The sequence below is a fragment of the Mustelus asterias genome, unplaced genomic scaffold (genome assembly GCF_964213995.1).
Source record: "Mustelus asterias unplaced genomic scaffold, sMusAst1.hap1.1 HAP1_SCAFFOLD_203, whole genome shotgun sequence".
In the NCBI taxonomy this organism is placed as follows: Eukaryota; Metazoa; Chordata; class Chondrichthyes; order Carcharhiniformes; family Triakidae; genus Mustelus; species Mustelus asterias.
The window spans coordinates 95,414-239,592 of NW_027590193.1; the positions used below are offsets into that span (position 1 = coordinate 95,414).

Here is a 144,179-nt window from a genome sequence, read left to right on the forward strand (position 1 = left end):
AATGTTTTGGCCTCAACTACTTTCTGTGGGAGTGAATTCCACACATTCACCACCCTCTGGGTGAAGAAATTTCTCCTCACCTCAGTTCTAAAAGGTTTACCCCTTATCCTCAAACTATGACCCCTAGTTCTGGACCCCCCCACCATCGGGAACATCCTTTCTGAATCTACCTTGTCTAACCCTGCTAGAATTTTGTAAGTTTCTACGAGGTCCCCTCTCACTTTTCTAAACTCCAGTGAATATAATCCTAACCAACTTAGTCTCTCCTCATATGACAGACCTGCCATCCCAGGAATCAGCCTGGTAAACCTTCGCTGTGCTCCCTCTATAGCAAGGACATCCTTCCTCAGATAAGGACACCAAAATTGCACACAATTCTCCAGGTGTGGCCCCACCAGTGCTCTATACAATTTCCTTTTATTAAAACCATTCTGACTTGCCCTAATCATACTATACTATTTGGTGTGCATTGTTAAAGACGTAGTGAAAGGTTCCAGAGCTTTCCTGGTTACTGATGTCAGGTGACTGACCTGTCGTTGATGTCATAGAGTCATAGAGGTTTACAGCTTGGAAACAGGCCCTTCAGCCCAACTTGTCCATGCCGCCCAGTTTTTACCACGCAGCTAGTCCCAGTTGCCGCATTTGGCCCATGTCCCTCTATACCCATCTTACCCATGTAACTGTCCAAACGCTTTTTAAAAGACAAAATTGTACCCGCCTCTACTACTATCTCTGGCAGCTTGTTCCAGACACTCACCACCCTCTGTGTGAACAAAAAGGCCCCTCTGGACCCTTTTGTATCTCTCCCCTCTCACCTTAAACTATGCCCTCTAATTCTAGACTCCCCTACCTTTGGGAAAATATGTTGACTATCTCGCTGATCTATACCCCTCATTATTTTATAGACCTCTATATGATCACCCCGAAGTCTTCTATGCTCCAGGGAAGAAAGTCCCAGTCTATCCAGCCTCTCCTTAGAACTCAAACCATCAAGTCCCGGTAGCATCCTAGTAAATCTTTTCTGCATTCTTTCTAGTTTAATAATATCCTTTCTACAATAGGGTGACCAGAACTGCACACAGTATTCCAAGTGTGGCCTTACCAATGTCTTGTACAACTTCAAAAAGACGTCCCAACTCCTGTATTCAATGTTCTGACCATGTGAAACGCAACGCAGGGACCTGCAGGTACCACTGGGGGCCTTAATGAGGGTTCCAGAGAGAGTGCAGAGGAGATTGACCAGAATGGTTTCAGGGGAAGAGGGGATTTTAGTTACAAGGTGAGGTTGGAGGATCTGGGGTTGTTCTCCTTGGAGCAAAGGGGATTGAGGGGGATGGGGGTTTGGGATTTGATCCAGGTTCTGACAGGTTCAGATAAGATGGATAAAGAAATTCTCTTCCCATTGGCTGATGTTACAAGGACTCAGGGACACAGATTTAAGGTTTTGGGAGGGGGAGGGGAGTGTGAGGAAGAATGATTTTTACATCGTGAGTTGTAATGAGCTAGAACTCGCTGCCTACGACGATGGTGGAAACAGAGTCAATGATTTCAAACAGGGAATTGGATAGAGACTCCAGGGAAATGAACCTGCAAGGTTATGGGGTTCGAGTGGGGGATTAGGACTGATTGTCCGACAGAGGGCCAGCAGTGACTCAGTGGGCTGAATGGCCCCCTCCTGTGCTCCATTGACTCTCCAGGTGGGATTCTCCGACTGTTCACGCCAGCGGGATTCTCCGGTCCCGCTGCAGTGAATGGAGATTCAGCTGAGTGGCAGATTCTTCATCCTCGCTGGCAGCGATGGGGGGAATGAAGAGCCGGAGAATTCCGGCCTAGATTCACCTAAAGCCTTTCCTCAGAGCTTGTTACAAGGCCCACAGCTATCGAACAACCAGTATCCCATTTGGATTCTCTCATCAGTTATTTGCAGGGGGGAGAAAGTGTCAGAGTTCCACGCCCATCTGTGTGAGGAAGTACTTCCCAACATCAGTGGAAATCTAGAACTCTCCCCCCACTCCCCCCCAACCGCCCCCAAAAACTGCTGAGGCTGATTTGAAAATGGAGCTTTCAACAATTTGACAGGGTTGATGTAGAAAACAAGTTCATTTGCAGGGGAGACCAAAACAGATAGAATTATAGGAACTAGAAGCAGGAGGAGGCCATTCGGCCCTTCGAGCCTGTTCCACCATTCATTTTGATCATGGATGATCATCAAATTCAATATCCTGATCCCCTCCTTCCCCCCATATCCCTCAATCCCTTTAGCCCCAAGAGCTATATCTAATTTCTTCTTGAAATCACACAACATTTTGGCTGCGACTACATTCTGTGGGAGTGAATTCCACACATTCACCACCCTCTGGGTGAAGAAATTTCTCCTCGCCTCAGTTCAAAAAAGTTTACTCCTTATCCTCAAACTATGACCCCTAGTTCTGGACTCCCCCACCATTGGGAACATTCTTTCTGAATCTATGCTGTCTAATCCTATTAGAATTTTATAAGTTTCTCTGAGATCCCCTCTCACTCTTCTAAACTCCAGTGAATGCAATCCTAATTGACTCAGACTCTCCTCATACGACAGACCTGCCATCCCAGGAATCAGCCTGGTAAACCTTCGCTGTACTCCCTCTATAGCAAGGACATCCTTCCTCAGATAAGGACACCAAAACCGCACAGAATACTCCAAGTGTAACCTCACCAACACCCTGTACAATTGCAGCAAACCATCCCTATCTCTATACTCAAATCCTCTCACTATGAAGGCCAACATACCGTTTGCCTTCTTTCCTGCCTGTTGTACCTGCGCGCTTACTTTCAGCGACTGATGCATGGGGACACCAAGGTCTCGTTGAGTATCCACCTCTCTCAATTTACACCCATTCAACCAATAATCAGTCTTCCTATTATTGCTACCAAAGTGGATAACCTCACATTTATCCACATTATGCTGCATCTGCCGTGCAGATGCCCACTCACTCAGCCTGTCTAAATCATGCTGAAGCATCTCTGCATCCTCCTCACAGCTCACCCTCCCACCCAACTTTGTATCATCTGCAAATTTGGAGATAATACATTCAGTTCCCTCTTCCAAATCATTAATAAATAATGTGAACAGTTGGGGTCCGAGCACAGATCCCTGCGGAACCCCACTAGGCACTGACTGGCAATCAGAAAAAGACCTATTTATGCCAACTCTTTGCTTCCTATCTGCTAACCAGCTTTCTATCCATCTCAAGACATTATCTGCAATCCCATGTGCTTTAACTTTACATAGTGGTCTGTTATATGAGGCCTTGTCGAAAGCCTTCCCGAAAGTCTAAATAAACTACATCCACCCTTCCCCTTGGTCAACTGTACTAGTTACAACCTCAAAAAATTCCAATCGATTAGTCAAGCATGATTTCCCTTTTGTAAATCCATGCTGACTTTGTCTGATTATACCACTGCCTTCCAAATGCTGAGTTATGAAATCCTTGATAATGGACTCGAGCAACTTCCCCAGTACTGATGTTAGGCTCACTGGTCTATAGTTCTCTGATTTGTCTTTACCTCCCTTTTTGAATAGTGGGTTTACACTAGCTACCCTCCAATCTGTAGGAACTTTTCCAGGGTCCAAAGAATTTTGGAAAATAGCCACCAATGGATCTACTATTTCCAGGGCCATTTCCTCAAAGTACTCTGGGATGAAGATTATCCGGACCTGGAGATTTATCCGCCTTCAATCCCATCAATTTTCCTAAAACCATTTCTCCACTGATGCTGATTTCCTTCAATTCCTCACTAAAACATGTTTCTCTCAGAACTTCAGGTACATTATTCATGTCTTCCTTTGTGAAGACTGAAGCAAAGGACAAATTTAATTCCTCAGCAATTACTTTATTCCCCGTTATGAATTCGCCCGTTTCTGACTGTAAGGGGCCTACATTCGTTTTTGTCAATCTTTTTCTCTATAAAAACTTTTACAGTCAGTTTTTATGTTCCCTGCTAGCTTACTTTCATACTCTATTTTGCCCTTCTTAATCAATCCCCTGGTCCTCCTTTGCTGAATTTTAAACTGCTCCCAATTCTCAGGCCTATTGCTTTTTCTTGCCAATTTGTTTGCGTCTTCCTTGAATCTGATACTATCTCTAATTTCCCTTGTAAGCCATGGTTTGGCCACAGTCCCCTTACCTGTCCATTAGATTTTAGTGATTTCTGTATCTGAAGCCCTGAATCTCGGAGCTCTTTCGCAGCTCCTGGCTTCCCTCCAATTGGAAAATAGGAATTGCAGGGAGCAGAGCATCTTGGAAGGAGCAGGGTTAAGGAGAGAGTCATATTTCAGATTGCCTCACAAGCTGCCCCGAGTTGGAACTCCCAGAGGGAGGCCTCGAGCCTGGTGTCGATGGAGTGAATGAGGCCGGACGCTGACTGATGGAATTGGTGAAATGTAGGACAGTCTTCGACACACGCACATTCCTCTTCACATTCGGACAGCCCCTCTCTCCCTCCCCGCCACCGTCCCCCTCAAACAAATCGATACCCTCCAGAATCTTTTCACAGAAAGAACTAGAAATTACATAAATAATTTCATTGTAAGAAATAAAACAGTGGAGACGGAGCGACAGGGGGAAAGGAAAATGGAGGGTGAGGGAATACACAAGAGAAAGACAGACTGACAGAGTCTCGGGGGCAGGTTGGGAGTTAAAACTGGGATGGAGAGAGGTCAGAGAGATAAGAACTAGGAGCAGGAGTAGGCCATCTGGCCCCTTGAGCCTGCTCCGCCATTCAACAAGATCATGGCTGATTTTTTTGTGGACTCAGCTCCACTTACCCGCCCGCTCACCATAACCCTTAATTCCTTTACTGTTCAAAAATTTATCTATCCTTGCCTTAAAAACATTCAATGAGGCAGCCTCAACTGCTTCACTGGGCAGGGAATTCCACAGATTCACAACCCTTTGTGTGAAGAAGTTCCTCCTCAACTCAGTCCTAAATCTGCTCCCCCTTATCTTGAGTCCTTGCCCCCTAGTTCTAGTTTCACCCGCCAGTGGAAACAACCTCCCTGCTTCTATCTTATCTAAAATAGAATATGAGATGGAGAGATTGACGGGAAAGAACAGGAGAGAAAGGTAGAGAGAAGGAGATAGAAAGAATGAGGGGGGGAGAGAAAGCAGAAGGAAGGGGAGAGAACATGGGAGGTGATGGGGGAGGCGGGTGAGTGAGAGAGGGATAATCAGATGGTGTGACTCTGAATAAAATAACTTGAATAAAGAGAGATTGGGAAGCCAAAGAGAGAAAGAGGGAGAAGGGCAGAGTGTGAGGGCAGAAAAGGAGAGAGAGAAGGGGAACGGGATGAAAACAAAATGATAATATGGAGCCACTTGCTTTCCAAGAGGGAGCTGACTTTCTCATCAGTCACCTGACTGGGAGCAGGAAGCTGTAACCATGGATTTATACTGAGGGGAGGATAACTCCGCCATTATTCCAAACCAGGACCAGCACATCTGCCCAGTCTAACATTTCCCAAAGGGATTGAGTTTGGAGTCTGATTGGGAAGAATTCTTCACCGTCTAAACTCTTCCCACTGGAATACACCAATTCATTCAGAGAAAGTTTCTGATGCAGAACCATTGGAAAGGAAGTGCTCTGGGATGGAGGCGGCACAGGGGTTGGGTTTAGGAGCCAGTGTGACGGGAGGTTGGCACCTCGAGTGAGGGTGTTGGCGGAGGGTGCAGTCCTCCTCATGGGGTCCCCTTGCAACAGGGCAGGTGGGGGAGGGGTGTAGCTTACACAGGGGTGGGGGGGAGGGGTGTAGCTTACACAGGAGTGGGAGGGAGGGGTGTAGTTTACACAGGGGTGGGGGGAGGGGTGTGGTTTACACAGGAGTGGGGGGGAGGGGTGTAGTTTACACAGGAGTGGGAGGGAGGGGTGTAGTTTACACAGGGGTGGGGGGAGGGGTGTGGCTTACACAGGGGTGGGGGGGGAGGGGTGTGGCTTACACAGGAGTGGGAGGGAGGGGTGGGGCTTACACAGGAGTGGGAGGGAGGGGTGGGGCTTACACAGGGGTGGGGGGAGGGGTGTGGTTTACACAGGGGTGGGGGGGGAAGGGTGTGGTTTACACAGGGGTGGGGGGGAGGGGTGTGGCTTACACAGGGGTGGGGGGAGGGATGTGGCTTACACAGGGGTGGGGGGGAGGGGTGTGGCTTACACAGGGGTGGGGGGGAGGGGTGTGGTTTACACAGGGGTGGGGGGGAGGGGTGTGGCTTACACAGGGGTGGGGGGGAGGGGTGTGGCTTACACAGGGGTGGGGGGGAGGGGTGTGGCTTACACAGGGGTGAGCTGCCACAACACACATGGAAGGAAGTGGTCATGTGATTGGAAAACAAACGTCAGTGTGGAGATGGAACGTTTGAACAGAGAAATGAAAGGGGGGTCTCATTAACTGTGGAAAATGGGAATCTCAGTGGGGGAGAGGCAATGGGATATTAATGAGTAAATAACTAAACGTAGTGACATAGGTTGATGAGGTCACTGGGGTGAATGAGGTCACTGGGGTGAATGAGGTCACTGGGGTGAATGAGGTCACTGGGGTGAATGAGGTCACTGGGGTGAATGAGGTCACTGGGAAAGAACAAATAAACTCCTGGGATTCATTCGCAAAAGGCTGGAGGAGGAATATAAATAGGTTGTCTAGAGCCTTGTTGAGAGCACCCTCGGAGTTACAGTGTGCAGTGCTGTCCTCCATACACTGAAAAAGATACACAGAACATGGGTAAGATGCAAAGCAAAGATCTACAAGGGCGACACCAGATCTGAGAGGTTATAACTATCAGGGGAAAGTGAACAGGCTTTTCTCCAGCGAAGATTGAGGGGTGACCTGATTGAGGTCTTTAAAATTCTGGCGGTGTTTGACAGACGTAGAGAAAGGAAATGTTTGCCTTTATCGGCCGGACTAGGTGGAGGAGCCAGCAAGAAAAAATATAAAACAGTCACTCGTAAATCCAGTCGGGAACTCGGGAGAAACATCTTTACCCAGAGAGTGGGGAGGATGCGGAACTCGCTCCCATGGGGGCGGTGGGGGGGGGGGGGGGGGGATGGGTGGTGGGGTGGGTGGGTGGAGGGGGGAGGGTGGGTGGTGGTGGGCGGGGGGGGGTGAATACATGGAGAGTCTGGAAACATGTTGAGGTAGAAAGGAATAGAATGATAGCTGGGCCTTACTCATTGGAGTTTAGAAGAATAAGAGGCGACCTTATTGAGACATATCGGATTCTCAGGGGGTTTGACAGGGTCGATGCTGAGAGGCTGTTTCCCCTTGTGGGAGAGTCTGGGACCAGAGGGCAGAATCTCAGAGTGAGGGGGTCGCCCATTGAAGACAGAGATGAGGAGGAATTTCTTCTCTCAGAGGGGAGTGAATCTGTGGAATTCTTTCCCGCAGAGGGCTGTAGAGGCTGGGTCATTCAGTATGTTCATGGCTGAGATAGAGAGATTTTTAATCAGTCAGGGAATCGAGGGTTATGGGGATAAGGCGGGAAAATGGAGTTGAGGATTATATCAGATCAGCCACGCTCTCATTGAACGGTGGAGCAGATTCGATGGGCCGAAGGGCCTACGTCTGCTGCTACATCTTGTGGTCTTCTGTTGACAGGAGGAGACTCACCTGGTATAATCTGTAGGATTGAGGGGTCTGTTTCTGCCTCCCCGCCCCCCCCCACTGTACCCCAGAGTCCATCACTTGTCTGTAGCCTCATTTTCTGTACATCCAGCAATTGTTTCTCTCCTGTGCTGAAGATCTTTATTTCGATCCAGACTCGGAGGAATGCGCTGAAGAGGAGACGTTTGAAACACAGAAGGCAGAAACCTCGGAGGGATTTCCGGACCCCCAGCAGCGGGCTGTCCAAAGAGTGCCTGCAGGTAGGTGCGAGGATTTTCACCCAGAGGGGCACCGAGGGCTCCAACAGAACAGAAGCAGCCACCTCGGAGTGTGCCTTCCCGCAAAACTCTGCCTCCTTCTCATAACTCACACCAAATCCCATTCACCCGTCGTCCCTGTGCTGACCCATGTGGACATGTTTATGAATGAGATTGGAACAGTGTAGGTTAGATGGGTTTTAGATTGGTTTCACTGGTCGGCGCAACATCGAAGGCCGAAGGGCCTGTACTGCGCTGTAATGTTCTATGACTCTGAGTCCAGCAAGGCATCCATTTAACACTTCTCCCTTCATGACCTCAACTCTGTGATCTCCTCCAATCCCGCAACGCTCCGAGATCCCTCTGCTTTGCCCAATTCCAGCCTCTTTTTAAAATGTAATCATTTCCTGGGACGTGGGCTGGGCCAGCATTTATTGCCCATCCCTAATTGCCCCTTGAACTGAGTGTCTCACTTGTCCATTTCAGAGGACAGTTAAGATTCACCCACATTGCTGTGGCTCTGGAGTCACATGTAGGCCAGACCGGGTAAGGACAGCAGATTTTGTGGGATGGCACGGGGGCACAGTGGTTAGCACCGCTGCCTCACAGCGCCAAGGACCCGGGTTCAATTTTGGCCTTGGGTGACGTCTGTGTGGATTTTGCACATTCTCCCCATGTCTGCGTGGGTTTCCTCTGGGTGATTGGCCATGCTAAATTGACCCTAGTGTCTGGGGATTAGCAGGGGAAATGCATGGGGTTACGGGAATAGGGTCTGGGTGGGATTGTGGTCGGTGCAGACTCGATGGGTCAAATGGTCTCCTTCTGCACTATAGGGATTCTGTGATTCTATGATTTCTTCCTCTAAAGGATATTGGTGAACCAATAGGTTCTTAACACAAGTGATGATAGTTGTCTTGGTTGCCATGACTGAGACTAGCTTTATAGAACAAAGAACAAAGAACAAAGAAAATTACAGCACAGGAACAGGCCCTTCGGCCCTCCAAGTCTGCACCGACCATGCTGCCCGACTTAACTAAACCCCCTACCCTTCCAGGGACCATAACCCTCTATTCCCATCCTATTCATGTATTTGTCCAGACCCCCCTTAAAAGTCACTACCGTATCCGCTTCCACTACCTCCCCCGGCAACGAGTTCCAGGCACCCACCACTCTCTGTGTAAAAAATCTGCCTCGTACATCTCCTTTAAACCTTGCCCCTCGCACTTTAAACCTGTGCCCCCTAGTAATTGACTCTTCCACCCTGGGAAAATAGCTTCTGACTATCCACTCTGTCCATGCCCCTCGTAATCTTGTAGACTTCTATCAGGTCGCCCCTCAACCTCCGTCACTCCAGTGAGAACAAACCAAGTTTCTCCAACCTCTCCTCATAGCTAATGCCCTCCATACCAGGCAACATCCTGGTAAATCTTTTCTGTACCCTCTCCAAAGCCTCCACATCCTTCTGGTAGTGTGGCAACCAGAATTGAACACTATATTCCAAGTGCGGCCTAACTAAGGTTCTATAAAGCTGCAACATGACTTGCCAATTTTTAAACTCAGTACCCCGGCCGATGAAGGCAAGCATGCCGTATGCCTTCTTGACTACCTTCTCCCCCTGCATTGCCACTTTCAGTGACCTGTGTACCTGTACACCCAGATCCCTTTGCCTATCAATGCTCTGAAGGGTTCTGCCATTTACTGTATATTTCCTATCTGTATTAGACCTTCCAAAATGCATTACCTCACATTTGTCCGGATATATTCCAAATTTATTAACTGAATCTAAATTCCACCAGCTGCCGTGGTGGGATTTGAACCCGTGTCCCCAGAGCATTAGCCTGGGCCTCTGGATTACTAACCCAGTAATTATTGTCTTAATATTTCCTCCTCTTACATATCCTTGATTTTTACCGCTCCACTTCTGGCAGCCGTGCTTTCAGCTGCCTAATCCCCGAGCTCTGGAATTCCCTCCATAAACCTCCCCACCTCACTCTGTGCCTTTAAGATGCTCCTTAAACCCCATCCCTTTGACCAAACCCTTGGTCACCTGTCCAACTATCTGATTATGTGTCTCAGCGTCACCTCAAAGATGCTCAAAGGAGCAATGACCCTTTCGTGTGACCTCAATGATTCCACACGTCCTTACACAACGTTCTTTTGATTTGACTCCGTGGTCCACGCGAGTTTATTGTTTTAACGTTCTCTGGGTGTGGGTGCTGCTGCCAGAATTGGAATTTCTGTCTCACCCGTTATTTTCGAGTGGGTTGGGGGCACTGGGAGGTGATGGTAAAACATTTTTAACTGCTGGGGTGCTTTGCAGTGGTTTTGATGGACCTGTGTGTGTTCACGGGACCATAGAACCATAGAAAGGTTACAGCACAGAAGGCCATTCTGCCCATTGTGTCCTTGCCAGCCCGAGGATACCCATGTTCCCCTTCTACTGCGTCTCTCTGTCTTCACCCCTTATGCGGTCTGCTGTGGCTTTGTGGATGGAGTTCTTGCCTCCGAGCCAGAGGGTTGTGGGTTGGGGTGCCCCACTCCAGCTGCTCCTGGTGTGGTATGGAGCGAGTGCATCACCCCCCTACCTGCTGTCTTTCAGATCCTGTCTGACCCCTCAGGAGGTCAAAGATCCCACGGCACCATTTTGAACCGAAGCAGGGGAAACTCGTTCCCTGGCCAATACTTTTCCCTCAACCAACATCATGAAGACAGATTATCTGGTTAGGGTTAGGGTTATCTCATCACCATTGTGGGATCTTGCTGTGTGTAAATTGGCTGCCACTTTACAAGTAAGTGTTATTGTCTGTATTGGAGTTTAGAAGAGTGGGAGGTGACCTTATTCAAACATATAAGATCCAGTAGGGGCTCGACAGAACGGATGGTGAGATGTTTTCACTAATGGAAGAGTCTTGAACAAGGGGACATAGCTACAAGATAAAGAGTCATAGAGTCATAGAGGTTTACAGCATGGAAACAGGCCCTTCAGCCCAACTTGTCCACGCTGCCCAGTTTTTACCACTAAGCTAGTCCCAATTGCCGGCATTTGGCCCATATCCCTCTATACCCATCTTACTTGTGTAACTGTCTAAATGCTTTTTAAAAGACAAAATTGTACCCGCCTCTACTACTACCTCTGGCAGCTTGTTCCAGACACTCACCACCCTCTGTGTGAAAAAAATTGCCACTCTTAACCCTTCTGTATCTCTCCCCTCTCACCTTAAACCGATGCCCTCTAGTTTTAGACCCCACTACCTTTGGGGAAAGATATTGACCATCGAGCTGATCTGTGCCATTCATTATTTTACAGATTTCTATAAGGTCACCCCTCAGACCCCTGGGCTCCAGAGAAAAAAGTCCCATCTATTCAGCCTCTCCCTATAACTCAATCCATCAAGTCCCAGTAGCATCCTAGTAAATCTTTTCTGCACTCTTTCTAGTTTAATAATATCCTTTCTATAATAGGGTGACCAGAACTGCACACAGTATTCCAAGTGCGGCCTCACTAATGTCTTGTACAACTTCAACAAGACTTCCCAACTCTTGTTGGCTGATTATTTAAAACTGAAGTGTGTAGAACGTTCTTCTCACAGAGGGTGATGAATCTCTGGAATTCTCTGCTCCAAAGGGTGATGAAGGCTGGATCATTAGAAGTATTCAAAGTGGAAATGGATAAATAGGTTATATAAATAGATAAATGGATAGATAGGTTTAGGAATAGAGGGCGACGGGGAAATGGCACAGAAAAGGAACTGAGGCCGGCTTTCATCAGCCATGATCATTGAAACATAGAAGATAGGAGCAGGAGGAGGCCATTCGGCCCTTCGAGGCTGCTCCACCATTCATCACCATCATGGCTGATCATCCAACTCAATAGCCTAATCCTGCTTTTTCCCCATAACCTTTGATCCCATTCGCCCCAATTGCTATATCCAGCCGCCTCTTGAATACATTCAATGTTTTGGCATCAACTACTTCCTGTGGTAATGAATTCCACAGGCTCACACTCTTTGGGGAAGAAATGTCTCCTCAACTCCGTCCTAAATGGTCTACCCCGAATCCTCAGACTGTGACCCCTGGTTCTGGACTCCCCCACCATCGGGAACATCCTCCCTGCATCTACCCTGTCCAGTCCTGTTAGAATTTTATAAGTCTCTATGAGATCCCCCCTCATTCGTCTGAACTCCAGCGAAAACAATCCTAACCGAGTCAATCTCTCCTCAAACATCAGTCCCGCCATCCCCGGAATCAGCCTGGTAAACCTTCGCTGCACTCCCTCGAGAGCAAGAACATCCTTCCTCAGAAAAGGAGACCAAAACTGCACACAATACTCTCGGTGTGGCCTCACCAAGGCCCTGTATAATTGTATTGAGTTGGCTTGAAGGGCCGAATGGTCTACTCCTGATTCTATTCCTTGTGTTGTTGTGAAGCACGTTGGGATGTCCCAGGTTTGTGAAGGGTGGTGTAGCAATGTCTCTCTCTAGGATTGCCCCCGCAGCGTTCTGCAGCCCCTCCCCGGGGGTTGGAGTCAGGAACTGATGTCACTAACTCTCTTCTTTCATCCTTTTGTCTACTCTCTAAGAAGGTGAATTTGAGAGTTTCACAGACACCACCCCGGAGAGCACACCCTCCTCGCTGTGGACCGCCCCCGATCAGCTGGTACCCTCGGGACACCCAGGCACAGGCCATTCGCCGGTGGACACTCGGAGCGTGCCGGGAGGAGGACGGAAAGAGGAGGGAGAATTCAGAGTCAGTCTTCGCCAGGACAGTCCAGCGTCGGAGGCCGCCAGGCAAGCAGCCAATGCTGAGATCAGGCACCTAGGGGTGGAGCCACTAATTCGAGCGTCTCGTTCTAATCTGGCCTATAGTAGCTGGGGGTCGGAAGACAGCTTGTCTGTTGCTAGTGATGCGTACGGGAGCATGTTCAGCCTGTATAGAGGGAAAGCCTTGTCGATACCTGCGTAAGTACAACACTCCTTCTGGAGTCAATCCCTCTCCACCCACCCTCCAAACATCTTCATCCAGAAGACCACCTTTCATTCTGGGGGAGTGGTTTCCATTTTTATCCAGGTTTCCATTCTCTCTCTCTCTCCCTCTCTCTCCTTCCCTCCCTCCCTCCTCCCCTCCCTCCCTCCTTCCCTGCCTCTCTCCCTCCCTCTCTCTCCTTCTCCCTCCTTCTCCCTCACTCCCTCTCCCTCGCTCTCCCTCCCTCCCTCTCCATCGCTCTCACTCCCTCCCTCCCTCTCCCTCCCTCTCTCTGCCCCTCCCTCTCCCTCCCTCGCCCTCCCTCTCTCTTTCCCTCTCCCTCCCTCTCCCTCTCTCTCCCTCTCTCTCCCACTCCCTCCCTCTCCCTCCCTCTCTCCCTCCCTCTCTCTCCTTCTCCCTCCTTCTCCCTCCCTCCCTCTCCCTCGCTCTCCCTCCCTCCCTCTCCATCGCTCTCACTCCCTCCCTCCCTCTCCCTCCCTCTCTCTGCCCCTCCCTCTCCCTCCCTCGCCCTCCCTCTCTCTTTCCCTCTCCCTCCCTCTCCCTCTCTCTCCCTCTCTCTCCCACTCCCTCCCTCTCCCTCCCTCTCCCTCCCTCCCTCCCTCTCTCTCCCTCCCTCCCTCCCTCTCTCTCCCTCCCTCCCTCCCCCTCCCTCCCTCCCTCTCCCTCCCTCTCCCTCCCTCCCTCTCTCTCTCTCCCTCTCTCTCCCTCTCTCTCCCTCTCTCTCCCTCTCTCTCCCTCCCTCCCTCTCTCTCCCTCTCTCTCCCTCTCTCTCCCTCCCTCTCCCTCCCTCTCTCTCCCTCCCTCCCTCTCTCTCCCTCTCTCTCCCTCCCTCCCTCCCTCTCTCTCCCTCTCTCTCCCTCTCTCTCCCTCCCTCCCTCTCTCTCCCTCTCTCTCCCTCCCTCTCCCTCCCTCTCCCTCCCTCCCTCTCCCTCCCTCTCTCTCCCTCCCTCCCTCTCTCTCCCTCCCTCCCTCTCCCTCCCTCCTTCCGCCCCACTGAATTTTTCAGACATTTTATGCAGGAACTCCCTTTATTTTTTCACTGTCTGCTGCAAATTATTTTTCCATGATCCTTTTCATATTTCCCCCCAGATTGTGAAAACAGTAACTTTTTGAGGAACTCAATTTCTTGATCAAAGTTAATGACAGCCAGGTGTTTACAAGTTGTTGCTGGGATGTGTGCCAGACCCAGCGTTCATTCTCCATCCGCAACTGCCCCTGGAGAAGGTGGTGCTGAGCTGCCTTCTTGAACCCGCCGCAGTCCGTGTGGTGTAGGTACATCCACGCTGCTGTTAGGGAGGGAATTCCAGGATTTGACCCAACGACAGTGATATATTTCCAAGTCAGGATGGTGAGTGGCTTGGAGGGGAACTTGCAGGTGGTGGTGTTCCCATGTATCTGCTGCCCTTGTCCTTCTAGATGGAAGTGGTCATGGGTTTGGAAGGTGCTGTTGAAGGATCTTTGGTGAATAGCTGTGGTGCATCTTGGAGACAGTACATGTTGCTCCTTTGGATATATAGATTAATGACTTGGTTTTTGTATACAGGCCAGCAATACACAGCACAGAAATGATACCAAATATTGATCTGTAACAAACACTGAGGTTAGGAACAGACTTCAGGAAGTTGTCAGCAGAATAGTGGAGACGTGGCGAGTGCAACTTAGAATCATAGAATCCCTACAGTACAGAGGGAGGCCATTCAGCCCACTGAGTCTGCACCACAATCCCACCCAGGTCCTATCCCCTTAGCCTCACGTATTTATTCCCCTGACACTAAGGGGCAATTTAGCATGGCCAATCTACCTAACGTGCACATCTTTGGACTGTGGGAGGAAACCGGAGCACCCGGAGGAAACCCACGCAGACACGGGGAGAACGTGCAGACTCCACACAGACAGTGACCCAAGCCGGGAATCGAACCCGGGTGCCTGGCGCTGTGAGGCAGCAGTGCTAACCCACTGTGCCAACGTGCCACCTGAAAGTATAAAGAGGTGTGTTTCGGTGGGGAGAATGAGGTGCGATAATCTGAACTAAACGGGAGAGTTTTAAACCAGGTGCAGGAACAGAGGGACCTGGTGGTGTCTGGACACAAATCGATGAAGCTGGCAGAACGAGGTGAGAAGGGTTTTAAACAAGGATGTTGGATTCACAGAATCTTTACTGTGCAGAAGGAGAAGAAGACTCGATGGGCCAAATGGCCTCCTTCTGCACTGTCAGGATTGCATGAATTCTTCAGAGAACCAGGGGCAATACGAGGCAACATTTATTACCCAGCGAGTTGTTGTGACCTGGGAGGCACTGCCTGAAAGGACGGTGGAAGCAGATTCAAGCGGGACTTTCAACAAGAGGAATCGGAGGAATGCTGGAAATAATTGCAGGGTTCTGGGAAAGAGCAAGGGAGGGAATCAGATGGGCTGAACGGCCTCCTCTGCGGCATCGTTCTATCAGGCTGCAGGGTCAGTGCTGGGAGAGGGAAAGAGGGTTGAGTGTGAGAGACTGTAGCACGGATTAAAGCATCTGTAAATGAGAAAGGAATCGAGTTCCCTTCTGGTTAATGATCCTTTGTCTCAGACTTTCTCCTTTTGGTTTTTCTGCTCTCTGTTCACTGGACACGTCAGAGGCCTTCCACCCCCAGCTCCTGCATGACCTCACTAACCTCGCTGCTGCATCTTGACCTGTGTGTCTCTGGGTGACGGGTTTTAAACAGGCCGTTCTTCACTGAGGTGCCACTGCTGATGTCCACAACCACCATATTGTTTATTATATCGCCTGGATCTGCGCAGAAACTACCCTCGTTCCCATGTGTGTAACTGTTCGTTCTCTCTCAGTCCTTTAATACGTCGACTCCGTGTGATCACTCTGGCTTCCAGTTCCTTGATGTGGAGATGCCGGCGTTGGACTGGGGTAAACACAGTAAGAAGTTTAACAACACCAGGTTAAAGTCCAACAGGTTTATTTGGTAGCAAAAGCCACACCTGAAGAAGGGGCTTAGAGCTTCGAAAGCTTGTGTGGCTTTTACTACCAAATAAACCTGTTGGACTTTAACCTGGTGTTGTTAAACTTCTTACTGTTCCTTCTGCAGCTTTGTAAGAAGTCTCACAACACCAGGTTAAAGTCCAACAGGTTTATTTGGAATCACGAGCTTTCAGAGCGCTGCTCCTTCATTACTTGCCTGAGGAAGGAGCAGCACTCCGAAAGCTCCTGATTCCAAATAAACTTGTTGGACTTTAACCTGGTGTTGTGGGACTTCTTACTGTGTTTACCCCAGACCAACGCCGGCAACTCCACATCATTCTGCAGCTTTGTTTACTTTCCTCTGAGTCCAAACCCAGGATTAACTGATCAAGTAGAGTGAGCATCAGTAGTAAACGGACTCACGTAATCAAACACACAACAATTGGACATTGCACCAAACGGCACAGGATGCCACCTGGACCATCACAGGGCCCCAGAATCAGCCACGCCCATGTCTCTGTGTAACACCAACAGGGACTCGGTTGGTCACATAGTCTCCTTGCCAGTGCTGGTTAACGTTAGCGACAGCCGGGGTCCAGAGAGGAGCCAGGGTCCAGGGAGCAGCCGGGGTCCAGAGAGCGGCCGGGGTTCGGGGAGTAGCCGGGGTCCAGAGAGGAGCCGGGGTCCAGAGAGGAGCCGGGGTCCAGGGAGGAGCCGGGGCTCAGAGAGTAGGGAGCCGCTCCCTCGGAGCCAGAGAGTCATAGCTACAAGTCCCACTCCAGGGGACACAATCCAGACCAACACACCCAGGATTCCAGTGCCGTACTCAGGGGGTGTCACACTGTCGGGGGGGGGGGGTATCATCTTTTAGGTGAGGTGCAATTCATAGAATCCGATAGAATTTCATTGAATCCTTACATTGCAGAAGCAGGCCATTCAGCCCATCGAGTCTGCACCGTCTCTCTAACAGAGCCCTCACCCCGCCCTATCCCTGTAACCCCACACACTTACCATGGCCAATCCCCCTAACCAGCACATCTTTGGACTGTGGGAGGAAACCGGAGCACCCGGAGGAAACCCACGCAGACACGGGGAGAACGTGCAAACTCCGCACAGACAGTGACCCGAGGCTGGAATTGAACCCGGGTCCCTGGCGCTGTGAGGCAGCAGTGCTAACCACTGTGCTGCCGTCCTATCTCTTTCCAAATAGGCAGTCAGAACGTCAGATATAGGAGCAGAAGCAGACCATTCGGCCCATCGAGTCTGCTCCGCCATTCAATAAGATGATGACTTATCTAATGTGATAATCCTCAACTCCACTTTCCTGCTTTAGCCCCATAACCCTCGATTCCCTGACCGATTAAATATTTGCGCGAGTTGGTGATCAGGTCCCTGGGATATGAGTGAACTCTGAGCCCTTCAGTGTCAGCACATTGCAATCTCTTCCTGGATAGTGCGCTGCCTGATCCTGGCGCTGATTAAAGGTGGGAACATTGGACTGGTCATTGTCGAGTGGCGCACTGGTGAAGAATGTTCCGGAATCCCCTCGCTCACACAGGCACCTTTAAGTGATTTGTCTCTCGTCTCCTTTCCTTCCAGGGATCTTTGTGAGACCACGTTCGTGAGGAGTCAGCTGGACAGCGCCCTCGAGCCCCCCCTCAAGTGGGAGACCATGGCCCAGAACCAGGGCTCGCAGCAAGGAGCCCCCAGGACAACTGGACTCCCTCCGACCTCCCTGAAAACCCGGCCTGCCAGCCCCAAAGCCTCCCGCGCCGGCCTACCCCAGCCGACGACCCCGCTGACCCCGCGCCGGAAACTCTCCACACCCGCCGAGTACCGGGACACCGTCCCTTCGGAGTACGAGGACAAGGTCAAGAGGCCGAAGGTGTGGCCTGGCGCGGGCGACCAGCTGGCGGTGCTGGAGCAGACGCGGAGGGCCAGCTCGTGTAGCACCTCGCCCACGCACTCCCGCTCGGGCTCCAGAACCTTCGACAGGATGAGGTACCTGGAGACGTTCCCCGAGAGGAGGCGGAGCTTCGAGCTGGCGGACGGGCAGCCCTGGCCCGGCTTCCGGAAGTCCCGGTCATTCGATCACGCCGACCAGCGGGAAGGCAGGGGAAGGCCGTCCTTCTCGGACCTGCTGGAGAGCGAGGGGCGCGGGCTGCTGCGGGCAGACAGCGGCAGCGCCGAGCAGAAGCGTTTGTTCTTCCGGCAGAAGGCGGCCTCCTTCGACGAGCGGGGAAAGTACGCCTCCCGGGCTCGCGACGTCGAGCTCAAGATCTCGGAGGAGTTGAGCCGCATCAAAAAGACCGCCATGTGCTCAGCGGTGAGGCCGGTGCTGAGGTCCCCCGTCCTGGAACGCGCCGTGAACCGCGAGCTCTCCTCACGGAAAGCCTTGACTGTTCAGCGGATCGAGCCTCTCTCCATCAAGGTGCTGCAGTGGCCGGGCCTGCGGAGTCCCGAGAGAACTCAACCTGAGCCCACGCCCTCGTCCGTCCCCCGCAAGCCTCTGCAGAGAGGCCTGGCCACCGTCACCGGCGAGTCGGAGGATCTGGAATCCCTCCGCAGAGAGAAGGCCAGAGCACAAGAGGCGGCAACCAATCACTTTGATCAACGGTCGGGGCGGGAGGGGACAGGAGAACAACCAACGCAAAGTCCGCAGCCTCCAACTCAACCTCCGAGTCACCCCCAACCTGTCCTGGAGAGAGTCGAGAAGGTAACTTCAAGTTCCGAGTCGCGAGCCCCAATCACCATCTCTCTGGCAGGCCGGGACAAGCCGGAAGCCCCTGCAGAGGGCAGGTGGAAGGTCAGAGCGCCATCGCCCCATTTCAGGGAGGCCACTGATTCGCTCAAGGCCGGGCTGGAGCGCCTGGAGGGCGCCAGATTGGAGCTGCAGCCAGGCGACGCTGCCCCACAACTAGGCCTCGCCCCCCTCAGCCCCGCCTGCGCCACAGTCACACGGGGCCCCGGCACCCCCATCCACCCGGGCCTGAAAACCGCAGTCAGCGAAAAGAAAGACACAGAAACGGGGGATTTGAAAGGAGAGACCAGACCGTTACTGCGGGAGAAATCAGGCCGGAAAACTCCCAGAGGAAAATCCAAGAAATCTCGCCCCACGTCTCCGGAGCTCGGTAAGGAGAACCGCTCGAGAGTCTTGCTGTAACTCACCGTCCAAACTCAGTTGTTTAACTAATAGCTCTGACGAATGGTCATCCGGACTGGAAACGTCAGCTCTATTCTCTCTCCTCACAGATGCTGCCAGACCTGCTGAGATTTTCCAGCATTTTCTGTCTTTGTTTCAGATTCCAGCACCCGCAGTAATTCGCTTCGATTCATTATAATAGCCATTGTATCCCATTCTTAGCAGTATTCTCACTGGGATACTGTGGGCTTTATACAGGAGATTCACTGGGGGAGTTTTTTGAAGTTTATTTAGTATTTGTCACATGTAGGCTAACATTAACACTGCAATGAAGTTACTGAGAAAATCCCTTAGTCGCCTGTTCAGGTAGACTGAGGGAGAATTTAGCATGGCCAATTCACCTGGCCACCACGTCTTTCAGACTGTGGGAAGAAACTGGAGCACCCGGAGGAAACCCCCGCAGACACGGGGAGAACGTGCAGAGTCCGCAGTGACCCAAGGCTGGGAATCGAACCCCGGGTCCCTGGCGCTGTGAGGCAGCAGTGCTAACCACTGTGCCACCGTCCAGGAGGTTCACTGGGATAGAATGAGCTATATACTTACAATTTACTGGGGCACAGTGTGAAATATTGGAGATATACTGTGATACAAAGGGATATACACAGGATATTGACTGCGATTACAGTGGGGTATGTACTGGAGGTTCAAACGCAGCATGGTGAGTGGCTTGGAGGGGAACTTGCAGCCCGTGGTGTTCCCAGGTATCTGCTGTCCATGTCGGTAGTGGTGGTGGGTTTGGAAGGTGCTGCCTAAGGAGCCTTGGTGAGTGGCTTCCGAGCATCTTGTAGATGGTACACACGGCAGCCACTGCATTGGTGGTGGAGGGAGTGAATGTTTATGGTGATGGATGGGGTGCTAATCAAGCGGGGCTGCTTTGTCCTGGATGGCGTTGAGCTTCTCAGGTGTTGTTGGAGCCGCACCCATCCAGGCAAGTGGAGAGTGTTCCACCACTGGTAGGAATATGGGGAAAATATTTGGAATCAGTGAGTTGTGATCTGGAAGGCACTGCCTGAGAGGGCGGTGGAAACAGACTCAGTAATAACTTTCCAAAGGGAATTGGATAAATATTTGAAATGGAAAAAAAGAAATTGCAGGACTCTGAGGAAAGAACAGAGTGGGATTAATTCCCACAGGGTAAAGTTTGGGCGGCACAGTGCTTAGCGCTGCTGCCTCACAGCACCAGGGTCCCGGGTTCGATTCCCGACTTGGGTCACCGTCTGTGTGGAGTTTGCACGTTCTCCCCGTGTCTGCGTGGGTTTCCTCCCACAGTCTGAAAGACGTGCTGGTTAGGGTGCGTTGGCTGTGCTAAATTCTCCCTCAGTGTACCCCGAACAGGCGCCGGAGTGTGGCCTCTAGGGGATTTTCACACTAACTTCATTGCAGTGTTAATGTAAGCCTTACTTGTGACACTAATAAATAAAGTTAAACTTAAAAACTGAATTGGAAAGCTCTCCCTCAGGGCTGGCACAGGTACGATGGGCTGAATGGCCTCCTTCCGTGCTGCATCGCTCTGTAATGCGATAAAGAAAAGCACATATGTAGGGATTTCAGAAACAGAAAACTAACATTGAGGATGTTTACTGTGCTTGGTGTGATGGCAATAAGTTCAAAGGTTCAAAACTCGCTCAGTGGTGGAGTGTGAGTTGGGGCCTTTTAAAAAAATTTAGTCATGGTTTTCTTAAAGTTTATTTATTAATTCGTATCACAAGTAAGGCTTGCATTAACACTGCAATGAAGTTACTGTGAAAATCCCCTAGTCGCCACACTCCGGCGCCTGTTCGGGTACACTGAGGGAGAATTTAGCACGGCCAATGCACCCTAACCAGCACGTCTTTCAGACTGTGGGAGGAAATCTTAGAAATCTTAGAAACCCTACAGTGCAGAGAAAGGCCATTCGGCCCAACGAGTCTGCACCGACCACAATCCCACCCAGGCCCTACCCCATATCCCTACATATTTACCCACTAATCCCTCTAACCTAAGCATCCCAGGACACTAAGGGCAATTTTAGCATGGCCAATCAACCTAACCCGCACATCTTTGGACTGTGGGAGGAAACCGGAGCACCCGGAGGAAACCCACGCAGACACGAGGAGAACGTGCAAACTCCACACAGACCGTGACCCAAGCCGGGAATCGAACCCGGGACCCTGGAGCTGTGAAGCAGCAGTGCTAACCGCTGTGCTACCAGGAAACTGGAGGAAACCCACGCAGACACGGGGAAAATGTGCAGACTCCACACAGACATTGATCTGAGGCTGGCACTGAACCCAGTTCCCTGGCACTGTGAGACAGCAGTGCCAACCATTGTGCCACCATTGGGATGTGGGTGTCGCTGGGCTGGGTCAGCATTTATTGCCCATCCCTAATTCCCCCTTGAACTGAGTGTCTCGCTCGGCCATTTCAGAGGGCAGTTAAGAATCAACCACATTGCTGTGGCTCTGGAGTCACATGTAGGCCAGACCGGGTAAGGACGGCAGATTTCCTTCCCTAAAGGACATTAGTGAAACAGATGGGTTTTCCCGACAATCAACAATGGTTTCATGGTCATTGTTAGCCTTTCATTCTCGACTTTTATTAATTCAAATTTCACTTTCTACCCTGGTGGGATTTGAACCCGGGTCCCCAGAGCATTACCCTGGATCTCTGGCTTGCTAGCCCAGTGACAATACCGCTGCGTCACTGCCTTCCATGCCTGAATCCTGCTGCATTGGGGGGAAAGGGCAGGAAGGCAGCTTACGATTGTGGTCATGGTTGGGGGGGGGGAAGGAGTTGGGTGTGGGTGGGAGGGGCCGCATTGGGGTTTCAGAGAGCTCTGACCTAACTCAAAGTGTACGCAGCTAAACTATCGCTACCCTTTCTCCCATTTCCACAACCAGTGCCCCAGTGAAGCCCAGGATAAAGATCTTTGCCTGAATCCCATCACCCTGCCTTGCATTAACTCTGGCTGGTCTTCCTTCCCGCAGCAGAATCGTCAGATGATTCCTACGTGTCGGCCGGTGAAGACCCTCTGGAGCCACCGGTGTTCGAGATCAGTATCGCTGACACATTGGTCACTGTCGGAGCGTCTGTGCTTTTAAAATGTATCGTCACGGGAACCCCCATTCCGCAAGGTAAGACACAAGACAACTCGCTCATTCCAGGTATCAATCTAGTGAACCTCCACCGACTGCCTCCAACACATTTACATCCTTCCTCAAGTCAGGAGACCAAAACTCCACACAGGTGTGGTCTCATCCCAATGCCCTGTGGAACTGAAGCATAACATGCTCACTGATATGTTCAATTCCTCTCACAAATAAAGGACAACATTCCAATAGCCTTCTTGATTACCAAACATGTGCGGGTTAAGTTGATTGGCCATGCTAAATTGACCCAAGTGTCAGGGGGATTAGCAGGGTAAATGTGTAGGGTTATGGGAATAGGGTCTGGGTGGGATTGTGCTCGGTACAGACTCGATGGGCTGAATGGCCTCTTTCTGCACTGTAGGGTTCTATGATTCTATGTGGCTGGAGCTTCCAGCTGTCGCTGACAGTTGGGCTGACTGGCAGTTCCAGTGGAGGGGTCGGCCTGTTGGATTAGGTCACGGTGAGGGGTCCAGGTACCCTAACCCGTGTACCTTTGGAGTGTGGGAGGAAACCGGAACCCCTGGAGGGAACCCACGCAGACACGGGGAGAACGTGCAGACTCCGCACAGACAGTGACCCGAGCCGGGAATCGAACCCGGGACCCTGGCGATGTGAAGCAGCGGTGCTAACCACTGTGCCACCGTGCCGGGAATCGAACCCAGGACCCTGGCGATGTGAAGCAGCGGTGCTAACCACTGTGCCACCGTGCCGGGAATCGAACCCGGGTCCCTGGCGATGTGAAGCAGCGGTGCTAACCACTGTGCCACCGGGATTTATTCATTCATTCATTGACTTTTCTTTGTCACCCTGAACAGTCTCTTGGAAGAAAGACGGTGAGCTGCTGAAGACAAGCCAGACACACGTCCTGAAAGCGGAAGGTGAGAGGCACACTCTGTTCATCCCGTCTGCAAGCACTCTGGATGGCGGTCTGTACTCCGTCAGCGCGGCCAACGAGGTGGGGCTGGCCAGCTGCTGCGCCTCTGTCCAGGTCCGAGCAGGTAAGTGACCGACAGCAAGCAAAGGCCTTGCATTTGTGTAGTGCCTGCCACATCCTCGGGATGCTCCTTCACAACATAGGATGACATCAAATCTGCAGCTACGTAGCCTAGCCAATCCATGTCAGTGTTTAGGCTGCACATGAGCCTCCTCACACCTTCCCCCACCCCCCCCCCCCCACTCCCCACAACCCATCTCCACTTCATCACAACCCATCACATAACCTCCTCTCGCTCACCCTCCCCTGTGTGTTTGTCCAGTTTCCCCGTAAACCCCGTTGTTCATCTCAATCAGCCTCTGTGGTGGCGAGTTCCACATTCTCTCCACCCTCTGACTTTCATCCTGCTTTTCCTCCCGATCGGATTTGTTAGTGACTATTCTATATCGATGGTTTCCAGTTCCTTCCAGGTCCATTCCTCTGCAAGCAAAAGTAACATGTCCAGGCATTGCAACCTTTTTGAATAAACACCAGCATGGGGGGCAGTAGCTCCCGGGTGTACTCACCATGGCAACATCTCGACCAACCAGAAACCGACTGACCAACCAATCAGCACCCCCTTTTTCTCGTGCGGTATCAATTGTTGTTCCCTTTTGAAATTTGGTATTCTTGCGTCTGTCCTGATGAGTGCAAGAGGAAAAGCTTCGACAGCACGTCTCTTTTTCAGCGACACTGAGGTTTCTGTTACCAAACGACCATTTGCATTTATATAGCGCCTTTCAGAGAGCGAAGCAATCCCGGCTCAGTTGATGGCTGAGATCGAGAGATCTTTGATGGGTAAAGGTGTTGATGGAACCAGAGCAGTTGAATGGAGTTACAAACAGGTTGGACATGGATTAGTGAGGGTGGAGGAATTCCATTCTCAGCTGCTTCTCGGAAAGGAGGACAATAACAGAGACATTCTGATAAATATCCCTAGGCTCGGTCAAAGTGGTCGACTTTAAGCAATGGCTTAAAGGAGGAGATCTTTAATAAACAATTGAATAAAATAGCCAGGTAATTTGCTTTTAGTCATGTTGTTTAACAGTGTGGAGATGCCGGCGTTGGACTGGGGTGGGCACAGTAAGAAGTCTCACAACACCAGGTTAAAGTCCAACAGGTCTATTTGGAATCATGAGCTTTCAGAGCGCTGCTCCTTCATCAGGTGAGTGGAGGTTAGTTCACAAACACGGCCAACCTCCACTCACCTGAGGAAGGGGCAGCGCTCCGAAAGCTCATGATTCCAAATAAACCTGTTGGACTTTAACCTGGTGTTGTGAGACTTCTTACTGTGATGTTTGAGGGATGAACCATAGAATCCCTACAGTGCAGAAGGAGGTCATTTGGCCCATCCAGTCTGCACCAATTCTCCAAAAGAACATGTAACCCAGAGCCTAACCCCACATATTTACCATGGCCAACCCACCCAGGGAGAGGCGATGGTCGAGTGGTATTATCGCTAGACTATTAATCCAGAAACTCAATTAATGTTCTGGGGACCCGGGTTCGAATCCCATCACGGCAGATGATGGAATTTGAATTCAATAAACAATATCTGTAATTTAGAATCTACTGATGACCATGAAACCATTGTCGATTGTCGGGAAAACCCATCTGAGTCACTAATGTCCTTTAGGGAAGGAAATCTGCCGTCCTTACCCGGTCTGGCCTACATGTGACTCCAGAGCCACAGCAATGTGGTTGACTCTCAACTGCCCTCTGAACAAGGGCAACTAGGGATGGGCAATAAATACTGGCCAACCAGCGATGCCCACGTCCCATAAATGAATAATTAAAAAAAAATAACCTACACATTGTGGGCACTAAGGTGCAGTTTAGCATGGCCAATCCAACTAACCTGCATATCTTTGGACTGTGGGAGGAAACCGGAGCACCCGGAGGAAACCCACGCAGATGCGGGGAGACTCCGCACAGACAGTGACCTAAGCCGGGAACCGAACCCGGGTCCCTGGCGCAGTGCTAACCACTGTGCCGCCCAATGAATATCTGTCCAGGACTCTAGGGAGAACTCGCCTGTTCTTTTTTGAGATAGTGCCTTGGGTACTTGTCTGAATTTATAAGTTTATTGCGTCCAGTTCTGGTCACCATACTTTAGGAAGGATGTGAGCGTCCAAAGAGGATGCGGAGGAGATTTACTAGTTCCAGGGATGAAGGGATTTTAGTTACGAGGTGAGGTTGGAGAAGCTGGGGTTATTCTCCTTGGAGCAGAAGAGACTGAGGGGAGATTTGACAGAGGTGGACAAGATTACAACAGATTTAGGTAGAGTGGATAAAGAAAACTCTTTCCATTGGCTGATGGTACAAGGACAAGGGGACACAGATTGAAGATTTTGTGCAATAGACACAGGGAGAGATTTGAGGAAGAACCTTTTTACCAGCGAGTTGTAAAGAGCTGGAACTTGCTGCCTATGAGGGTGGTGGAAACTGTGATGTTAGTGTGATATGGCTATAGATACATATAATGTTTTGTTATGTTTAAGGGGACTGTTTGCAGAGTCAGCTTTTTTCTGCAGGCAGTCAGTGCATCTGGAAAGCATTTAGAACAGATGCTGGGAGAGCAGGATAATTACTCATATTAGCCATGTTGTGTTTTCTTAGGATAGAGCTTATGGACTCTTGTTTATAGATGGAGATTTCATCTGGGGCTTTGATTAAAGAAATGGAAGGTGGGTTTAGTTCTGCAGGGTCATCTAAAGGTGTGGTTAATGGGAGGAGCTAGGTCTGTAGCAGAGAAACAGCTTTTCAGTTCTGGCTGGGGTTTGTTTGAAGACAGAGTTCTACAAGCTGCGCTGAAACTCATTCTCTCTACACCCATTATAGCAAGTAGATTCATGGTTGTTAACTGTATTTAAAGTGGCACTGTAAGTCTGTAGGAGGAATGTTGCTTATTTGGAACTGAAACTGTGATAAGCTAGAAAGTAAAGTTGTTACCTTTCATGTTTAAATACTGTTCAACTGTTCTTAGTTAAGCTGCTTCATTTGTTAGAGTTATAGTTAAACTGTGTTATTAAATAAAGTTTTTTTTTTACTATAAAAAGATCCCTAATTTGTCAGTGGAATCATTTCTGGAGCGAAGTATCCTAGTATCACATTGATGCCAAATTGGAAAGGATGTTGGGATCGGGTTTGACTTCCGAATGTAACTCGTGGTTCTGTCTAGCAACCTAACAAAGCGGAGACGATGAATGATTTTAAGAAGGTGGTCGCTGGAGTTCTGGGGGGAAATGGATTGTCAGGGCTGTGGGACTGGAGGGGGAGAATGGGACTGGGCTGGATTGTTCTGAGGAGAGCCAACAAAAGCGTGACGGGCCAAATAGGCCTTATTCTGTGCCATAACAACTCTATGACATCGGGTCAGGGCAGCCCTGGGATCATCCTATGCCATCCCCCCCTCTTCCTCTCACCTCTCCAAGGTGTTCAGTGAGGTGCCAGTGGGGAGGCTCATTTGGTTTTGTGGGGGTGGGGGCTGGGGGTCTGGCATTGAGCCTTGGTGGGAGTCACCACGTTGGGCTGAACCCCCCCATCCCCACCCCCCTCCCCCCCGCAACGTTGGTGCGTCATAGCAGCAACTGGGGCATTGCCCCAGTTCACCCAATAGAATAAGAGGCAGCATCAATACTAAAGGAGAGTGGGATGGATTTAAATCATTCAGGTAGGAGGGGGTGAATGAGTACTGGGAATCGAAAACGGGAAGGCTGTTGGGGGAGAGCTCACGGTTAATTCTTAGGCAATTTCTCTCTGGGGATACAAAGAACAAAGAAAATTACAGTACAGGAACAGGCCCTTCGGCCCTCCAAGTCTGCACCGACCATGCTGCCTGACTGAACTAAAACCCCCTACCCTTCCGGGGACCATATCCCTCTGTTCCCTTCCTATTCCTGTATTTGTCAAGACGCCCCTTAAAAGTCACTATCGTATCCGCTTCCACTACCTCCCCCTACAGCGAGTTCCAGGCACCCACCACCCTCTGTGTAAAAAATCTGCCTCGTACATCTCCTTTAAACCTTGCCCCTCGCACCTTAAACCTATGCCCCCTAGTAATTGACTCTTCCACCCTGGGCAAAAGCTTCTGACTATCCACTCTGTCCATGCCTCTCATAATCTTGTAGACTTCTATCAGGTCGCCCCTCAACCTCCGTCGTTCCAGTGAGAACAAACCAAGTTTCTCCAACTCTCCTCACAGCTAATGTCCTCCATACCAGGCAACATCCTGGTAAATCTTTTCTGTAACCTCTCCAAAGCCTCCACATCCTTCTGGTAGTGTGGCGACCAGAATTGAACACTATATTCCAAGTGCAGCTTAACTAAGGTTCTATAAAGCTGCAACATGACTTGTCAATTTTTAAACTCAGTGCCCCGGCCGATGAAGGCAAGCATGCCGTATGCCTTCTTGACTACCTTCTCCACCTGCATTGCCACTTTCAGTGACCTGTGTACCTGTACACCCAGATCCCTCTGCCTATCAATACTCTTAAGGGTTCTGCCATTTACTGTATATTTCCTATCTGTATTAGATCTTCCAAAATGCATTACCTCACTTTTGCCCACATTAAACTCCATCTGCCACCTCCCTGCCCAATTCTCCAACTGGTCTATATCCTGCTGTATCCTCTGATGGTCCTCATCACTATCCGCAAATCCACCAACCTTTGTGCCATCCGCAAACTTACTAATCAAACCAGTTACATTTTCCTCCAAATTATTTATATATATTACAAACAGCAAAGGTCCCAGCACTGATCCCTGAGGAATGCCACTTGTCACAGCCCTCCATTCAGAAACACACCCTTCCACTGCTACCCTCTGTCTTCTTTGACCGAGCCAGTTTGTATCCACCTTGCCAGCTCACCTCTGATCCCGTGCGACTTCACCTTCTGCACCAGTCTGCCATGAGGGACCTTGTCAAAGGCCTTACTGAAGTCCATGTAGGCAACATCCACTGCCCTACCCTCATCAATCATCTTCGTCACTTCCTCGAAAAACTCGATCAAGTTAGTGAGACACAACCACCCCTTCACAAAACCATGTTGCCTCTCGCTAATACGTCCACTTATTTCCAAGTGGGAATAAATCCTGTCTCGAAGAATCCTCTCCAATAATTTCCCTACCACTGATGTAAGGCTCACCGGCCTGTAATTACCTGGATTATACTTGCTACCCTTCTTAAACAAAGGAACAACGTTGGCTGTGGATCTAGGAGATTGTTTTCAGGCCTGCTCGATGGGTTTTGGTTTGGTTGGTGATCTGCAGGATTTGCAGCCTGTGGGGTGGATGGCGATTGAAGGGTTGGGTGGATGTGTTCTCTGACATTTTGACCTCTGCAGGTTCCCGACAGGGTCTCTCGCTGTGATTGGTGCCTGTCTCCATTTGGGTCAGTTAGAACACAGGCTCCCTCATGAGTCGATGGGAGTGGGAATATTTAACCTCTCCGTGGATTCTTTGAGACCATCCCACTGTCCCTCTGGGAATCTCCTGCCGTGACTGACCTCTGGGTTTCCGGGTGTTCCGGGTGTTTGGTGTCAGACATACGAAGAACATGTTCTCGCCGACACCTCAAAGCCCCCGAGATGCCGCACCAGCGAGCGACACATTCACAAGAACCTCCAAATCCAATGGTATAAAAGCCAGTCCGACAGCAGCGACCCACTCTTACACCAAACTGCCCGGCACAGAAACCAAACTGTCCGGCACCAAATCCAAACCGCCCGGCACCGAAACCAATCCGCCCGGCACCAAAACCAAACCGCCCAGCACCGAGACCAAACCGCCCGGCACCAAAACCAAACCGCCCGGCACCGAGACCAAACCGCCCGGCACCGAGACCAAACCGCCCGGCACCGAAACCAAACCGCCCTGCACCAAAACCAAACCACCCGGCACCAAAACCATACCGCCCGGCACCGAGACCAAACTGCCCGGCACCGAGACCAAACAGCCCGGCACCGAGACCAAACCGCCCGGCACCGAGACCAAACAGCCCGGCACCGAGACCAAACCGCCCGGCACCAAACCCAAACCGCACGGCATCAAAACCAAACCGCCCAGCACCGAGACCAAACCGCCCGGCACCGAGACCAAACCGCCCGGCATCAAAACCAAACCGCCCAGCACCGAGACCAAACCGCCCGGCACCGAGTCCAAACCGCCCGGCACGGAAACTAAACTGCCTGGCGCCAAAGCCAAACCGCCCGGCACCAATACCAAACCGCCCGGCACCGAGACCAAACTGCCCGGCACCAAAACCAAACCGCCCGGCACCAAAATCAAACCGCCCGGCACCGAGACCAAACTGCCTGGCACCAAAACCAAACCGTCCGGCACCAAACCCAAACCGCCCGGCACAGAAACCAAACCGCCCGGCACCAAAACCAAACCGCCCGGCACCAAACCCAAACGGCCAGGCACCGAGACCAAACCGCCCGGCACCGAGACCAAACAGCCCGGCACCGAGAACAAACAGCCCGGCACCGAGACCAAACCGCCCGGCACCAAAACCAAACCACCCGGCACCGAGACCAAACCGCCCGGCACCGAGACCAAACCGCTCGGCACCGAAACCAAACTGCCCGGCACCAAAGCCAAACCGTCCGGCACCAAAACCAAACCGCCCGACGCCGAAACCAAATCGCCCGGCGCCGAAACCAAAACCGCTCGGCACCGAACCAAAAGCGCCCGGCATCAAAACTAAACCGCCCGGCACCGAACCAAAACTGCCTGGCATCAAAACAAAACTGCCTGGCATCAAAACCAAACCGCCCGGCACCGAACCCAAACCGCCTGACACCAAAACCAAACCGGCACCAAAACCAAACCGACCGGCGCCAAAATCAAACCGCCCGGCACCAAAACAAACCACCCGGCACCAAAACCAAACCGCCCGGTACCAAAACCAAACTGCCTGGGGCCGTGACCAAACCGCCCGGCACCAAAACAAACCACCCGGCACCAAAACCAAACCACCCGGCACCAAAACCAAACCGCCTGGGGCCGTGACCAAACCGCCCGGCGCCAAAACCAAACCACCTGGCACCAAAACCAAACCGCCCGGCGCCAAAACCAAACCGCCCGGCGCCAAAACCAAACCGCCTGGGGCCGTGACCAAACCGCCCGGCGCCAAAACCAAACCACCTGGCACCAAAACCAAGCCGCCCGGCGCCAAAACCAAACTGCCTGGGGCCGTGACCAAACCGCCCGGCGCCAAAACCAAACCGCCCGGCACCAAAACCAAACCGCCCGGTGCCAAAACCAAACCGCCCGGCACCAAAACCAAACCGCCCGGCACCAAAACCAAAGCGCCCGGCACCAAAACCAAACCGCCCGGCGCCAAAATCAAACCGCCCGGCACCAAAACAAACCACCCGGCACCAAAACCAAACCGGCGCCGAAACCAAACCGCCTGGGGCCGTGACCAAACCGCCCGGCACGGTAGCACAGTGGTTAGCACTGCTGCTTCACAGCTCCAGGGTCCCGGGTTCGATTCCCGGCTCGGGTCACTGTCTGTGTGGAGTTTGCACATTCTCCTCGTGTCTGCGTGGGTTTCCTCCGGGTGCTCCGGTTTCCTCCCACAGTCCAAAGATGTGCGGGTTAGGTTGATTGGCCAGGTTAAAAAAATTGCCCCTTAGAGTCCTGGGATGTGTAGGTTAGACGGATTAGCGGGTAAAATATGTGGGGGTAGGGCCTGGGTGGGATTGTGGTCGGTGCAGACTCGATGGGCCGAATGGCCTCCTTCTGCACTGTAGGGTTTCTATGATTTCTATGATTTCTAAAACAAACCACCCGGCACCAAAACCAAACTGCCCGGTGCCGAAACCAAACCGCCCGGCACCAAAACCAAACCGCCCGGCACCAAAGCCAAACCGTCCGGCACCAAAACCAAACCGCCCGGCACCGAGACCAAAACGGCCTGGCATCGAGACCAAACCGCCCGGCACCGAGACCAAACTGCCCGGCACTAAAACCAAACCGCCTGGCACCGAGACCAAACTGCCCAGCACTAAAACCAAACCGCCTGGCACCGAGACCAAACTGCCCGGCACTAAAACCAAACCGCCCGGCACCGAGACCAAACTGCCCGGCACCAAAACCAAACCGCCCGGCACTGAACCCAAACCGCCCGGTGCCGAAACCAAACTGCCCGACACCGAAACCAAACCGCCCGACACCGAAACCAAACCGCCCGGCACTGAACGCAAACCGCCCGGTGCCGAAACCAAATCGCTCGGCGCCGAAACCAAAACCGCTCGGCACCGAACCAAAAGCGCCCGGCAACAAAACTAAACCGCCCGGCACCGAACCTAAACTGCCCGGCATCAAAACAAAACTGCCTGGCATCAAAACAAAACTGCCTGGCATCAAAACCAAACCGCCCGGCACCGAACCCAAACCGCCTGACACCAAAACCAAACCGGCGCCGAAACCAAAGCGCCCAACACCAAAACCAAACCACCTGGCACCAAAACCAAACCACCCGGCACCAAAACCAAACCACCCGGCACCAAAACCAAACCGCCCGGCACCAAAACCAAACCGCCCGGCACCAAAACCAAACCGCCCGGCATCAAAACCAAACCGCCCGGCACCAAAACCAAACCGCCCGGTGCCAAAACCAAACTGCCCGGCACCAAAACCAAACCGCCCGGCACCAAAGCCAAACCGTCCGGCACCGAGACCAAAACGGCCTGGCATCGAGACCAAACCGCCCGGCACCGAGACCAAACTGCCCGGCACTAAAACCAAACCGCCTGGCACCGAGACCAAACTGCCCAGCACTAAAACCAAACCGCCTGGCACCGAGACCAAACTGCCCGGCACTAAAACCAAACCGCCCGGCACCGAGACCAAACTGCCCGGCACCAAAACCAAACCGCCCGGCACTGAACCCAAACCGCCCGGTGCCGAAACCAAACCGCCCGACACCGAAACCAAACCGCCCGACACCGAAACCAAACCGCCCGGCACTGAACGCAAACCGCCCGGTGCCGAAACCAAATCGCTCGGCGCCGAAACCAAAACCGCTCGGCACCGAACCAAAAGCGCCCGGCAACAAAACTAAACCGCCCGGCACCGAACCAAAACTGCCCGGCATCAAAACAAAACTGCCTGGCATCAAAACAAAACTGCCTGGCATCAAAATCAAACCGCCCGGCACCGAACCCAAACCGCCTGACACCAAAACCAAACCGGCGCCGAAACCAAAGCGCCCAACACCAAAACCAAACCACCTGGCACCAAAACCAAACCACCCGGCACCAAAACCAAACCACCCGGCACCAAAACCAAACCGCCCGGCACCAAAACCAAACCGCCCGGCACCAAAACCAAACCGCCCGGCACCAAACCAAAACGCCCGGCTCCGAGACCAAAATGGCCTGGCACCGAGACCAAACTGCCCGGCACTAAAACCAAACCGCCCGGCACCGAGACCAAACTGCCCGGCACTAAAACCAAACCGCCCGGCACCGAGACCAAACTGCCCGGCACCAAAACCAAACCGCCCGGTGCCGAAACCAAACAGCCTGACACCGAAACCAAACCGCCCGACACCGAAACCAAATCGCCCGGCACTGAACCCAAACCGCCCGGTGCCGAAACCAAATCGCCCGGCGCCGAAACCAAAACCGCTCGGCACCGAACCAAAACTGCCTGGCATCAAAACAAAACTGCCTGGCATCAAAACAAAACTGCCTGGCATCAAAACCAAACCGCCCGGCACCGAACCCAAACCGCCTGACTCCAAAACCAAACCGGCGCCGAAACCAAAGCGCCCAACACCAAAACCAAACCGCCCGGCACCAAAACCAAACCGCCCGGCGCCGTAACCAAACCGCCCGGCACCAAAAACAAACCGCCCGGCACCAAAACCAAACCGCCCGGCACCAAAACCAAACCGCCCAGCACCAAAACCAAACTGCCCGGTGCCAAAACCAAACCGTCCGGCACCAAAACAAACCACCCGGCACCAAAACCAAACCGCCTGGGGCCGTGACCAAACCGCCCGGCGCCAAAACCAAACCACCTGGCACCAAAACCAAACCGCCTGACACCAAAACCAAACCGCCCGGCACCAAAACAAACCACCCGGCACCAAAACCAAACCGCCCGGTACCAAAACCAAACTGCCTGGGGCCGTGACCAAACCGCCCGGCACCAAAACAAACCACCCGGCACCAAAACCAAACCACCCGGCACCAAAACCAAACCGCCTGGGGCCGTGACCAAACCGCCCGGCGCCAAAACCAAACCACCTGGCACCAAAACCAAACCGCCCGGCGCCAAAACCAAACCGCCCGGCGCCAAAACCAAACCGCCTGGGGCCGTGACCAAACCGCCCGGCGCCAAAACCAAACCACCTGGCACCAAAACCAAGCCGCCCGGCGCCAAAACCAAACTGCCTGGGGCCGTGACCAAACCGCCCGGCGCCAAAACCAAACCGCCCGGCACCAAAACCAAACCGCCCGGTGCCAAAACCAAACCGCCCGGCACCAAAACCAAACCGCCCGGCACCAAAACCAAAGCGCCCGGCACCAAAACCAAACCGCCCGGCGCCAAAATCAAACCGCCCGGCACCAAAACAAACCACCCGGCACCAAAACCAAACCGGCGCCGAAACCAAACCGCCTGGGGCCGTGACCAAACCGCCCGGCACGGTAGCACAGTGGTTAGCACTGCTGCTTCACAGCTCCAGGGTCCCGGGTTCGATTCCCGGCTCGGGTCACTGTCTGTGTGGAGTTTGCACATTCTCCTCGTGTCTGCGTGGGTTTCCTCCGGGTGCTCCGGTTTCCTCCCACAGTCCAAAGATGTGCGGGTTAGGTTGATTGGCCAGGTTAAAAAAATTGCCCCTTAGAGTCCTGGGATGTGTAGGTTAGACGGATTAGCGGGTAAAATATGTGGGGGTAGGGCCTGGGTGGGATTGTGGTCGGTGCAGACTCGATGGGCCGAATGGCCTCCTTCTGCACTGTAGGGTTTCTATGATTTCTATGATTTCTAAAACAAACCACCCGGCACCAAAACCAAACTGCCCGGTGCCGAAACCAAACCGCCCGGCACCAAAACCAAACCGCCCGGCACCAAAGCCAAACCGTCCGGCACCAAAACCAAACCGCCCGGCACCGAGACCAAAACGGCCTGGCATCGAGACCAAACCGCCCGGCACCGAGACCAAACTGCCCGGCACTAAAACCAAACCGCCTGGCACCGAGACCAAACTGCCCAGCACTAAAACCAAACCGCCTGGCACCGAGACCAAACTGCCCGGCACTAAAACCAAACCGCCCGGCACCGAGACCAAACTGCCCGGCACCAAAACCAAACCGCCCGGCACTGAACCCAAACCGCCCGGTGCCGAAACCAAACTGCCCGACACCGAAACCAAACCGCCCGACACCGAAACCAAACCGCCCGGCACTGAACGCAAACCGCCCGGTGCCGAAACCAAATCGCTCGGCGCCGAAACCAAAACCGCTCGGCACCGAACCAAAAGCGCCCGGCAACAAAACTAAACCGCCCGGCACCGAACCAAAACTGCCCGGCATCAAAACAAAACTGCCTGGCATCAAAACAAAACTGCCTGGCATCAAAACCAAACCGCCCGGCACCGAACCCAAACCGCCTGACACCAAAACCAAACCGGCGCCGAAACCAAAGCGCCCAACACCAAAACCAAACCACCTGGCACCAAAACCAAACCACCCGGCACCAAAACCAAACCACCCGGCACCAAAACCAAACCGCCCGGCACCAAAACCAAACCGCCCGGCACCAAAACCAAACCGCCCGGCATCAAAACCAAACCGCCCGGCACCAAAACCAAACCGCCCGGTGCCAAAACCAAACTGCCCGGCACCAAAACCAAACCGCCCGGCACCAAAGCCAAACCGTCCGGCACCGAGACCAAAACGGCCTGGCATCGAGACCAAACCGCCCGGCACCGAGACCAAACTGCCCGGCACTAAAACCAAACCGCCTGGCACCGAGACCAAACTGCCCGGCACTAAAACCAAACCGCCCGGCACCGAGACCAAACTGCCCGGCACCAAAACCAAACCGCCCGGCACCAAAGCCAAACCGTCCGGCACCGAGACCAAAACGGCCTGGCATCGAGACCAAACCGCCTGGCACCGAGACCAAACTGCCCAGCACTAAAACCAAACCGCCTGGCACCGAGACCAAACTGCCCGGCACTAAAACCAAACCGCCCGGCACCGAGACCAAACTGCCCGGCACCAAAACCAAACCGCCCGGCACTGAACCCAAACCGCCCGGTGCCGAAACCAAACCGCCCGACACCGAAACCAAACCGCCCGACACCGAAACCAAACCGCCCGGCACTGAACGCAAACCGCCCGGTGCCGAAACCAAATCGCTCGGCGCCGAAACCAAAACCGCTCGGCACCGAACCAAAACTGCCCGGCATCAAAACAAAACTGCCTGGCATCAAAACAAAACTGCCTGGCATCAAAATCAAACCGCCCGGCACCGAACCCAAACCGCCTGACACCAAAACCAAACCGGCGCCGAAACCAAAGCGCCCAACACCAAAACCAAACCACCTGGCACCAAAACCAAACCACCCGGCACCAAAACCAAACCACCCGGCACCAAAACCAAACCGCCCGGCACCAAAACCAAACCGCCCGGCACCAAAACCAAACCGCCCGGCACCAAACCAAAACGCCCGGCTCCGAGACCAAAATGGCCTGGCACCGAGACCAAACTGCCCGGCACTAAAACCAAACCGCCCGGCACCGAGACCAAACTGCCCGGCACTAAAACCAAACCGCCCGGCACCGAGACCAAACTGCCCGGCACCAAAACCAAACCGCCCGGTGCCGAAACCAAACAGCCTGACACCGAAACCAAACCGCCCGACACCGAAACCAAATCGCCCGGCACTGAACCCAAACCGCCCGGTGCCGAAACCAAATCGCCCGGCGCCGAAACCAAAACCGCTCGGCACCGAACCAAAACTGCCTGGCATCAAAACAAAACTGCCTGGCATCAAAACAAAACTGCCTGGCATCAAAACCAAACCGCCCGGCACCGAACCCAAACCGCCTGACTCCAAAACCAAACCGGCGCCGAAACCAAAGCGCCCAACACCAAAACCAAACCGCCCGGCACCAAAACCAAACCGCCCGGCGCCGTAACCAAACCGCCCGGCACCAAAAACAAACCGCCCGGCACCAAAACCAAACCGCCCGGCACCAAAACCAAACCGCCCAGCACCAAAACCAAACTGCCCGGTGCCAAAACCAAACCGTCCGGCACCAAAACAAACCACCCGGCACCAAAACCAAACCGCCTGGGGCCGTGACCAAACCGCCCGGCGCCAAAACCAAACCACCTGGCACCAAAACCAAACCGCCCGGCGCCAAAACCAAACCGCCCGGCGCCAAAACCAAACCGCCTGGGGCCGTGACCAAACCGCCCGGCGCCAAAACCAAACCACCCGGCAACAAAACCAAACCGCCCGGCGCCAAAACCAAACCGCCCGGCACCAAAACCAAACCGCCCGGCGCCAAAACCAAACCGCCTGGGGCCGTGACCAAACCGCCCGGTGCCAAAACCAAACCACTTGGCACCAAAACCAAGCCGCCCGGCGCCAAAACCAAACCGCCTGGGGCCGTGACCAAACCGCCCGGCGCCAAAACCAAACCGCCCGGCACCAAAACCAAACCGCCCGGTGCCAAAACCAAACCGCCCGGCACCAAAACCAAACCACCCGGCACCAAAACCAAACCGCCCGGTGCCGAAACCAAACCGCCTGGCACCAGAACCAAACCGCCCGGCACCAAAACCAAACCGCCCGGCACCAAAACCAAACCGCCCGGCACCAAAACCAAACCGTCCGGCACTGACACCAAACCGCCCGACACTGACACCAAACCGCCCGACACCAAAACTAAACCGCCCAGTGCCAAGGTGCTCAGGTTGAACACACAAACATCTGGCGGAGAGGTGAGAATGCCGCCCCCCACCCCCGCTTCCCCCTCCCGCTCCACCAGCCCTGGGTGAAGGTGGGCCCCTCCCACCCGCCCCCCTCGGAGTGAGTGTGGTGCGTTTCCAGAATCCTGGGTCAGAAATGAGGCTGAATGTTTCTGTTTGTTTACAGCCAGTTACACAGAAAGCTGTTCCCACAACAGCCAGGGAAAGATCCCTGAAGATTCTGTCCATCGGACAGTTGTGTTTATAGAATGATCTGTTCCAGCAGGCCTCAATTCCCCGGTCACTCCTTCCTCCCCCCGGCCCCCCCCGCTCCCTCCGCCACCCCCGCCCCCTCCGCCAGCTCCAGCTTCACTCTCTGGGGAGACAGATTCTACGCTGGTGACTGTGGTTGTATTTGGAGCTAAATTTGGCTCTGAAATGCCAAGCATTCCGACAATGACACATCCACAGTGTCTCCTGCACTCCCTCACAGGCTGCCTGTCAGCCGGGGGTGGTGTGGGGGTGAGGGGAGGCCGGGGGTGAGGGAGGTTCCTCAGCAGCCTCAAGACCCTCCCGCCCCGCTGCCCCTCCGTGCCAGACCCAGTCCAGCTCCCAAAATAAAGAGGAGGTCCCTCTCCCTTTGAGAGGGGGGTTCAAACCCCCGGCCTGTCACTCTGATCTACACGTCCTTGCTCCACTATTTTCGTCCTGATGTTTGGAACGGCCGCAGTCGCTTCTTGGAAAAGTTAAACATTTGGAAAAGGAGTTTTCGTTTTCCTTCGTCATCGGAGAGTGACAGCTCCGGTTTGGGAAGGGAGGGGGGGGGGGGCGGCTGGCACTGGGATGGTCTCCCACTGTTCCCGAGGGTCTGTGCCGGGGGTTTAAGTGGCCTGTCCACACTGCCCCGTTCCAGCATTCTGTTTGTGAGTTAATTCCAGAGAGATGAGAGGTCAGGACTGGCACCGACTCCGTCCTCCCTCGTCCCAGGACTGGTAAGAGCCGTGCCGCAGAGTTTGGCCGGGGGTGGGGGGGGGGGGGGGGGTTTATTACAGAATAATGAGGGAATTTTGGTAGTGGGTGTGAGGTTTGCTCTGCATCACGACAGTTGTTGGCACAGTGGTTAGCACTGCTGCCTCGCGGCACCAGGGACCCGGGTTCGATTCCGGCCTCGGGTCACTGTCTGTGTGGAGTTTGCACATTCTCCCCGTGTCTGCGTGGGTTTCCTCCGGGTGCTCCGGTTTCCTCCCACAGTCCAAAGATATGCGGGTTAGCTGGATTGGCTAGGCTGAATTGTCCCTTAGTGTCAGGGGGACTAGCAGAGTAAATGTATGGGGTTACGGGGATTCGGCCAGGGTGGGATTGTGGTCGGTGCAGACTCGATGGGCCGAATGGTCTCCTTCTGCACTGTAGGGATCCTATAATAACTTGACCTCTGTTAAAAAGGATTCTTCAAGCCTGCCGCTTTAGGTTCCGGTCTGAACACCGATTTCTTTAGCTCAGTGACAGTTCTTGTCCAACAATCTTCCTGTGAAGAGGCTTGTATCGGATTAATAACTTTCGGGGGCTATAGAAATGTATGTTGTTGTTCTTGTTGAGGACGTTTCAATGGCTGTGAAATTCTTCGGGACATTGAGGCTGCGGAAGGCGCTACAGCAACGCAAGGTCTTCCTCACACATTCACGCTTGCAGCGAGATATTCCGTTTTAAAATCACGTGTTGTGCGTGTCGCTGGCAAGGCCGATGTTTATTGGCCATCCCGGGCGGGTTAGCGTTGAAAGGGGAGAGGCTTGCATGCAGATTATTGTAATGGTCGATTCTGTCTCCACTGGGAGTCCCCTCACCTGCTGCGCTGGTCCAATACCCTGGACAAAAGCCCCCCCCCCATCAACCTGGCCCAAAACACAGCCCCAAATGCAGTCCCATCCCAAAACACAACCCCTCCGCAGAACACAGCCCCTACCCCAAAACACAGCGCCTCCCCAAAACACAGACCCTCCCGTAAAACACAGCCCCTCCCGCAAAACACAGCCCCTCCCGCAAAACACAGCCCCTCCCGCAAAACACAGCCCCTCCCGCAAAACACAGTTCTTCCCCAAAACACAGCCCCTCCCCAGAAAAAAAACAGCCCCACCTCCAAAACACAGACCATACTGCAAGGCACAGCCCCTCCCCCAAAATACAGCCCCTCCCCCAAAAACACAGCCCCTCCCCCAAAAACACAGCCCCTCCCGCAAAACACAGCTCCTCCCGTATCAAATTCTCCCAAAACATAGCCCCTCACCCAAAATACAGCCTCTCCCCAAAACACAGCCCCTCCCCCAAAACACACCCCCTCCCTCAAAACACAGCCCCTCCCCAAAACACAGCCCCTCCCCAAAACACAGCCCCCTCCCCAAAACGCAGCCCCTCCCCAAAACGCAGCCCCTCCCCAAAACACAGCCCCTCCCTCAAAACACAGCCCCTCCCCAAAATACAGCCGTTCCCCCAAAACACAGCCCCTCCTCAAAACGCAGCCCCTCCCCAAAACGCAACCCCTCCCCCAAAACACAGCCCCTCCCTCAAAAAACAGCCCATCCCCCAAAACACAGCCGCTCCCCCAAATCACAGCCCCCGCAAAACACAGCCACACCCCCAAAACACAGCCACACCCCCAAGACACAGCCACACCACCAAAACACAGTACACACCCCCAAAACACAGCCACACCCTCAAAATACAGCCCCTCCCCAAAACACACACCCTCCCCAAATCACAGCCCCTCCCCAAATCACAGCCCCTCCCCAAAACACAGCCCCTCCCCAAAACACAGACACACCCCCAAAACACAGACACACCCCCAAAACACAGCCACACCCCCAGGACACAGCCACACCCCCAAGGCACAGCCACACCCCCAAGACACAGCCACACCTCCAAAACACTGCCCCTCCCTCAAAACACAGCCCCTCCCTCAAAAGACAGCCACACCCCCAAAAGACAGCCACACCCCCAAAAGACAGCCACACTCCCAATACACAGCCACACCCCCAATACACAGCCACACCCCCAAAACACAGCCACACCCCCAAAACACAGCCACACCCTCAAAACACAGCCACACCCTCAAAACACAGCCCCACCCCAAAACACAGACCCTCCTCCTCCATAACACAGCCCTGCCCCAAAATACAGCCCCCCTAAAGAAAGCTGCTCCCTAAAGCACAGCCCCGCAGCGAAACACAGCCTCTCCGCCATCAAACTGCCCCAAAATATAATCCCTCCCCAAAACACAGCCCTGCACAAAAACACAGCCTCTCCTCAAAACACAACCCCTCCGTGAAAACACAGCCACTCCCCATAACAAGCCCCCTCAAAGCAAACCCCTCCTCAAAGTACAGTCCTGCAGCAAAACACAGTCCCTCCACAAAAGACAACCCCAAAAACACAGCCCCTCCCCAAAACACAGCCCCTCCTCAAAGCACAAACCCTCCCCGACAACACAGCCCCTTCCCCAAAACACAGCCCCACCCAAAAACACAGCCCCTCCCTCAAAACACAGCCCCTCCCTCAAAACACTGCCCCTCCCTCAAAACACAGCCCCTCCCCAAAGCACAGCCTCTCCTCAAAACACACCTCCCACAACAAATTCCCGCAAAACACAGCCCAAACCCCAAAACACAGCCCCTCCCCCAAAACACAGACACACCCCCAAAACACAGAGACACCCACAAAACACAGCCCCTCCCCAAATCACAGACCCTCCCCAAAACACAGCATATCCCAAAAACACAGCAGCTCCCCAAAACACAGCCCCTCCCCAAAACACAGCCCCTCCCCAAAACACAGCCCCTCCCCAAAACACAGCCTCTGCCCAAATCACAGCCCCTCCACAAATCACAGCCCCTCCCCAAAACGTAGCCACTACGCCAAAACACAGTCCCTCCGCAAAACACAACCCTACCCCAAAAACACAGTCCCTCCCCCGTAAACACAGCCCTCCCCCGAAAACGCAGCCCCTCCCCTGAAAACGCAGCCCCTCCCCCAAAAACGCAGCCGCTCCCCCGAAAACGCAGCCCGTCCCCTGAAAATGCAGCCCCTCCTGCAAAACAGAGCCCCTCCTGCAAAACACAGCCCCTCCCGCAAAACACAGCCCCTCCCGCAAAACACAGCCCCTCCCGCAAAACACAGTCCCTCCCCCAAAACACAGCTCCACCCCAAAAACACAGTCCCCCCCCGTAAACACAGCCCTCCCCCAAAAACACAGCCCCTCCCCTGAAAACGCAGCACCTCCCCTGAAACCACAGCCCCTCCCCTCAAAACGCAGCCCCTCCCCTCAAAATGCAGCCCCTCCTGCAAAACAATGCCCCTCCCACAAAACACAGCCCCTCCCGCAAAAAACAGCCCCTCCCGCAAAACACACCCCCTCCCGCATCAAATTCTCCCAAAACACAGCCCCTCCTGCAACAGATTATCCAAAACATAGCCCCAGCCCAAAACACAGTCCTGCCCCAAAACAAAGCCCATTCCCACAAAACACAGCCCCATCCATGTCTCACAAATTTGATTGAGTTTTTTGAAGGGGTAACCAAGAAGGTAGATGAGGGCAGTGCAGTTGATGTTATCTACATGGACTTTAGCAAGGCCTTTGACAAGGTACCGCATGCTAGGTTGTTGCATGAGGTTAAATCTCACGGGATCCAGGGTGAGGTAGCCAACTGGATACAACAGTGGCTTGATGACAGAAGACAGAGGGTGGTTGTAGAGGGTTGATTTTCAAACTAGAGGCCTATGGGATCAGTGCTGGGTCCACTGTTATTTGTCATTTATATTAATGATTTGGATGAGAATATAGGAGGCATGATTAGTAAGTTTGCAGATGACACTAAGATTGGTGGCATAGCGGACAGTGAAGAAAGTTATCTAGGATTGCAACGGGATCTTGATCAATTGGGCCAGTGGGCTGATGAATGGCAGATGGAGTTTAATTTAGACAAATGCGAGATGATGCATTTTGGTAGATTGAACCAGAGCAGGACTTACTCAGTTAATGGTAGGGCATTGGGGAGAGTTACAGAACAAAGAGATCGAGGGGCACATGTTCATAGCTCCTTGAAAGTGGAGTCACAGGTGGACAGAGTGGTGAAGAAGACATTCGGCATGCTTGGTTTCATTGGTCAGAACATTAAATACAGGAGTTGGGACGTCTTGTTGAAGTTGTACAAGACATTGGTGAGGCCACACTTGGAATACTGTGTACAGTTCTGGTCAGCCTATTATAGAAAGGATATTACTAAACTAGAAAGAGTGCAGAAAAGATTTACTAGGATGCTACTGGGACTTGATGGATTGAGTTATAAGGAGAGGCTGGATAGACTGGGACTTTTTTCTCTGGAGCGTAGGAGGCTGAGGGGTGACCTTATAGAGATCTATAAAATAATGAGGGGCACAGATCAGCCAGATAGTCAATATCTTTTCCCAAAGGTAGGGGAGTCTAAAATGAGAGGGCATAGGTTTAAGGCGAGAGGGGAGAGATACAAAAGTGTCCAGAGGGGCAATTTTTTCACCCTGAGGGTGGTCAGTGTCTGGAACAAGCTGTCAGAGGTAGTAGTAGAGGCGGGTACAATTCTGTCTTTTCAAAAGCATTTAGACAGTTACATGGGTAAGATGGGTATAGAGGGATATGGGCCAAACGCGGGCAATTGGGACCAGCTTAGGGGTTTAAAAAAGGAGCGGCATGGACAAGTTGGGCCGAAGGGCCTGTTTCCATGCTGTAAACCTCATGACCCCATAAACACAGCTCCTCCTCCATAACAGGGACCCTCCATAAATACAGGAACACCTGCAAAACACAGCCCTGCCCCAAAACACTGCCTCTTCCCACTACACAGCACCCTAAAACAGCCCCTCCCCAAAACACAGCACCACCCACAATACACAGCCCCTCCTGCAAAACACAGCCCTCCCCAAAACACAGCCCCTCCTCAAAGCACAATCCCTCCCACATCACATTCCTCCAAAACACAACCCTTCCCCAAAACACAGCCCCTCCCCAAAAAACAACCCCTTCCCCAAAACACAGCTCCTTCCCCAAAACACAGCCCTGCCCCCAAAATGGAGCCCCACCCCTCAAACACAGCCCCTCCCCAAAACACAGCCCCTCCCCAAAACACAGCCTCTCCCCAAAACACAGCCCCTCCTCAAAACACAGACCCTCCCCAAACCACAGACCCTCCCAAAACCACAGCCCCTCCCCAAAACACAGCCCCTCCCCAAAACACAGCCCCTCCCCAAAACACGGCCCTCCCCAAAACACGGCCCCTCCCCAAAACACAGCCCCTCCCCAAAACACAGCCCACCCACTAAACACAGCCCACCCACAAAACACAGTCCTTTCCCCAAAACACAGCCACTCCCAATGCACAACCCCACCTCAATACAGAGCCACACCCACAAAACACACAGCCACCCTCAAAACCCAGGCCCACCCAAAACCACAGCTCCACACCAAAATACAGCCACTCTCCCAAAACACAGCCCATCAAATTCCCCCAAAACACAGCCCCTCCACCAAGCACAGCCCATCCCCTCAAAACACAGTCACTCATAAAAACACAGCCCATCCACTCAAAACACAGCCCTTTCCCCAAAACACAGCCCACCCTCAAAACACAACCACTCCCCAAAACACAGCCCCTCCCGAAAACGCAACCACTCCCCAAAACACAGCCCCTCCCGAAAATACAGCTTCTCCCCAGATCACAGTCCCTCCCCAAAGCACAGTCCTTCTCCAAAACACAGCCTCTCCCCAAGCACAACCCCACCTCAATACACACCCACAAAACACATACCCACCCTCAAAACAAAGCCCTTCCTCCAAAACACAGGCCCACCCCCAAACCACAGCCCCTGCCCAAAACACGACCCCATCAAATTCCCCCAAAACACAGCCACTCCCCAAAACACAGCACCTCCCCCAAAATACAGACCCACCCCCAAAACATTTAGGAACTTATCATCTTCTAATAGAGTTAGACAGGGTAGCTTCAGAAAGAATGTTCCCAATGGTGGGGGAGTCCAGAACTAGGGGTCATAGTTTGAGGATAAGGAGTAAACCTTTCAGAACTGAGGTGAGGAGAAATTTATTCGACTGCAGAACGCAGTCAAGGCCAAAACATTGTCTGATTTCACGAAGAAATTAGATATCGCTCTTGGGGCTAAAGGGATCCAGGGATATGGGGGGAAGGGGGGAATCAGGATATTGAATTCGATGATCAGCCATGATCAGAATGAATGGTGACACAGGCTCGAAGGGCCGAATGGCCTCCTCCTGCTTCTATCTGTTTTGGGCTCCCCTACAAGTGAACTTGTTTTTATGTCAACCCTTCAAATCTTTCATCATAGTAAAGACTTGTTAACAGTAAGAAGTCTCTCAACACCAGGTTAAAGTCCAACAGGTTTATTTGGTAGCAAACACCATAAGCTTTCGGAGCACTGCTCCTTCGTCAGATGGAGTGGAAATGTGCTCTCAAACAGTGCAAACAGACACAAAATCAAGTTACAGAATATTGATTAGAATGCGAATCCCTACAACCAGCCAGGTCTTAAAGGTACAGACAATGTGAGTGGAGGGAGCATTAAACACAGGTTAAAGAGATGTGTATTGTCTCCAGACAGAACAGCTAGTGAGATTCTACAAGCCCAGGAGGCAAGCTGTGGGGGTTACTGATAATGTGACATAAATCCAACATCCCGGTTTAGGCCGTCCTCATGTGTGCGGAACTTGGCTATCAGTTTCTGCTCAGCGACTCTGCGCTGTCGTGTGTCGTGAAGGCCGCCTTGGAAAACGCTTACCTGAAGATCCAAGGCTGAATGCCCGTGACTGCTGAAGTGCTCCCCCACAGGAAGAGAACAGTCTTGCCTGGTGATTGTCGAGCGGTGTTCATTCATCCGTTGTCGTAGCAGGAAAGGACGCTGCAGGAAAGGATGTCCCGAGGCGTGGTACATTGGGGAAACCATGCAGACGCTACAGCAACGGATGAATGAACACCGCTCGACAATCACCAGGCAAGACTATTCTCTTCCAGTGGGGGAGCACTTCAGCAGTCACGGGCATTCAGCCTTGGATCTTCAGGTAAGCGTTCTCCAAGGCGGCCTTCACGACACACGACAGCGCAGAGTCGCTGAGCAGAAATTGATAGCCAAGTTCCGCACACATGAGGACGGCCTAAACCGGGATGTTGGATTTATGTCACATTATCAGTAACCCCCACAGCTTGCCTCCTGGACTTGTAGAATCTCACTAGCTGTTCTGTCTGGAGACAATACACATCTCTTTAACCTGTGTTTAAGGCTCCCTCCACCCACATTGTCTGTATCTTTAAGACCTGGCTGGCTGTAGGGATTCACATTCTAATCAGTATTCTGTAACTTGATTTTGTGTCTCTGTGCCCTGTTTGAGAGCAGATTTCCACTCCATCTGACGAAGGAGCAGCGCTCCGAAAGCTTATGGTATTTGCTACCAAATAAACCTGTTGGACTTTAACCTGGTGTTGTGAGACTTCTTACCGTGTTCACCCCAGTCCAACGCCGGCATCTCCACATAAAGACTTGTTAAAGCAGTAGTGACCAGTTGTGACCCATGCTTAGAAGTGGCACTGACCTTACCAAGGTCTGATTGGAGAGATGGAAGTGTGTTGGTCCTGCTGGGGATTTGGCCTTAACTGAACGCGGCTTCTCTCTCTCTGTGACGACACAGACTCGACTGCCGATCGGAGGTCCCTGCCCATCCCCACTGAGCTCTACAGTCCCATCACATCGGACGAGGAATATCTCAGTCCCCTGGAGGAACCTGTCGACTTGACCTACAAAGGGAAACAGGCGCTGAGGCTGCCAGAGATCTGTGAGCAGCAGAGTGTGTACGAGCCTCAGAGCGTCATCGAGACACACTTCAAAGCTCCACCGAGCTTCCAGGTAAGCCCGGACTGAATATCCTGAACTCCTTGTGGAAAATACCATGATTAGGAACTTTCTTCATTCACACTCACAACACTCCGACGGTTAGTCCCAATCCCCAGTACAGCACTCCTCCAGAGGTCCCCGGTATCACAGATGTTAGTCTCCAGCCAATTCGATTCTCTCCGCGTGATATCAACCAAACGTTTGGAGGCACTGACGGTGGCACGGCGGGTTAGCACCGCTGCCCCACAGCGCCAGGGACCCGGGTTCGATTCCCGGCTTGGGTCACTGTCTGTGTGGGAGTCTGCACATTCTCCCCGTGTCTGCGTGGGTTTCCTCCCACAGTCCGAAATTCTGTGGAAGGAAACCGGAGCACCTGGTTAGGGTGCATTGGCCGTGCTAAATTCTCCCTCAGTGTTACCCGAACAGGTGCTGGAGTGTGGCGACTAGGGGATTTTTACAGTAACTTCATTGCACTGTTAATATAAGCCTTACTTGTGACACTAATAAATAAACTTTACTTTGGATACTGCAAAGGCAATGGGCTCTGATAACATTCCGGCAATTGTACTGAAGACTTTTGCTCCAGAACTTGCCGCTCCCCTAGCCAAGCTCTTCCAGTACATAAGAACATAAGAACATAAGAAATAGGAGCAGGAGTAGGCCATCTCGCCCCTCGAGCCTGCCCCGCCATTCAATAAGATCATGGCTGATCTGACGTGGATCAGTACCACTTACAGTACAGTTACAACACTGGCATCTACCCAACAATGTGGAAAATTGCCCGGGTATGTCCTGTACACAAAAAGCAGGACAAATCCAACCTGGCCAATTATTGCCCAATCAGTCTGCTCTCAATCATCAGTGACGCCCAGTTTGGGTTTCGCCAGGGTCACTCAGCTCCTGACCTCATTGCAGCCTTGCTTCAAACATGGACAAAAGAGCTGAATTCCAGAGGTGAGGTGAGAGTGACAGCCCTTGACATAAAGACAACATTCGACCGAGTGTGGCATCAAGGAGCCCCAGAGAAACTGGAATCAATGGGTATCAGGGGGCAAACTCTCCACTGGTTGGAGTCACACCCGGCACAAAGGAAGATGGTTGTGGTGATTGGAGGTCAATCATCTCCGTTCCAGGACATCTCTGCAGGAGTTCCTCAGGAGTGTCCTCGACCCAACCATCTTCAGCTGCTTCATCAATGACCTTTCCTCCGTCATAAGGTCTGAAGTGGGGATGTTCGCTGATGATTGCACAATGTTCAGCACCATTCGTCACTCCTCAGATACTGAAGCAGTCCATGTTCAAATGCAGCAAAACCTGGGCAATGTCCAAGCTTGAGCTGACAAGTGGCAAGTAACATTCATGCCACACAAATGCCAGGCAATGACCATCTCCAATAAGAGAGCATTTAACCATCACCCTTTGACATTCAATGGCATTACCCTCACTGAATCCCCCACTGTCAACATCCTGGTGCTACCATTGACCAGGAACTGAACTGGACGAGCCATATATGGCTACAAGAGCAGGTCCAAGGCTGTAAATCCTCTGGAAAGTAACTCACCTCTTGACTCCCCAAAGCCTGTCCATCATCTACAAGGCACGCGTCAGGAGTGTGATGGAATACTCCCCACTTGCCTGGTTGAGTGTGGCTCCAACAACACTCAAAAAACTCAACACCATCCAGGACAAAGCAGCCCACTTGATTGGCACCACATCCACAAACACTCACTCCCTCCACCACCGACGCTCAGTAGCAGCAGTGTGTACCATCTACAAGATACATTGCAGCAACTCACCAAGGTTCCTTAAGCAGCACCTTCCAAACCCACAAGCTCAACCATCTAGAAGGACAAGGGCAGCAGATACCTGGGAACACCCCCAGAAACTTAGAAACCCTACAGCACAGAAAGAGGCCATTCGGCCCATCGAGTCTGCACCGACCACAATCCCACCCAGGCCCTACCCCCATATCCTGACATATTTTACCCACTAATCCCTCTAACCTACGCATCCCAGGACACTAAGGGCAATTTTAGCATGGCCAATCAACCTAACCCGCACATCTTTGGACTGTGGGAGGAAACCGGAGCACCCGGAGGAAACCCACGCAGACACGAGGAGAATGTGCAAACTCCACACAGACAGTGACCCAAGCCGGGAATCGAACCCAGGTCCCTGGAGCTGTGAAGCAGCAGTGCTAACCACCGTGCTACCGTGCCGCCCAGCTGGAGGTTCCCCTCCAAGCCACTCACCACCCTGACTTGGAAATATATCGACATTCCTTCACTGTCGCTGGGGTCAAAATCCTTGAACTTCCTCCCTAACAGCACTGTGGGTGTACCTACACCTCAGGGACTGCAGCGGTTCAGGAAGGCAGCTCACCACCACCTTCTCAAGGGGGGATTAGGGTTGGGTAATAAATGCTGGCCGAGCCAGCGACACCCACATCCTGTAAACAAAGGATAATTCTCCCTCTGAGGGTAACGCACCTCGCCCTCTGTCTCGGTCTCTCAGTGATGACAGTGAATGGTTTATTTCCGAATGGTAAGGGTTTGGGAGTTAATCAGTTTGCCTCCCTCACAGCCGCGGTTTGGTTCCTCGCTGACGATTGTTGACTGGTGCCTGTTGTGTTTTTCTAGGTGCCTCTGAGTGACCAAGTTGCAGTGGAGGGTCAGAACATCAGTTTAACTGTGTGCGTGCTGGGGGAACCAAAGCCCATCATCTACTGGTGAGTGCGGAGCGCGCGATTCACTTCTGTCCAGCCTCGCTTTCCGTCTTACTGTTCCTCGTTCTGTGACTTGATGTTTTGACCTCTTCCTGCCCCGAGTGAGCACAGATCTGCAGATAGACACAAACTGAAGCACATTCGCAAACGCTGTGATTCAGTGACCGGGATTTTACCGGAATTTTATTCTCAGGACGGAATTCTCCATTGGCCTCAGGCGGGATTTTACGATCTTGCCCGAGTGAGGTCGGTCGTAAAATCCCACTCAGTGCGTCCGATCTTGCTGCACTTAACGCCAACTCAATCCAACTTCACAGCAACAAAGATAAACCCCTGAACTCCCCATTCCCAGAAATAGTCCCCCGTTCTGAAATATTTGGGGTCATAATTCCTCTCCCTCCCTCTCCCACCCTGACACAGGATAAACGACACAGAGTCAGGCCATTCAGCCCAACCAGTCCCTGCTGGTGTTTTTCCTCCTCTAAATCCATCATCGTAACCCTCTATTCCCTTCACCTTCCTGTGTTTGGCTAACTGCTCCTTCAGTGTATTGATACAATTCACTTCAAACACTCCCTGTGGGAGCGAGCCCCACATTCTCCCCACTCCCCGTGGGAGCGAGCCCCACATTCTCCCCACTCCCTGTGGGAGCGAGCCCCACATTCTCCCCACTCCCTGTGGGAGCGAGTTCCACATTCTCCCCACTCCCTGTGGGAGCGAGTTCCACATTCTCCCCACTCCCTGTGGGAGCGAGTCCCACATTCTCCCCACTCCCTGTGGGAGTGAGTCCCACATTCTCCCCACTCCCCGTGGGAGCGAGCCCCACATTCTCCCCACTCCCTGTGGGAGCGAGTCCCACATTCTCCCCACTCCCTGTGGGAGCGAGTCCCACATTCTCCCCACTCCCTGTGGGAGTGAGTCCCACATTCTCCCCACTCCCCGTGGGAGCGAGCCCCACATTCTCCCCATTCCCCGTGGGAGTGAGCCCCACATTCTCCCCATTCCCTGTGGGAGTGAGCCCCACATTCTCCCCACTCCCTGTGGGAGCGAGTTCCACACTCTCCCCACTCCCTGTGGGAGCGAGTTCCACATTCTCCCCACTCCCTGTGGGAGCGAGCCCCACACTCTCCCCACTCCCTGTGGGAGCGAGTTCCACATTCTCCCCACTCCCTGTGGGAGCGAGTTCCACATTCTCCCCACTCCCTGTGGGAGCGAGCCCCACACTCTCCCCACTCCCTGTGGGAGCGAGTTCCACATTCTCCCCACTCCCTGTGGGAGCGAGTTCCACATTCTCCCCACTCCCCGTGGGAGCGAGTTCCACACTCTCCCCACTCCCTGTGGGAGCGAGCCCCACACTCTCCCCACTCCCTGGGTAAGGATGTTTCTCCTGAATTCCCGGCTGGATTTCTCAGTGACTCTCTGATATCGACGGTCTCCGGCTTTGCTCCTTCCCACAAGGGGAAACATTCCAGAATTGTCAAGACCTCCATCGGGGACCCTCTTGGTTGCCTTTTCCCAAGCGGGGGGCCCAGCTGATGTGTAACACACACACATTTCTGATATCATCCTTGTAAATCTCTCCACCCTGTCCAGCGCCACTGTTTCCTTTCTGTGAAGATGTTGCACTGATGATAAGCAATGGGATTTTTTTTAGAAAAGCATTCAGGATATATGGGCACCAGCGGCAGGGCCCTTAGTTACTGCCCTTAGCCAATTGTCCTTGAACTGAGTGTGGTCATTTCAGAGGGCAGTTACCCACATTGCTGTGGCTCTGGAGTCACGTGTAGGCCAGACTGGGTAAGGACAGAAGATTTCCTTCGTGAAAGGGAGATTAGTGATGGGTTTTTCCAACAATCGACAATGGTTTCATGATCATCAATAGATTCTTAATTCCAGAGTTTTTTTAAAATTGAATTCAAATTCCACCAGAATATTATTGCAATTTATCAGAAAACATAAAATTGGATTGTAAAAGCTTCGATCAGTATGTAAAAAGGACGAATTTGGCGAAGACAAATATGGGTCCATTACAGGCAAAGCCAGGAGAAATCACAATGGGGAACAGAGAAATGGCAGAAAAGCTAAAGGATCACTTTGGGTGGGATTTTACAGCCTGCCTTAGGCAAGATCGTAAAATCCTCCCCGAGGCCAACGGAGATTTCTGTTCTGGGACCCTCGCCCGCCCTGATTCTGGGGCGAGCGAGGTGGTAGGGGTTCGGCCTTTGTGTCTGTCTTTACTCAGGATGATACAGGAAATCTACCAGATTTAGAGATCCAGGGGACTCGGGAGAATTGCTGGGAGATCTACCACCGACCCCGCCCCCCCACCCCCCGCCCCCCCCCGCCCCCCAGCTCCCCCACATAGCATCGCCTCCCCACAGACATCACCTCCCCCAGTTCTCAGTGTGGTCAAGGCTCGACCACACTGAGAACGGGGGAGTGCGGGTGGGGGAGATGAGGGAGTGGGGGTGGGGGAGATGGGGGTTGGGGGTGGGGGAGATGGGGGTTGGGGGTGGGGGAGATGGGGGTTGGGGGTGGGGGAGATGGGGGTTGGGGGTGGGGGAGATGGGGAATTTCCGCTCCCACTTTATTGATCTGGGATCAGCCATGGGAATGGAAAATGCCAAGGTAACAACTCACACTGGGAACATCAGAATCCCCAATAGAATAATGTGAGTTATACCATCTCTCCAACGACGGGTACCCAGTAGGCAGACCTGCCAGAGGACCTGAGGTGAGTGCATCAGTCGGGGGGTGGAGGGGGGGGGGGGGGGGGGTGAGGAAGGACCTTGGCACGGCCGCCTGGCAGTGCCTGAGGGGGAGGGATTGTTGTGTGGGGGGGCTGGTGTTGCTCGGGGGAGGGTGCTCTGGGGGGAATGAGCATGGGGCTGTTCTGCAGAGGGGGCTGTTGCTGCATGGGGAGGGGGTGTGTGTCTGGGGGGGGCTGCTTGAGGGGGGCATTCAGAGGAGGTGTCTTGGGTAGAGGGTTGGGTGGGGGAATCGTGGGTGGGGGTGGGTGTTGGGTGGGGGGGTGCTGAGTGGGAAGGTGGGGGTTGGGGCTGTTGTGTTGGGGGTTGGTGCGTGGGGGAGTTGTGTTGGGTGGGGGTTGTTGTGGGGGGGTTTTGTGGGGGGTGTTGTGGTGGGGTGTTGTGGGGGTGTTTTTCACGGGTGGTGTTCATAGTTGGGGGGGGGGGGTTATTTTATAAAAATACCTCCAAACAAAACTCCTCCACATATTCTAACACACTAACACATATTTTCAAACACACACACACTTTCTCAAATACACATGTATTGTAACATACTAACATGTGTGTTAGTGTCTGGAGCACACACACATTCTAACACACTAATACACACTCAAACACACAAGCGCACATTCTCTAACACACACACATGCTCTAACACACTGACACACACTCCCTAACACACTAACACACACTCTCTAACGCACTAACGCACACTCCCTAACACACTAACACACACTCCCTAACACAGTAACACACACTCTCTAACACACTAACGCACACTCCCTAACACACTAACACACACTCCCTAACACACGAACACACACTCCCTAACACACTAACACGCAATCTCTAACACACTAACACACACTCCCTAACACACTAACACACACTCTCTAACACACTAACACGCAATCTCTAACACACTAACACACACTCTCTAACACACTAACACACACTCTCTAACACACTAACGCACACTCCCTAACACACTAACACACACTCCCTAATACACTAACACGCAATCTCTAACACACTAACACACACTCTCTAACACACTAACGCACACTCCCTAACACACTAACACACACTCTCTAACACACTAACGCACACTCTCTAACACACTAACACACACTCTCTAACACACTAACACACACTCCCGAACACACAAACACACACTCCCTAACACACTAACACACACTCTCTAACACACTAACACGCAATCTCTAACACACTAACACACACTCTCTAACACACTAACACACACTCCCTAACACACTAACACGCAATCTCTAACACACTAACACACACTCCCTAACACACTAACACACACTCTCTAACACACTAACACGCAATCTCTAACACACTAACACACACTCTCTAACACACTAACACACACTCTCTAACACACTAACGCACACTCCCTAACACACTAACACACACTCCCTAATACACTAACACGCAATCTCTAACACACTAACACACACTCTCTAACACACTAACGCACACTCCCTAACACACTAACACACACTCTCTAACACACTAACGCACACTCTCTAACACACTAACACACACTCTCTAACACACTAACACACACTCCCGAACACACAAACACACACTCTCTAACACACTAACACACACTCTCTAACACACTAACGCACACTCTCCAACACACACAAGCTCTAACACACTAACACACACTAGCTAACACACACACGCAGACACACACACAGAGCATGATCTTACTCCCTCATCCTGCCCGACTATCATCGAGATGAGATGGGAAGATGGAGCAGGAGGTGGAAAATGAGAAACCCGGCAGGTTTTCTGCCTTCCCCAATTGTACTGGCCCGGGTTAGCATGTCATGAACGAGTCAGTGATGCTATCGTATCGGCTCATTTACCGTAACCAACCAGCCGCTCGCAGTCCGCCCCGGCGAGAATCCCAGATGGTCTCCACCAGCGGAGACCAGACATGATGGCCTCGCCAGGGGATTGGAGGTCATTGAAGCACCCACGTGGTCGGGGAAGGGCTGAGCAGTGCCCACGGGGCACTGCCCACCCTGGCACCCCGGCACAGCCCACCCAGCACCCCGGCACTGCCCACCCTGGCACCCCGGCACTGCCCACCCTGGCACCCCGGCACTGCCCACCCTGGCACCCCGGCACTGCCCACCCAGCACCATGGCACTGCCCACCCAGCACCCCGGCACTGCCCAGCCTGGCACCCCGGCACAGCCCACCCAGCACCATGGCACTGCCCACCCAGCACCCCGGCACTGCCCACCCTGGCACCCCGGCACAGCCCACCCAGCACCATGGCACTGCCCACCCAGCACCCCGGCACTGCCCACCCTGGCACCCTGGCACAGCCCACCCAGCACCATGGCACTGCCCACCCAGCACCCCGGCACTGCCCACCCAGCACCATGGCACTGCCCACCCAGCACCATGGCACTGCCCACCATGCAGCGTCACGCCGCCCACCAGGCATCATGGTGTATCAGGACATGTGTGTTTTAGAGAGTATGTCAGTGTGTTATCATGTGTGTGAGCGAGTGTGAATTAATTTGCCAGTGTCTTTGTGTGAGACAGTGAGCATTAGGGTGCTGGAGTGTGTGTTAATGTATTAGAGGAAGTGTGTGTTCCAGATTATGTGTTTGCATGTTAGAATATGTGTGTTAGAGAGTGTGTGTTAGTGTGTTAGAGAGTGTGCGTTAGTGTGTTAGAGAGTGTGCGTTAGTGTGTTAGAGAGTGTGCGTTAGTGTGTTAGAGAGTGTGCATTAGTGTGTTAGAGAGAGTGTGTTAGTGTGTTAGAGAGTGTGCGTTAGTGTGTTAGAGAGTGTGCGTTAGTGTGTTAGAGAGTGTGCGTTAGTGTGTTAGAGAGTGTGCGTTAGTGTGTTAGAGAGTGTGTGTTAGTGTGTTAGAGAGTGTGCCTTAGTGTGTTAGAGAGTGTGCGTTAGTGTGTTAGAGAGTGTGCGTTAGTGTGTTAGAGAGTGTGCGTTAGTGTGTAAGAGAGTGTGCGTTAGTGTGTTAGAGAGTGTGCATTAGTGTGTTAGAGAGAGTGTGTTAGTGTGTTAGAGAGTGTGTGTCAGTGTGTTAGAGAGTGTGTGTTTGTGTGTTAGAGAGTGTGTGTTAGTGTGTTAGTGAGTGTGTGTTAGTGTGTTAGAGAGTGTGTGTTTGTGTGTTAGAGAGTGTGTGTTAGTGTGTTAGAGAGTGTGCGTTAGTGTGTGGGAGAGTCTGCATTAGCGTGTTAGAGAGTGTGCGTTAGTGTGTTAGAGAGTGTGTGTTAGTGTGTTAGTGAGTGTGTGTTATTGTGTTAGAGAGTGTGCATCAGTGTGTTAGAGAGTGTGTGTTCGTGAGTGTGCGTTAGTGTGTTAGAGAGTGTGCGTTCGTGTGTTAGAGAGTGTGCATCAGTGTGTTCGTGAGTGTGCGTTAGTGTGTTAGAGAGTGTGCGTTCGTGTGTTAGAGAGTGTGCATCAGTGTGTTAGAGAGTGTGTGTTAGTGTGTTAGAGAGTGTGTGTTAGTGTGTTAGAGAGTGTGCGTTAGTGTGTTAGAGAGTGTGCATTAGTGTGTTAGTGTGCATTAGTGTGTTAGAGAGAGTGCATTAGTGTGTTAGAGAGAGTGCATTAGTGTGTTAGAGAGTGTGTGTCAGTGTGTTAGAGAGTGTGTGTTAGTGTGTTAGAGAGTGTGTTAGTGTGTGAGAGAGTGTGCGTTAGTGTGATAGGGGGTGTGTGTTAGTGTGTTAGAGAGTGTGCGTTAGTGTGTTAGAGAGTGTGCGTTAGTGTGTTAGAGAGTGTGCGTTAGTGTGTTAGAGAGTGTGCATTAGTGTGTTAGAGAGAGTGTGTTAGTGTGTTAGAGAGTGTGCATTAGTGTGTTAGAGAGAGTGCATTAGTGTGTTAGAGAGTGTGTGTCAGTGTGTTAGAGAGTGTGTGTTAGAGTGTTAGAGAGTGTGCATTAGTGTGATAGGGGGTGTGTGTTAGTGTGTTAGAGAGAGTGTGTTTGTGTGTTAGAGAGTGTGTGTTAGTGAGTGTGTGTTAGTGTGTTAGAGAGTGTGTGTTTGTGTGTTAGAGAGTGTGTGTTAGTGTGTTAGAGAGTGTGCGTTAGTGTGTGGGAGAGTCTGCATTAGCGTGTTAGAGAGTGTGCGTTAGTGTGTTAGAGAGTGTGTGTTAGTGTGTTAGTGAGTGTGTGTTATTGTGTTAGAGAGTGTGCATCAGTGTGTTAGAGAGTGTGTGTTCGTGAGTGTGCGTTAGTGTGTTAGAGAGTGTGCGTTCGTGTGTTAGAGAGTGTGCATCAGTGTGTTAGTGAGTGTATGTTAGTGTGATAGAGAGTGTGTGTTCGTGTGTTACTGTGTTTTAGCGTGTTAGAGACTGTGTTAAGGAGTGTGGGTTAGTGTGTTAGAGAGTGTGTGTTAGTGTGTTAGAGAGTGTGTGTTTGTGTATTAAAGAGTGTGCATTAATGTGTTAGAGAGTGTGTGTTAGAGAGTGTATGTTAGTGTGTTAGTGTGTGTGTGTTAGTGTTTTAGAGAGTGTGCGTTAGTGTATTAGAGCGTGTGTGTTAGTGTGTTAGTGACTGTGTGTTAGTCTGTTAGAGAGTGTGCATTTGTGTGTTAGAGAGAGTGTGTTAGTGTGTTAGAGAGTGTGTGTTAGTGTGTTAGAGAGTGTTCATCAGTGTGTTAGAGAGTGTGCGTCAGTGTGTTAGTGAGTGTGCGTTAGTGTGTTAGAGAGTGTGTGTCAGTGTGTTAGTGTGTGCGTTAGTGTTTTCGAGAGTGCTTGTTAGTCTGTTAGAGAGAGTGTGTTAGACAGTGTGTGTTAGTGTGTTTTAGCGTGTTAGAGAGTGTGTGTTTGTGTGTTAGAGAGTGTGCGTCAGTGTGTTGGTAAGTGTGCGTTAGTGTTTTAGAGAGTGTGTGTTAATCTGTTAGAGAGAGTGTGTTAGAGAGTGTGTGTTAGTGTGTTAGAGAGTGTGTGTTGATGTGTTAGAAAGTGTGTGTTAGAGAATGTGTGTTAGTGTGTTAGAGAGTGTGTGTTCGTGTGTTAGAGAGTGTGTGTTAGTGTGTTCGAGAGTGTGTGTTAGGGAGTGTGGATTATTGTGTTAGAGAGTGTGCTTTAGTTTGGTCGAGAGTGTGCGTTAATGTGTTAGAAAGTGTGTGTTAGAGAATGTGTGTTAGTGTGTTAGTGAGTGTGTGTTCGTGTGTCAGAGAGTGCGCGTTAGTGTGTTAGAGAGTGTGTGTTAGTGTGTTAGTGACTGTGTGTTCGTGTCTTAGAGAGTGTGTGTTAGTGTGTGAGAGAGTGCGTGTTAGTGTGTTAGAGAGTGTGTGTTAGTGTGTTAGAGAGTGTGTGTTAGTGTGTTAGAGAGTTTGCATTAGTGTGTTAGAAAGTGTGTAGGAGTGTGTGAGAGAGTGTGTGTTAGTGTGTTAGAGAGTGTGTGTTTGTGTGTTAGAGATTGTGCATTAGTGTGTTTGAGAGTGTGGGTTAGTGTGTTAGAGAGTGTGTGTCAGTGTGTTCGAGAGTGTGTGTTAGTGTGTTAGGGAGTGTGCGTGTGTGTGTTAGAGAGTGTGCGTTAGTGTATTAGAGAGTGTGTGTTAGTGTGTTAGGGAGTGTGTGTTAGTGTGTTAGGGAGTGTGTGTCAGTGTGTTAGAGACTGTGCGCTAGTCTGTGAGAGAGTGTGTGTTAGTGTGTTAGAGAGTGTGTGTTAGGGAGTGTGTGTTAGTGTATTAGAGAGTGTGTATAAGTGTGTTAGAGAGTGTGTGTTAGTCTGTTAGAGAGTGTGCGTTAGTGTGTTAGAGAGTGTGTGTTAGTGTGTTAGAGAGTGTGCGTTTGTGTATTAGAGAGTGTGCATTAATGTGTTAGAGAGTGTGTGTTAGTGTGTTAGTGAGTGTGTGTTAGTGTTTTAGAGAGCGTGCGTTAGTGTGTTAGAGAGTGTGCGTTAGTGTGTTAGAGAGTGTGTGTCAGTGTGTTAAAGAGTGTGTGTCAGTGTGTTAGAGAGTGTGTGTTAGCGTTTTAGTGACTGTGCGTTAGTGTCTTAGAGAGTATGTTAGAGAGTGTGTTAGAGAGTGTTCATCAGTGTATGAGAGAGTGAGCGTTAGTGTATTAGAGAGTGTGCGTTAGTGTGTTAGAGAGTGTGCGTTAGTGTATTAGAGAGTGTGTGTTAGTGTGTTAGAGAGTGTGCGTCAGTGTGTTAGAGAGTGTGTTTTAGTGTGTTAGGGAGTGTGCGTTAGTGTGTTAGAGAATGTGTGTTAGTGTGTTAGAGAGTGGGTGTTAGTGTGTTAGAGAGTGTGCGTCAGTGTGTTAGTGAGTGTGCGTTAGTGTGTTAGAGAGTGTGTGTTAGTCCGTTAGAGAGTGTGTGTTAGTGTGTTAGATAGTGTGCGTTTGTGTGTTAGAGAGTGTGTGTTAGTGTGTGAGAGAGTGTGTTGGTGTGTTTTAGCGTGTTAGACAGTGTGTGTTAGGGAGTGTGTGTTAGTGTGTTAGAGAGTGTGCTTTAGTTTGTTCGAGAGTGTGTTTTAGTGGGTTAGAGAGTGTGTGTTAGTGTGTTAAGGAGTGTGGGTTATTGTGTTAGAGAGTGTGCTTTAGTGTGTTTGAGAGTGTGTGTTAGTGTGTTAGAGAGTGTGCGTTAATGTGTTAGAAAGTGTGTGTTAGAAAATGTGTGTTAGTGTGTTAGTGAGTGTGTGTTCGTGTGTCAGAGAGTGTGCGTTAGTATATTCGAGAGTGTGTGTTAGTGTGTTAGTGACTGTGCGTTAGTGTCTTAGAGAGTGTGTGTTAGTGTGTTAGAGAGTGTTCATCAGTGTCTTAGAGAGTGTGTGTTAGTGTGTTAGTGAGTGTGTGTTAGTGTGTTAGAAAGTGTGCGTTAGTGTGTGAGAGAGTGTGTGTTAGTGTGTTAGTGAGTGTGTGTTAGTGTGTTAGATAGTGTGTGTTTGTGTGTTAGTGTGTTTTAGCATGTTAGAGAGTGTGTGTTAGGGAGTGTGGGTTAGTGTGTTAGAGAGTGTGCTTTAGTGTGTTCGAGAGTGCGTGTTAGTGTGTTAGAGAGTTTGCATTAGTGTGTTAGAAAGTGTGTAGGAGTGTGTGAGAGTGTGTGTTAGTGTGTTAGAAAGTGTGCGTTAGTGTGTGAGAGAGTGTGTGTTAGTGTGTTAGAAAGTGTGCGTTAGTGTGTGAGAGAGTGTGTGTTAGTGTGTTAGTGAGTGTGTGTTAGTGTGTTAGATAGTGTGTGTTTGTGTGTTAGTGTGTTTTAGCATGTTAGAGAGTGTGTGTTAGGGAGTGTGGGTTAGTGTGTTAGAGAGTGTGCTTTAGTGTGTTCGAGAGTGCGTGTTAGTGTGTTAGAGAGTTTGCATTAGTGTGTTAGAAAGTGTGTAGGAGTGTGTGAGAGTGTGTGTTAGTGTGTTAGAAAGTGTGCGTTAGTGTGTGAGAGAGTGTGTGTTAGTGTGTTAGTGAGTGTGTGTTAGTGTGTTAGATAGTGTGTGTTAGTGTGTTTTAGCATGTTAGAGAGTGTGTGTTAGGGAGTGTGGGTTAGTGTGTTAGAGAGTGTGCTTTAGTGTGTTCGAGAGTGTGTGTTAGTGTGTTAGAGAGTTTGCATTAGTGTGTTAGAAAGTGTGTAGGAGTGTGTGAGAGTGTGTGTTAGTGTGTTAGATAGTATGTGTTAGTGTGTGAGAGAGTGTGTGTTAGTGTGTTAGAGATTGTGCATTAGTGTGTTCGAGAGTGTGGGTTAGTGTGTTAGAGAGTGTGTGTCAGTGTGTTCGAGAGTGTGTGTTAGTGTGTTAGAGAGTGTGTGTCAGTGTGTTCGAGAGTGTGTGTTAGTGTGTTAGGGAGTGTGTGTCAGTGTGTTCGAGAGTGTGGGTTAGTGTGTTAGAGAGTGTGTGTCAGTGTGTTCGAGAGTGTGTGTTAGTGTGTTAGTGCGTTATAGAGTGTGCGTTAGTGTGTTAGGGAGTGTGTTAGAGAGTGTGCGTTAGTGTATTAGAGAGTGTGTTAGTGTGTTAGAGAGTGTGTGTTAATGTGTTAGAGCGTGTGCGTGAGTGTGTTAGGGAGTGTGTGATTGTGTGTTCGAGTATGTGTGTTAGTGTGTTAGATAGTGTGTGTTAGTGTGTTAGAGTGTGTGCGTGAGTGTGTTAGGGAGTGTGTGTTAGTGTGTTCGAGAATGTGCGCTAGTCTGTTAGAATATGTAACAGGAAGAAGCCTCACAACACCCGGTTAAAGTCCAACAGGGTTATCTGGTAGCACCAGCTTTCGGAGCGCTGTCCCTTCATCAGATGAGTGGGAGTTGAATTCACAAACAGGGCATCTTTAGACACAGTTCCAAGATATTGGTTCGAATGTGACTCTGAACCCGGTAATCAGCTCTTTGCAGGTACAGACAATGGGAGAGGAGGGAGGGTTAAGCACGGGTCAAAGAGGTGTAAATTGTCTCAAGCCAGGACAGTTAGTGAGATTTTGCAAGCCCAGGCAAGTCGTGGGGGTTACAGATAGTGTGACATGTACGACAAGATCCTGGTTGAGGCCGTCCTCATGTGTGCGGAACTTGGCTGTCAGTTTTTGCTCAGCGATTCTGCGTTGTTGTGCGTCGTGAAGACTGCCTTGGAGAACGCTTACCCGAAGATCAGAGGCTGAATGCCCGTGACTGCTGAAGTGCTCCCCGACTGGAAGGGAACACTCCTGCCTGGTGATTGTCGAGTGGTGTCCACTCATCCGTTGTTGTGCTTGAAGATAATTTTAACCTGTGCTTAACCCTCTCTCCACCGCTCGACAATCACCAGGCAGGGGTGACATTGGGGAGACACTACGACAATGGATGAATGGACACCACTCGACAATCACCAGGCAGGAGTGTTCCCTTCCAATCGGGGAACACTTCAGCAGTCACGGGCATTCAGCCTCTGATCTTCGGGTAAGCGTTCTCCAAGGTGGCCTTCACGTCACACGACAACGCAGAGTCGCTGAGCAGAGACTGATAGCCAAGTTCCGCACACATGAGGACGGCCTCAGCCGGGATCTTGGGTTCATGTCACACTATCAGTAACCCCCACGACTTGCCTGGGCTTGCAAACTCTCACTAACTGTCCCAGCTGGAGACAATACACATCTCTTTAACCTGTGCTTAACCCTCTCTCCACTCGCATTGTCTGTACCTCTAAAGACTTGATTCTCTGTAAAGACTCGCATTCCAAAAATTATCTTGTTATTGAGTCTGTGTCAATATCTGCCCTGTTTGTGAATCCAACTCTTCACTCACCTGATGAAGGAGCGGCGCGCCGAAAGCTCGTGATACCAAATAAACCCGTTGGACTTTAACCTGGTGTTATGAGACTTCTTACAGTGCCTTCCCCAGTCTAATGCTGGCATCTCCACATCATGTGTTAGAATATGTTTGAATATGGGAAATACTTGCTCGAGTGGTTGGGGAGGTTTAAACTAATATGGCAGGCGGGGTGGGAACCCATGTAAGGATTCAGAGCAGGGGGAATTAAGAGTAAGGAGAATAAGGAAAGTGATGGGCAGAGAAATCACTGCCAGAATCAGATCATAAAAAATAGTAGGAACGGGACAAGGAACATTAAAAGTGCCCACCTTCAGGTTTTGTATCTGAATGTTCGGAGCTTTCGAAACAGAATGGATGAATTAGTTGCACAGATAGATGTAAAGGTACGATAGAGTTGGCATTACGGAGATGTGACTCCAAGGTGAGCAAGGATGGGAACTAAACATTGAGGGCTATTGAGTGTTTAGCAAGGACAGATGGAAAGGAAAAGGCGGTGGATTTGCTTTGTTGATTAAAGGTTATATTGATAGGATATTGAGGAAGGATATTAGCATAGATGATGTGGAATCTGTATGGGTCGAATTAAGAAACAACAAGGGACAAAAGACATTGGTGGGGGTGGTATACAGATCACCAAACTGTAGTGGCAATGTTGGGAAAAACATTAGACAGGAAACCAGAGATGCATGTGTTAAAGGAACATCTGTGATAATGAGTGACTCTAATCTGCATATAGATTGGGAGAGTCAAATTAGTCACAGTACAATAGAAGAGGAATTTCTGGATTGCAAACAGGATGGTTTCCTGAACCAATACGTGAGGAACCAACAAGGGAGCAGGTCATATTGGACTGGGTGTTGAGCAATGAGAAAGGATTAGTTGGCAATCTAGTTGTGAGAGAAGCCTTGGGGACGAGTGACCATAATATGGTAGAATTCTTTGTCAAGATGGATAGTGACATAGTTGATTCTGAGACCAGAGTCCTGAATCTCTATAAAGGTAACTATGATGGTATGAGGCATGAATTGGCCATGATGGACTGGGAAACATTACTGAAAGGAAAGACAGTGGACAGGCAACGGCAGGCATTTAAAGAATGAATAGGTGAACCCCAAAAGTTGTTTATTCATGTTTGGCGTAAGAGTGGTCTGGGAATTGTAGCCAAACCATGGCTTACAAGGGAAATTAGAGATAGTGGCCGGAATCCCACCCACCACGGGAATCATAGCAGGTGAGGGATGGACCATGGGCGTTGGCTTTGGGCGGAATGTTACGGTTGCAGGATGAGTGAGGCCATAAAATCCCGCCCAGTATTAGGTTCAAGGAAGAAGCATCCAAATTGGCAAGAGAAAGCAAAACGCCTGAGGATTGGGGGCAGTTTAAAATTCAGCAAAGGAGGACCAAGGGATTGATTAAGAAAGGAAAAATAGGGTATGAAAGTCAGATAGCAGGGAACATAAAAATTGACTGTAAAAGTTTCTATAGATGTGTAAAGAGAAAAAGATTGACAAAAATGAATGTAGGCCCCTTACAGTCAGAAACAGGAGAATTCATAACGGGGAACAAAGAAATTGCTGAGGAATTTAATTCGTCCTTTGCTTCAGTCTTCACAAAGGAAGACATGAATAATGTACCAGAGGTTCTGAGAGAAACATGTTTCAGTGAGGAGCTGAAGGAGCTGCATTAGCAGAGAAATGGTTTTGGGGAAATTGATGGGATTGAAGGTGGATAAATCTCCAGGTCCTGATAATCTTCATCCCAGAGTACTGAAGGAAGTGGCCCTGGAAATAGTAGATCCATTGGTGGCTATTTTACAAAATGTTTTGGTCTCTGGACTGGCACATTTCCACTCCATCTGACGAAGGAGCAGCGCTCCGAAAGCTAATGGTATTTGCTACCAAATAAACCTGTTCGACTTTAACCTGGTGTTGTTAAAACTCTTACTGGTTCAGATCCAGCAGAGGGCAGCAGAGCGGCGATGCCGATTGGCTATTGGCATGAAAATCTGCATCTTTGGCCAAGCCAAAGCAAAATCTACTAAGAAGTGGGCACAGCCTCACAACACCAGGGTAAAGAACAACAGGTTCATTGGGTAGCACGAGCTTTCGGAGTGCTGCTCCTTCATCAGGTGAGTGAGGACTTGTGTTCACAAACAGGGCATATAAAGACACAAACTCAATTACAAGATAATGGTTGGAATGCGAGTCTTTACAGGTAATCAGGTCTTAAAGGTACAGACAATGTGAGTGGAGAGAGGGCCAAGCGCAGGTTAAAGAGATGTGTATTGTCTCCAGCCAGGACAGTTAATGAGATTTTGCAAGTCCAGGCAAGTTGTGGGAGTTACAGATAGTGTGACTTGAACCCAAGATCCCGGTTGAGGCCGTCCTCATGTGTGCGGAACTTGGCTATCAGTTTCTGCTCAGCGACTCTGCGTTGTCGTGTGTCGTGAAGGCTGCCATGGAGAACGCTTACCCGAAGATCAGAGGCTGAATGCCCGTGACCGCTGAAGTGCTCCCCCACAGGAAGAGAACACTCTTGCCTGGTGATGGTCGAGTGGTGTCCATTCATCCGTTGTCGTAGAGTCTGCATAGTCTCGCCGTGCAGCCGTACGAAGAAGTGGGAAGCGGAAGATCTGGCGTCAAGGAGTGGTTAAGCCCGAAACACTCCAGTAGTGTTTCCCTCCCCCCCTCCTCCTCCGGCCAAAAAAAGGGCACTGTGAGGAGGTAAAAGCAGGATGTTGTCTTGCCCTGCAGCAGTAGTAGAGGACACAAGGGAAAGAGCTGATTGGTAAGTAGAAAGGTTGGGTAACTATTTAATAATGTTATCACTTGTATTATCAGAGGTAATTCCTGTGTTTAATAGTTTGTAAATGTTATATTCGATAGTAACAAGGAACAGGAAAGAAGGGCCCGAGGGAATTGGATGTAATCTGAAACAAAACATCTTATTAAATGTCATTTAAAGGGGTAAGATATGACAGGAGAGCTCCAAGCCATGGTCTGCTCTTTGTGCTCCATGTGGGAGGCTGGGATCGTTACCAATACCCGGGGCCAGCATGTGTGTAAGAAGTGTCTCCAGCTGCAGCTCCTGGAAGCCCGTGTTTTGGAGCTGGAACGGCGGCTGGGGACACTGCGGAGCATCCGCGAGGTGGAGAGTATCATGAATAGCAGGTATAAAGAGATGGTCACACTCTGCAGGCTCAGACTCCACAGGCAGGAAGGGAGTAGGTGACCACCAGGCAGAGCAAGAGAGCTAGGCAGGCAGTGCAGGAATCTCCTGTGGCCATTCCCTTGCAAAACAGATAAATTGTTTTGGACACCGTTGAGGGGGAATGACCTCTCTGGGGAAAGCAGCAGCAGCCAAACTCGTTGCACCACGGTTGGTTCTGCTGCAAAGGGGAGGGGTAAAGAGTGTGCCACTGCAATAGTTATAGGGGATTCAATTGGAAGGGGAATAGACAGGCGTTTCTGTGGCTGCAAACGAGACTCCAGGATGGTATGTTGCCTCCCTGGTGCTCGGGTCAAGGATGTCTCGGAGCGGCTGCTGGACATTCTGAAGGGGGAGGGTGAACAGCCAGTGGTTATAGTACACGCTGGTACAAGCGACATAGGTAAAAAAAAGGGATGAGGTCCAGAAGCAGAATACAGGGAGCTAGGAAGAAAGTTAAGAAATCGGACCTCAAAGGTGGTGATCTCAGGATTACCACCGGTGCCACGTGCTAGTCAGAGTAGAAATGAGAGGATATATCGGATAACTACGTGGCTGAAGAGATGGTGTCAGGGGGAGGGTTTCAGATTCTGGGGAAGGTGGACCAGTTCTGGGAGAGGCGGGACCTGTACAGATTGACACCTGGGCAGGACTGGGACTGATGGCCCAGGGGGAGTGTTTGCTGGAGCGGTTGGGGAGGGTTTAAATTAATATACCAGGGGAATGGGAACCTATGGGAGGAGTCAGAGAAAGAGGGAGCAAGGACAAAAACAAAAGGTAGAAGAGGGAATAAGAAAAGCGATAGACAGAGAAACCAAGGACAAAGTTCAAACAGGGCTAGAGAGTAAAATATTGGGAGTGAGACAAACAGTGTTAAAAAGACAAGCTTAAAGACTCTGTGTCTTAATGCAGGGAGCATTTGCAATAAAGTGGATGAACCAATCACGCAGATAGATGCAAATGGTTACGATATAATTGGGATTACGGGGACATGTCTGCAGGGTGACCAGGGGTGGGAATTGAATGTCCCAGGGTATTCAATATTTAGGAAGGACAGACATAAAGGAAAAGATGGTGGAGTGGCACTGCTGGTTAAAGAGGAAATTAACACAATAGTGAGAAAGGATATTAGCTCTGACAACGTGGAGTTGGTATTGGTAGAGTAGGGAAATACCAAGGGGCAAAAAACATTAGTGGGTGTCATATATAGACTCCAAACTGCAGTGGTGATGTTGGGAATGGCATTAAACACGAAATGAGAGATGCACGTGATAAGGGAATATCGGTGACCATGGGTGATTTTAATCTGATGTGGAGATGCCGGCGTTGGACTGGGGTAAACACAGTAAGAAGTCTCACAACATCAGGTTAAAGTCCAACAGGTTTATTTGGTAGCACAAGCCACTAGCTTTCGGAGCGCTGCTCCTTCGTCAGGTGAGTGGAGTTCTGTTCACGAACAGGGCATATAAAAACACAAACTCAATTTACAAGATAATGGTTGGAATGCGAGTCTTTCCAGGTAATCAAGTCTCAAAGGTACAGACAATGAGAGTGGAGAGAGGGTTGAGCACAGGTTAAAGAGATGTGTATTGTCTCCAGACAGGACAGTTAGTGAGATTTTGCAAGCCCGGGCAAGTTGCGGGGCTTACAGATAGTGTGACATGAACCCAAGATCCCGGTTTAGGCCGTCCTCATGTGTGCGGAACTTGGCTATCAGTTTCTGCTCAGCGACTCTGCGCTGTCGTGTGTCATGAAGGCCGCCTTGGAGAATGCTTATTGAAGATCAGAGGCCGAATGCCCGTGACCGCTGAAGTGTTCCCCAACAGGAAGAGAACACTCTTGCCTGGTGATTGTCGAGCGGTGTTCATTCATCCGTTGTCGTAGCGTCTGCATGGTCTCCCCAATGTACCATGCCTCGGGACATCCTTTCCTGCAGCGTATCAGGGTAGACAACGTTGGCCGAGTTGCAAGAGTAGGTACCGTGTACCTGGTGGATGGTGTTCTCATGTGAGATCATGGCATCCATGTCGATGATCCAGCACGTCTTGCAGAGGTTGCTGTGGCAGAGTTGTGTGGTGTCGTGGTCACTGTTCTCCTGAAGGCTGGGTAGTTTGCTGCGGACAATGGTCTGTTTGAGGTTGTGCGGTTGTTTGAAGGCAAGAAGTGGGGGTGTGGGGATGGCCTTGGCGAGATGTTTGTCTTCATCAATTACATGTTGAAGGCTCTGGAGAAGATGTCGTAGCTTCTCCGCTCCGGGGAAGTACTGGACGACGAAGGGTACTCTGTCCACTGTGTCCCGTGTTTGTCTTCTGAGGAGGTTGGTGCGGTTTTTCGCTGTGGCGCGTCGGAACTGTTGATCGAAGAGTCGAGCGCCATATCCTGTTCTTATGAGGGCATCTTTCAGCATCTTTCGGTGTCTGTTGCGATCCTCCTCATCCGAGCAGATCCTGTGTATTCGGAGGGCTTGTCCGTAGGGGATGGCTTCTTTAACGCGTTTAGGGTGGAAGCTGGAGAAGTGGAGCATCGTGAGGTTATCCGTGGGTTTGCGGTACAGTGAAGTGCTGAGGTGACCGTCCTTAATGGAGATGCGTGTGTCCAAGAATGCAACCGATTCCAGAGAGTAGTCCATGGTGAGTCTGATGGTGGGATGGAACTTGTTGATGTCATCATAGAGTTGTTTCAGTGATTGTTCACCATGACTCCAAAGGAAGAAAATATCATCGATGTATCTAGTGTATAGCATCGGTTGAAGGTCCTGTGCAGTGAAGAAGTCTTGTTCGAACCTGTGCATGAAGATGTTGGCATATTGAGGCGCGAATTTGGTCCCCAAGGCTGTTCCGTGGGTCTGGTTGAAGAACTGGTTGTTGAAGGTGAAGACATTGTGGTTCAGGATGAAGCGGATGAGTTGTAAAATTGCATCTGGAGATTGGCAGTTGTTGGTGTTGAGTACTGAGGCCGTTGCAGCAATGCCTTCATCGTGGGGGATGCTGGTGTAGAGTGCCGAGACATCCATTGTGACGAGGAGTGCTCCTGGTTCAACTGCTCCATGTGTGCTGAGTTTCTGTAGGAAGTCCGTAGTGTCGCGACAAAAGCTGGGGGTTCTTTGTACAATGGGTTTCAGGATGCCCTCGACATAGCCGGAGAGGTTCTCGCACAGGGTCCCATTGCCCGATACGATGGGATGGCCGGGTGTGTTGGCCTTGTGTATCTTCGGGAAGCAGCAGAGATCTCCAACACGGGGAGTACGTGGGATGAGAGCACGGAGGGTGCTCTGAAGGTCCGGATCAAAGGTCTTGATCAGTCTGTTGAGTTGATGGGTGTGTTCTTTGGTCGGATCTGCGGGTAACTGTCTGTAGTGTTCCTCATTGTTCAGTTGTCAGTACACTTCTTTGCAGTAATCCGTTCTGTTCAGTATGAAGATGGCCCCACACTGACACACACTCTCTAACACACTAACACACACTCCCTAACACACTAACACACACTCTCTAACACACTGACACACACTCTCTCACACACTAACACACACTTTAACACATCAACGCACTCTAGAACATAGAACAGTACAGCAGAGTACAGGCCCTTCGGCCCTCGATGTTGTGCCGAGCTTTGTCCGAAACCAAGATCAAGCTATCCCACTCCCTATCATCCTGGTGTGCTCCATGTACCTATCCAATAACCGCTTGAAAGTTCCTGAAGTGTCCGACTCCACTATCACAGCAGGCAGTCCATTCCACACCCCGACCACACTCTGAGTAAAGAACCTACCTCGGACATCTCTCCTATATCTCCCTCCATGAACCTTATAGTTATGCCCCCTAGTAACAGCTACATCCACCCGAGGAAATAATCTCTGAACGTCCACTCTATCTATCCCCCTCATCATCTTATAAACCTCTATTAAGTTGCCTCTCATCCTCCTCCGCTCTAAAGAGAAAAGCCCTAGCTCCCTCAACCTTTCCTCATAAGACCCATCCTCCAAACCCGGCAGCATCCTGGTAAATCTCCTTTGCACTCTCTCCAATGCTTCCACATCCTTCCACATAGTGAGGTGACCAGAACTGCACACAATATTCCAAATGTGGTCTCACCAAGGTCCTGTACAGTTGCAGCAGAACCCCACGGCTCTTAAACTCAAACCCCCTGTTAATAAACGCTAACACACTATAGGCCTTCTTCACAGCTCTATCCACTTGAGTGGCAACATTCAGAGATCTGTCGATATGAACCCCAAGATCTCTCTGTTCCTCCACATTCCTCAGAACCCTGCCGTTGACCCTGTAATCCGCATTTAAATTTGTCCTACCAAAATGACTCGCCTCGCACTTATCAGGGTTAAACTCCATCTGCCATTTTTCGGCCCAACTCTGCATCCTATCAATGTTTCTTTGCAGCCTACAACAGCCCTCCACCTCATCCACTACTCCACCAATCTTGGTGTCATCAGAAAATTTACTGACCCACCCTTCAGCCCCTACCTCCAAGTCATTAATAAAAATCACAAATAGCAGAGGACCCAGCACTGATCCCTGTGGTACACCACTGGTAACTGGTCTCCAGTCTGAAAATTTTCCATCCACCACCACCCTCTGTCTTCTATGAGATAGCCAGTTGCTTATCCAATCGGCCAAATTTCCCTCTATCCCACACCTCCTTACTTTCTTCATGAGCCGACCATGGGGAACCTTATCAAACGCCTTACTAAAATCCATGTCTCCGACATCAACTGCTCTACCTTCATCGACACACTTAGTTACCTCCTCAAATAATTCAATCAAATTCGTGAGGCAAGACTTCCCCTTCAAGAATCCGTGTTGACATCCCAGATTAAGCTGCATCTTTCCAAATGATGTGGAGATGCTGGCGTTGGACTGGGGTAAACACAGTAAGAAGTTTAACAACACCAGGTTAAAGTCCAACAGGTTTATTTGGTAGCAAAAGCCACAAGGTGTGGCTACCAAATAAACCTGTTGGACTTTAACCTGGTGTTGTTAAACTTCTTACTGTCTTTCCAAATGGTCATAAATCCTATCCCTCAGGACCTTTTCCATTAACTTACCGGCCACCGAAGTAAGACTAACCGGCCTATAATTGCCAGGGTCATTCCTTTTTCCTTTCTTGAACAGACGAACAACATTTGCCACTCTCCAGACCTCTGGCATTATCCCCGTGGACAGTGAGGACCCAAAGATCAAAACCAAAGGCTCTGGAATCTCATCCCTTGCCTCCCAAAGAATCCTAGGATATAACCCATCTGGCCCAGGGGACTTATCGACCCTCAGGTTTTTCAAAATTGCTAATACATCTTCCCTCAGAACATCCACTTCCTCCAGCCTATCAGCCTGTATCTCACACTCATCCTCAAAAACATGGCCCCTCTCCTTGGTGAACACTGAAGTGAAGTAAAGGGCGGCACGGTAGCACAGTGGTTAGCACTGCTGCTTCACAGCTCCAGGGACCTGGGTTCGATTCCCGGCTTGGGTCACTGTCTGTGTGGAGTTTGCACATTCTCCTCGTGTCCGCGTGGGTTTCCTCCGGGTGCTCCGGTTTCCTCCCACAGTCCAAAGATGTGCGGGTTAGGTTGATTGGCCATGCTAAAATTGCCCCTTAGTGTCCTAAGATGTGTAGGTTAGAGGGATTAGCGGGTAAATATGTAGGGATATGGGGGTAGGGCCTGGGTGGGATTATGGTCGGTGCAGACTCGATGGGCCGAATGGCCTCCTTCTGCACTGTAGGATTTCTATGAGATTCTATTTCTATATTCATTCATCGCCTCTCCTATCTCTTCTGACTCCATGCACAAGTTCCCACTACTGTCCTTGACCGGCCCTAACCTCACCCTGGTCATTCTTTTATTTGTTACATAAAAGTAAAAAGCCTTGGGGTTTTCCTTGATCCAACCCACCAATGACTTCTCATGCCCCCTCCGAGCTCTGCTAAACCATTTTTTTAGCTCATTCCTTGCTAACTTGTAACCCTCAATGGACCCAACTGAACCTTGTTTTCTCATTCTTACATACGTTTCCTTCTTCCTCTTGACAAGACATTTAAGCTCTTTTGTGAACCATGGTTCCCTCACTTGGCCATTTCCTCTCTGCCTGACAGGGACATACCTATCAAGGACACTCAGTATTTGTTCCTTGAACAAGCTCCACTTTCCATTTTTGCCTTTCCCTGACAGTTTCTATTCCCATCTTATCCTCCCTAATTTCTGCCTAATCACATCATAATTACCCCTCCCCCAATTATAAACCTTGCCCTGCCGTACGGCCCTCTCCCTCTCCATTGCAATAATGAAAGACACAGAATTGTGGTCACTATCTCCAAAGTGCTCTCCCACAACCAAATCGAATACTTAGCCTGGTTCATTTCCCAGTACCAAGTCCAATGTGGCCCCACCTCTTGTCGGCCTATCCACATATTGTGTCAGGAAACCCTCCTGCACACACCGTAGAAAAACTGCCCCATCCGAACTATTCGACCTATAAAAGTTCCAATCAATATTTGGAAAGTTAAAGTCACCCATGACAACTACCCTGTGACCCCCACACCTATCCATAATCTGCTTAGCAATTTCTTCCTCAACATCCGTATTACTAGTTGGGGGCCTATAGAAAACTCCTAAGAACGTGACCGCTCCTTTCCTATTTCTAATTTCAGCCCATGTTACCTCAGTGTGCAGATCCCCCTCGAACTGCCTTTCTGCAGCAGTTAAACTATCCTTGATTAACTCTCTAACACACTAACACACACTCTCTAACACACTAACATACACTCTCTAACACACACTCTCTAACACACTAACACACACTCTCTAACACACTAATACACACTCTCTATCACACTAACACACACTCCCTAAAACACAAACACACACTCTCTAACACACTAACACACACTCTCTAAAACACAAACACACACTCTCTAACACACTAACACACACTCTCTATCACACTAACACACACTCTCTAAAACACAAACACACACTCTCTAAAACACAAACACACACTCTCTAACACACTAACACACACTATCACACTAACACACACTCTCTAAAACACAAACACACACTCTCTAACACACTAACACACACTCTCTAAAACACAAACACACACTCTCTAACACACTAACGCACACTCTCTAACACACTAACGCACAGTCTCTAACACACTAACACACACTCTCTATCACACTAACACACACTCTCTAAAACACAAACACACACTCTCTAACACACTAACACACACTCTCTAAAACACAAACACACACTCTCTAACACACTAACGCACACTCTCTAACACACTAACACACACTCTCTAACACACTAACACACACTCTCTATCACACTAACACACACTCTCTAAAACACAAACACACACTCTCTAAAACACAAACACACACTCTCTAACACACTAACACACACTATCACACTAACACACACTCTCTAAAACACAAACACACACTCTCTAACACACTAACACACACTCTCTAACACACTAACACACGCTCTCTAAAACACTAACACACACTCTCTAACACACTAACACACACTCTCTAACACACTAACACACACTCTCTAAAACACAAACGCACACTCTCTAACACACTAACACACACTCTCTAACACACTAACACACGCTCTCTAAAACACAAACACACACTCTCTAACACACTAACACACACTCTCTAACACACTAACGCACACTCTCTAACACACTAACACACACTCTCTAAAACACAAACACACACTCTCTAACACACTAACACACACTCTCTAACACACTAACACACGCTCTCTAAAACACTAACACACACTCTCTAACACACTAACACACAATCTCTAACACACTAACACACACTCTCTAAAACACAAACGCACACTCTCTAACACACTAACACACACTCTCTAACACACTAACGCACACTCTCTAACACACTAACACACGCTCTCTAACACACTAACACACACTCTCTCACACACTAACACACACTCTCTAACACACTGACACACACTCTCTAACACACTAACACACGCTCTCTAAAACACTAACACACTCGAACACATTAATACACACTCTCTAACACACTAACACACACTCTCTAACACACTAACACACTCGAACACATTAATACACACTCTCTAACACACTAACACACACTCTCTAACACACTAACGCACACTCTCTAACACACTGACACACACTCTCTAACACACTAACACACGCTCTCTAAAACACTAACACACACTCTCTAACACACTAACACACTCGAACACATTAATACACACTCTCTAACACACTAACAGACACTCTCTAACACACTAACACACGCTCTCTAAAACACTAACACACACTCTCTAACACACTAACACACTCCAACACATTAATACACACTCTCTAACACACTAACACACACTCTCTAACACACTAACACACACTCTCTAACACACTAACACACACTCTCTAACACACTAACACACGCTCTCTAAAACACTAACACACACTCTCTAACACATTAACACACTCGAACACATTAATACACACTCTCTAACACACTAACACACACTCTCTAACACACTAACACACTCGAACACATTAATACACACTCTCTAACACACTAACACACACTCTCTAACACATTAATACACACTCTCTAACACACTAACACACACTCTCTAATACAGGGTGGTACGGTAGCGCAGTGGTTAGCACTGATGCTTCACAGCTCCAGGGACCTGGGTTCGATTCCCGGCTTGGGTCACTGTCTGTGTGGAGTTTGCACATTCTCCTCGTGTCTGCGTGGGTTTCCTCCAGGTGCTTCTCCCATAGTCCAAAGATGTGCAGGTTAGGTTGATTGGCCATGCTAAAATTGCCCCTTGGTGTCCTGAGATGTGTGGATTAGCGGGTAAAATATGGAGGGCCTGGGTGGGATTGTGGTCGGTGCAGACTCAAAGAACAAAGAACAAAGAACAGTACAGCACAGGAAACAGGCCCTTCGGCCCTCCAAGCCTGTGCCGCTCCTTGGTCCAACGAGAGCAATCGTTTGTATCCCTCCATTCCCAGGCTGCTCATGTGACTATCCAGGTAAGTCTTAAACGATGTCAGCGTGCCTGCCTCCACCACCCTACTTGGCAGCGCATTCCAGGCCCCCACCACCCTCTGTGTAAAAAACGTCCCTCTGATGTCTGAGTTATGCTTCGCCCCTCTCAGCTTGAGCCCGTGACCCCTCGTGATCGTCACTTCTGATGGGCCAAATGGCTTCTTTCTGCACTGTAGGGTTTCTATGATTCTAACACACTAACGCACACTCTCTAACACACTAACACACACTCTCTCACACACTAACACACACTCTCTAACACACTAACACACACTCTCTAACACACTAACACACACTCTCTAACACACTAACGCACACTCTCTAACACACTAACGCACACTCTCTAACACACTAACACACACTCTCTAACACACGAACGCACACTCTCTAACACACTAACACACACTCTCTAACACACTAACACACACTCTCTCACACACTAACACACACTCTCTAACACACGAACACACACTCTCTAACACACTAACACACACTCTCTAACACATTAATACACATATTCCAGCAAACTATGCACACTATCTAACACACATTGAAACACACATATTCTAACACACTAATACACACTGTAAGACTATATTGCACACTCTTTAATGCACGAACACACGCATACTCGAACACACTGATGCTGTAACAGACACGCTCTAACACATTAACGCAACTCTCTAACTCACACATATTAAGAATTGAGAATCCTCCGATGACCATGAAACCATTGTTGATTGTCGGAAAAACTAGTCTGTTTCACTAATGTCCTTTGGGGACATATCCCTGGATGTGTCCTGTCCCACCGGCAGGACAGACCCAGCAGAGGTGGCAGCACAGTGGTATACAGTCGGGAGGGAGTTGCCCTGGGAGTCCCAAACATCGACTCCAGACCCCATGAAGTCTCATGGCTTCAGGTTAAACATGGATTAGGAAGCCTCTTACTGGTTACCACATACCGTCCTCCTTCGGCTGTTGAATCAGTATTCCTCCATGTTGAACAACACTTGGAGGAAGCACTGAGGGTGGCAAGGGTGAAAAATGTACTCTGGATGGGGGATTTCAATGTCCTCCACCAAGAGTGGCTCGGCAGCAGCACTACTGATCGAGCTGGACGGGTCCTAAAGGATATAACTGCTCGACTCGGCCTGCAGCAGGCGGTGAAGGAACCAACAAGAGGAAATAACACACTTGACCTCATCCTTACCAATCTACTGGCTTCAGATGCATCTGTCCATGACAGTATCGGTAAGAGTGGCCACCGCACAGTCCTTGTGGAGACGAAGTCCCGCCTTCATGTTGAGAATAACCTCCATCGTGTTGTGTGGCACTATCACCGGTGATAAATGGGACAGACTTCGAACCGATCGAGTAACTCAAGACAGGGCATCCATGAGGCCATCAACAGCAGCGGAATTGTACTCCAGCACAATCTGCAACCTCATGGCCCGGCATATCCCCCACTCAACCATTACCATCAAGCCGGGGGATCAATCCTGGTTCAATGGAGTCTGCAGGAGGGCACGCCAGGGGCAGCACCAGGTATACCTAAAAATGAGGTGTCAACCTGGTGAAGCTACCAAACAGGACTACTTGCATGCCAAATGGCAAAAACACCAAGTGATAGACAGAGCTAAGCGATCCCACAACCAATGGATCAGATCTAAGCTCTGCAGTCCTTCCACATCCAGTCGAGAATGGTGGTGGACAATTAAACAACTCACTGGAGGAGGAGACTCCACAAATATCCCCATCCTCAATGATGGAGGAGCCCAGCACATCAGTGCAAAAGATAAGGCTGAAGTATTCGCAGCAATCTTCAGCCAGAAGTGCCGAGTGGATGCTCCATCTCGGCCTCCTCCAGTGGTCCCCAGCACCTCAGATGCCAGTCTCCAGCCAATTCAATTCACTCCACGTGACATGAAGAAACGGTTGGAGGCACTGGATACTGCAAAGGCAATAGGTCCTGATAACATTCCGGCAATAGTACTGAAGACTTGTGCTCCAGAACTTGCTGCTCCCCTAGCCAAGCTCTTCCAGTACAGTATCTACCCAATAATGTGGAAAATTGCCCAGGTATGTCCTGTACACAAAAAGCAGGACAAATCCAACCCGGCCAATTACTACCCAATCAGTCTACTCTCGATCATCAGGAAAGTGATGGAAGGGGTCATCGACAGCGCTATCAAGCAGCACCCGCTCAGCAATAACCTGCTCAGTGAGGTCCAGTTTGGGTTTCGCCAGGGTCACTCAGCTCCTGACCTCGTTACAGCCTTGGTTCAAACATGGACAAAAGAGCTGAATTCCAGAGGTGAGGTGAGAGTGACAGCCCTTGACATAAAGGTCGTATTTGACTGAGTGTGGCATCAAGGAGCCCCAGAGAAACTGGAATCAATGGGTATCAGGGGGCAAACTCTCCACTGATTGGAGTCATACCTGGTACACAGGAAGATGGTTGTGGTTGTGGAGGGTCAGTCATCTCAGCTCCAGGACATCTCTGCGGGAGTCCCTCAGGGGAGTGTCCTCGGCCCAACCATCTTCAGCTGCTTCATCAATGACCTTCCCTCTGTCATAAGGTCAGAAGTGCGAATGTTCACTGATGATCGCACAATGTTCAGCACCATTCGCCACTCCTCAGATACTGAAGCAGTCCATGTCCAAATGCAGCAAGACCTGCACAATACCCAGGCTTGGGCTGACAAGTGGCAAGTAACATTCACACCACACAAATGCCAGGCAATGACCATCACCGATTAGAGTCAAGAAGAAGAAGGAGGCACATGACATGCACCGGCAGCTGGGATCAAGTGGATCCCTTGAAGAGTATACGGGGTGTAGGAGTAGAGTTAAGAGAGAAATCAGGAGGGCAAAAAGGGGACACGAGATTGTTTTGGCAGATAAGGCAAAGGAGAATCCAAAGAGCTTCTACAAATACATAAAGGGCAAAAGAGTAACTAGGGAGAGAGTAGGGCCAATTAAGGATCAACAAGGTCATCTATGTGCGGATCCACAAGAGATGGGTGAGATCCTAAATGAATATTTCTCATCAGTATTAACTGTTGAGAAAAGCATGGATGTTGGGGAACTTGGGGAAATAAATAGTGATGTCTTGAGGAGTGTACATATTACAGAGAAAGAGGTGCTGGAAGTCTTAAAGCGCATCAAGGTAGATAAATCCCCGGGACCTGATGAAGTGCATCCCAGGACGTTGTGGGAGGCTGGGGAGGAAATTGCGGGTCCCCTAGCAGAGATATTTGAATCATCGATAGTCACAGGTGAGGTGCCTGAAGATTGGAAAGTGGCAAATGTTGTGCCTTTGTTTAAAAAAGGCTGCAGGGAAAAGCCTGGGAACTACAGGCCAGTGAGCCTCACATCTGTGGTGGGTAAGTTGCTAGAAGGTGTTTTGAGAGACAGGATCTGCAGGCATTTAGAGACACAAGGACTGATTAGGGACAGTCAGCATGGCTTTGTGAGTGGAAAATCATGTCTCACAAATTTGATTGAGTTTTTTGAAGGGGTAACCAAGAAGGTAGATGCGGGCAGTGCAGTTGATGTTGTCTGCGTGGACTTCAGCAAGGCCTTTGACAAGGTACCGCATGGTAGGTTGTTGCATAAGGTAAAATCTCACAGGATCCAGGGTGAGGTAGCCAAATGAATACAAAATTGGCTTGATGACAGAAGACAGAGGGTGGTTGTAGAGGGTTGTTTTTCAAACTGGAGGCCTGTGACCAGTGGTGTGCCTCAGGGATCAGTGCTGGGCCCACTGTTATTTGTCATTTATATTAATGATTTGGATGAGAATATAGGAGGCATGGTTAGTAAGTTTGCAGATGACACCAAGATTGGTGGCATAGTGGACAGTGAAGAAAGTTATCTCCAATTGCAACGGGATCTTGATCAATTGGGCCAGTGGGCTGGCGAATGGCAGATGGAGTTTAATTTAGATAAATGCGAGGTGATGCATTTTGGGAGATTGAACCAGGGCAGGACTTACTCAGTTAATGGTAGGGCATTAGGGAGAGTTATAGAACAAAGAGATCTCGGGGTATAGGTTCATAGCTCCTTGAAAGTGGAGTCACGGGTGGACAGAGTGGTGAAGAAGGTATTCAGCATGCTTGGTTTCATTGGTCAGAACATTGAATACAGGAGTTGGGACGTCTTGTTGAAGTTGCACAAGACATTGGTAAGGCCACACTTGGAATACTGTGTACAGTTCTGGTCAGCCTATTATAGAAAGGATATTATTAAACTACAAAGAGTGCAGAAAAGATTTACTAGGATGCTACCGGGACTTGATGGTTTGAGTTATAAGGAGAGGCTGGATAGACTGGGACTTTTTTCTCTGGAGCATAGGAGGCTGAGGGGTGATCTTATAGAGGTCTATAAAATAATGAGAGGCACAGATCAGCTAGATAGTCAATAGCTTTCCCCAAAGGTAGGGGAGTCTAAAACTGGAGGGCATAGGTTTAAGGTGAGAGGGGAGAGATACAAAAGGGTCCAGAGGAGCATTTTTTTCACACAGAGGGTGGTGAGTGTCTAGAATGAGCTGCCGGAGGTAGTAGAAGAGGTGGATACAATTTTATCTTTTAAAAAGCATTTAGGGTAAGATGGGAACAGAGGGATATGGGCCAAATGCAGGCAATTGGGATCAGCTTAGGGGTTAAAAAAAGGGCGGTATGGATAAGTTGGGCCGAAGGGCCTGTTTCCATGCTGTAAACCTCTATGACTCTATAAGAGACACTCTAACCACCGCCCCTTGACATTCAATGGTGTTACCATCACTGAATCCCCCACTGTCAACATCCTTGGGGTTACCATTGACCAGAAACTCAACTGGACTCACCACATAAACACAGTGGCTACACGAGCAGGTCAGAGGCTGGGAATCCTGCGGCGAGTAACTCACCTCCTGACTCCCCAGAGCCTACCCACCATCTACAAGGCACAAGTCAGGAGTGTGATGGAATACTCCCCACTTGCCTGGATGGGTGCAGCACCAACAACACTCAAGAAGCTCAACACCATCCAGGACAAAGCAGCCCCGCTTGACTGGCACCCCATCCACAAACATTCAATCCCTCCACCACCGACGCTCAGTAGCAGCAGTGTGTACCATCTACAAGATGCACTGCAGCAATTCACCAAAGATCCTGAGACAGCACCTTCCAAACCCACAACCACTTCCATCTAGAAGGACAAGGGCAGCAGATACATGGGAACACCACCACCTGCAAGTTTGCCTCCAAGCCACTCACCATCCTGACTTGGAAATATATCACCGTTCCTTCACAATCGCTGGGTCAAAATCCTGGAACTCCCTCCCTAACAGCACTGTGGATGTACCTACACCACGTGGACTGCAGCATTTCAAGAAGGCAGCTCACCACCACCTTCTCGAGGGCAACTAGGGATGGGCAATAAATGCTGGTCAGCCAGCGACGCCCGTGTCCCACGAATGAATAAAAAAACACACACTCTAACACATTCGTGTGTGCCTGTTAGAGAGTGTGTGTTTGTGTGTTAGAGTGTGTGCATTGGAGAGAATGATTTAGCGTCTTCCAGAGTGTGCATTGGTATGTTAGATTATTTGTGTGTCAGAGAGTGTGTTGTCGAGTGTGAGTCAGAGACAGGGTATCAGTGTGCCAGTGTGTGTGTTAGAGAGTGTGTTGCTGAGTGTGAGTCAGAGACAGGGTATCAGAGTGCCAGTGTGTGTGTTAAAGAGTGTGGCAGGAATTTTATCGCCCCACCTGCCACGGGACTCAGGGTGGACATTGGGAAGCCCATTGCCCACAGGGCGGATTTTACGGTTCCGGGACAAGCAAAGCCCTGTGTATTAGAGAGTCTGCGTGTTCATGTGCAATACTGAGTAAGAGTGTCTGACAAAGTGTGCATTATTATGTTAGAGGATGTATGCGAGAAAATGTGTGTCAGTGTGTTTGAATGCAAGTTTTACAGAGTGCACATTAGTGTGTTTGGGTGTGTGTGTTAATGTGTGAGAGAGTGTGCGTCAGTGTGTGAGAGAGTGTGCGTCAGTGTGTGAGAGAGTGTGCGTCAGTGTGTTAGAGAGTGTGCGTCAGTGTGTTAGAGAGTGTGTGTTAGTGTCTTAGAGAGTGTGTGTCAGTGTATTAGAGAGTGTGCGTCAGTGTGTTAGAGGGTGTGCTTTAGTGTGTTAGAGAGTGTGTGTTAGTGTGTTAGAGAGTGTGTGTTAGTGTGTTAGAGAGTGTGTGTTGCTGTGTTGGAGAGTGTGTGTTTGTGTGTTTGAGAATGAGTGACAGTGCGTTAGAGAGTGTGTTAGTGTGTTAGTGTGTGTTAGTCTGTTAGAGAGTGTGCGTCAGTGTGTTAGAGGGTGTGTGTTAGTGTGTTAGGGAGTGTGTGTCAGTGTGTTAGAGCGTGTGTTTTAGTGTGTTAGAGTGTGTGCGTTAGTGTGTTAGAGAGTGTGTGTTAGTGTGTTAGAGAGTGTGAGTTAGTGTGTTAGAGAGTGTGTGTTTGTGTGTCAGAGAATGTGCGTTTGTGTGTGAGAGAGTGTGCGTCAGTGTGTTAGAGGGTGTGTTTTAGTGTGTTAGAGTGTGCGTTAGTGAGTTAGAGAGTGTGTGTTAGTGCGTTAGAGAGTGTGAGTTAGTGTGTTAGAGAGTGTGTGTTTGTGTGTTCAAGAATGTGTGTCAGTGCATTAGAGAGTGTGTGTTTGTGTGTTAGAGAGTGTGTGTTTGTGTGTTAGAGAGAGTGTGTTTGTGTGTTAGAGAGTGTGTGTTAGTGTGTTAGAGAGTGTGTGTTAGTGTGTCAGAGAGTGTGTGTTAGTGTGTCAGAGAGTGTGTGTTTGTGTGTTAGAGAGTGTGTTAGTGTGTCAGAGAGTGTGTGTTAGTGTGTTAGAGAGTGTGTGTTTGTGTGCTAGAGAGAGTGTTAGTGTGTTAGAGAGTGTGTCAGTGTGTTAGAGAGTGTGCGTCAGTGTGTTAGAGATTGTGTGTTAGTGTGTTAGAGAGTGTGTGTTAGTGTGTTAGAGATTGTGTGTTAGTGTGTTAGAGAGTGTGTGTTAGTGTGTTAGAGAGTGTGCGTTAGAGTGTTAGGGAGTGTGTGTCAGTGTGTTAGAGCGTGTGTTTTAGTGTGTTAGAGTGTGTGCGTTAGTGTGTTAGAGAGTGTGAGTTAGTGTGTTAGAGAGTGTGTGTTTGTGTGTTCAAGAATGTGTGTTTGTGTGTTAGAGAGTGTGTGTTAGTGTGTTAGAGAGTGTGTGTTCGTGTGTCAGAGAGTGTGTGTTAGTGTGTTAGAGAGTGTGTGTTAGTGTGTGAGAGAGTGTGTGTTTGTGTGTTAGAGAGTGTGTTAGTGTGTCAGAGAGTGTGTGTTAGTGTGTTAGAGAGTGTGTGTTAGTGTGTTAGAGAGTGTGTGTTTGTGTGTTAGAGAGTGTGTTAGTGTGTTAGAGAGTGTGTGTTAGTGTGTTAGAGAGTGTGTGTTAGTGTGTTAGAGAGTGTGTGTTTGTGTGTTCAAGAATGTGTGTTAGTGTGTTAGAGAGTGTGTGTCAGTGTGTTAGAGAGTGAGCTTTTGTGTGTTAGAGAGTGTGTGTTTGTGTGTTAGAGAGTGTGTGTTAGTGTGATATAGAGTGTGTGTTAGTGTTAGAGAGTGTGTGTTTGTGTGTTAGAGAGTGTGTGTTAGTGTGTTAGAGAGTGTGTGTTAGTGTGTCAGAGAGTGTGTGTTAGTGTGTCAGAGAGTGTGTGTTTGTGTGTTAGAGAGTGTGTTAGTGTGTTAGAGAGTGTGTGTTAGTGTGTTAGAGAGTGTGTGTTAGTGTGTTAGAGAGTGTGTGTTTGTGTGTTCAAGAATGTGTGTTAGTGTGTTAGAGAGTGTGTGTCAGTGTGTTAGAGAGTGAGCTTTTGTGTGTTAGAGAGTGTGTGTTTGTGTGTTAGAGAGTGTGTGTTAGTGTGATATAGAGTGTGTGTTAGTGTTAGAGAGTGTGTGTTTGTGTGTTAGAGAGTGTATGTTAGTGTGTTAGAGAGTGTGTGTTAGTGTGTCAGAGAGTGTGTGTTAGTGTGTCAGAGAGTGTGTGCTTGTGTGTTAGAGAGTGTGCGTCAGTGTGTTAGAGATTGTGTGTTAGTGTGTTAGAGAGTGTGTGTTAGTGTGTTAGAGATTGTGTGTTAGTGTGTTAGGGAGTGTGTTAGTGTGTTAGAGAGTGTGCGTTAGAGTGTTAGGGAATGTGTGTCAGTGTGTTAGAGCGTGTGTTTTAGTGTGTTAGAGTGTGTGAGTTAGTGTGTTAGAGAGTGTGTGTTTGTGTGTTCAAGAATGTGTGTTAGTGTGTTAGAGAGTGTGTGTTAGTGTGTTAGAGAGTGTGTGTTAGTGTGTTAGAGAGTGTGTTAGTGTGTTAGAGAGTGTGCGTTAGTGTGTTAGGCAGTGTGTGTCAGTGTGTTAGAGCGTGTGTTTTAGTGTGTTAGAGTGTGTGCGTTAGTGTGTTAGAGAGTGTGATTTAGTGTGTTAGAGAGTGTGCGTTTGTGTGTTCAAGAATGTGTGTTTGTGTGTTAGAGAGTGTGTGTTAGTGTGTTAGAGAGTGTGTGTTCGTGTGTCAGAGAGTGTGTGTTAGTGTGTTAGAGAGTGTGTGTTAGTGTGTGAGAGAGTGTGTGTTTGTGTGTTAGAGAGTGTGTTAGTGTGTCGGAGAGTGTGTGTTAGTGTGTTAGAGAGTGTGTGTTAGTGTGTTAGAGAGTGTGTGTTAGTGTGTTAGAGAGTGTGTGTTAGTGTGTTAGAGAGTGTGTGTTTGTGTGTTCAAGAATGTGTGTTAGTGTGTTAGAGAGTGTGTGTCAGTGTGTTAGAGAGTGTGTGTTAGTGTGTTAGAGAGTGTGTGTTAGTGTGTTAGAGAGTGTGTTAGTGTGTTAGGGAGTGTGTGTCAGTGTGTTAGAGCGTGTGTTTTAGTGTGTTAGAGTGTGTGCGTTAGTGTGTTAGAGAGTGTGAGTTAGTTTGTTAGAGAGTGTGTGTTTGTGTGTTCAAGAATGTGTGTTAGTGTGTTAGAGAGTGTGTGTTAGTGTGTGAGAGAGTGTGTGTTTGTGTGTTCGAGAGTGTGTGTTAGTGTGTTAGAGATTGTGTGTTTGTGTGTTAGAGAGTGTGCGTCAGTGTGTTAGAGAGTGTGTGTTAATGTGTTAGAGAGTGTGTTAGTGTGTTAGAGAGTATGCGTCAGTTTGTTAGAGAGTGTGTGTTAGTGTGTTAGGGAGTGTGTTAGTGCATTAGAGAGTGAGCGTTAGTGTGTTAGAGATTGTGTGTTAGTGTGTTAGAGAGTGTGTGTTAGTGTGTTAGAGATTGTGTGTTAGTGTGTGAGAGAGTGTGTGTTAGTGTGTTGGAGAGTGTGCGTTAGAGTGTTAGGGAGTGTGTGTCAGTGTGTTAGAGCGTGTGTTTTAGTGTGTTAGAGTGTGTGCGTTAGTGTGTTAGAGAGTGTGAGTTAGTGTGTTAGAGAGTGTGCGTTTGTGTGTTCAAGAATGTGTGTTTGTGTGTTAGAGAGTGTGTGTTCGTGTGTCAGAGAGTGTGTGTTAGTGTGTTAGAGAGTGTGTGTTAGTGTGTGAGAGAGTGTGTGTTAGTGTGTGAGAGAGTGTGTGTTTGTGTGTTAGAGAGTGTGTTAGTGTGTCAGAGAGTGTGTGTTAGTGTGTTAGAGAGTGTGTGTTAGTGTGTTAGAGAGTGTGTGTTTGTGTGTTAGAGAGTGTGTTAGTGTGTTAGAGAGTGTGTGTTAGTGTGTTAGAGAGTGTGTGTTAGTGTGTTAGAGAGTGTGTGTTTGTGTGTTCAAGAATGTGTGTTAGTGTGTTAGAGAGTGTGTGTCAGTGTGTTAGAGAGTGTGTGTTAGTGTTTTAGAGAGTGTGTGTTAGTGTGTTAGAGAGTGTGTTAGTGTGTTAGGGAGTGTGTGTCAGTGTGTTAGAGCGTGTGTTTTAGTGTGTTAGAGTGTGTGCGTTAGTTTGTTAGAGAGTGTGAGTTAGTGTGTTAGAGAGTGTGTGTTTGTGTGTTAGTGAGTGTGTGTTAGTGCATTAGAGAGTGAGCGTTAGTGTGTTAGAGATTGTGTGTTAGTGTGTTAGAGAGTGTGTGTTAGTGTGTTACAGATTGTGTGTTAGTGTGTTAGAGAGTGAGCTTTTGTGTGTTAGAGAGTGTGTGTTTGTGTGTTCAAGAATGTGTGTTAGTGTGTTAGAGAGTGTGTGTTAGTGTGTTAGAGAGTGTGTGTTTGTGTGTTAGTGAGTGTGTGTTAGTGGATTAGAGAGTGAGCGTTAGTGTGTTAGAGATTGTGTGTTAGTGTGTTAGAGAGTGTGTGTTAGTGTGTTACAGATTGTGTGTTAGTGTGTTAGAGAGTGAGCTTTTGTGTGTTAGAGAGTGTGTGTTTGTGTGTTCAAGAATGTGTGTCAGTGCATTAGAGAGTGTGTGTTAGTGTGATATAGAGTGTGTGTTAGTGTTAGAGAGTGTGTGTTTGTGTGTTAGAGAGTGTGTGTTTGTGTGTTAGAGAGTGTGTGTTTGTGTGTTAGAGAGTGTGTGTTAGTGCGTTAGCGAGTATGTGTTAGTGTGTTAGAGAGTGTGTGTTTGTGTGTTCGAGAATGTGTGTCAGTGTGTTAGAGAGTGTGCGTTAGTGTGTTAGTGAGTGTGTTAGTGTGTCAGAGAGTGTGTGTTAGTGTGTTAGAGAGTGTGTGTTTGTGTGTTAGAGAGTGTGTTAGTGTGTTACAGATTGTGTGTTAGTGTGTTAGAGAGTGAGCTTTTGTGTGTTAGAGAGTGTGTGTTTGTGTGTTCAAGAATGTGTGTCAGTGCATTAGAGAGTGTGTGTTAGTGTGATATAGAGTGTGTGTTAGTGTTAGAGAGTGTGTGTTTGTGTGTTAGAGAGTGTGTGTTTGTGTGTTAGAGAGTGTGTGTTAGTGTGTTAGAGAGTGTGTGTTAGTGTGTCAGAGAGTGTGTGTTTGTGTGTTAGAGAGTGTGTTAGTGTGTCAGAGAGTGTGTGTTCGTGTGTTAGAGAGTGTGTGTTTGTGTGTTAGAGAGTGTGTTAGTGTGTTAGAGAGTGTGTCAGTGTGTTAGAGAGTGTGCGTCAGTGTGTTAGAGATTGTGTGTTAGTGTGTTAGAGAGTGTGTGTTAGTGTGTTAGAGATTGTGCGTTAGTGTGTTAGAGAGGGTGTGATAGTGTGTTAGTGAGTGTGTGTTAGTGTGTTAGAGAGTGTGTGATAGTGTGTTAGTGAGTGTGTGTTCGTGTGTTAGAGAGTGTGTGATAGTGTGTTAGAGAGTGTGTGTTAGTGTGTTAGAGAGTGTGTGATAGTGTGTTAGTGAGTGTGTGTTAGTGTGTTAGAGAGTGTGTGATAGTGTGTTAGAGAGTGTGTGTTAGTGTGTTAGAGAGTGTGTGTTAGTGTTTTAGAGAGTGTGCGTTAGTGTGTTAGAGAGTGTGTGATAGTGTGTTAGAGAGTGTGTGTTAGTGTGTTAGAGAGTGTGTGTTAGTGTGTTAGAGAGTGTGTGATAGTGTGTTAGAGAGTGTGTGTTAGTGTGTTAGAGAGTGTGCGTTAGTGTGTTAGAGAGTGTGTGTTAGTGTGTTAGAGAGTGTGTGATAGTGTGTTAGTGAGTGTGTGTTAGTGTGTTAGAGAGTGTGTGATAGTGTGTTAGAGAGTGTGTGTTAGTGTGTTAGAGAGTGTGTGTTTGTGTGTTAGAGAGTGTGTGTTTGTGTGTTAGAGAGTGTGTGTTAGTGCGTTAGCGAGTATGTGTTAGTGTGTTAGAGAGTGTGTGTTTGTGTGTTCGAGAATGTGTGTCAGTGTGTTAGAGAGTGTGCGTTAGTGTGTTAGTGAGTGTGTTAGTGTGTCAGAGAGTGTGTGTTAGTGTGTTAGAGAGTGTGTGTTTGTGTGTTAGAGAGTGTGTTAGTGTGTTACAGATTGTGTGTTAGTGTGTTAGAGAGTGAGCTTTTGTGTGTTAGAGAGTGTGTGTTTGTGTGTTCAAGAATGTGTGTCAGTGCATTAGAGAGTGTGTGTTAGTGTGATATAGAGTGTGTGTTAGTGTTAGAGAGTGTGTGTTTGTGTGTTAGAGAGTGTGTGTTTGTGTGTTAGAGAGTGTGTGTTAGTGTGTTAGAGAGTGTGTGTTAGTGTGTCAGAGAGTGTGTGTTTGTGTGTTAGAGAGTGTGTTAGTGTGTCAGAGAGTGTGTGTTCGTGTGTTAGAGAGTGTGTGTTTGTGTGTTAGAGAGTGTGTTAGTGTGTTAGAGAGTGTGTCAGTGTGTTAGAGAGTGTGCGTCAGTGTGTTAGAGATTGTGTGTTAGTGTGTTAGAGAGTGTGTGTTAGTGTGTTAGAGATTGTGCGTTAGTGTGTTAGAGAGGGTGTGATAGTGTGTTAGTGAGTGTGTGTTAGTGTGTTAGAGAGTGTGTGATAGTGTGTTAGTGAGTGTGTGTTCGTGTGTTAGAGAGTGTGTGATAGTGTGTTAGAGAGTGTGTGTTAGTGTGTTAGAGAGTGTGTGATAGTGTGTTAGTGAGTGTGTGTTAGTGTGTTAGAGAGTGTGTGATAGTGTGTTAGAGAGTGTGTGTTAGTGTGTTAGAGAGTGTGTGTTAGTGTTTTAGAGAGTGTGCGTTAGTGTGTTAGAGAGTGTGTGATAGTGTGTTAGAGAGTGTGTGTTAGTGTGTTAGAGAGTGTGTGTTAGTGTGTTAGAGAGTGTGTGATAGTGTGTTAGAGAGTGTGTGTTAGTGTGTTAGAGAGTGTGCGTTAGTGTGTTAGAGAGTGTGTGTTAGTGTGTTAGAGAGTGTGTGATAGTGTGTTAGTGAGTGTGTGTTAGTGTGTTAGAGAGTGTGTGATAGTGTGTTAGAGAGTGTGTGTTAGTGTGTTAGAGAGTGTGTGTTAGTGTTTTAGAGAGTGTGCGTTAGTGTGTTAGAGAGTGTGTGTTAGTGTGTTAGAGATTGTGTGTTAGTGTGTTAGAGAGTGTGTGTTAGTGTGTTAGAGAGTGTGCGTTAGTGTGTTAGAGAGTGTGTGATAGTGTGTTAGTGAGTGTGTGTTAGTGTGTTAGAGAGTGTGTGATAGTGTGTTAGTGAGTGTGTGTTAGTGTGTTAGAGAGTGTGTGATAGTGTGTTAGAGAGTGTGTGTTAGTGTGTTAGAGAGTGTGTGATAGTGTGTTAGTGAGTGTGTGTTAGTGTGTTAGAGAGTGTGTGTTAGTGTGTTAGAGAGTGTGTGTTAGTGTTTTAGAGAGTGTGCGTTAGTGTGTTAGAGAGTGTGTGATAGTGTGTTAGAGAGTGTGTGTTAGTGTGTTAGAGAGTGTGTGTTAGTGTGTTAGAGAGTGTGTGATAGTGTGTTAGAGAGTGTGTGTTAGTGTGTTAGAGAATGTGCGTTAGTGTGTTAGAGAGTGTGTGTTAGTGTGTTAGAGAGTGTGTGTTAGTGTGTTAGAGAGTTTGTGTTAGTGTGTTAGAGAGTTTGTGTTAGTGTGTTAGAGAGTGTGTGTTAGTGTGTTTGAGAGTGTGTGTTAGTGTGTTAGAGAGTGTGTGTTAGTGTGTTAGAGAGTGTGTGTTAGTGTGTTAGAGAGTGTGTTAGTGTGTTAGAGAGTGTGTGTTAGTGTGTTAGAGATTGTGTGTTAGTGTGTTAGAGAGTGTGTTAGTGTGTTAGAGAGTGTGTGTTAGTGTGTTAGAGATTGTGTGTTAGTGTGTTAGAGAGTGTGCGTTAGTGTGTTAGAGAGTGTGTGTTAGTGTGTTAGAGAGTGTGTGTTAGTGTGTTAGAGTGTGTGTTAGTGTGTTAGAGAGTGTGCGTTAGTGTGTTAGAGAGTGTGCGTTAGTGTGTTAGAGAGTGTGTGTTAGTGTGTGAGAGACTGTATGTTAGTGTGTGAGAGAGTGTGTGTTAGTGTGTTAGAGAGTGTGTGTTAGTGTGTTAGAGAGTGTGTTTTAGTGTGTTAGAGAATATGTGTTCATGTGTCGGAGCTTGTAATGCACCGCAATAACGTGCACTCTCTAACACACTAATGCACACATTCTCAGGCACCAACACTTTCGCTAACACGCTGCACACACTCTCTAACACACTAACACACACACACTCCCACACACCAACACATCCTGTCTCTAACACATGGCACACACTCTCTAACACACTAACACACACACTCTCTAACACACTAACACAGACTGTCTCTAACACACCAACACACACTTGCTCACACACTAACACACGCCTCCTAACATACTGCAAACATTCTCTAACACACCAACAGACACTCGCTAACACACTCACGCACACTCGCTAACATACTGCACACATTCTCTAACATACTAGTGCACGCTCTCTAACACACTTTCGCAAGAACAAACACATTCTCCATCATACTAATGCACACTCTCTTATGTAACTCGCTAACCCAGACGCTCTAATGCAGTACGCTGCCATATAATGCACACTCACTAACACAAAAACACATTCTCTAACAGACTAACCCAAAATCTCTAATGCATTAACACACACTCTCTAACACACACTCTCTATCACACTAACGCTCACTCTCTATCACACTAACGCTCACTCTCTAACACACTAAGACGCAATCTCTATCACACTAACACACACTCTCTATCACACTAACGCTCACTCTCTAACACACTAACACACACTCTCTAACACACTAACACACACTCTCTATCACACTAACGCTCACTCTCTAACACACTAACACACACTCTCTAACACACTAACACACACTCTCTAACACACTAACACACAATCTCTAACACACTAACACACACTCTCTAACACTCTAACGCTCACTCTCTAACACACTAACACACAATCTCTAACACACTAACACACACTCTCTAACACACTGACACACACTCTCTAACACACTAACACACACTCTCTAACACACTAATGCACACTCTCTAACACACTAACACACACTCTCTAACACACTATCACACACTCTCTAACACACTAACACAATCTATAACAAACTAACGCACACTCTATAACACACTAACACACACTCTCTAACATACTAACACATGCTCTCTAACACACTGACACGCACTCTCTAACACACTAACACCGTCTAACACACTAACTCACACCCTCTAACACACACTCTCTAACACGCTAAAACACTCCCTAACACACTAACACACACTCTCCAACACACTAACACACACTCTCTAACAAACTAACGCACTAAAATATTTCAAAATATATATCCCCCCCATCCATATTTTGAAATATTTTCCCAATTTTTTGACTGTCAGGTTTTTGGTTCCTGCGATTATAATTTTGACATTATCTTCCAGAGTTAATTCCTCTAATTCTGTGCAAAGTTCAGATGAAAACAGAATTTAGTAATCTCCTTGAATCTTATTTCCAACCAAGTTCCACCACGGGGACAATTCTGCCAAGTTCACCACAGGACTCTGAACATCTGAGCATCGACAATCCAGTTACAGATCACAAATGTATTATACAGGTCACTACTTGCTCACTCGGACACTGTAGTTTAATTACCTTTCCCATAGATAATTAGGCAGCACAAAGAAGATGCTACATTATTTTCAGTTTTCAAGGTTCTTCCACGTCCATCCTCCCCCCCACAACCAGAAATCCATCCGAGCCCGCGCCACCCCCCCCCACCGCCCCCCCCCCCCCCCCCACCCCTCCCTCCCCCCCACCGGTGGACGCCAGCGGAAGGCCAGGAAGGTGCTGTAGGCTCTCAAAGGACTGCAGGTCGGAAGGATGGTGGAGGGAGAGCAGCGATCGAGGTAGGTTGGGGGTGTGCTCTGCTGAGGGGGGCCTGCCGCCCAGGGGGGTCTGATCCGGGGTGGGGGAGGGGTCTGCTGAGGGGGGCCGGCCTCCCAGGGGGGTCTGATCCGGGGTTGGGGGGGGGTCTGCTGGGGTGGTTAGCGGGTGGGGTCTGCTGGGGTGGTTAGCGGGGGGAAGTCTGCTGGGGTGGTTAGCGGGGGGGGGGGGTCTGCTGGGGTGGTTAGCGGGGGGGGTCTGCTGGGGTGGTTAGCGGGGGTGTCTGCTGGGGTGGTTAGCGGGGGGGGGTCTGCTGGGGTGGTTAGCGCGGGGGGGGTCTGCTGGGGTGGTTAGCGGGGGGGGGTCTGCTGGGGTGGTTAGCGGGGGGGGTCTGCTGGGGTGGTTAGCGGGGGGGGTCTGCTGGGGTGGTTAGCGGGGGGGGGTCTGCGAAGGACGGTCGAGGAGGATGGTGACTTCACAAGGGCAGAGAGAGCTTCAGAGCTTTCCCTGCAGAATAGAAATCCACTTCAGATACTCTCTAACACACTAACACACTAATGCACACAACATGAGTAACACACACACTAACACACACTCTATAACACACTAACACACACTCTCTAACACACTAACGCACACTCTCTCACACACTAACACACACTCTCTAACACACTAACACACACTCTCTCACACACTAACACACACTCTCTAACACACTAACACACACTCTCTCACAGACTAACACACACTCTCTAACACACTAACACACACTCTCTAACACACTAACACACACTCTCTAAGAAAATGACGCACACTCTCTCACACACTAACGCACACTCTCTCACACACTAACGCACACTCTCTAACACACTAACACACACTCTCTAACACACTAACACGCACTCTCTAACACACTATCACAGTCTAACACACTAATGCACACTCTCTCACACACTAACACACACTCTCTAACACACTAACACAAACTCTCTCACACACTAACACACACTCCCTAACACACTAACACACACTCTCTCACACACTAACACACACTCTCTAACACACCAACACACACTCTCTAACACACTAACACACACTCTCTCACACACTAACACACACTCCCTAACACACTAACACACACTCTCTCACACACTAACACACACTCTCTAACACACTGACACACACTCTCTAACACACTGACACACACTCTCTAACACACTAACACACACTCTCTAACACACTAACACACACTCTCTCACACACTAACACACACTCTCTAACACACTGACGCACACTCTCTCACACACTAACGCACTCTCTCTAACACACTAACACACACTCTCTAACACACTAACACACACTCTCTCACACACTAACACACACTCTCTAACACACTGACGCACACTCTCTCACACACTAACACACAATCTCTAACACACTGACGCACACTCTCTCACCCACTAACAGACACTCTCTCACACACTAACACACACTCTCTCACACACTAACAGACACTCTCTAACACACTGACACACACTCTCTCACACACTAACACACACTCTCTAACACACTGACGCACACTCTCTAACACACTAACACACAATCTCTCACACACTAACACACAATCTCTAACACACTGACGCACACTCTCTCACCCACTAACAGACACTCTCTCACACACTAACACACACTCTCTCACACACTAACAGACACTCTCTAACACACTGACACACACTCTCTAACACACTGACACACACTCTCTCACACACTAACACACACTCTCTCACACACTAACAGACACTCTCTCACACACTAACAGACACTCTCTCACACACTAACACACACTCTCTCACACACTAACACACACTCTCTCACACACTAACACACACTCTCTCACACACTAACACACACTCTCTCACACACTAACACACACTCCCTAATACACTGACACACACTCTCTCACACACTGACACACACTCTCTAACACACTAACACACACTCTCTCACACACTAACACACTCTCTAACACACTAGCACGCACTCTCTCACACACTAACACACACTCCCTAACACACTAACACACACTCTCTCACACACTGACACACACTCTCTAACACACTGACACACACTCTCTAACACACTAACACACACTCTCTAACACACTGACGCACACTCTCTCACACACTAACGCACACTCTCTAACACACTAACGCACACTCTCTCACACACTAACACACTCTCTAACACACTAATGCACACTCTCTAACACACTGCACACACTCTCTCACACACTAACGCACACTCTCTCACACACTAACGCACACTCTCTAACACACTAACGCACACTCTCTCACACACTGACACACACTCTCTCACACACTAACGCACACTCTCTAACACACTGATGCACTCTCTAACACACTAACACACACTCTCTAACACACACTCTCTAACACACTAACACACACTCTCTAACACACTGACGCACATTCTCTAACACTCTAACACACACTCTCTAACACACTAACACAGACTCTCTAACACACTAACACACACTCTCTATCACACACTCTCTCACACACTAACACACACTCTCTAACACACTAACACACACTCTCTATCACACACTCTCTAACACACTAACACACACTCTCTAACACACAAACACACACTCTCTAACACACTAACGCACACTCTCTTACACACTAACACACACTCTCTAACACACTAACACACACTCTCTCACACACTGATGCATGCTCTCTAACACACTGACGCACCCTCTCTAACACACTGACGCACACTCTCTAACACACTGACGCACACTCTCTCACACACTAACGCACACTCTCTCACACACTAACACACTCTCTAACACACTAACGCACACTCTCTAACACACTGCGCACACTCTCTCACACACTAACGCACACTCTCTCACACACTAATACACTCTCTAACACACTAATGCACACTCTCTAACACACTAACGCACACTCTCTAACACTCTAATGCACACTCTCTCACACGAACGCACACTCTCTCACACACTAATGCACACTCTCTAACACACTAACACACACTCTCTAACACACTGACGCACACTCTCTAACACACTGACGCACACTCTCTCACACACTGACGCACACTCTCTCACACACTAACACACTCTCTAACACACTAACGCACACTCTCTAACACACTGCGCACACTCTCTCACACACTAACGCACACTCTCTCACACACTAATACACTCTCTAACACACTAATGCACACTCTCTAACACACTAACGCACACTCTCTAACACTCTAATGCACACTCTCTCACACGAACGCACACTCTCTCACACACTAACACACACTCTCTAACACACTAACACACACTCTCTAACGCACAAACACACACTTTCTAATGCACTAACAAACACTCTCTAACACACTAATAACACTCTCTAACATCTAATACTCTCTAACAGAAAGCAGAGAGTCGGAATAAATGGGTACTTTTCCGGTTGGCAATCAGTAACGAGTGGTGTGCCACAGGGATCGGCGCTGGGGCCTCAACACTATTTACCACATACATAGACGATCTGGAGGAGGGGACCGAACGTAGGATATCAAAGTTTGCGGATGACACAAAGATGAGTGGGAAAGCAAATTGCGTGGAGGACACAGAGAGTCTGCAGAGAGATTTGGATAGGCTAAGTGAGTGGGCAAGGATCTGGCAGATGGAATATACCGTTGACAAGTGTGAGGTTATCCACTTTGGATAGTAAAATGGACTATTATTTAAACGGTGAAAAATTACAACATGCTACTGTGCAGAGGGACCTGGGGGTCCTTGTGCATGAATCGCAAAAACTCAGTTTGCAGGTGCAGCAGGTGATCAAGAAGGCAAATGGAATGTTGGCCTTTATCACGAGAGGGGTGAAGTATAAAAGCAGGGAGGTCTTGCTGCAACTGTACAAGGTGCTGGTGAGGCCGCAACTGGAGTACTGTGTGCAGTTTTGGTCCCCTTATTTAAGAAAGGATATATTAGCTTTGGAGGGGGTACAGGGAAGGTTCACCAGGTTGATTCCAGAGATGAGGGGGTTGGCTTATGAGGAGAGATTGAGTAGACTGGGCCTGTACTCATTGGAGTTTAGAAGGTTGAGGGGAGATCTTATGGAGATATATAAGATAATGAAGGGGTTAGACAGGGTAGAAGCAGCGAGGTTATTTCCACTGACAATGGAAACAAGAACTAGGGGGCATAGCCTCAAAATACGGGGGAGTCAATTTAGAACAGAGTTGAGGAGGAACTTCTTCTCCCAGAGGGTAGTGAATCTTTGGAATTCTCTGCCCAATGAAGCAGTAGAGGCTACCTCGTTAAATGTGTTTAAGTCACAGATAGATCGATTTTTAACCATTAAGGGAATTAAGGGTTATGGGAAGCGGGCGGGTAAGTGGAACTGAACCCACTATCAGATCAGCCATGATCTTATTGAATGGTGGAGCAGGCTTGAGGGGCTAGATGGCCTACTCCTGCTCCTATTTCTTATGTTCTTAACACACTAACACACACTCTCTAACACACTAACACACACTTTCTAACACACTAACGCACGCTCTCTAAAACACTTACCCACACTCTCTTACACACTAACACACACTCTCTAACACACTAACGCACACTCTCTAACACACTAACGCACACTCTCCAACACACTAAAACACATTCTAACACACGAACACACACTCTCTAACACCACTAACGCACACTCTCCAACACACTAAAACACACTCTAACACACTAACACACACTCTCTAACACACTGACGCACACTCTCTAACACACTAACACACACTCTCTAACACACTGACGCACACTCTCTAACACACTAACACACACTCTCTAACACACTAACACACACTCTCTAACACACACACACTCTAACACACTAACGCATGCTCTCTAACACACTAACGCACACTCTCTAACACACTAATGCTCACTCTCTAACACACTAACACACACTCTCTAACACACTAACACACACTCTCTAACACACACACACTCTAACACACTAACGCATGCTCTCTAACACACTAACGCACACTCTCTAACACACTAATGCTCACTCTCTAACACACTAACACACACTCTCTAACACACACACACACTCTAACACACTAACGCATGCTCTCTAACACACTAACGCTCACTCTCTAACACACTAACGCTCACTCTCTAACACACTAACACACACACTCTAACACACTAACGCACACTCTCTAACACACTAACACACACTCTCTAACACACTAATGCACACTCTCTAACACACACATATTCTAACACTCCTCTCTAATATACATTCTCAGACCGTATGGGTTTTGTTGATTTCTACAAAGTTGGTGGGTGGAGTTAGTGAGTGTTTCCATCACTATCAGAGGAGGTATCTAAGGATTATGATCAGGTGAAAAAGTCATCTTAAATGCAAATGAACTGGTGCCAGACGCCTATCGACAATGGTTCAGAAATCTAAGGGAGGAACCTGGTCAGACGTACATAGAATTTGATAAGAGCCAACAAACTAACTTTGACAGGTGAATAAAGCCCTTGAGATGGGCGGCATGGACAAGTTGGGCCGAAGGGGCTGTTTCCATGCGGTAAACCTCTATGATTCTAATAGACCTGAAGTTCATAGAATCATAGAATTATAGAATCCTACAGTGCAGAAAGAGGCCATTTGACCCATCGAGTCTGCACCGACCGCAATCCCACCCAGGCCCTATCCCCATTTACCCTAGCTAGTCCTCCTGACACTAAGGGGCAATTTATCATGGCCAATCCACCTAACCCGCACATCTTTGGACTGTGGAAGGAAACCGGAGCACCCGGAGGAAACCCACGCAGACACGGGGAGAACGTGCAGACTCTGCACAGACAGTGACCCAAGACTCGGATCCTTGGCGCTGTGAGGCAGCAGTGATAACCACTGTGCTACCGTGCCACCCTGGTTGAAGTACTTAAAGTTCAATTATCAGAAACCATTTTCAATTGGATGATTGAGAAAGAAAAAGAACAGTACGAGGATGAAGCTGATATTATCACATCAGGAAAGTTAGCAGAGTTACAACAGAATCATATGGAAATAAAACAGTTCTATAAGAAAGCATTCGCAGAAGAAGAATCTGAGTGTATACCGGAATGTTATTAGCTTGAAAATGATGTCTTAAGAGGAAGTGGAAATCTTTACGTATTCAGACGGATGAAAAGTGGGAAGAAGTTCATCAAGTTGTATTAACGGTGGGTAGTAGAAAGGAAGTGTTGTGGGTGTGACGTAAGGCACCAATAGGAGGTCATTTAGGAGTAAAGAAAATTCAAACTAAAATACAGAAACATTTTTATTGGCTGGATTGCATAAAGATGTGTTTGAATTTTGCCGGTCACGTCACACGTGTCAGGTCACAGGGAAACCTCGAGCCGTGATAAAACCAGCACCCTTAATATCCATTCCAGCATTTGAGGAACCTTTTACAAGGGTTTTAATTGATTGCGTCGGACCCCTCCCTGAAAGAAAAAGTGGGAATCAATATCTATTAACGATAATGGATGTGTCTGCTCGGTTTTCAGAGGCCATTCCATTTTGCAATATTACAGTTAAAAGGATTGTGGAGGAATTACTTCAATTTTTTTACTGGATATGGACTCCCCACAGAAATATAATCAGATCAAGGATCAAACTTTACATCGAAGTTATTCGAGGAGGTCATGGATAGCTTCGGAGTAAAACAAAAGGGTAGGGGAGTCTACAACTAGAGGGCATAGGTTTAAGGTGAGAGGGGAGAGATACAAAAGTGTCCAGAGGGGCAATTGTTTCACACAGAGGGTGGTGAGTGTCTGGAATGAGCTGCCAGAGGTAGTAGTAGAGGTGGGTACAATTTTGTCTTTTTAAAAAGTGTTTAGACAGTTACATGGGTACGATGGGTATCGAGGGATATGGGCCAAATGCGGGCAAATGGGACTAGTTAAAGGTGTTTAAAAAGAAAAGGGTGGCATGGACAAGTTGGGCCAAAGGGCCTGTTTCCATGCTGTATGAATCTATGACTATGATAATTTAAATTAACTGTGTACCATCCAGAATCGTAGGGAGCGTTAGAACGGTGGCATCAAACTTTGAAGACAAGTTGAGGGCTTATTGTCAAGATTATCTAGAGGATTGGGATAAAGGAATTCCATTTGTACTCCTTGCAATTGGGGATGCAGCTAATGAGTCAACTAAATTCAGTCCAATTAAATTGACTTTTGGTCATGAGATAAGAGGGCCACAGAAATTGATTGAGGAGGAATTGGTGAGTGAGCGTTCTGAGACTACATTATTGGACCAAGTGTCAAATTGTAGGGAGAGATTAAATGGAGCAGGTGAGTTCATAGAATCATAGAAACCCTACAGCACAGAAAGAGGCCATTCGGCCCATCGAGTCTGCACCGACCACAATCCCACCCAGGCCCTACCCCCATACTCCTACATATTTTATCCACTAATCCCTCTAACCTACACATCTCACGACACTAAGGGGCAATTTTTAGCATGGCCAATCAACCTCACCTGCACATCTTTGGACTGTGGGAGGAAACCGGAGCACCCGGAGGAAACCCACGCAGACACGAGGAGAATGTGCAAACTCCACACAGACAGTGACCCAAGCCGGGAATCGAACCCAGGTCTCTGGCGCTGTGAGGCAGCAGTGCTAACCACTGTGCTACCGTGCTGGCTAGACAACATTTAAAAGTGGCACGGCGTGTGATGAAACAAGAAGCGAATAAGAAACCAAAAAATTAGGGATCTGAGGTTAAAGTTTTAGTATTGCTACCAGTGGTGGATGAACCATTCAAAGCAAGGTTTAGTGAGCCTTATCAAATTGAAAGGAAATTGAGTGGGTGAATCATTTGATAAGCACGCCAGATAGAAGGAAAACTCACAGAATCCTGTGAATATGCTCAGATTGTATTTTGATCAGGAAGGAGAGCAGAAGGAGGATGTTTCAATGGTTATAACTCAGAATGATAACCAAATCCAGATGATTCTGTATTTGACGCTCCTCAAATTAAATTGGATAATGAGGAAGTAACTAGAAATTGGAATATCGTATTGAGTTACCTCCCGGAGGAAAATGACCAGAAAGAGTTATTGAAAATCACATGGACAAATATATGGGAATAAGCTGGGAAATATGAAGATAATTATGCATGAGATAGGTGTAGAAAATGCAGTTCCAACTGACCACTGTCCACATAGACAGAGGGCGGAATTTCCCGTCCCACCCACCACGGGAACCCGTAATGGGTGGGACATGGACCATGCAGAGGTCCATTGGTCTCGGGTGGGATTTTCCAGCCTTGGGGCGAGCGTGGCTGGAAAATTCCACCCATGAACCTTTCACGTTGCCACAGTTTCAGCAGGAGAAGCTAATGATTCCTCGGTCTGAGACGCAGCAGCCGGAAGTCTCGATCAAATATATAAAACTGGTGAAGGCGGAGAAGGTGAACCAGTAACTGGGCAATGACATGAATAAGGAAAAAGTTGACTGAATTGGATCCTGTTCCTGAGTTTTGCAATTACTTGAACATTAATTGCAGGACAGCTCATGGTCTATGCGAAGGAACATGTAGATGAATTAACGGTCATGTGTAATCTCAAAATGGACATTGAGGAGCAGAAGTAATTCACAAATGCAGGCAGAAAAAAAAGGGACAACAGTGTGAAGTGAGACTGTTTGTTGAAACTTTGATATCATTCGATTCATTAATGAATCTGTACATTTTGCGCAGACATGGATACGCAGTGAAACTTTACTGTTCACAGCTGGTGTTTGAATATATTGCAATGGTTGTGTAACTACCGCGGTGATCTCTGGAACAAAAAAGTTTTAAAAAAAGTTTAATTACTAGTGTCACAGGTAGGCTTATATTCACACTGTAATAAAGTTACTGTGAAAATCCCCTAGTCGCCACACTCTGGCGCCTGTTTGGGTACACTGAGCGAGAATTCAGCATGGCCAATGCACCCTAACCAGCATGTCTTTGGAGTGCGGGAGGAAACCGGAGCACCCGGAGGAAACCCACGCAGACACGGGGAGAATGTGCAGACTCTACACAGACAGTGACCCAAGCCAGGAACCGAACCCGGGTCCCTGGTCTTGTGAGGCAGCAGTGCTAATCATTGTGCCACCATGCCGCCCACTGGCTACCACAGGTTCTGACAGCAAGGAAGACAATCCACTGTACATCCATGCCAAAGAATGTGCAGCTATTGATGGTGAGGGTGCAGAGCAAACAAAGCAGTGGGACTGCCTGAGAGAGGAGCTACGGCCAGTTAATCAGGAGGGTTACGGAGATAAAATGACCTTTGTGGATGTCCCGGGCTACACGTGTGTGAAGTTGAGAAACCGGCAAAGGGACAGGTTCTCTTTGACTTTGAGCAGCTCAACTCTCTGGAAAAAAAATTATTTTGTTTTGACATTTCAATACTCTGAAAAATCAAGAGAACTGGTTGGCGTCAGCGAAGGAAATGAAAAAGCAAAATCCAGTTTGCACTCAGTGTAAAGTTTTACCCATTAATTCCTGCCCAGCTCTCTGAGGACATGACTGGAACTAATTTATAATCGTGAGAAATTGAGCTCGAACCTGGAATTAAAGCAGGATCAAGGACTGAAGGCGGTTTTCGAAAAGAAAGAGAAAGCAGCTGAACGACAGCAGTGTGTCGAGAAGGAAGACAGAGAGAACATGATTACCGATGCTTTATCACGACTTTGATAAAAGAAGGAATGTTCAATGGCAGAAGAAAAGGACTGAAATGGACTATACTACTGCTATGCATGCATGCTTAGATTTAATAACATGTATACATATGTAGCGTACTAATAGTGTGAAACTAGAGGTTATGAATATATATATATACATTATAGCGTACTAATAGTGTGAAACTGGAGGTTATGAATATATATATATACATTATAGCGTACTAATAGTGTGAAACTAGAGGTTATGTATATATACATTATAGCATACTAATAGTGTGAAACTAGAGGTTATGAATATATATATATATATATATACATAAAGCATACTAATACTGTGAAACTAGAGGTTATGAATATATATATATATACATTATAGCGTACTAATAGTGTGAAACTAGAGGTTATGAATATATATATATATATACATAAAGCATACTAATAGTGTGAAACTAGAGGTTATGTATATATACATTATAGCGTGCTAATAGTGTGAAACTGGAGGTTATGAATATATATACATTATAGCGTACTAATAGTGTGAAACTAGAGGTTATGTATATATACATTATAGCGTACTAATAGTGTGAAACTGGAGGTTATGAATATATATACATTATAGCGTACTAATAGTGTGAAACTAGAGGTTATGTATATATACATTATAGCGTGCTAATAGTGTGAAACTAGAGGTTATGTATATATACATTATAGCGTACTAATAGTGTGAAACTAGAGGTTATGTATATATACATTATAGCGTACTAATAGTGTGAAACTGGAGGTTATGAATATATATACATTATAGCGTACTAATAGTGTGAAACTAGAGGTTATGTATATATACATTATAGCGTACTAATAGTGTGAAACTAGAGGTTATGTATACATATATATTATAGCGTACTAATAGTGTGAAACTAGAAGTTATGAATATATATATATGTCTACATTACAGCATACTAATAGTGTGAAACTAGAAGTTATGAATATATATATATGTCTACATTACAGCATACTAATAGTGTGAAACTAGAAGTTATGAATATATATATATGTCTACATTACAGCATACTAATAGTGTGAAACTAGAGATTATGAAAAATGAAGCCATCTTTGCATATTGATGGTTCACTTTTTTAAGGGGGAGGTTTGACAATACTGTGCCTTTAAGAAATGTATTTGTGTCATTTTTCTCGTGCAGGATTATTTTAAGCAGTTGGTTCTATTTACCCGGTGCCGCTTTGTCCATAACTGGCAGCCCACATGTCGATGCTGAAGAAGGATAATTGATCCTAATTGCCGGAGTGTTTGTTTTATTCTGGGTTAATGTGGTTTGGATATTTTAGTATTTTCACCTGGGGGTTTTCAGAGTAGGGTTTGATTAGGTTGATTGATAGGAAAGTCATGTGACTGGGCTAGGCTCACAGAGCGAAACAAGCCCAAACAAGAAACAAGTTGCTGTTAGGAATCTTTAGAGAGAAGAAATAGCTCTCTGACTCTCTCTCTCTCTCAAGATTCGAGTCTGGGATCTGCAAGAAAATAGGTCTTTTTCTCTCAAGTTCTGCTGTTTGATGTTGGATCTTTCTCTGGAGGCTGCTGTAGGTGAGTCAGAGAACCAGTATCTTTTTGTAACTCCGTCCAGAGGTGTTAAAAGGCTGGAAGTCTGGCACCCACATAAACCTATTAAACTAATAAACCTATTAAACTAATAAATAAACTTTAAACTTTTAAACCTATCTGTTTTGTGCTAACTGATTCTGAAGATGGATGTATGTTAGTGGGGATATTGCTTAAATTGGAACTATAGAGGTAGCTAGCTGTTAAGAATTTATACCTTGTCATGTTTAAGTATTTCAATTGGTCAAAGTTATGTTAACTTTTAAAATGTTTTAACTGCATTATTAAATAAATTTTATTTTGATAAAAGCTTCCTAGTGGGTTCATAGAACCATATCTGGAGTGAAACACATTCTGCTCACACTAATCAAAAGAAGTGTTGGGGTCTAGGCTGATTTCGTAATATTGATTGGAGTTTTTGATCTGGTCACTATGTGCAAATGTGCATTTGTGTGTCAAACAACGAGTGTTGAGAGAGCGTGTGCTAGTCTGCTGGTGTTAGGGTCCAGAACAGAAACTCCAAGATATTTTATGCAGTTAGCCTAGATGCTAATTTTTCCTTTTGATTTTGGCATTAGGGTGAGCACAAGGTGTTTCCCTCCAGGTATGATTAAATTCACCCACTAGGAAGCTTTTATCGAATCAGATTTTATTTAAGAACACAATTAGAATATAACAAAAAGAATTAGCATAGTTTTTACCAATTAAAATGCTTAAACATGACAAAGTATAATTCTGAACAGCTGGCTATATCTATAGTTCTGATGTAAACAGTATCCCATAGATATAATTCCATTCTTCAGAAACAGTTAGCACCAAAAGCAGATATGTTCATGTAGATGCAAGACTTCCAGCCTTTTAACACCTCTGGACAGAGGTCCAGACAGACACCCTGTCTTCTGACTCTCGTACAGTAACCTCCAGAGAAAGATTCACCCCGAACAGCAGAATCTTAGAGAAAGAGTTATTTCCTGGGAGATTCCAACTCCAGAGAGAGAAAGAGAGGCACCGCTCTCTAACAACTCCAAGCAACATTTGAGCTTGATTTCTCTGTGCAGGCCTGGCTCCACCCAGTCACCTGACTTTCCATCAACCTGATAAAACCTCACTCTGCAAAACCCGAAGGGAAAAGAATAAAATAACTGAACAACATTGGTCCAGATTAAAACAAATGATCTAGCAATCAGAAGCAATTATGCTGCTGCAGTACCAGCACAGGGCTGTGGATGCAGGCCCAGCGGCACCTTGTTACAACAAAATTTAAAGTAAAAATTCCTGCATAGCAAAATACCTCAAATACATTTCTTAAAGGCACAGTATCCTCACACACTCTCGAACACACTAACGTACACTCTCCTTCACACACACTCTCTAACACACTCATGTACACTTTTTCGCACACACATGCTCTAACACACTAAATCACACTCTCAAACACACACTCTCGAAAACACTAATGTGTACTCTCCTTCCCACACATTCTGTAACACACCAACATACACTCTTTCACACAACACGCTCTAACACACTAATTCACACTCTCTGACACATTAACGCACACTCTTGAACACACTAACATACACTCTTTCCACACTCTCTGACACACTAACACACACTCTCTAACACACTAACGCACACTCTCTAACACACTAACACACGCTCTCCAACACACTAACACACACTCTCTCACACACTAACACACACTCTCTCACACACTAACACACACTCTCTAACACACTAACGCACACTCTCTAACACACTAACGCACACTCTCTCACACACTAACACACACTCTCTAACACACTAACGCACACTCTCTAACACACTAACGCACACTCTCTAACACACTAACACACACTCTCTAACACACTAACACACACTCTCTCACACACTAACACACACTCTCTCACACACTAACGCACACTCTCTAACACACTAACGCACACTCTCTCACACACTAACACACACTCTCTAACACACTAACACACACTCTCTCACACACTAACGCACACTCTCTAACACACTAACGCACACTCTCTCACACACTAACACACACTCTCTAACACACTAATGCACACTCTCTAACACACTAACACACACTCTCTAACACACACTCTCTAACACACTAACGCACACTCTCTCACACACTAACACACACTCTCTAACACACTAACACACACTCTCTAACACACTAACACACACTCTCTAACACACACTCTCTAACACACTAACGCACACTCTCTCACACACTAACACACACTCTCTAACACACTAACACACACTCTCTAACACACTAACGCACACTCTCTAACACACTAACGCACACTCTCTAACACACTAACACACACTCTCTCACACACTAACACACACTCTCTCACACACTAACGCACACTCTCTAACACACTAACGCACACTCTCTCACACACTAACACACACTCTCAAACACACTAATGCACACTCTCTAACACACTAACACACACTCTCTAACACACTAACACACACTCTCAAACACACTAATTCACTTTCTAACACACAGACACATTCTAACACACTAGTCCAACAGCAGGTAGTAGGGAAGGCAAATGGAATGTTGGCCTTTATTTCAAAGGGAATGGAATATAAAAATAGGGAAGTCTTGCTAAAACTATACACGGCACGAGTTAGACCACACCTGGAATACTGTGAACAGTTTTGGTCCCCTTATCGAAGGAAAGATATACTGGCATTGGAGGCATCCAGAGAAGGTTCACTCGGATGATCCTGGGTATGGAGGGATTTTCTTATGGGGAGAGGTTGAATCGGTTGGGCCTGAACTCATTGGAGTTTAGAAGAATGAGAGGTGACCTTATTGAAACATATAGGATTCCCAGGGGGTTTGATAGGGGAGATGCTGAGAAGTTGTTTCCCCTTGTGGGAGAGTCTAGGACCAGAGGGAAGAATCCCAGAGTGAGGGGGTTGCCCAGAGATGAGGAGGAATTTCTTCTCTGAGGATAGTGAATCTGTGGAATTCTCTCCCGCAGCGGGCTGTAGGGGTTGGGTTGTTGAGAAGGTTCAAGGCTGAGATAGAGACATTTTTAATCAGAAAAGGAATCGAGGGTTATGGGGATAAAGTGGGAAAGTGGGGTTGAAGATTATCACATCAGATCAGTCATGATCTCATTGAATGATGGAGAAGAGTTGATGGGCTGAATGGCCTCCTTCTGCCCCTATATATTGTGGTTTGACGGTGCAACAGGATACAGATGGGATCCAGCCAGGATTGCAGTAAAGTTGGAAAGTGTGTGCACTTACCTTCCTGCTCCACATGGAGAGTGCCAACATTGCATGCAGGCTGGTTTGCTGGAATCGGGCAGTGCCGAGACCCCCCGCGCCTGTTGTCTGGGTTTTGAACTCCAGTTTGACATTTGTGCAGTTACCATTTTCTTAAGGAATGGAATGGAGATTCAGTGAAAGCAATGTCTTTGACTTCCTGGGCCAATCAGAATCCCAGTTACTGGAGAGTCTATTCCCATCAGATCCCGATTAATGGAGCGTCTATTCCCATCAGAATCCCAGTTAGTGGAGCGTCTATTCCCATCACAATCCCAGTTAAAAGAGAGTCTATTCCCATCACAATCCCGATTAATGGAGCGTCTATTCCCATCACAATCCCGATTAATGGAGCATCTATTCCCATCAGAATCTCGGTTATGGAAAAAAATCCCCCTTTGTGATTCCCTGTTGAAGATGCAACCTCCTCAGTGGGAGGTCCAGTGAGGGAGTTATCCAAATAGAGAATCCCTTGCACTGGGAGGGTTTCCTCCTGCATTACATTTCACTGTGGCCTTGCTACGAGGAACCAACCCATTCCCCATGCCCACCCTACTCTGATCAAGACCCCCACCCACCCCCACCCCTGAGGGAATCCGCAGAGTGGGCGAGCCTGGTACTTGGCGGAAGCTGCATTCGGTATACCATTGCGGAGAGGGATGCCCCCACACGGTGCAGTGAGAGCTTTGTCTGTTTTTTCCTGACAGGTTGAGGAACCGGGAGCCCGTGAAGGTCGACAGCCGCCATTACGTGCTGGAGGGGGAGAATGGGAGATTCCACCTGAACATCGTGTCCGTGCAGAGATCCGACTCGGGAATGTACTCCTGCAAAGCGATCAATGAATACGGGACAAAGCAATGCGATGGCAAGCTAGAGATCAAAGGTGAGTCGAGAATCATTCTGTTGTAGAGTTGTGACATTGTGAAGCTTTGTGAATTGCTGTGTATCCCTTACTGCCCTGGATTGGAGCAGCACCGTGATGTAATAACCTCTCCAGCCAATGAAAGGTCGCCCAGAGTGTGGAGTTGCTGTTGGGTACTGGAACTTTCTCAGAGACATCTCGACAGATGCTGCAAACCAGCCTGGTAACCACATAGATCGCCACGGAATGGAAGGGGCAGCAGTAATGTGGTTCTGATTGACGAAGAGCTTGGTCGATGGCTGTTTCTCATTCTGCAGACAATGTTTTATTTCCTCCCAGGGTGAGGCTCACGCCCCTTCTCAATATGCATTAATGAACGACACTTGGCATCATTTCATGTCGAGAGGCCTAGAATACAAGAGCAGGGATGTACTTCTGAGGCTGTACAAGGCTCTGGTCAGACTCCATTTGGAGTATTGTGAGCAGCTTTGGGCCCCGTATCTACAGAAGGATGTGCTGGCCTTGGAAAGGGTCCAGAGGAGGTTCACAAGAATGATCCCTGGAATGAAGAGCTTGTCGTATGAGGAACGGTTAAGGACCCTGGGTCTGTACTCGTTGGAGTTTAGAAGGATGAGGGGGGGATCTTATTGAAAGTTACAGGATAATGCGAGGCCTGGATAGAGTGGACGTGGTGAGGATGTTTCCACTAGTAGGAAAAACTAGAACCAGAGGGCACAACCTCAGGCTAAAGGGACGATCGTTCAAAGCAGAGATGAGGAGGAATTTCTTCAACCAGAGAGTGGTGAATCTGTGGAACTCTTTGCCGCAGAAGGCTGTGGAGGCCGGGTCATTGAGTGTCTTTAAGACAGAGATAGATAGGTTCTTGATTAATAAGGAGATCAGGGGTATGGGGAAAAGACAAGAGAATGGGGACGAGAAAAATATCAGCCATGATTGAATGGCGGAGCAGACTTGATGGGCCGAGTGGCCTAATTCTGCTCCTATGTCTCAAGGTCTTATTTCAAAATTTGCCCCTAACACAAAACTCCGAAATTGGGTAAATGGTGAGGAGGCTGCGGGAGAGAGAAATTGGTGAAATGGACAGATGTGTGGCATTTCACACAGTGGGAGAACCTTTATTAAATTAATTAGTGGGACATGGGCGTCGCTGGATGGCCAGCATTTATTGCCCATCCCTAGTTGCCCTGGAGAAGGTGGTGGTGAGCTGCCTTCTTGAATCGCTGCAGTCCATGTGCTGTGGGTTGACCCACAATGCCATCAGGGAGGGAGTTCTCGGATTTTGTCCCAGCGACAGTGAAGGAACGGCGATATATTCCCAAGTCAGGATGGGGTGTGGCTTGGAGGGGAACCTGCAGGTGGCAGTGTTCCCATGTGTCTGCTGCCCTTGTCCTTCGAGATGGAAATGTTTGTGGGATTGGAACGTCCTGTCGAAGGATCTTTGGTGTATCGCTGCAGTGCATCTTGTCGATAGCACAGAGAATGATACAAGTTAATGGGAAGAAGCAACTTTTAAAAAGTTAATTCCAAGGGTGTGAGGTTTTACTGGCAGGGTCAGCGCTTGTTTCCCATCCTGAATTGCCCCTTTGAACTGAGTCTCTCAGCCCAGAGGGGCAGTTAAGAGTCAACCACATTGCTGGAGTCACATGTAGGCCAGACCAGGTAAGGACAACAGATTTCCTTCCCAACAGGGCGACAGTGAACCAGGTGAGACTTTACGACAATCGACAATTGTTTGATGGTCACCATTCACTTTTACTTCCAGATGTTTATTTATTGAATTCAAATTTCACCACCTGAAGTGTTGGGATTTGAAGCCAGGTCCCTGGATTTCCCCGGGTCTCTGGGTTACTAGTCCAGTGCCAATACCGCGATGCCACGATTTCAGACTGGGAGCAGCGGGGCTGGGGTGAATAGAGAGGAATCTCTGAGGGTGGTTGGTGACATTGAGGAGGTTGTTGAACAGGTTGGGCCTCTCTACCCATTGGAAATTGGATTGATGAGGGGGGAGGGTGACCGTATGGGAACACACAAGACTCTGAGGGGTTTGTCAGGGTCGATGCTGAGAGGATGTTCCCCCTCAAAGAACAAAGAACAATACAGCACAGGAACAGGGCCTTCGGCCCTCCAAGCCCGCGCCGCTCCCTGGTCCAAACTAGACCATTCATGGAAGGTTCTAGAACCAGGGTGCGTGGGGGGAGGAACATGGATTCAAAATCAGGGCTCTCCCATGGAAGACGGATACGAGATGGATTTTCTCCTGTCAGAGGGGCGTTGGTGTTTGGACCTGTCTCCCCCAGAGAGCAGAGGGGACTGTGGGTCAGTGAATATATTCAAGGCTGAGTTAGAGAGGCTCCGAACTGAGTACGGTGTTCAGTTCCGGGCCCCGCACTTTCGGAAGGATGTCAGGGCCTTGGAGAGGGTGCGGAGGGAGATTTACGGGAATGTTCCCAGGGATGAGGCACCTGGAGAGACGGGAGAGGCTGGGATTGTTTCCCTCGGAGCAGAGGAGGCGAAGGGGCAGATGAGAGCAAAATACCGCGGATGCTGGAAATCTGAAACGGAAAGCGGGAAGTGCGGGGAATTCCCAGCGGCTCAGGCAGCGTCTGTGGAGAGCGTTAACGGAGCGGGAAACTCTCTCTCGGGTGGTTGAAGACTGGGCTCAGGAGAGACAATCCTGGAAAGTTACCCGAGGTCTGGATTCTCACGGTGAAGCTGTTCGCTGCCGCTCTTCCCGGGATGGGATTGAAGGAAAACAGCCGTCTGCGGGATCTGTCAGGTAAGAAATGGTTGAAGTTGTTAATGTGGTGGGGGTTGGGGGGGTGTGAGGGGGTGAGGTGGGTGAGTGGGGATGGGGGGCGGATGGGGGAGAGAGATACTCATGTTTTTGGGGAAATGATCTCTTGGGGATTGGGGTCGAGTGTTACTCATGTTGTTGTGGGGGAGGGGGGGATTTGGCAAGAGTTCAGCCATTGGTCATGCAGAACATTCTCTCTCATTCTGACCAATCATCAGCTCCAGTCACCAATCCAAACCCCCCCGTACTGGGTTCAATGGTACAGTCTGTATTAAATGGCGGCACTTTTGGGCCGTGTGACAATGGTCTCTGAGCTCCAATGGGAGCTCGTTGTCAGCGGCTGCGGTGATGGAATGGGCAGCATCACCTCAATGTGAAGGATTGTATTGGTCTCTTTATTTAAGGAAGATGTCAATGCGTTGGAAGCAGCCCGGGGAAGGTTTACCAGACTGATCCCGGGAATGGGCGGGTTGTCTTGTGAGGGAAGGTTGGACAGGCTGGGCTTGTATCCGTTGGAGTTTAGAAGAGTGAGCAGCGATTTGATGGAGGTTATTGACAGGGTGGGTGTCCGTACAGGATGGGTGTCAGTACAGGGTGGGTGTCAGTACAGGGTGGGTGTCCGTACAGGGTGGACCACACAATACTCTGAGATTGGGTAAATGGTGAGGAGACAGCGGGAGGAGATCGATTGGTGAAATGGATACGTGGCCGATGACATTTAACACAGAGTGTGAAATGATACAAGTTAATGGGAAGATCAACTTTTTAAAAAGTTCATTCCAAGGGTGTGAGGTTCCACTGGCAGGGTCAGCGCTTGTTTCCCATCCTGAATTACCCCTTGAACTGAGTGTCACGCTCGGCCTTCTCAGAGGGGCAGTTAAGAGTCAACCACATTGCTGGAGTCACATGTAGGCCAGACCAGGTAAGGACAACAGATTTCCTTCCCTACAAGGCGACAGTGAACCAGGTGAGACTTAACAACAATCGACAATTGTTTGGTGGACACCATTCACTTTTACTTCCAGATTTTTATTTATTGAATTCAAATTTCACCACCTGGAGTGTTGGGATTTGAAGCCAGGTCCCTGGATTTCCCTGGGTCTCTGGGTTTCTAGTCCAGTGACAAAACCGCGATGCCACGATTTCAGACTGGGAGCCGCGGGGCTGGGGTGAATAGAGAGGAATCTCTGAGGGTGGTTGGTGACATTGAGGAGGTTGTTGAACAGGTTGAGCCTCTCGACCCATTGGAAATTGGATTGATGGAGCGGGGGGTGACCGTATGGGAACATACAAGACTCTGAGGGGTTTGTTGGGGTCGATGCTGAGAGGATGTTCCCCCTCATGGAGGGTTCTAGAACCAGGGTGTGGGGGGGGGGGAGGAACACAGAATCAAAATCAGGGCTCTCCCATGGAAGACGGAGACGAGAAGGAGTTTCTCCTGTCAGAGGGGCGTTGGTGTTTGGACCTGTCTCCCCCAGAGTAAGAAGTCTCACAACACCAGGTTAAAGTCCAACAGGTTTATTTGGTAGCAAATACCATAAGCTTTCGGAGCGCAGCTCCCCAAACTGCCATTCCCAGAGAGCAGAGGGGGCTGTGGGTCAGTGAATATATTCCAGGCTGAGTTCGAGAGGCTCCGACCTGAGTACGGTGTTCAGTTCCGGGAGCCGCACTTTCGGAAGGACGTCAGGGCCTTGGAGAGGGTGCGGTAGGAGATTTACAGGAATGTTCCCAGGCATGAGGCACCTGGAGAGATGGGAGAGGCTGGGATTGTTTCCCTCGGAGCAGAGGAGACGAAGGAACAGCCGAGAGCAAAATACCGCGGATGCTGGAAATCTGAAACGGAAAGCGGGAAGTGCGGGGAATTCCCAGCGGCTCAGGCAGTGTCTGTGGAGAGCGTTAACGGAGCGGGAAACTCTCTCTCGGGCGGTTGAAGACTGGGCTCGGGAGAGACAATCCTGGAAAGTTACCCGAGGTTTGGATCTCACGGTGAAGTTGCTCGCTGCCGCTCTTCCCGGGACACGATTGAAGGAAAACAGCCGTCTGCGGGATCTGTCAGGTAAGAAATGGTTGAACTTGTTAATGTGGTGGGGGTTGGGGGGGTGTGAGGGGGGCGGGGGTGCGGGGGTGGGGTGGGTGAGGGTGGGTGAGGGGGGGATGGGGGAGAGAGATACTCATGTTTTTAGGGGGTTGATGTCTGGGGAAATGGGGTCGAGTGTTACTCATGTTGTTGTGGGGGAGGGGGGGATTTGGCAAGAGTTCAGCCATTGGTCATGCAGAACATTCTCTCTCATTCTGACCAATCATCAGCTCCAGTAACCAATCCAAACCCCCCCGTACTGGGTTCAATGGTACAGTCTGTATTAAATGGCGGCACTTTTGGGCCGTGTGACAATGGTCTCTGTGCTCCAATGGGAGCTCGTTGTCAGCGGCTGCGGTGATGGAATGGGCAGCATCACCACAATGTGAAGGATTGTATTGGTCTCCTTATTTAAGGAAGATGTCAATGTGTTGGAAGGAGCTCGGGGAAGGTTTACCAGACTGATCCCGGGAATGGGCGGGTTGTCTTGTGAGGGAAGGTTGGACAGGCTGGGCTTGTATCCGCTGGAGTTTAGAAGAGTGGGAGGCAACTTGATGGAGGTTATTGACAGGGTGGGTGTCAGTACAGGGTGGGTGTCAGTGCAGGGTGGGTGTCAGTGCAGGGTGGACAACACAATACTCTGAGATTGGGTAAATGGTGAGGAGACAGCGGGAGGAGATCGATTGGTGAAATGGATACGTGGCCGATGACATTTAACACAGAGTGTGAAATGATACAAGTTAATGGGAAGATCAACTTTTTAAAAAGTTCATTCCAAGGGTGTGAGGTTCCACTGGCAGGGTCAGCGCTTGTTTCCCATCCTGAATTACCCCTTGAACTGAGTGTCACGCTCAGCCTTCTCAGAGGGGCAGTTAAGAGTCAACCACATTGCTGGAGTCACATGTAGGCCAGACCAGGTAAGGACAACAGATTTCCTTCCCTACAGGGCGACAGTGAACCAGGTGAGACTTTACAACAATCGACAATTGTTTGGTGGTCACCATTCACTTTTACTTCCAGATGTTTATTTATTGAATTCAAATTTCACCACCTGGAGTGTTGGGATTTGAAGCCAGGTCCCTGGATTTCCCCGGGTCTCTGGGTTACTAGTCCAGTGACAAAACCGCGATGCCACGATTTCAGACGGGGAGCAGCGGGGCTGGGGTGAATAGAGAGGAATCTCTGAGGGTGGTTGGTGACATTGAGGAGGTTGTTGAACAGGTTGGGCCTCTCTACCCATTGGAAATTGGATTGATGAGGGGGGAGGGTGACCGTATGGGAACACACAAGACTCTGAGTGGTTTGTCAGGGTCGATGCTGAGAGGATGTTCCCCCTCATGGAGGGTTCTAGAACCAGGGTGTGTGGGGGGAGGAACAGGGAATCAAAACCAGGGGTCTCCCGTGGATGACGGATACGAGATGGATTTTCTCCTGTCAGAGGGGCGTTGGTGTTTGGACCTGTCTCCCCCAGAGAGCAGAGGGGGCTGTGGGTCAGTGAATATATTCCAGGCTGAGTTAGAGAGAGTTAAATTGACACGGGGGCGGGGAGGGAGGCGGGAGGGGGGGTTGGGGGTCAACGGTTCTGGGGGACAGACAAGAAAGTGGAGATAAGGCCACACTCAGATCAACCGTGATCCTATTGGATGGTGGAGCAGGCTCGAGGGGCCGAATGGCCTCCTCCTCCTCCTTTTATGATGTTAAAACGAGCAGACAGAATCAGTGCTGTGTTAATGATGGTTTGGAGAACAGAGGCGTGGAAGTTATGCTGAACTTTTATGAAACATTTAATTGGCTCCGACATGAGTGCGGTGTTCAGTTCCGGGCCCCGCACTTTCGGAAGGATGTCAGGGCCTTGGAGAAGGTGCGGAAGGAGAATTACAGGAATGTTCCCAGGGATGAGGCCCCTGGAGAGACGGCAGAGGCTGGGATTGTTTCCCTCGGAGCAGAGGAGACGAAGGGCCAGACGAGAGCAAAATACCGCGGATGCTGGAAATCTGAACCGGAAAGCGGGAAGTGCGGGGAATTCCCAGCGGCTCAGGCAGCGTCTGTGGAGAGCGTTAACGGAGCGGGAAACTCTCTCTCGGGTGGTTGAAGACTGGGCTCAGGAGAGACAATAATGGAAAGTTACCCGAGGTTTGGATCTCACGGTGAATCTGCTCGCTGCCGCTCTTCCCGGGACGGGATTGAAGGAAAACAGCCGTCTGTGGGATCTGTCAGGTAAGAAATGGTTGAAGTTGTTAATGTGGTGCGGGTGGGGGGGTGTGAGGGGGGCGGGGGTGGGGTGGGTGAGGGGGGCGTGGGTGGGGTGGGTGTGAGGGGGGCGGGGGTGGGGTGGGTGTGAGGGGGGGTGGGGGTGCGGGGGTGGGTGACGGGGGGAGTGGGTGTGAGCGGGGTGGGGGTGCGGTGGTGGGGTGGGTGAGGGGGGGATGGGGGGCGGATGGGGGAGAGAGATACTTCTGTTTTTGGGGAAATGATCTCTTGGGGAATGGGGTCGAGAGATACTCATGTTTTTAGGGGGTTGATGTCTGGGGGAATGGGTAGAGTGTTACTCATGTTGTTGTGGGGGAGGGGGGGATTTGGCAAGAGTTCAGCCATTGGTCATGCAGAACATTCTCTCTCATTCTGACCAATCATCAGCTCCAGTCACCAATCCAAACCCCCCCGTACTGGGTTCAATGGTACAGTCTGTATTAAATAGCGGCACTTTTGGGCCGAATGACAATGGTCTCTGTGCTCCAATGGGAGCTCGTTGTCAGCTGCGGTGATGGATTGGGCAGCATCACCTCAATGTGAAGGATTGTATTGGTCTCCTTATTTAAGGAAGATGTCAATGTGTTGGATGGAGCTCGGGGAAGGTTTACCAGACTGATCCCGGGAATGGGCGGGTTGTCTTGTGAGGGAAGGTTGGACAGGCTGGGCTTGTATCCGCTGGAGTTTAGAAGAGTGGGAGGTGACTTGATGGAGGTTATTGACAGGGTGGGTGTCAGTACAGGGTGGGTGTCAGTACAGGGTGGGTGTCAGTACAGGGTGGGTGTCAGTACAGGGTGTGTGTCAGTACAGGGTGGGTGTCAGTACAGGGTGGGTGTCCGTACAGGGTGGGTGTCAGTACAGGTTGGGTGTCAGTACAGGGTGGGTGTCAGTACAGGGTGGACAACACAATACTCTGAGATTGGGTAAATGGTGAGGAGACAGCGGGAGGAGATCGATTGGTGAAATGGATACGTGGCCGATGACATTTAACACAGAGTGTGAAATGATACAAGTTAATGGGAAGGATCAACTTTTTAAAAAGTTCATTCCAAGGGTGTGGGGGTTCCACTGGCAGGGTCAGCGCTTGTTTCCCATCCTGAATTACCCCTTGAACTGAGTGTCACGCTCAGCCTTCTCAGAGGGGTTGTTAAGAGTCAACCACATTGCTGGAGTCACATGTAGGCCAGACCAGGTAAGGACAACAGATTTCTTTCCCAACAGGGCGACAGTGAACCAGGTGAGACTTTACAACAATCGACAATTGTTTGGTGGTCACCATTCACTTTTACTTCCAGATGTTTATTTATTGAATTCAAGTTTCACCACCTGGAGTGTTGGGATTTGAAGCCAGGTCCCTGGATTTCCCCGGGTCTCTGGGTTACTAGTCCAGTGACAATACCGCGATGCCACGATTTCAGACGGGGAGCAGCGGGGCTGGGGTGAATAGAGAGGAATCTCTGAGGGTGGTTGGTGACATTGAGGAGGTTATGGAACAGGTTGAGCCTCTCGACCCATTGGAAATTGGATTGATGAGGGGGGAGGGTGACTGTATGGGAACACACAAGACTCTGAGGGCTTTGTCAGGGTCGATGCTGAGAGGATGTTCCCCCTCATGGAGGGTTCTAGAACCAGGGTGTGTGGGAGGGGAGGAACAGGGATTCAAAACCAGGGGTCTCCCGTGGATGACGGATACGAGATGGATTTTCTCCTGTCAGAGGGGCGTTGGTGTTTGGACCTGTCTCCCCCAGAGAGCAGAGGGGGCTGTGGGTCAGTGAATATATTCCAGGCTGAGTTAGAGAGAATTAAATTGACACGGGGGCGGGGAGGGAGGCGGGGGGGGGGGGGGGGGGGGGTGCGGTCAACGTTTCTGGGGGACAGACAAGAAAGTGGAGATAAGGCCACACTCAGATCAACCGTGATCCTATTGGATGGTGGAGCAGGCTCGAGGGGCCGAATGGCCTCCTCCTCCTCCTTTTATGATGTTAAAACGAGCAGACAGAATCAGTGCTGTGTTAATGATGGTTTGGAGAACAAAGGCGTGGAAGTTATGCTGAACTTTTATGAAACATTGAATTGGCTCCGAACTGAGTGCGGTGTTCAGTTCCGGGCCCCGCACTTTCGGAAGGATGTCAGGGCCTTGGAGAGGGTGCGGAGGGAGATTTACGGGAATGTTCCCAAGGATGAGGCACCTGGAGAGACAGGAGAGCCTGGGATTGTTTCCCTCGGAGCAGAGGAGACGAAGGGCCAGAGGAGAGCAAAACACCGCGGATGCTGGAAATCTGAACCGGAAAGCGGGAAGTGCGGGGAATTCCCAGCGGCTCAGGCAGCGTCTGTGGAGAGCGTTAACGGAGCGGGAAACTCTCTCTCGGGTGGTTGAAGACTGGGCTCGGGAGAGACAATCCTGGAAAGTTACCCGAGGTTTGGATCTCACGGTGAAGCTGCTCGCTGCCGCTCTTCCCGGGACGGGATTGAAGGAAAACAGCCGTCTGCGGGATCTGTCAGGTAAGAAATGGTTGAAGTTGTTAATGTGGTGCGGGTGGGGGAGGAATGATGCCTTGGGGAATGGGGGAGAGAGATACTCGTGTTTTTGGGGTGTTGATGTCTGGGGTAATAGGTTGCGTGTTACTCATGGTGTTTTGGGGGTTGGGATTGGGGGGATTGGCGGGAGTTCAGCCATTGGTCGGGCGGAGCATCCACTCTCGTTCTGACCAATCATCAGCTCCGGTCACCAATCCAAACCCCCCCGTACTGGGTTCAATGGTACAGTCTGTATTAAATAGCGGCACTTTTGGGCCGAGTGACAATGGTCTCTGTGCTCCAATAGGAGCTCGTTGTCAGCGGCGGTGATGGAATGGGCAGCATCACCTCAATGTGAAGGATTGTATTGGTCTCCTTATTTAAGGAAGATGTCAATGTGTTGGAAGGAGCTCGGGGAAGGTTTACCAGACGGATCCCGGGAATGGGCGGGTTGTCTTGTGAGGGAAGGTTGGACAGGCTGGGCTTGTATCCACTGGAGTTTAGAAGAGTGGGAGGCGACTTGATGGAGGTTATTGACAGGGTGGGTGTCAGTACAGGGTGGGTGTCAGTACAGGGTGGGTGTCAGTACAGGGTGGGTGTCAGTACAGGGTGGGTGTGGAGAGGATGTTTCCTCTCAGAGAATCTAGAGCCTTTGGGGGTGGGGGGGCGGGGGCGGGGGGTCACTGTTTAAAAATAGTGCGTGGCTCATTTAAGATGGAGAAGCGGAGAGTTTGTTTTTCTCAGAGGGTGCTGAGTCTCTGAAACTCTCTTCCTCAAAACCAGTGGAAGCAGAGAGTTTGAATATTTTTAAGGTAGAGCGAGGAAGATCTATGATTGACGAGGGGGTGAAAGGTTATCGGGAAGGTCAGCAGGAATGACATCAACCATCTCAAGACCGCCCTCAGGATCTGAAAGATTTCAATCAAGTCGCCCCTCACTCTCCTAAACCCCAGCTGATACAAGCCCAGCCTGTCCAACCTTTCCACATAAGACAACCCGCCCATTCCCGGTATTAGTCTGGGAAACCCAACCCATTAACATCTTTCCTTTAACAAGGAGCGCAATATTGAGGTTACAGTCGGATCAGCTGTGATCTTAATGAATGGTGCAGCAGGCCCGAGGGGCTGAATGGCCTCAGTCCTGCTCCTCGATCAATGCTTGTGTCAACTGAAGGATTCATGTTGGTTCAAAATTTGTGAGCAATGTGTTCAATTGTGGGAAGATTGTATTTACTTTTGGAAGGAATGCATCTTTAAAGTTTGTTTATTAGTGTCACAAGTAGGCTTACATTAACACGGCAATGAAGTTACTGTGAAAATCCTCTAGTCGCCACACTCCGGTGCCTGTTCGGGTACACTGAAGGAGAATTTAGCACGGCCAATGCACCCTAACCCGAACATCTTTGGACTGTGGGAGGAAACCGGAGCACCCGGAGGAAACCCATGCAGACACGGGGAGAATGTGCAGACTCCACACTGACAGTGACCCAAGCCGGGAATCGCACCCGGATCCCTGGCGCTGTGAGGCAGCAGTGCTAACCACTGTGCTACCGTGCCGCCTTCAGATTGACCAGAATGATGCTGGTATTAATTGAACAAGACAGCTTACCATGGAATCATAGAATCCTACAGTGCAGAAAGAGGCCATTTGGCCCATCGAGTCTGCACCGACCGCAATCCCAGCCAGGCCCTATTCTCATAACCCCACATATTTACCCTGCTAATTCCCCTGACACTAAGGGCCAATCAACCTAACCCGCACATTTTGGACTGTGGGAGCGCAGCTGAAATAAATTTATTTTGTATTCCACTGAGGTTAAAAAGTTGCGAGTGGTCTAATCAAGGTGGTTGAGATGATTCAAGAGGTTGATGGGATTGATGGAGAAAAGGCATTGCCTCTGCTGGGAAGTGTTCAGTGAAGGGGGCAAAATGTCGGAATGAGAGCCAGGCTGTTCCTGTAGGATGTTCGCCACACCGAGGAGAGTGGAATTCTGGAACTTTCTCCCCCTGACAAAGCCACGGATGCTGGGGGATAACTGGAACTTTATCATGTCACATATCTGAGTCCCCTCAATGGCTGAGGGTCACAGGAGGCCCCCAGCAACGGGGAGCAGAGGTAATGGTCTCGCTGTGCAAGTGGAGGCTGGTGAAGCCCCTGGGTGGGCGGGGGAATGGATGGGCACCCTGGCAGTGTCTGGTTGGGCGCCATAATTGCGCCAGGAGCCGTGCCAAGGGGATTGGGGCCTAAGCGGGGGTGGGGCTTGAGTGGGGGGTGGGGCTATGACAGATGCACAATGATTGGGGGGATTATGGAAGGGGGGAGATTTGCAAGGCCGGTGGTCCTGCAGTGGGGGGCTGTGCGGAGGGGGTTGGGGGAAAGAAAGGGGGGAGCAGGTCGGGGGCATGCTGGGGTGCATGGCGGAGGGGGTTGTGACTGGGGGACATGTTACACCCGTCTAGACCAGATTAGCATCAATGGGCTTTCCCTCTTTGATTGCGTTCCATGTGTCCTTCTCTATTCTGGATTATTTAATTGTTTGAATGGCTTTATTATTCACTCTGTGAGCCAGCGTATGGTTTAAATATTCCCCGAATACCTCTTCTGTTTATGCCCAATTGTTTTCATTTCTCTGGAAGTGATTTTAAACTTTTTTTAATAAAAGAATAGATTTCTTTAAAGCTTGATTTTCTGATTTGCGAAGGTAAGATGATTAGAGGTTTAGATAGGGTGGATAGTGATAGCCTTTTTCCTCTGATGGAGAAATCCAGCACGAGGGGGCATGGCTTTAAATTGAGGGGGGGTAGTTATAGAACCGATGTCAGGGGTAGGTTCTTTACCCAGAGGGTGGTGAGGGATTGGAATGCCCTGCCAGCATCAGTAGTAAATGCGCCTAGTTTGGGGGCGTTTAAGAGATCCGTAGATAGGTTCATGGACGAAAAGAAATTGGTTTAGGTTGGAGGGTCACAGTTTTTTTTTTTAACTGGTCGGTGCAACATCGTGGGCCGAAGGGCCTGTTCTGCGCTGTAATGTTCTATGTTCTATGTTCTATGTAAGTTTTAAGATTAACTCCTGTCTCGATGAGAGGAGAGACGATATCACCACAGAAGCTTTTAAAGTTCTTCGAAAATGACTTTCGAGTTTTCTCTTAACATGACTGAATGTGAAGAGAGTTTGCAAAGCGCCGTGACTCTCTGTGTGGGACAGGTGTGGTCTGGTTAACTCTCACTCAAACCAAACCTGCCACCCAATCCTGCACATCATTAAACGCAAGACTTTTGGGTCAAATTGGCAATACTTCAAAGTGTGTTCCTTTCACAATTAGAATATCCAAAATACATGTGAATTCGACCTATTGATTCAGAGATCTCCTCAACAGCCCCTTCTGAGTAACAGGCTCGAGGGGCTGAATGGCCTCCTCCTCTCTCACGTACTCACATTTACCTTTCTCTCTCAAACACATGCACACACGCATTCACCCCCTTCACACTGGTCTGAGGCCTCTCAGTGCCGAGTTTTGCTTCTGTGACAGTGTGATCCTGTGTCAGTGTGTCTCTGTGTCAGTGTGTCTCTGTGTCAGTGTGTCTCTGTGTCAGTGTGTCTCTGTGTCAGCGTGTCTCTGTGTCAGCGTGTCTCTGTGTCAGCGTGTCTCTATGTCAGTGTGTCTCTGTGTCAGTGTGTTTCTGTGTCAGCGTGTTTCTGTGTCAGCGTGTTTCTGTGTCAGCGTGTCTCTGTGTCCGTGTGTCTCTGTGTCAGCGTGTCTCTATGTCAGTGTGTTATTGTGTCAGCGTGTTTCTGTGTCAGCGTGTTATTGTGTCAGTGTGTTTCTGTGTCAGTGTGTCTCTGTGTCAGTGTGTTTCTGTGTCAGTGTGTTTCTGTGTCAGTGTGTTTCTGTGTCAGCGTGTTTCTGTGTCAGTGTGTTTCTGTGCCAGCGTGTTTCTGTGCCAGCGTGTTTCTGTGTCTGTGTGTCTCTGTGTCAGTGTGTTTCTGTGTCAGTGTGTTTCTGTGTCAGTGTGTTTCTGTGCCAGCGTGTTTCTGTGTCAGCGTGTCTTTGTGTCAGCGTGTCTCTGTGTCAGCGTGTCTCTGTGTCAGCGTGTCTCTGTGTCAGCATGTCTCTGTGTCAGCGTGTCTCTGTGTCACTTCAAAAGAAGTCAAGTTGGAGGTCTTAAGGACAATTACCTCAGGTTAAAATGAAAATGTATGAGAGTGGAAGAGAGATAAGAAAACTTAAATTTATTTTGAAATTGTAATATAGTTGGACACAAAGAAAGATGCAGGGATAAAGCAGTTGTATCAGAAAGCATTAACAGAAGGAGAATCTGAGTGTATACCGGAGAGTTACTACATTAGAAATTATGTCTTAATGAGGAAATGGAGACATTTACATATTCAGGCAGATGAAAAGTGGGCAGAAGTTCATTAAGTCGTATTGCCGGTCGGGGACAGAAAGGGGGTGTTGTCGGTAGCAAATGAGGTACCAGTGGGAGGTCATTTGGGAGCAAGAAAAACTCAAGCTAAAATACAAAAATATTTATATTGTCCTGGACTGCATGGAGATGTGGTTGGGTTTAGCTGTACATGTCACACGTGTCAGGTAACCAATCCAACAGGGTTCATATCCATTCCTGCAACGGACAAACCTGTTACAAAGGTTTTAATTGATACTGTCGGATCCTCCCCTGAACAAAAAGTGGGAATCAGTGTCTATTGACCATAATGGATGCGTGTCCTCGGTTTCCCGAGGCCATTCCATCACACAATACTAACAGCTAAACTGGTTGTAGAGGAATTACTTACTTTTTTTACTAGCGATACTCTACGCACAGAAACACAATCAGATCTAGGATCAAACTGGAAGCAGGAGGAGGCCATTCGGCCCTTCGAGCCTGCTCCACCATTCATCATGGCTGATCATCAAATTCAATATCCTGATCCCTCCTTCCCCCCATATCCCTCGATCCCTTTAGCTCCAAGAGCTATATCTAATTTCTTCTTGAAATCAGACAACGTTTTGGCCTCGACTACTTTCTGTGGGAGTGAATTCCACACATTCACCACCCTCTGGGTGAAGAAATTTCTCCTCACCTCAGTTCTAAAAGGTTTACCCCTTATCCTCAAACTATGACCCCTAGTTCTGGACTCCCCCACCATTGGGAACATTCTTTCTGAATCTCTAACCCTGTTAGAATTTTATAAGTTTCTATGAGATCCCCTCTCACTCTTCCAAACTCCAGTGAATATAATCCTAACCGACTTAGTCTCTCCTCATATGACAGACCTGCTATCCCAGGAATCAGCCTGGTAAACATTCCATCATATGGGAATAAAGTAAACCTTACATCAAAGTTATTCAGGGAAGTTGTGGATAGCTTCGGTGTAAAGCAACTTGAATCAACTGCGTACCATCTCGGATGACAGGGAGCGATAGAGCAGTGGCATCCAACTTTAAAGACCATGTGGAGGACCAATGGTTAGGATTATCTATAGGGTTGGGATAAAGGAATTCCATTTGTACATTTTGCAATTAGGGATGCATCAAATGAAGGCACTAAATTCAGTCCCTTTGAATTGATTTTTGGTCATGAGGTAAGAGGGTGGCACGGTAGCACAGTGGTTAGCACTGCTGCCTCACAGCGCCAGGGACCCGAGTTCGATTCCCGGCTTGGGTCACTGTCTGTGTGGAGTTTGCACATTCTCCCTGTGTCTGCGTGGGTTTCCTCCGGTTGCTCCGGTTTCCTCCCACAGTCCAAAGATGTGCAGGTTAGGTTGACTGGCCGTGCTAAATTACCCCTTAGTGTCCCGGGTTGCGTAGGTTAGAGGGATTAGCAGGGTAAGATATGGAGGGGTATAGTAATAGGGCCTGGGTGGGATTGTGGTCGGTGCAGACTCGATGGGCCGAATGGCCTCTTTCTGCACTGTAGGGTTTCTATGATACAATTTCTCTGATTTCAAGAGGATACTGGAATTGATTAAGGAGAAACTGGTGAGTCGGCATTCTGAGACTATATTGTTGGACTATGTGTCAAACTTTAGGGAAAGATTAACGAGGGCTGGTGGGTTGACAGGACAATATTAAAAGTGGCACAGCTTGTGATGAAAAAATAAATTGATAGGAGATCAAAAAATTCTAGTTTTATTGGTTGGAAAAAATTAGTACCAGGGTTAGGTGAACCATTAGAAGCAAAGTTTCCTGGGCTTTAGCAAATCAGAAGAAAATCAAGTGAGGTGAATTATTTGACCAGAGCTCGAGATAGAAGGAAAAAACTCACAGAATGTATCGTATTACTCAGTTAAAATGATATTTTGATGGGGCAGAAAAGCAGGAAGAGGATGTGTGAGTGGTTACAACTCAGAGTGAAAAAACAAATCCAGATGATTCAGAATTTAACATTCCTCAAATTAAATTGGATAATGAGGAAGTTATTGAAAATTGGGATAAATTATTGAGTTACTTCCCAGAGGAAAATCAAAATGACCTGGAAGAGTTATTACATTGACATCGAGCTCCATGTGTGAGCAAACTGGGAAGCAGCAAAGTAATCGTACATGATGTAGATGGAAATGCTGTTCCAATTAAACACCATCCATATTGACCCGATCCACTAAAGTTGGCACAGGTTTAAAAGCAGATTCAAAGAATGCTTAAGAATGATATGATTGAAGTGATTTGCAGTGACTGGAGCTCACCTATGATGATGGTACCAAAACCAGATGGTACACAACGATTGTGTGTGGACTAAAGCAAAGTCGATGCGGTTACAAAGTCAGATTCGTATCCTGTTCCTCCATTGGAAGAACTGTATTGAAAAGATGGGACCAGCAACTTTTATTGCCAAATTTAATTTACTTTGGAGATACTGGCAGGCACCTTTATCCGACAGGGCGAAGGAAGTTTCAGTTTTTGTGATGCCAGATGTCCTGTTGCTGTTTGGAATTAACAATGCACCAGCGGCATCCCAAACACTAACCAACAAGGTCATTTCTGAACTAAGTAATTGTGCAGTGTATATCGACAATCTGGGGACTTCAGTCAGACGTGGTCGGAACATTTGGAACATTTAAAGGAATTGTTCGTTTGACCACAGCAGGTGGGCTTGGTGGTAAACTTGGCTAAAAGTGAATTTGCAAAATCCCAAGTTACGTTCTGAGGCCATATGAGTGAACATGAACAGCTGGCCCCATGGAACGTGGACATGAAAGTTACTGGGGAGTTCCCAATACGAGATCACCATCAACCTGTCCTGGTCCCTCCATGCCAATGCTATAGTTAAGAAGGCCCACCAACTCCTCTACTTTCTCAGAAGACTAAGGAAATTTGGCATGTCCGCTAAGACTCTCACCAACCTTTATAGATGCACCATAGAAAGCATTCTTTCTGGTTGTATCACAGCTTGGTATGGCTCCTGCTCCGTCCAAGACCGCAAGAAACTACAAAGGGTCATGAACGAAGCCCAGTCCATCACTCAAACCTACCTCTCATCCATTGACTCTGCCTACATTTCCCACTGCCTCAGCAAAGCAGCCAGCATAATCAAGGACCCCATGTACCCCGGACATTCTCTCTTCCACCTTCTTCCATCGAGAAAAAGATACAAAAGTCTGAGGCCACGTACCAACCGATTCATAGAAATCATAGAAACCCTACAGCACAGAAAGAGGCCATTCGGCCCATCGAGTCTGCACCGACCACAATCCCACCCAGGCCCTATCCCCATATCCCTACATATTTACCCACTAATCCCTCTACCCTACGCATCTTAGGATACTAAGGGCAATTTTAGCATGGCCAATCAACCTAACCCGCACATCTTTGGACTGTGGGAGGAAACCGGAGCACCCGGAGGAAACCCACGCAGACACGAGGAGAATGTGCAAACTCCACACAGACAGTGACCCGAGCCGGGAATCGAACCCAGGTCCCTGGAGCTGTGAAGCAGCTTCGATTCAAGAATAACTTCTTCCCTGCTGCTGTCAGACTTTTGAATGGATCTACTATTAAGTTGATCTTTCTCTACACCCTAACTATGACAGTAACACTACATCCTGCACTCTCTCGTTTCCTTGTCTACGAACGGTATGCTTTGTCTGTATAGCGCGCAAGAAACAATACTTTTCACTGTATGTTAATACACGTGACAACAATAAATCAAATCAGAAATCGATGAGAGATGCTGAGATCAATGGTTTCTACAGGGGATTTCTGCCAGATTTTAGCAATGGTGCGTGTACCATTGACTGAACTGCTGAAAAAGCACAGGAAATTTGAGTAGATGTCTGAATATCAGGAGGCATTTGACAATCTGAAAACTGTTAAACCACCACACAAATCTTGGTGACACTGAATTATGCAAAGCTCGTCAAGCTGGCCATTGATGTGAGCGATGTGGGTATTGGTGCGGTTTCTGTTACAAGAAGATGACAGAAGGATAGAAAGACCGACTGGTTATTATTTTTCCAGAATATTAAATATTCACCAGAAAAGATATTCGACCATCGAGAAGGAGGCATTGTGTTTGATATTGATATTGCAACATTCATGATCCCAGCAATTCATCATTGTTTACACCGACCATAACCCAGTGATGTTTCTGGAGAAGTTTAAAAACAAAAATTGCAAGACTGTTTTGGTGAAGATTGTTGTTACAGCCACATATTTGGAAGATTATACACAAGTGAAGTTTATTTATTAGTCACAAGTAAGGCTAACATTAACACTGCAATGAAGTTATTGTGTAAATCCACACTCTGGTGGTGCCTGTTCGGTTACACTGAGGGTGAATTTAGCACGGCCAATGCATCTAACCGGCACGTCTTTCAGACGTCTTTCAGGAGGAAACCAGAGCACCCGGAGGAAACCCACGCAGACACGGGGAGGACGTGCAAACTCCGCACAGACAGTGACCTGAGATCGGGAATTGAACCTGGGTCCCTGACACTGTGAGGCATCAGTGCTAACCACTGTGCCATCGTGTTATTGGACAAGAAAATCTGAAATGGACTGCTATGAAAATTTGCGATAAAAGATATATCTTATAGAGTACTAATAGTGTGAAGGAAAAAATCAATAGACGTTGGAAAATGAAGACATCTTTTCATATCGCTGGTTCATTGTTTTAAGAGGGAAGTGTGATGAACACTGGTAATTGGTAAGTCTATATTATATTTTATCTGTTTCAGTAAACTGTTTTAAAACTTTTTTTTCTCCAGGCAGTCAGTGTATCTAGTAAACATTCAGTTGAGATGCTGAGAGAGCAGGATAATTACTCATTTTAACCCTGTAGTGTTTACTTAGGATAGAGCTAATGGATTTTTGTTTACGTTAAAGGAATGAAAGGTGAGTATAGGATTGATAGGGCCATGCGGTAATGTGGTTATTGGGAGGAGGCAGGTATGTAGCGGAGAATAAACAGTTTTTAGTCCTGGCTGGGGTTTGGTTAAAGACAGAGGTCTGCAAGCTGCTCTCTCCATAAAACCTCTCTGAAAGCTCCAAGCTAGCTTACATTCATCATAGCAAGTGTATTTATGGTTGCTGACTGTATTTAAAGTGATTTCTGAGTCAGTAAGAAGAATGTTGCTTATTTGGAACTGAAACAATGATAAGTTCAAAATTAAAGTTGTTTGTTTTCATGTTTAAATATTGTTCAACAGTTAATAGTTAAGCTGCTACATTTGTTAGAGTTATAGTTAAACTGTGTTATTAAATAAAGTTTGTTTTACTATAAAAGATCTCTGCTTGTCAGTGGAATTACTGCTGGGAGCGAAATATCCTCTTCTCACATTGATGTCAAAATGGAAAAATTGTTGGGTGAAAAATTCCAGATGATTCTGAATTTGACATGCCTCAAATTCGATTGGACAATGAGGAATTAATTAGAAATTGGGATACATTACTGAGTTACCTTCCGGAGAAAAATCAAAATAAGATTAAAGGGTTATTACAACCACGTGGATGTGGGAACAAACTGGGAAGTATTCAGTAATTGTGCATAACATAGATGTAGAAAACACTGCTCCAAATGAGAATTTGCATACAGACTTCATCCACTCCAGTTGGCACAAGTTCAGGAGGAGAAGCTGACGTTTGCTGAGTCTGAGATGCAGCAGCTAAAAGTCTGGATCAAGCAGGATGAAGGGCTGGTGGGTAGTTACAAATCTCAGATAATGAAGACACAAATAGAGACAGATGGGTGCAATGTAAAACTGGTGAAGGTGGAAAAGGAGAACCAGTTAGTGGACATTGATGTGAATAAGGAAAGTGAGCAGGTGCAAGAGACAATTGCAGAAAGAATTGACTGATTTGGAGCCTGTTCCTGCGTTATTCTTATGAGCTGATCATAAACTGCATATTTGCCAACAACAGATCATCATCCACGAGATGAAAAATGTAGATCAATCAGAAGTCATATGTGATCTCAAGATGGAGATTGAGGAGCAGAAACATTTTACTACTGCAGACAAAAGAAAAGGACAACGATGTGAAGTCAGACTGTTTGATGAAACTGTACCATCATTTGAAATGATCTGCTGGGAAAATGAATCTATACAGCTTGTACAGACCAGGATACCCAGAGAAACAGTACGCTTCATAGCTGGTATCTGAGCAAATTCCAGTGGTTTTCACAACAGCATAACTGCCACAATGATCACTAAAACAACAAATCCTGACACCAAAGAAGACAATCTGCCAAAGACAGTCTTTGCCAAAGAATGCACAGAAAATGGTGACGAAGATCCAGAACAAACAAAGGAATTGATAAACTGCCTTGGAACCGAAAGATTTACCATTGGAAATCTGGAAAGAATTTACAGCGTATCATTTCATGATGAAAGGATTTGGACTGCTTGACAGAGGAACTAAGGCCAGGGAACAAGAAAGCGGACAGGGATAAAGTGACCTTTCTGGACAGTCCTGACCCCCCCCCCCCCCCCCCCCCCCACACACACACACACACACACACACACACATGTAAGGTTGAAAAAGCATTGCAAAGGGACAGATCCTCTTTGACAAGTAGCTCAGCTTTTTGGAAAAGTTTCTTCGCTTTGACATTTCAGGACTCTGAAAATCAAAAGAACTGATTGGACTCAGCGAAGGAAAGATAAAAAAACCCCGAAGTGGTTTGTGCCTGTTTGCATCCAGTGCAAAGCTTTATCCTCCTGATTCTGCCCAGCCCTCTGTGGACATAACCAGAACTCATTTACAATCATGGCAATGGAATCGGAATCAGACTTGGAATTAAAGCAGGATTGAAAACAGAAGGCGGTCTCTGAAAAGAAAAGGGGAGGAGCTGGACAGCAGCAGCGTGTCGAGAAACACAGGAAGAGAGAACATGCTTCCCAATCCTTTATCACAACTTTGATGGAAGAAGAAGGAATGTTGAATTTTGGAAGAGAAAGACTGAACTGGACAATACTGCCATTATATTTACACGCTTAGAGTTAATAAAATGTATATTTATCTTATAGAGTACTAACAGTGTGAAAACTAGATGTTTTGAAAAATAAAGCCATCTGTTCATATTGTTGGTTCATTTTTTAAAGGGGGGAGATGTGATGATGCTGTGCTATTTTGATATATTTTAAATGTAAGGTGGGGCTGTTTTAAGAATCTGTGTTTTTTTACAAGAGTCAATTTGTCTGGGATAACATGCAGCTCCAAAGCTGAGAGCAGGAAAATAACTGATTTTAGCTAGGTATATGTTACTTTGTAGGATTAATGGATCTTTTGTTTATTTAGGTTCTCCTGGGATTTCGGATAGGTACACAGAGTCTTGGGGGTTTTGATTAGATTGATTGATGAGACAGAGACATGTGGTCAATGGCAGGAGCTAAGCTTGGAGGAAAAAAACAGTTTCATTTTTATTTTAAAACAAGAGCAGTTGCTGCCTGGAGCTGTTTGTTGGAAGAAATAAGTATCTCTCTCTCTCTCTCTCTCTCTCTCTCCTCAGAGATATTCTGAAAGTTCCAAGACTGTTAATCTCAGAAGGAATAGTAATTGTAGAAAGAAAGAGAGAGAGAGAGAAAGTAGACAAGGAAAATGAGAACAGCTCTGGCAGAAAAAAAAACAAGAAAGAATAATGAGAAAGAGAGAATTAGAACTTCAGTAATTGGAGAGAAAATTTCAGTTTGAAATGGTATAAGTGCTAAAGTATAAAACTGTGTGAGTAGCAGCAGAAATGGCAGATGATTTTGAATTGATTCAAAATCAATGTTTGATTTTTGACATCAATTTTAATCTGTGAGGGATAGAAGTTGTGGAAAATCCTCAAATGGTAAAGGCAAAGGAGGTCTCAGTGGAGATAGTAAGGATAGTGCACCTCAGGTTAAAAAGGAAACAAGTGAGGGTGGAAAAGAAATAGGGAACCTTAAATGTTTTCTTTTTTAAAATTCATTCATGGGACACGGGTGTCACTGGGCTGGCCAACATTTATTGTAAGAAGTTTAACAACACCAGGTTAAAGTCCAACAGGTTTATTTGGTAGCAAAAGCCACACAAGCTTTCGAGGCTCTGAGCCCCTTCTTCAGGTGAGTGGGAATTCTGTTCACAAACAGAACTTATAAGACACAGACTCAATTTACATGAATAATGGTTGGAATGCGAATACTTACAACTAATCCAGTCTTTAAGAAACAAAACAATGGGAGTGGAGAGAGCATCAAGACAGGCTAAAAAGATGTGTATTGTCTCCAGACAAGACAGCCAGTGAAACTCTGCAGGTCCACGCAACTGTGGGAGTTACAAATAGTGTGACATAAATTCTGATTCTAGGATCGCATGATAAAGACTCAGGAGGAAAAAAGCAGAAATATTTATGTGAAATAGTGTGACATAAACCCAATATCCCGGTTGAGGCCGTCCTTGTGTGTGCGGAACCTGGCTATCAGTTTCTGCTCCGCGACTCTGCGCTGTCGTGTGTCGCGAAGGCCGCCTTGGAGAACGCTTACCCGAATATCAGAGGCCGAATGCCCGTGACCGCTGAAGTGCTCCCCAACAGGAAGAGAACAGTCTTGCCTGGTGATTGTCGAGCGGTGTTCATTCATCCGTTGTCGCAGCGTCTGCATAGTTTCCCCAATGTACCATGCCTCGGGACATCCTTTCTTGCAGCGTATCAGGTAGACAACGTTGGCCGAGTTGCAAGAGTATGTACCGTGTACCTGGTGGATGGTGTTCTCACGTGAGATGATGGCATCTGTGTCGATGATCCGGCACGTCTTGCAGAGGTTGCTGTGGCAGGGTTGTGTGGTGTCTTGGTCACTGTTCTCCTGAAGGCTGGGTAGTTTGCTGCGGACAATGGTCTGTTTGAGGTTGTGCGGTTGTTTGAAGGCAAGAAGTGGGGGTGTGGGGATGGCCTTGGCGAGATGTTCGTCTTCATCAATGACATGTTGAAGGCTCCGGAGGAGATGCCGTAGCTTCTCCGCTCCGGGGAAGTACTGGACAACGAAGGGTACTCTGTCCACTGTGTCCCGTGTTTGTCTTCTGAGGAGGTCGGTGCGGTTTTTCGCTGTGGCGCGTTGGAACTGTTGATCAATGAGTCTAGCGCCATATCCTGTTCTTATGAGGGCATCTTTCAGCGTCTGGAGGTGTCTGTTGCGATCCTCCTCATCCGAGCAGATCCCGTGTATACGGAGGGCTTGTCCGTAGGGGATGGCTTCTTTAACGTGTTTAGGGTGGAAGCTGGAGAAGTGGAGCATCGTGAGGTTATCCGTGGGCTTGCGGTACAGTGAGGTGCTGAGGTGACCGTCCTTAATGGAGATGCGCGTGTCCAAGAATGCAACCGATTCCGGAGAGTAGTCTATGGTGAGCCTGATGGTGGGATGGAACTTGTTGATGTCATCATAGAGTTGTTTCAGTGATTGTTCACCATGAGTCCAAAGGAAGAAAATGTCATCGATGTATCTAGTGTATAGCACCGGTTGAAGGTCCCGTGCGGTGAAGAAGTCTTGTTCGAACATGTCCCGTGCGGTGAAGAAGTCTTGTGCCGGATCATCGACACAGATGCCATCATCTCACGTGAGAACACCATCCACCAGGTACACGGTACATACTCTTGCAACTCGGCCAACGTTGTCTACCTGATACGCTGCAAGAAAGGATGTCCCGAGGCATGGTACATTGGGGAAACTATGCAGACGCTGCGACAACGGATGAATGAACACCGCTCGACAATCACCAGGCAAGACTGTTCTCTTCCTGTTGGGGAGCACTTCAGCGGTCACGGGCATTCGGCCTCTGATATTCGGGTAAGCGTTCTCCAAGGCGGCCTTCGCGACACACGACAGCGCAGAGTCGCGGAGCAGAAACTGATAGCCAGGTTCCGCACACACAAGGACGGCCTCAACCGGGATATTGGGTTTATGTCACACTATTTCACATAAATATTTCTGCTTTTTTCCTCCTGAGTCTTTATCATGCGATCCTAGAATCAGAATTTATGTCACACTATTTGTAACTCCCACAGTTGCGTGGACCTGCAGAGTTTCACTGGCTGTCTTGTCTGGAGACAATACACATCTTTTTAGCCTGTCTTGATGCTCTCTCCACTCCCATTGTTTTGTTTCTTAAAGACTGGATTAGTTGTAAGTATTCGCATTCCAACCATTATTCATGTAAATTGAGTCTGTGTCTTATAAGTTCTGTTTGTGAACAGAATTCCCACTCACCTGAAGAAGGGGCTCAGAGCCTCGAAAGCTTGTGTGGCTTTTGCTACCAAATAAACCTGTTGGACTTTAACCTGGTGTTGTTAAACTTCTTACTGTGTTTACCCCAGTCCAACGCCGGCATCTCCACATCACAACATTTATTGCCCATCCCTAGTTCCCCCAGCGCAATTGAGAGTCAAACACTGAGGCTCTGAAGTCACATGTAGGCCAGACCGGGTAAGGACGGCAGATTTCCTTCCCGAAAGGACATCAGTGAACCAGATGGGCTTTTCTGACAATCGACAATGGTTTCATGGTCATCAGTAGATCCTTAATTCCTTAATTTTTTTTATTGAATTCAAATTTCACCATCTTCCGTGGCAGGAATTGAACGCAGGTCCCCAGAACATTGGTTAATTTTTTAGATTAATAGTCTGGTGATAATACCACAAGGCCATTGTCTCCCCATGTAATAAAGTTGGACACACAAAGTTGCAGTGTTGGTGGCTTAAGCACTGGGAAGGCAGACGTTGTAAAACAGGATAACATAGGAATTAGGAGCAGAAGTCAGCAAGTTCAGCTCTTCTAACCTGCTCCGTCATTCAATCAGATCATGGCTGATCTCTCCCTGACCTCAGATCCTCCTCCCCACCTGTTCCCCACATCCCTTTAAGCCATTTTTAAAAATCAGAAATATATCTATCTCCTTCTTCAAACCATTCAATGATTCAGACTCCACCGTGCTATAGGGCAGCGAGTTCCACAAATTCACCACCCTCTGCCAGGAGTGAGTGAGTAAGTCAGTGGGGTTTGTTAAAGTGGCCAGTAAAAGAAACCATGGTTGAATCCAAAGAGAATGTAAAGCCTAGTCAGAGGTTGATTGCTAAGTGAGTGCCAAATCTCTTTAAAGAGTTTATTTAAGAGATAAAGCAGCTGTATCAGAAATTGCAGGACACGAGAATAAATAACCCAGGCCAGCGTGTAATCTGGAGCATTGTCCAGTGGGTGAATGGAACATTCTGTCACTGAATAAAGTGGGCAAGGTAGCCCCCATCGCGGTGGCCACCGGATATGGAAGTAGACACGGGGATGTCAGCTACTGTGTGAGCAAGCGGACCCACCATTATCTCCAAGCAGTGGCCCAATCCTGGGGGTTGATGAACACCACAGTCAGGCTGACTACACATACCAGAGAGGGCATCAGACCAGTAGGGACGACCATGGCTCTAGTGAGTTATAGACAGCAGTCTGCACAGCTGCTGTTGATAGTGGTGCTGGGCCAAGGGTTGAGTTTAATGGGGCGCGATAGGCTCCAAGGGACCAAGTTGAACTGGCTGGAAAAGTTTGAATTGAAAGAGGGGGCCCTGCCCGGAATCATCAGCAAATACCCGGATGTGTTCCAGCAAGAACCTCGGTAAATAACGAGAGGCGTTCCAGGGAGAACTGGGAAAGATCAAAGGAGTACAAGCTAGGATTCACGTAGATCCAGAAACCACACCAAGGTTTTTTAGAGCAAGACCTGCGCCTTACGCATTAGTAGAGAAGGTTTAAAGTTCCTTTATTAGTGCCACAAGTAGGCTGACATTAACACTGCAATGAAGTTACTGTGAAATTCCCCTCGTCGCCACACTCCGGTGCCTGTTCGGGTATACTGAGGGAGAATTTAGCACGGCCAATGCACCTAACCAACACATCCTCCGGACTGTGGGAGGAAACCGGAGCACCCGGAGGAAACCCACACAGACACGGGGAGAACGTGCAGACTTCACACAGACAGTGACCCAAGCCGGGAATCGAACCCGGGTCCCTGGCGCTGTGAGGCAGCAGTGCTAACCCACTGTGCCACCGTGCCGCCTTCAGATTGACCAGAATGATGCTGGTATTGATTGAACAAGACAGCTTACCATGGAATCATAGAATCCTACAGTGCAGAAAGAGGCCATTTGGCCCATCGAGTCTGCACGCTGTGAGGCAGCAGTGCTAACCACTATGCTACCGTGCCACCCATAGAGATGGACTCAAAACAATTTGAAGACTTGGACATCATCAGGCACCAGACGAGACCATTCCAGGTCCGTGGGGACCACAAACAGATGGTAAACCAGGTAACGAAATTAGACAGGTACGCCATCCCCAAAATACAGGATCTGGACGCAGAGCTTGCTGGGGTTCTGACATGTACCAAATCGGACATGAGCCAAGCTGACCAACAGTTCGAACGAGATGACACATCAAGAGCTAATGGCACCATATATACACACAAAGAGTGTGTCAATATACACGTCAACCGTTTGGGGTTTCATCGGCTTGTGTCATCATCCAGCAAACTGAGGAGAGTTTGCTGCAGGGTTTGCCCAGAGTTATTGTTTATCTGGATGTCATCCTAACACCAGGGTCCACTGATGAGGAGCATTTGGCAAATTTTGAGGCAGTTTTGAAGAGATTTCAGAGGCAGGAGTGCGCCTACAAGGAGAAAAGAGCACCTGCCAGGCAGATGGGGTGGCCTATCGTGGTTATCGGGTCGATGCTGAGGGGTTACACCCAGTGGAGGACAAAGTGAAAGTGATTGAAGAGGCTCTGAATCAACACCTCAGAACTCAGATCCTCCCTTGGGATGGTCAACTATTCCGGGCGCTTCCTCCCAGATCTATCAGCATTGCTGTTAAAGAAACGCCAGAGATGGAAAAAGAGGCTTTTAACCAAGTTGTGTCGGAATTTTCATCAATGTAGTTATTAGTGCATTTCAACCTCTTTAAGATAATAATACTTACACGTGATGCATCACCATATGGGGTTGGGACTGTGTAATTCCACACAATGGACGACGGGTCCAAGAGAGCCATCAGATATGTATCGAGAACCCGTTCAGACACGGAAAGAGGACACTCCCAGTTGGTGAAAGGCGGCCGAGCTGTTACCTTCAAGAAGTTTCATCAATACGTTTATGAAAGAGATTTACTCTCGTCACAGACCATCAGCCACTTTGGGCTTCTCGAGGATGCTGAGGCGATGTCACCATGTTAGAATACAGCGATGGGCACCGTCCTTGTCGACTGATGAACATCGACCAGGGGCTCACAGAACCAATACAGACACCTTAAGTTCTCTCCCATTACCCGAAAGAACGCCACTCCCTCCGGTCCTGCTCCGTAGCTTCTCACTGGATCATAATGGCTTTAAACTTTCTGGACTCTTTACCTGTGACAGCAGAGCAAATTAAACACTGGACAATGGAGGCTTGTTATTAAAGACCCAGGTTGTCCAATGAGCAGCGATCACAGGGTTCATAGAATCCTAGGGTGTAGAAGTAGGCTGTTTTCGAGCCTCTCTTTGGGGGAATTGCTTTGTCTTTCCTCAGTGTACTTGGGCTCTCCGAGGGCGTCCTCACTGAGAGGCTGCTTCCATTGACAGCTCCCAGGCTTAGGCTGTCCACATGCTTCTTGTAGCATCTTGTCTCCAACCTTTACCACGTAGGACACTGGCCCTGTTCCAGTGAGGATTGTTCCCGATGTTCATGGACTGCTGACTCCAGGATTCTGCAATTGGACCATGCCTCCTGCTGGAAAGACCCTGTCTGCTTTTAGTCCACCATGGCTACTTTTTTGAGCTTCCTGCTTCTCTCTCATTTAGGTTCAGGAATGTAAGACTTAGTCTGGTCCGTAGGTGCCTGCCCATCAGCAACTCAGCTGGGGCTGCACCTGTTGTTAGGTGTGGCATTGTCTTGTAATTAGAAAAGGAAATGCATCGGTTTAGTGACTACAGACCCCCTGATCTGTTTCCATCATTCCCCTTTTAAACATTTTGACTGCTCGCTCCGCCAATCCATTTGATGAAGGATGATAAGGAGTTGTACAGACATGTCATCGTCTGTTTGTTTTCATAAATGTGCTCAATTCCCGATCGGTAAATGGGGTTCCATTGTCCGTCAGAATTACTTCTGGGATTCCGAGTACTAAGAGATTGTGCAAGTCTCTCTATCGTGTTCAGTGATGTGGTGGACGTCACTCGGTGCACCTCCATCCACGTAGAGTGGGCATTGATGAGTAACAAATACATGGGGCCACACGCATCCAAACACATGGCTTTCCCGGTCATTCCAAAGACGTAGGGAAGCTACTGGTGGTGTCTTCTGGTTTTCCTGGCACATTCCCTCCATGTCCCCCATCTATTCCGGCCCACCAAAGGTAGCTTCTCACTGGCATCTTCATTTTTGATCCGCCCGGATGGCCATTATGCAGTTGTTGAAGGAAAGGCCTTTGAATGGAATGAGGAATAGCTACGCGGGACGAGGGATAGCTAAGCGGGACGAGGGATAGCTACGCGGGACGAGGGATAGTTACGCGGGACGAGGGATAGCTACGCGGGACGAGGGATAGCTACGCGGGACGAGGGATAGCTACGCGGGACGAGGGATAGCTACGCCGGCTCCCCACAGGATAATGCTGTCTTCTGTGCTTAGTTCCGGGTATTTTGTCGCATACATCTTCACAAAGTCTTGTGTCGAATATTCCTCCATTTAATATCCCGCGGTTTAGTTTTGCCAACGTGGATCACTCCGAGTCTGAGTCTTTATTCGTTTTGCTGAGGTTGGTAAGGTATCCATAAAATTTCATGTCATCACGACTTTGTCCATTTTCGGTGGTGATGGAAAGCTTGTGGCAAAGCGACTGAGGACGTCTGCGTCGGCAGCTTGTGTCCCTGGTCGATGTTCTGGGGGGTACTCGTAGGCGCCTGGTAATAGTGCCCATCGCTGACGCTATGGGAGGGATTGTTTTTGTGCTCAGACAAACGGCCCAGAGGATTGTGGTCTATTCTGATGGTAAAGTGTCGACTGCACACACACTGATGGAATTTCTTCACTGTGAAGACCATCGATCTTCGATCTTCAATTGTACCTCCTTTCCTCATCAGCTAATGTCCGTGAGGCAAATGTAATCGGGCGCTCCATCCCGGTGCTCCATCGCTGTGATAGTACAGCCCCTATCCCGTAAGGAGAGGCGTCGCATGTTATGACCAACGGCCTTTCTGGATTGAGATGGGTCAACACGTTGTCCGACTGCAGTTGGTGTTTTACCCTCACAGGAGCGTCCTCCATGTCCACTGCTGATGCTTTTTCAACAACGTATGTAGGGGTGCCAGTAAGGTCGCCACGTCTGGAATGAACTTTCCATAATAATAATGTATGATTTGAATTCCGTCGTGTTCCTTGGTGTTGGAGCCTCTTTTATGGCTTTTACCTTTTCCTTGACTGGGTGTAGACCGTCTTTGCTGACTCTGTATCCGAGATACGTTACCTCAGCTGCTGGAAAAACACATTTTCTTCTTTTCAGTCAGACCCTGGGTTTTGTAAACCGTCTAAATTACCATGGTGTTCCTTGGCAGTGGGCTCCTGTGATTAGAACATTGTCTCGGTAACCTGCCACTCTGGATATTCCCTGCAGTATACCTTCCATTACTCTTTGGAATATGGTTCTCGTTGAAGATACCCTGAATGGTAGGCGAGTATATTCGTACAATCCCTTGTGGGTGTTTACCATCATATACTTTCTTGATGACGCTTCTAATTCTAACATAGAACATAGAACATTACAGCGCAGTACAGGCCCTTCGGCCCTCAATGTTGCGCCGACCAGTGAAACCAATCTAAAGCCCATCTAACCTACACTATTCCAATATCATCCATATGTTTATCCAATGACCATTTAAATGCTCTTAATGTTGGCGAGTCCACTACTGCTGCAGGCAGGGCATTCCACGCCCTTACTACTCTCTGAGTGAAGAACCTACCTCTGACATCTGTCCTTTATCTCTCACCCCTCAATTTAAAACTATGTCCCCTCGTGCTAGCCATCACCATCCGAGGAAAAAGGCTCTCACTGTCCACCCGATCTAATCCTCTGATCATCTTGTACGCCTCTATTAAGTCACCTCTTAACCTTCTTCTCTCTAACGAAAACAGCCTCAAGTCACTCAGCCTTTCCTCATCAGACCTTCCCACCATACCAGGCAACATCCTGGTAAATCTCCTCTGCACCCTTTCCAATGCTTCCACATCCTTCCTATAATACGGCGACCAGAACTGTACGCAATACTCCAAGTGCGGCCGCACCAGAGTTTTGTACAGCTGCAACATGACCTCCTGGCTCCGAAACTCAATCCCTCTACCAATAAAAGCTAACACTCTGTACGCCTTCTTAACAATCCTATCAACCTGGGTGCCAACTTTCAGGGATCTATGCACATGGACACCCAGATCCCTCTGTTCATCCACACTACCAAGTATCTTACCATTAGCCCAGTACTCTGTATTCCTGTTACTCCTTCCAAAGTGAATCACTTCACACTTTTCCGCATTAAACTCCATTTGCCACCTCTCAGCCCAGCTCTGCAGCTTATCAATGTCCCTCTGTAGCCTGCAACATCCTTCCGCACTGTCCACAACTCCACGACTGGAGGTACGCGTGTCTCATATCCAGCCTGGTGAAAACCTGGCCTTTGGATAATTTTGCATAGAGATGGACTATCCATGGCATTGGGTATTTATCCAATTGCAATGCTCTCTGTTCACCGTCACCTTATAGTAACCACGGAGGCGGATTCTGTTGTCTGGCTTTAACACCGGGACTACCGGTGTGGCCCACTTGGAAAATTGTACGGGTTAAATAATCCCCAGCTCTTCTCGTTGCTTCAGTTCGGTCTCTACTTTTGCTCGTAGTGTGTGTGGAACTGGTCTTGCCTTAAATAATCTCAGTTGTGCTTCTGGGTCTATGTAGACGTTTGGCTTGACCCTTTGATTTTTCCAAGGCCTGTCTGGAAAACCTCTGGGTATTTTCCAATTATCTCACATCAATTATCAGGTGCCCATTTTGAAACTTTTTTTCCAATCCGAGTGGATTTTTTATAAGCATCCCTTTCCCAAACCGGTACCACTGGGATCACTATCAACAGCAACTGAGGTGTTTGTTGCCCCTATGTGACTGGGGTTACGGTGCTCCTGATTAGGCATCATGGTTCTCTTCTATAAGTTGCCAATCTTGCCTTAGTGTCATAAAATCATAGAATCCCTACAGTACAGAAGGAGGCCATTCAGCCCATCGGGTCTGCACCGACCACAATCCCACCCTACCCCTGTAAGGCCACATATTTACCCTGCTAATCCCCCTGAAACTAGGGTCAATTTAGAATGGCCAATCAACCTAACCCACACATGACTGTGAGAGGAAACTGGAGCACCCGGAGGAAACCCACGCAGACACGGGGAGAATGTGCAGACTTCATACAGACAGTGACCCAAACCGGGAATTGAACCCGGGTCCCTGGCGCTGTGAGGCAGCAGTGCTATCCACTGTGCCACCATACCGCCCTCAACTTGACTGAAGAGATGCCCAAATGTAATCTAACTTCTCGCTCGCCTACAATGGATACACCTGCCCCCGTGTCCACCTCCATATCCAATGGGCGTCCATTCACTTGGAGCTGTGTCTGTAACTGGGGCCACCTTTGGTGTGTGACACAATTTAATTGTGCCAGTTCCTCCTCTTCAGCCTGACTTATCTTGTACGTTCTGTTTTGGGGTGTCTTCGCTCTTCGATATGGGTGCTGCACGCTCTGCTTGTTTTGGTAACCTTGCTTGGGGTGGGCTCCTTGGCTGCACACACAGCGTAGTTGTGTTGGCCACTCCCTAAACTGTGGGACTTCCTGCTTTGCTCACTTTTCCTCGCCCAAGGCTGGGGGGTCACGAGTTTGTTCAACAGGGGGCCTGCGGTAGGGGGCTCGCCCGAGCGTAAGGACGCCATTATCTTTGGGTCCTGGCAGCTCCTGGCTCTTTTCTCTGCATTTTTGTGAGACCAGGCCAACTCTACAGCTTGCTTCGAAGCTAGGTTTGGCTTTGTCAAAAACCTTCTTTGGGTCGCTGGATCATTTATGCCGCACAGTAAACGGTCTCTCAGCATTTCTGCTAATGCTGGCCCAAACTCACAATGCTCCACCTGTTTTCTTAGTCATGTAGGAATTCCGTCACTAGTTCCCCTGCAAATCTAGTTGTTGCGTTGAACCTGAAACATTGCAAAGTCACAGAAGATTTAGGATCATAATGATTTGCCACCATTTCCACTAACTCAAAGCTCTTGGGATCCAGTGTTGCCGGATACATCAGACTCTTTGTAACACTGAATGTTGCAGCCCAACACACAGCCATTAGGATGACCTTTTGTCGGTTATCTTCTATTTCATTTGCTCCAAAGAAGTGCCCATTCTCTCACCATGTTGGGGCCTCAATACTTGCGCCGTATGGATCCAATTTCCCAAATAATGCCTTTGCAAAAGTTGAATGACAAGGTTTACCAGGATCCGATGAGCAGGATGACCAAATGGTCCTTTTACCTCATCGCCAGATAACTCCAGGAGTCGGCGGGAAAGGAACAGTGCTTTATTGCACAAAATAAAGGAAAGCAAAACCACAAGCCTGCTGTGAACACAAACAGATCCTAACCGGGACATTGGAATAATGGACCCACTCAAGGGCCTGCTTTATACAGGGCTCGGTGCATGAACTCCACCTGGTGAGTTACTTAGCAATCCTCAGGGAGCTCGTATTCAACGAGTCTTACTGGGAGGCCATGGGTGTTATCACATGGCGTCAGCGTGTTCCCGCATCAGTGTACCTCCGAGCAGTGTATCATGGGGATACACATCACCAAAAGAGGCCCTTCGGCCCGACTCGCCCATGCCGACCACGTGTCCAAAACTGAACCAGTCCCATACCCCTCTAAACCTTTCCCTTCCATGCACCTGTCCAAATTTCTTTTAAATGTTGTAATTGTACCCGCCTCTACCACCTCCTCTGGCAGCCCATTCCATACACGCACCACCCTCTGTGTGAAAAAGTTACACCTCAGGCCCCTTTCAAATCTTTCCCCTCTCACCTTAAACCTATGCCCTCTAGTTTTCGACTCCCCTAGCCTGGGGAAAAGATCTTGGCTATTCACCTTATCAATGCCCTTCATGATTCTATAAACCTCTATAAGGTCACCCCTCATCCTCCTGCGCTCCAGGGAAAAAAATCCCAGCCTATCCAGCCTCTCCTTATCATTCAAACCTTCCAGTCCCGGTAACATCCTTGTAAATATTTTCTACACCCTTTCCAGTTTAATAACATCCTTCCTGTGGCAGGGAGACCAGAATTATACACACTGCTCCAAATGTGGCCTTACCAATGTCTTGTACAGTTGTAAAATAACGTTCCAACTCCTGTACTCAGTGTTCTGGTTTGTCTTACCAAAATGCAACACCTCGCATTTATCTGAATTAAACTCCACTTGCCACACCTTGACCCACTGGCCCAGTTGATCAAGATCCCATTGTAGTCTCAGAAACTGTCCACTACACCACCAATTTTGGTGTCATCTACAAACTGGCTGATCAAGCCTCCTATATTATCATCCAAATCGTTTATATAAGTGACAAATAACAGTGGGCCCAGCACCGATCCCTGCGGCACACCGCTGGTCACAGGCCTCCAGTCTGAAAAACAACCCTCTACTTCTGTCTTCTGTCATCAAGCCAATTTTGTATTCAATTGACTCGTCCTCCCTGGATCCAAAGTGATCTAACCTTACTGACCAGTCTACTATGCAGTACCTTGTCGAGCCTTGCTAAAATCCATATAGACATCTTCCGCACTGCCCTCATCTACTTTCTTGGTCACCCCTTCAAAACATTCAATCAAATCTCCACGCGCAAAGCCGTGTTGACTGTCCCTAATCCGTTCTTGCCTTTCCAATGTAGATCCTGTCTCTCGGAATCCCCTCCAATAATGACCCACCACTGGCGTTAGGCTCACTTGTCCGTTTCTGACCAGGAGAGGCAGTGGGTGGGGCTTAACTCACCAGGCAGCCAATAGCTCAAACCGGAGCCAGAAACTGCGCATGTGCAGAAAAAGCTAAAAGAAAAGCAGCTCTCCTGACAGACCATCCCCAGACCAGATAGAGCGTCCCCCTCCCCCAGACAGACATCGGGGACCACCCCCCCCACTCCAACATTACTGACCCCCTTACCCCCCGGCACCCACTTGCAAATGGCCCCCTCATCACCCCCCCTGCCCCCGACTGCGGAGTGAGATGACCCTCTCTTCCCCTGTCCCCGATCATCACAGAGGCCCAATTCCCCCCCCCCCAATCAGCACACCTGCCAGTGCTCCTTGCCTTCCCCTCCATGGTAACGAGACAAACTGCATTAACCTCGCTGGAATGCTCAAACGGGCGCCTGACTCACCCAAACTGCCTCCAGCTGATCTGTCCGAACGAGGGGCAGCTCCTTAAAAACCCCCGAGGATGGACAGACAGGCAGGCAGTGCGGGAAGAAATGGCCTCCAGGAAGACTGCCCCCTGGCTTTCCGACGTAGATCTGGCCAGGTGGCTGGAGACAGTGGAGGCAAGGTGGGACACCCTCTTCCCGCAATCAAGACACCATCACAGAGGAAGCGATGGCAATGCAGCCTAGGAGGCAGTGGTAGCTTACGTTAGTGCCAAGGCACTGACCAGGAGAACTGGAAAGCAGTGCTGGAAGAAACTGAGTGACCTCATCTGGGCAGCAAGGATGAATGTTTAATCTGATTCCCCCCACAAGAGTCTCCAAACTCTTGCCCTCTGAGAGCCACCCCTTGACACCCTCCAGGTCTTGTGTCATCAGAGTTTGCATGGCTCCTTCTGTCCCCATAGGAGAAGAGTGCCCATAATCACCGGGAGAGGGTGAAGACAGGGGGTGGTGTGCCCAAAATCCGGGTCCTCACCCTCTTTGAGGAGTGGGCACTGGAGCTTGTGGGAGAGGAGGGCATACAGACCATCAGTGATAGCATGGTCAGGCTGGAGCACAGGAGTGAGCATCTGCCAATCCTCCACCTGTTGGAGAAATCTCAAATCAGTCGGATGCAGCCCGGATTCCTCTCCCTCCCTTGCGCTTAACCTTGTGTCCTGTGTTGCAGGAAGGGACCCCGATGCCCGGGCCCACCTGCCATTGCACCCCCACTGCCACTCCCACCCATCCTGCCCCCGACAGCTCAGAAGGTTCCTCGGAGCAAGCGGGTGACGGGATCTCCGAGGCCGGCACCAGTTTTGCGTCAGCTTCCACCTCGTAACTCACCGTCCCAGACACAGACACGTCGGTGGGTCAAGTCAGTGGCGAGGCTACTGGGTCACTCTCTGGTGCCCACGGCACTCTGCTGATACATCAGGTGGAGGAGGGAACATCTGAGGCCTCTGGCATGCGGGGGCCTGCCGGAGGCGAGGACTCAGTGGCTCCAGGCTACATGCTGGGCCTCTGAGATCACTTCTCCCTCAGCTGCTGGAGATGCAGCAACAGAGCCAGGGAATGCAGGAGGGGCTGACGGCCACACTGGACCCACTGCGAGGCTGCTGGGAGGAGTCCCAAAGCTTTCAGGTGGACCAGCTATAGCCTGTATTCCCTGGTTCCCAGGCCAACTGCAGGGGTGGCGTCTGCGGTGAAAGCCTGGGGCAGGGAATCGTCACTATGAGTGGCAGGCTCCAAGTGATGACCAAGTCAGAGTAGGCCGCGGCTGAGTCACAGCGGGCCACAGCTGAGGACCTCAACGCGTTTCTCGAGATTCTGCGGCCCATGGGCTGAGAGGCTCGAGAGCTTGCAGGAGACCCAGCGGGACGGCGCTGAGACCCAGCGGGACGGCGCTGAGACCCAGCGGGCTACGGCAGCAGCCTTAAGAACGTGGCCCAGTCACAGTGGGTCACGGCTGAGTCCAGTACCGGATTTGAATCGGCACAGACCGGACCGACAGTGCCAGCTCTGACCTACAGTCGAGGGACAGCTGCACTCTCCCCCAGTGACCACGGTGCTCCAACAAGAAGTCCTGCAGTTCCCCAGGGGGGGGGATGAGGGGCAACTCGGTGGGGGGCACAAGGGAGTCCACAGCCTCGCTGCTAATGGAGTCCAAGTTGCCTCCCATGCCCACCACCGAGTAGCTGTCTCCGTGCAGTCGCTGTTCGGATCTGAGGGATAGATCGAATAATTTGACACTCAGTTTCATTTCACTTGTCAAATATGAGCACTCGCTCCGATGGCACTTTGATTGCCAACAATAAATGGAATTGCGCCCCACAGCTGTGATAATTTATCTCTGATTAGCATCTGACCGTGAAGTACTTACCCCAACCCGCGCCACAGGAACTCTGCATGGAGGTGTCCATGGGGGAGGGACCCTAGCGCACCACGACTGTGAAAATCAAGGCACTCAAACCATTCACTGGCGACAGTGGGTGGCATTGCAGAGGCAACAACTTACAACATCTTCCATGGCACCCCCAGAAACAGCGAGACATTCCCCCCGACCGCCCTCCCCCCCCCCCCCCGGCACCTCGCCTGCCCCGAAACCCTGCATCGTTGTTTGGTGCTCCCTCACACCCACCCAGGTGAGGGCCCAGGTGCCAGCGCGCACGCAGAGCTCAGGTCGGAGTTAGATTAGTTCGTACCTGGGCATCATCACAATGGCACTCAGTGAGTTGTCATCGCCATCCTGCCTGCCAAAGAAAGTCGCCAACACCACTCTGGCGCTATAATGGTGCGGGGGATCGGAGGGGTGCACAGATGGGGCTGGAACCCACGTCCAGCAAAGGCTTCCAGTGACCAAAGCGAGTGTTGATCAGGCTACTCCTCACCACCCCTGCGTGCCTGATGCTTGCTGCTGCCAACTCTCCAGTCCCTGGGCTATGTTCCTCGGCCTGGTCCTGTCAGCTCTCCAGTCCCTGGGCTATGTTCCTCGGCCTGGTCCTGTCAGCTCTCCAGTCCCTGGGCTATGTTCCTCGGCCTGGTCCTGTCAGCTCTCCAGTCCCTGGGCTATGTTCCTCGGCCTGGTCCTGTCAGCTCTCCAGTCCCTGGGCTATGTTCCTCGGCCTGGTCCTGTCAGCTCTCCAGTCCCTGGGCTATGTTCCTCGGCCTGGTCCTGTCAGCTCTCCAGTCCCTGGGCTATGTTCCTCGGCCTGGTCCTGTCAGCTCTCCAGTCCCTGGGCTATGTTCCTCGGCCTGGTCCTGTCAGCTCTCCAGTCCCTGGGCTATGTTCCTCGGCCTGGTCCTGTCAGCTCTCCAGTCCCTGGGCTATGTTCCTCGGCCTGGTCCTGTCAGCTCTCCAGTCCCTGGGCTATGTTCCTCGGCCTGGTCCTGTCAGCTCTCCAGTCCCTGGGCTATGTTCCTCGGCCTGGTCCTGTCAGCTCTCCAGTCCCTGGGCTATGTTCCTCGGCCTGGTCCTGTCAGCTCTCCAGTCCCTGGGCTATGTTCCTCGGCCTGGTCCTGTCAGCTCTCCAGTCCCTGGGCTATGTTCCTCGGCCTGGTCCTGTCAGCTCTCCAGTCCCTGGGCTATGTTCCTCGGCCTGGTCCTGTCAGCTCTCCAGTCCCTGGGCTATGTTCCTCGGCCTGGTCCTCCTCCTCTTCCCGCAGGGAGGCCTCCCAACCAGCGGAGCCCAGGGTGGCAGAGATGGTTTGTGCGAGACGTGGGGTGACCCATTTCGGATTAGGATAATGACGCTCAGCTGCTTGGTCTCTCATCCTCGTCCTGCACCGAAGGGGCTCCTTGCTGCTACGCCAGCTTGTGTGGGGCACAGCACCACAGTGCAGGGCTGTATCAGGGGGCTGTATTACAGCCCCCACCAGAGCGGCTCAAGCACCTGAACAGCATTTTCAGGACCTGTAAGTATCGCTCTACAATTAACCAGGTGGCAATGTGGGATCCATGATATCGGCTCTCCACATCAGTCACAGGCCTCTGCAAAGGCGTCATGAGCTGAATCCGAGGTGGGGAACCCCATGTCTCCCATGAGACATCCTATGCACCCCTGGCTCCTCCTCAAAGAACTCCACGATATCAGCGTCACCCTGTGTCAGTGTGTCTGTGTCAGTGTGTCTCTGTGTCAGCGTGTCTCTGTGTCCGTGTGTCTCTGTGTCAGTGTGTCTCTGTGTCAGTGTGTCTCTGTGTCAGTGTGTCTCTCCGTCAGTGTGTACATGAAAATGGAGACTGTTTAGCTTATTTCAAGCTGGGTTAATCGCATTTCTGAATAACAGTGGAGACAGCAAAAAATAGCTGTTCCTCTTATCTGGTACAGACATGAAAAACACCGAACTCTGATGAAAACATGGACTCTGCAGTGTTCTCAACAAAATCACAGAGTTCGGGTCCTAATGCTTAAGAGTGACGAAGTTCATTAACCCATTCCCGACTTCACTGTGTCTGTGTGTCTGTGTCAGCGTGTTTCTGTGTCAGCGTGTCTCCGTGTCAGCGTCTCTCTGCGTCAGTGTTTCTCTGTGTCAGTGTGTTTCTGTGTCAGTGTGTCTCTGTGTCAGTGTGTCTCTGTGTCAGCGTGTTTCTGTGTCAGCGTGTCTCTGTGTCAGTGTGTCTCTGTGTCAGTGTGTTTCTGTGTCAGTGTGTCTCTGTGTCAGTGTGTTTCGGTGTCAGTGTGTTTCTGTGTCGGCGTCTGTCTGTGTCAGCGTGTCTCTGTGTCAGCGTGTCTCTGTGTCAGCGTGTCTCTGTGTCAGTGTGTCTCTGTGTCAGCGTGTTTCTGTGTCAGCGTGTCTCCGTGTCAGCGTGTCTCTGTGTCAGCGTCTCTCTGTGTCAGTGTGTCTCTGTGTCAGCGTGTCTCTGTGTCAGTGTGTCTCTGTGTCAGTGTGTCTCTGTGTCAGCGTGTCTCTGTGTCAGTGTGTCTCTGTGTCTGCGTGTCTCTGTGTCAGCGTGTCTCTGTGTCAGCGTGTCACTGTGTCAGCGTGTCTCTGTGTCAGCGTGTCTCTGTGTCAGCGTGTCTCTGTGTCAGTGTGTCTCAGTGTCAGCGTGTTTCTGTGTCAGTGTGTCTCTGTGTCAGCGTGTCTCAGTGTCAGCGTGTCTCTGTGTCAGCGTGTCTCTGTGTCTGTGTGTCTCTGTGTCAGTGTGTCTCTGTGCCAGCGCGTTTCTGTGTCAGTGTGTCTCTGTGTCAGCGTGTCTCTGTGTCAGCGTGTCTCTGTGTCAGTGTGTCTCTGTGTCAGCGTGTTTCTGTGTCAGCGTGTCTCCGTGTCAGCGTGTCTCTGTGTCAGCGTGTCTCTGTGTCAGTTAATCGCTGTGTCAGCGTGTCTCTGTGTCAGCGTGTTTCTGTGTCAGCGTGTTTCTGTGTCAGCGTGTCTCTGTGTCAGTGTGTTTCTGTGTCAGTGTGTTTCTGTGTCAGTGTGTCTCCGTGTCAGTGTGTCTCCGTGTCAGTGTGTCTCCGTGTCAGTGTGTCTCTGTGTCAGTGTGTTTCTGTGTCAGTGTGTCTCTGTGTCAGTGTGTTTCTGTGTCAGTGTGTCTCTGTGTCAGTGTGTCTCTGTGTCAGTGTGTCTCTGTGTCAGCGTGTCTCTGTGTCAGTGTGTTTCGGTGTCAGCGTGTCTCTGTGTCAGCGTGTCTCTGTGTCAGCGTGTTTCTGTGTCAGCGTGTATCTGTGTCAGCGTGTATCTGTGTCAGCGTGTGTTGTAGGTAAAAAACCTCTGACACTATTAGTGGTTCAAAATGCAGTGTTTATTTTCACAATTGTGGGAGAAGTGAGGTTCCTAACAGTGAACCCCCAGCCTTCTCATCGAACACAAGTAAGAACAGAGTTTATATATGTCCCGGGCCCGCCCTCATT

General features: G+C 49.0%; 1 protein-coding gene across 1 annotated transcript; it reads left to right on the forward strand.

The window, feature by feature from the left end:
* Positions 1 to 7,782: 7,782 nt before the first annotated feature.
* On the forward strand, positions 7,783 to 104,390 carry LOC144485641 (striated muscle-specific serine/threonine-protein kinase-like; the record flags this gene model as incomplete). The annotated part of the gene is made up of 8 exons (XM_078203741.1): positions 7,783 to 7,887; positions 12,467 to 12,671; positions 17,420 to 18,951; positions 21,989 to 22,135; positions 22,966 to 23,148; positions 45,802 to 46,016; positions 48,644 to 48,732; positions 104,088 to 104,390. Coding segments are annotated over 8 exons (2,678 nt in total), but the record flags the coding sequence as incomplete, so codon positions are not given.
* Between the last annotated feature and the right edge of the window lie 39,789 nt (positions 104,391 to 144,179).